The following is a 144,179-nucleotide window of genomic DNA, read 5'->3' as shown; positions in this document are numbered from 1 at the left end:
CTTTGAAAGATGTTGTCTGCTGATATTAACAGCACAAGTCGTCATTATTAAATGGCAGAACAAGTCTTTCATTATTTCCTTCTGAGACAACAGATGCTTGCCCAAAAGGATCCTGTCTTACACTGGCCAGATTTCAGAAGCATTCTTTGAGGAGCATCATCTGTCTAATGTGCTTCTATTGGAAGGACATTTTCATTTTAGTCAATACGCTGGCTCGAGAGCTCAGCACACTGCAACTTCAGAAAACACATGTAAGTTATGAGCACATCTTCACCAATTTGACAGCACATGCGCATCTTTATTTGGTTGTGTTTTCTCACTTTACAGTGCAGCACAATGCACTGCAAAGTGAGAAAACACAACCAAATAAAGAAATGCTGCATGTAACGCAGATGACAACGGAAGCTGTTTCCAGGGGATACTAAAACATGTTGCACGCCCGGAGGCAGTTGTTGTTTAGGGTACCAGTGAGACACTAAAATATGATCCAGGAAGTTCAGTTTGAGAAACAGATTAATGATTTTAAAGGCTTGAGTGAACACTTCCAAAATACTGCGCAATGATTTGGATTACTTGATTTTACAACTCTTAAAAGTCAACATGATGGCAGTTTTTTAATCTTCTCTTCGTAAACAGTAGAAATATGTCAAAGACATTGCAAAGTAATCGCCAGGAATGTGTGCTTGCATGAATGTGTGGTAAAAATGGGACTTTTTTGTCATGTGGCCCTGAGCTGGCAGCACCCCTCTTTGTTGCTGGTCTGGCCTTATACAAATAAATGAGAGGGCATAGTCTATTATTGCAACTGACCAATCATGTTTTTGTAATGATACAGCTTACGTTGTGAAAGGGTATATTCTAACCCAAACCATTTTTTTCCCTAAACCTAACCAAACAGCGACAGAAACTGAAAAGAAATAGAAAATAATAAGTGAACTTCAGAGTCTCTTATTTGATATCTCCTCGCTTTTTGCTTGAACTCGGTACAAGCTCTGCCGCACCATCTTACAAGCTGTCCCAACGCTTTTATTTGTGCTCTGAGGAGCCATGAACGAGGATATACAAGAGCTGCCTTCCGTCCCTCCATGCATTCTCAGTGGTCATAGCGCTGCGTTCCATTCAAAGTCGGAGGTTGGAATTTCCTTGTTGAAATTTCCTACTTCCAACCTCCAAGCGTTCCAGGTGCACGACGCCAAAAGTTAACAAAAACTTGGCTTACCATTACAAAATGATGTCTCTTTGGCAAGTGTACGCTCGAGTGAACCCTCAGCAGTGCAGCCTCCTTGCATATATTAACAAAATAGGGGAAGAGAAACAACACATGAGGTAACAGACACCAATATACATTTTATTTTACAGCACTTTTATACTTGGAAATGTATCAGAATATTCCATTAACCTGCCTTATACAAATATTGCTGTCTAACAATGCATTCTACCCCCTCCCCATGGCTTTCCATTTACCTTTTCTTGTATGAGGTCGGGAACTTTTGAGTTCCTACTAATAAAACGCACATTAAAGACGTAAGTGAAGGAAACGTGGAAGCTGTTTAAGAGTCTTAAGATGTACCTAACATTGCCACAACTGCAGTTGACGTTTCTGCAAATCGCAGTAGCGTCAGCGGTTAACAAGTGTACCAAACGTGGCATTAACACATTCCCCTTTTACGCGAGAGCGCCACCTATCCCAGCAGGAGTTGGAGGGAAAGGTGGTGGTGTTATTACAAGCCAACAAGGTCAAACGGGCGACCCCAGTTTGAGTCACACCACTGGATAGTTTTAAGGTCACCTGGATACATTTCCATCCGCTTTTGTGGTGTCAAAACCAGGTGTGTTTTTTTTTAACAGAGAGCTGTAGACATTTCCAGTGGTTTTTGTGGCGACTCAAACTGGAAGTCAGACCATTTCTTTCCGGCACCCAAAACAAGCATTTTAAGCCAAACCACGATGTTTTCCTAACCCTAACCAAGTGTTTTTTTGTGCCACAACCTAGCACAAGCATAAGTAGAGCATTGTCACAAAAAGAGAAATTCAACCTAAACTAATGGAAAGTTGCAAAATAAAGAAACGTCCAGTTTGAACTCGTCTGTGGTTTTGCAGAAACCTACTTGGCTAACATTTATTCTGGCGTTTGGGCTGATTATAAAGGTGTTGCAGATCGTGAGCCCAGCCTGTGATCTCCAGCCTCCAAAGCGCATCTCGTGTTTCAGTTGACACTTCATGGCCAGTTAAAGTTTTCATCTATCAGTGATTCTTATCAAAGCTTAAAATTGGCCACTTATGTCCCAACCAGGCGTTAAGCCAGTCACCACCAGGGACTAGCATGATTCACAAACAGGAGGGTTAGCTATAGAAATTCTTCTATGGAGATAATCTGCCTCCTGAGGCCACCAGCGCCCCTTATGTGGTGTTTTACTGGAGCGACGACGGTTCTTGAGAAGGGAAGTCTACCCAGCCAGATATGAGAGCAGCGTGACCAGGACACGGAGAGGTGACGAGAGGCCGGTCGGAGGATGGAGATGGAGGGAGGTAAGGGGGGTGATTGAAGTGGAAAGAGATCCTAGAAGCATTTTATAGCTTTTTCTTATGCCCTTCTGCAGGGAGAAAGCAAAGGGGTGTCGTTTTTTTTCGAACACATAAAGTTTGAGATTTTGATGATTTATAGAGAAAGGAAGAGAGAGGGAGAGAAAGAGAGAGGGAAGAGAGGGAGGGGTGGTGGCAGGGGGGTTTAAACATGATGCAAACCATTTGGAGTGGGGAGCGGAGGTTGCCAGCACAGCCTGCTCTGTTTAAACTGGAGAGGAAGTGACCGTATATACAGCATGCCAGCAAACTCCCTCTCCCTCACTGTCTTTCTCTATCTCTTTCTTTTTCTTCAGCTCTCGCTCTCTCACACACACAAATCTGAGTTTCAGAAGCTCCACAGAGTGTGCACATAATGTACGTACACACTCACATCCACAGAGGTCAAATGATGGCCATTGGTTAGAGAGTGTGTTTGTTATTCTAATATTATGTTTCTTTACATCACCGTCACCAGGCCCATCACCGTTATTATCATTATTACTATTATTACAATCTGGAAGGCTGGGGGGTACACGGGAGAGCGAGAATAAAGGAGCGCCGAGGGGAGAAAAGAGCCAAGAAAGAGAGACTGAAAAATGAAAGACGGACCAAAAGGGAGGAGAAGAGGTCAGCGTTTTCCCTCAACAGCCGTCCATGACTTAATCTTATTCCGCTCTATTGAGACCTTCCCAGGAATGAGGATTTGTTGTAAGAAGTGAGAGACACAAGGAGAGAAAAAGATGAACAGTGAGAGGGAGATGATGGAGCAGAGGGTGATGAGGAGGTGAAGGAGATGAGGAGCAAATGAAAGGATTGGAGTTTGATATATGAGGAGCTTGTTGGAGGTTACCCAAACTCACCTTAGAGGATAACTTTGGTTTACAACTGCAGTTTTGATCGTATTTCCTATTGGTATTCATAACACTGTACTCGCAAAGTCAGAAAAATGTGGATGGTGATTTTCTATATTTATGTTAGTGTCAACAAATCCAATGAAAAAGACCAAAATCAACAGTGCATCAGTTCGTCTCTCATTATGTCCAGACTCCCCCAGTCTGTCCATGGCACTCAGCCCCAAGCCCATTCTTTCCAACTGAGGACGTTAAACTTTTAACAGCTAGTTCACAGAAACACAGAGCCATTTAAAAAAAAAGAGGCTTTCCTCAGATTGTAGCTCTTTTCAGCTGCAGTGCCGTGTGTTTTTTTTAATCAGTTTTTGTACCACATTGGAGGTTTGTTGACATTAAATAAAATATAGAATATTACCAGACCTCCTTCAATAGACCCTATTCACATGTCGGCCATTTCGCTCTGACATCATCCTCAGGGTGGGAGGTTGCAAGTCCTAAAAAAGAAAAGACAATCGTCAGCATCCAAACACTTCCTAGCTACTGTTTGACAGTGTTACACAATATGATAGGAAAGCCGTGATTTAATAAAAAAATATCAACGCACGTCTTGATGCATTCATTTAAACTTTTGAGTGTCAACGCACAGGATGTAATCAAACCGTAATGTTAACCAGGAAGTGGTTGAATGCCAACGTTAGCTAATGGGTTATCAAATATGTTCTTTTACCTTGAAATGCACTCAGTTGTCCCTCCAGATTTTCACTAACCATCATTTTTTCACTTGCTAATCAATCAGTAAGTAGTGAAATGATAACTGAATGTGACATTTCCAACATTTATATGACTTGTTATCTGGAACAGAGCAGCATAAAACTTTTCCCAGTATTTGAGCTTCCCACCCTGACCCTAGAAAGATTGCGACATCGCTACGAAGAAGTCTGACGGGGCAGGAACACAAGGTGTCAGACGACCATACAAGCTAAAATGTTACCCAAAGTTCAGACTTCCCTGTTCAACTTGCTGTACTTAGAGTACACGCACAAAAAAGGAGGGATGGTTACCGTGTTTCTACCGTAGAAACAGTTGGCCAATCAGAGCTTTATTGCAATTTTGCAATCGTTACTGATACGCGTTAGGTTGTAATAAATTGGAATAATCCTTTCAGTAAAAGTGTCTGCTTCCCTCATGTGAATGTCATTGCATTGTTTCAACCATCTGTACTGTAATGGTTTCCAATGAAGCATGAATCAAGCTAAAATAGAATTAATAGTCCCTACAGTCTTGTTTTGGGGTTTTTTACAAAGCAGACACACACAGGCCACCTATTTCTGTGGTGTCTGCCTCAGCCGTGGCGAGCCGGTCTAGACCTCACTCAACCAGAGCACTGTGGTCTGGTGATGTCATCCTAAAAAAGCACTGTACAACTAATTGGTTTATGATCACCTCCAAATTGGCTCCCAGCGGACTTTATCAAACTGAGAGGCTAACATGAGTGGAAAGGTTGTCTGGAAGTTCAGAGGTTTGACAAGCTGCCCTGCTCTTCCATTTATAGTTCAGACAGAAAGGAAAACCAAGCACTAATATCCCCAAATGCTCTTTTTTTACTAGTACTGTATTTCCAAATGAATTCTTATAAAGAGGCTCATAAAATTAAGCCCAATAAATGGCAACGGACACGATTTTCACTCCAAAGTATGCTAAGTAAAGTAATAGCAAAGCGAAAGGAAGATTCAACCATGAGCCTATGCATTTGACATCCCTTTACCAGAGTGAGAAATAACAATAAGAAATAATAATAATAAGAAAAGGGATTCGTTCATGATTCAAGACTTTATTGCCATTTCATCGTGGTTGATAGGAATTTGCTTTAGTGCGCTAAATTAAAGCAAAACAAAAACCTCAAGACATAACCGCACTGGAGACATAAAACAAGACATAAAACATAACATTACTATTATATGCAATAATGCATTAGAGTTCACTATGTCCTTATGTGGAGGTTAATTACCACATGAATGTCCTCCCATTAAAGTTCTCTACACAAGGATGCACAACACAAGCTGTAAATGCTTCAGACTATGCAAACACACGCCCACACGTGTGTGCGCCTGTGCGCTTGAGTGTGTCCGTGTGCGCGTGGGCTGTGCCGTTGTGTTGCTGGTGGCTCGGCTTCAGGATTGTGTCGAGGCTGTCTGTAATAAATGTGCCCAGGCGAGTGGGCCCAAAAAGATATATCACAAACAGGAGGGGAGGCAGAGTGCATGGGGAGAGGAAGAGGATGGAGCAAGTGGGGGCGAGAGCAGAGCGGAGTGGGAAAAGAAATGAAGAAGAGGAGAAAGGAGATGGGGGAGAGAGGGGAGGATCGATTGGTAAGGAAAAAGAGAAAAAGGGGGGGCTGCTTTCTCCTGGGTCCTGCTATGTTTCCCATTATGTAAGCCCTGGTCACCGGCAGCATGCCAGCAGGCAAAATAAAAGAGTCTCTCTGGCTTGGCACGGCTCGTATTTTCCTATCCTCGGCACGGGGTCAGGGAGGGGTCAGGCAGCTGGATGGGGCGCTGGGGGGATTGTGGGGTCTGGGCTGGCCTCCAAAACCCAAAAGGCCCAGGGTTCAAGTACCAGCTGAAAGCAATCAGGGGGAAATCTGGGAGTGCCACAGCTGCTCGCAGCAGCGTTGTTCTGTGGCTCAACTCCTCTCTCCCTCTTTCTCTGACTCTCTCTTGTCCCACTTTTCCCTTCTCTGTTGCCTGTGTCCCCCCCTACCCTTACTCTTTTTTTTTTTTTTTGACACGCACACACACACACACACACAAAAAAAACTGCATACTTTAAACATGAAGCCAGAACTTCATCTGTGCTGGTATGTGCGTGTGTGCATGTGTGTGGGCGCACGCACCAGGGTTGTGTTTGTGTGTAAGCTGATGTGTTTGCAAGTGTGAGGAGGGGTCACTGAAAAGACAAGCGGCATAAAAACAATAGTAGTGGTCCAGTCTGCTTCGACCACAGCGAGTCTTACACTGCGACATTGTGTGTGTGTGTTTGACCGCAGAGCCGAACATTTCTGTGAATGTGCTCGCTGGTGCTGCTGTATTTTACATCAGTGTGTGTGTTTGTGTGTGTGTGTGTGTGTATTTCGAAATTTCATCAATTCACTCAACCCGAAAATGTAATGGTGCCGTAAAAGATGCTTTGCTTGAGTGTCTTTGTGTCAAAACATTTCACTTTAGATCTACTTCATCTCATGCTGACTCTACCCTGCAATATAGAAAGTGCCAGCGTAAAATGAAGGATAAAGGGTATATTGAAAGCAGGTGGGGTGACTTTGCCTGCTCTGGTTTTACTCTAATCTCCCTCTCAGAGGGCACAATAAATGCCAACAAATACAACACCATTCTCAGTGATTACTTCCATCCTTTTGGAAAGTTTCTCACTAGTTGGATTCCTTTTTTTCTCTCAGATGACAGAGTCTGTATCCGCAGGGCGAAAGAGGTCAGTGAACAGTTTGATGAGCCTGAAAACAATGTTAACTGTACACCGCAGCCAGCTCAGCAACAACATTTCAAAAGTCTGACTGCATTTAGGTACCTGTCCAGTCACCTGTTGTTGCACTTTCAATGTCTGCAGACAAATTAGTGGAGAGGCCAAAAATCTAAAAAGAAAGCTAAAATGAAAAGTGAATTGGCTAAAAAGGGGTGTGGTGATAGGCGTGGCCTATAACAAAAAGGTCAATAACTTCGAAACGGGTTAACGTAACGTAACCCAAATTTTATAAAGCACCATTTTACCATGTTCACTTTCATAACACATGAGTCAGCTGTCATAGTTCCTCTGTCATTGATGACTGTTTGCCCCTCCCCTACATGTTAGCCACGCCCCCTGTCATAACTCATGAACTGTTTCTCGTAAACTCTCGTGCTCCTTTTGTTGTGTCGACCCTGTAGCAACCATATCTTTCCATCTATGAGGCTGAAATTTGCCATGAAGTGTTTGTGAGGTTGTGTGCATGTGAATGCATGATCTTGTGGATGCCTCCTCTCCTAAAAAGAAGAAGGCTGGATTTACCAGACATTATGGTATAGTACCTGACTCTGCCTCTTCTATTGTTGGCAAAGCATTCCCATGGTGTAGTACTTGCTATCTTTTTTTTTTTATACTGGCTGAATTTTTTTTTGCAGTGGATTCGGATCACCTGTGTGCAGCCTGTGGAGACTGGCTCTTTATTAATGAGTGAGAGCAACTTGGGGCATTCCCCTCTCAGCCAGTCAGGGTGTGATGACGCCCTCTTTGTGAAAGCTGAAGAGAGGTGGGGAATGGCACCCAGGTCAGACTCACTCCCATTCTGAGTCTGTCCTGGACACACTGCAGACCTTATCCAAACAGACTGTCAGCCCGTTTAGGCCCCATTGAGATTTCTTTGCTGCCCTGATTCTTTCTAGTTGAGAGGCCATCAAAAGTCACCAGTCATCAGGGCTATGCTTATTATGCAAGAGTGTTGTTTGCCTTCCAATAGCCAGACACCTGCAGGTTTCTTCTTCTTGTTTGTTCGTCTTAACTGAACCCCTTGATATCCAAGCCCTTCTATCAAGGGCGTAGGTTTGGTCTCAGCTTTGGTAGTGACATTACCAGGGGTGGACTGGGACAAAAATTCAGCTCTGGCATTTTCTGTCCAGACCAGCCCACTATATTATCAGCGGACACCACGAAGAAGTCCACAAATCTCGTGGCGTCCTTTCTCACACATACTACAAAGGAGAGTCATATTCCTTGATAGCAGTTAACAAATAAAGCACGTAGCTATGAACTCAAGGACTAAAACTGACAGCTATAGCAATCAACCAATCAATCTTTGTTCATTATAGTGTCAAATCACAACAGAAGTTATGTTATGACCAGGGGTGGGACGAGACTAACGGGAAGAACCCAAAACCAGAGACGGGGTGGAGTTTTTCTCACATCATTACTTACATTTGCACAACAGTTGGTGCATTTCTCAAAACAATTAGTACAAACTGCAAAACCTTGTTGATAACCTGCAAAAGCATGTCACATGCTCAAAATAGAGGTCATTCCTCAAAACCAAGTATTCCTATCAATGAAAGTGTGTGTGTCATAAAAAAAAGTCCTGACACCATCATTTATGAACAAGGTAGTCAAATGGCTTTGTCGTGTTTTCATTAGGACACTTTACTAGTGTTTCCCAATGCAAAAAAGCCAGATCTTTGTGACCTGAAAATGCTCAAGACTATACACTAACACTATACACAGCCATTTGAAAACTACAGTAAAAGTAACACATTTACACACAAATTATACCTATTAGATAGTTATCACCTCAGTAAACAATAAATGAATTGAAAGATTACAATAAATTCAATGGTAAATATTGCAAATTAAACTTATTATTTCCTACAGGTTTACTTGTGTTTTGTATCTCTGTTTACAGCTCATCAGGCCACGTGAATGTTTACTGTTGCTATGGCAACAAGAGACCGCTGACGTTAGCATCTGTTAGCTAGCTTAGCTAAATCATCTGAACAATAATAACCCATAATATCACAATTCGGCGTATTTGAACAAAATCAACCACAACTACCAACAGTCACAGCCCTTTAACTCCGGGCTGATGTGCTGCCACATGTTAGATTGTCAAAGTTAGAAAATAACGGCTTCAGTCCCTGAGGAGCTACGTTAGCATTAGCATTAGCTGCGTTCATCAGTATGCAGTAAGTGAGGTCGCATCACATTCAATGTAAAAGCGTCTTTTACTTTGTTTTGGACGTGTCTCAAACATTTAGCCGAGCCAGCCCCAGGCTGACGGTACTGACCCTGTCTGCCTCCACTCGCTCATCATCGTCAGGTCCTCCTCCCTCGTGTCCCGGCGCAGCAGCACCTGTGGCTGCTGGCGGGTCGGTGTCACTGGTCCCGGCACCAAAAAGCTCCGTCAACTTCGCACATTTAGCAGCCTCCACCTCCAGAGACTTCAACTTTTTAATCGCTGTTTCTCAGCTGTTTCTTCCTCTTATCCATTTCAAGTAGCGGACACAGTTTGGAAGATGCTCACTACTACCACTCACTAACGTTACTACTGGCTCAGCAGCAGACAAATATTGGTAGTGACTATTTTGCAATCCTCAAACATTGGTTGTGACATGTCACGACCATCTATATAGAAACCTACGCCCATGCCTTCTATATGTCCTCAGTTTTTGCCCCCATTTAATGTAACTGGGGACTTAAGCGGTGGTAAAGGAAAAATATTTCAGTTTCATTCTCCCCCAAATAGGTATTTTTTCATTGTTATCAAAGTATTAGAGACCATTGGCAATCTCCCTAAATTAATATATTTGTGTTCATATTTTATGTTATGTTTAGCCATTTTCCTGCCAGTACCTCCACAATATAGCTGGAACATGTTTCTCTGTCCAAGTCTAAGCAAACGTGCACAGGTGACATTTTAGAAAATTTGATGAAAACTTGGCCCATTTTAATTTGGAAGCCAAACTATGGAAACACACAAACACACACTGTTCTTTAGAGAGGTGCTAGTAGTTGCTTAATGTCTACAGCAATAGGAGAATGTAGCTAATAGAATCAAGACCACTCGAGAGTTGAGGGTGGCACCGGCAGCGTTGACCATGTTGCCAGTTCTGTCATGAGACGTGTTTTCCTACATCAATAAAACACAGGATTTCTAGCGGCATAGTATGCTGTTGCACGCCACTTTAAGTGTTACAGATACGTGCAAATGTTTCCCAAATGTGCAATGAAGCTGTTTTGGCAGATTGTAGAAGCTCGACACCCCATTAAGACACCTTATGTTTGCCCTAGCACTTACCTGTAAGGGCTAACACATTAAAATCGTCTTAGGAGAAACACTTGCTGTGAAGTCCCTCATCAGCAGAGATATTAGCGGCTACAGGACCATTAAACCTAATCCAGAGCCTATTCATCTCATTAGGGGCCAGAGATAGAGCAGAGCATTCAGCAGGGCCATTAAGCTTTGCATAATGTTTATGATGGGTCATGGATCTCCGTTATGTCTTGCTTAATGTGCAGAGCAGATTGTCTCCTGGCCTGCTGTGTATCCATCGAGCTGGCATCGAGCAAGAACCCTCCTCGCACACAAGCCAGGCCTGCAACCTCTGTTATCATCTGTATTCCCTGGTGCTCGTCTCTGGACTCCCTCAACTAGTGCCCCCCATCCAGACACCTGGGAGGCGGAGGGAGGGAGGGAGGAATGGAGGGGGAGGCAGACGGATAGAGCAGCAGTGTGATTGAGACTGGCAAAAACAGAGGAAGTGATAGAGACAGAGAGCCAGCCAGCTGAGCAAGACCCCAGACACAAAGGGCTGGGATGACACACACACATAAACACGCATGCACGAACACACTCACTGACATATGCTCACTTATTGTCCGAGAGAAGGGGGGACTGACAGATAAGACTTGTGCCTGGGGCATGTGCTGGAGGAGACACCCACACTCGTTCGGCGATTCGTTCCCTTCGCTCGGAGTGACGGAAGGAGCAGGGCTGGCTGTCGTCAGCCTGGCCCAGAGCAGGAAGTGTGCTGGGGATAAGGCGGCCATGTGGCAGGATGTTATGGATTTCTAATTAGAGCAATTCATCTGTCAGCAAGGGCGCGCTTTCACTGGAGCTTTCTCTGGCCCTGCTCTCGCCGGACCTCCATACTTCACACTCCCAACTTCACCCGCACTTTGCGCACACATTCTTCACCCAGGCCGAACATGAGCACGCACACACGTCCCCGGAGACTTCACAGTCATTGCTTGTCCAACATACTTCACCTCCATCTGACTACACCAGAGCAAATCATTCAATCGCCACCGCTCACATCGACCAAACAGCCCAAAACGGGCCGAGGGGATCCCACGAGAGAGCTCGTTCTTCAACAGTGTAAAACCGTGACTGAGATAAGGGTTCGCCAGTGTAGAAGGTGGAGAGGGTGGGAATGAAACCAGTTGTCTGCACACATAAACACCCTATGATGCAGTATTCTCAGCTCGCCTCAAGGCAAGTGTTGCTGAGAGTGCACCGTTCCCTGGACAAAGCGATAATGCTAAGCTGGATGCTCCAGTGGTTTTACAGCACGGAGCAGAGAGCGCTCCCCGGGGAACAAGCCCTGCTATTGTGTTACACCAGATATCCTGCTGCTGCTCTTTTGGACAGGAGCTGATAATCATACAAATAAACAAACAAAGGGGAGGTGTGTTATACGTCTGACATGTGTGTCTGCGTGGGCGTGTGTGAAACGGAGAGCGATGCTGTAATGAGCTGATAATGATGGGATAATCACAGCAGTCAATCTGCACATCTGAGTTTTTATGTGATTACATGATCTGTTGCCATGACGTTTTGTGCAGACTCAGGATCCAAAGAGGATGAATCCTAATAATATTTGAGATTCCCTTTTAGACTTTTTAGTTGAAAACATTCAAAAAATGACTTAAATTATTAACAGAATATGAATAAACAGTTTTGACAATTAAGAATACTTTGTACTGTGTTGCAGAGATGTCCACTGAAGTTAGCATACTAGCCAACTAGCGCCCTGGTCCAAAGTTCCTGTGCTACACACAAACACTCCCATGGCGCTCCGAGCTCCCAGTCTTGACTGCTAGCTGCACGGCTAACTGAACTAACTAGCTAATAGTAGCTACAGTTAGCGGTTATTCTGGTGATATGCTGTCCCTATTTGTTTTGAGTATGAATTAGGCAGCACAATAATTCTAACAGTGCACCTTTTTTAATCCAATGATGTATCTACTTACAGTTGCAATATGTAAGAATTGGCTAGCTGTTGCGGTCGTACTCAAAACAACTAACCACTGCTAATTGTAGCTGCCCTTAGCCTAGTTAGCTTGGTTAGCTGTGCATCTAGTGGCCCAGACTGGGAGCTCAGAGCAATAGAGGAGCATTCGTTTTTACATAATAAGCACAGGAGCTAACTTAGCAATTTGACTTTTTTGGGTGTATGGGAAATATCGTCAAATATTGGATGGGTTGCCATGCATTTTGGAGCAGACATTCATGTCCCCCTCAAGATGAATCGCAATGATTTTCTTGATCCTTTAACCTACGATATAGCGCAATAATCTCATCAAAATATCAATTTATGCAATATTTTAGTTTATGAACGAAATTCCAGCCAGCCTCAAAAAGTTAGCATCCTAACATGCAAAAGTCAGATGATACCTGTATTGTGTGCCTGTGTCAGGACACACAGGCTTCATTGTCCTGCATGCAGCATGACAAAAGCAGTCACATCCACACTTAAAAAATACTTTAAAAAAAGATGACAAACTTGTCAATGAGGGAAAAGTATCATGTTGTAGCAAAACAAAATCAGTAAATGTAAAGACGTTAAAAGAAATCAGCAAGTCAAGCAATACAGAAAATGTGCTTTGAAGAATTCCTCCTTTACCCGCTACATCCTGCTTTTTCTCTCTTCTACATCAAGACAAAGTCAAGGGTGAAAGTGCAACAGAAACAGAATCATGAGAAAAAGCAGCAATGGAAGAAGGAGCACGTAGAGAAAGAAGGAAAACAGATTGTAAGAGAAAGAGAGGGTCAGAGAGAAAATGGAAAAGATGGACAGTGAGAAGGGATGACGAGAGGACCCGAAGTGAAGGAGTGATAAAGCAGAAAGAGGGTGTGAGAGAGTGAGGCGGGTGGAGGAGAAGGGGGGGGGGGGGGGGGTCGGGTGGGCTGTGCAAGGCCGGGAACACAGAGCAGCGGCCGGGGGGATGTTTAGATAGGTGCAGGCTGCCACTAGGAAGTCCACGCTCCAGTATAAACAGGCCGCCACACAACCCAGCACTCCCAACTGTGGGAGAAATCTGCCCTGAGACGCACGGAGTGGCGCTGGCCAACAGAGCGAAGGAGGGAGGGAAAGAGGGAGTGGGTGGTGGGAGGCAGGGGAGGATGGGTACACGGCCACTTTCAGATCCCCGCAGAATATATACACAGCTGAGTCTGGCCTCTGGACCCATTTCCTCTCGCTTCCCTTGCCGAGGTCCACGCAAGACTCCCGAGGCCATTTTTGCTGCTGTTATCTCCATGTAATCTCTATCTCATATACCCCCCCAATATACACACACGCACACACAGACTGGCATGCAAGGGTGAAAACACACATTAAGAAGTGCACGCACACATGTTATGTTTGTATTACTAGACTTGTGAGGTCCTTTATTACACCACATTTTATTACACTAAGCTAAACACTAAACCACTAACCTCCTCACCACATATTAAACATTAAGCGTTACTGCCTAATTTTTAAACTTTTTAAAGCAACTTGTGTCATTCAATTTGTGTCAACAATATGTCAAATCACTATATGCAATTTTGCAGGGGTTGTTCCCCGTGATAACCCACAGAAAATTATCACCTGACGATGCATTTCCCGTCAGCTCTTTCAGCTCATCGGCCAGGCTTCCAGTCAAATGTATCACAAATTTTCATCAAAACTCAAAGAAAATCTGCAGAAGAAATTGCGAATAAATGCTCGTGTCCATCCACCACAGTTTCGCAATTATTAGGAGTTGGTTTATTGAGATGAGCACTTGGTGGCGCCATTTTTTCCAAATAAAGAGGCTTCAGTCAGAGTGAATACAGCTGATCATTCATGTGAGTTAGCCTAATTGTTGCATCTGAACTTATTTGGAAAAGATGTTCCCATCTTCTATTGGGCGCATTAATTTTCTCTTTTAAAAAGCAAACGAAAAAACTTTTCAATCAACCTTTTCTAATACAAGAATTTTCCACGACGGTCCAAAGGATGTGACCTCACGCATGTTCTCGAGTGCCTCTCTCTGCTCCGCTAACAGAGCAACAGTGGCTAACGCTAGGTTAGAAAAGGAGTCCGCTGACATAAACAAACGACCGGCTTCCAGCACATCACAGAAGTTTCACGGAGCCCCTTTAATGGTAGATCCAATTACTTTTGAACAAAATGCTTAGACGGTTGGTTCATTTAGTCTCGAGTTGCAAGGTCTATCAAACATCTAACAACTGTAGCCAACGTCTACAGATGAGTTGTAAAGTAGTGCTAACATTACGCACACACTGTTTCCAATATAACCTATAATTAAGATCATTTTAATTCTACTCTTTCCAACTAGGTCTGAAGGTCAGAGGTCAGAAGACAGTCCTTGCTATGAAGGAGTTTCCTCATTTTTCTATCCTGATGAGGACATTCGCTCCTCCATATTACTAGTGAATGACCACTTACTCATTCAAACACGGTGGTAGTCTTACACACACACACACATCTTGTGGTTTCTGTGCAATGCAGAAAGGTTTCTGGGGAAATTCCTTCGAACATGAAACCCAGTGAAAATACTGACGATAAGTGAAGAGAAACATTTGACATTCCACAAAAACCAGCACAGCGGCAAACCCCTCGGACGCTCTGACTTCAAACTGACATCATGTCCTGTTGGGTATCACATTCCCACACATCACCTGGAGGAGAGCAGGCACGCACATACACGCTCATGTACACATACTGCAAGAGAGTCCATCTGCACCTGGACCAGACACCTCTGAGCTTAGTGAGGAGAAAGGCCAGTCTCACCATGTTTAGTCTGTTCTTCTGGCCTTTCAGAGTGTGACAAGACCCATGAGGGGCTGAGGAATAACTGAGGGGACTTACAGTGTCATGATAGATTCACAACTCTTCTCCTGCAGACCTATATATTCACTGGAATATTTACTCGGTCTCTGTCACTGTGATATACTGTAGGTAGAATAAGGGTTTGAAAAAGAACAAATTTGGAGTTACATGTTTTTGGTTATATACCTACAGTACCTGCTGTTATAGAGCAGAATCTAGTGGTGGAGGAATATTTGCTTTGTGAAAAAGTAAAGACAATGTTAAAAAATGAGTATAATTGTTAAAAATACAAGTATTAAGGGTAAAAATACTCTTGAATTCATAAAAAAAACGAAAACATTCTAGTTGTAGTTGGTAACACAGAGGTAATTATTTTGCGTAAGACCAACTACACATACCAAATAAGGTGTGTCGATCTGAAGGTGCAGCTACAACAAATCATGGAGTCTTGGGACTGAATATTTCACTCTAAAAACATCATACAGCTTGAGTTCATGTGGAATATAATGACTTTTCCAACCTTAAAGATGTTTAAAAGGTGAAATGAAAGGAAACTGGGCATAAAAGGGTTGGATACTCAGATAAATACAAAGATAAAGGCAATCATTTTTGCCAGTTCATACTTGTTAAAGAACATTCAATCATTCTAAGACATGAAGAATGACTTGTTCACCTTTCTGTGTACACTGATAGCCAGTTTATTAGATGACTAATCCTCAAAATACATTATATTATAATAAATGATACATATTATAGTTATATGTTGACAAATAATCAACTATTAATTTGCAAACGCCTAACGTTAGCGCCCAAAGCGTCCATTGCAGCAGCTGCCTCAGCTAGCTCAACATTTGCACCTGGCGCCGATTCAAGTATGACCATTTGAAGAATGTTTTTCTTGGTGCTGTTGCAGTCAACAAAGTTAAATCAAAACCTCTGAAACAGTACTGAAGGACTGTTATGGTACTGACTGTATTATTTTTAGCTAAGTGTACCTACTAAAATGGCAACTGAGTGTATATTTGCATTTTTCCATTCTGTATTTTGTTAATATCTGTCATTCTGTGGTATTTCTCTAGTTTTAAGGTTATCCTGGCAGCGAGAGCTATGCTGATAAGGGAGACAACAGTTTAAATCTTTCGCTGGCAAACGTACTATGCTGACGTGTCCTTAATCGAGACATTAAATCTGTCTCGGCTTCATGTGTGCTGCTCTATAGGTAACTTAACACTTTTACATTGCTGTTGTAGGTGTCACATGAAAAGACTTTTAAATAAAGTGCGTGTCTTTAGCTACATGAATCACTACATCCACACAGAATCACACCACAGCCTCTGTAGGTGTGTGTCATGGCTCAGGGCCACTGGTGAATTTTGTTGCGAATTTCACAGGAAGACCAGAGGAGTGTGAGGGCAGCTGAGGAGGAGTGCACGAGTGGCCTTACAAGAGTGGACCAACACCCAGACTAACGCATCGAGCCAAAGATACACACTCACAGACACACAAACTGGCTGCCAGTAAACACTAACAAGTCCAGCAGCTCTTCCTGGAACAGCACCATGAAGCAGCTGTGAGTCCCAGCAGAGCCCGACTCTCCCACTCACTGGGCCTCTCTCAGGCAAACACACACCCATGCCCTCACACACTGATATACATACCACACACTCTCATACTGAATCTTACACGCACTTTTGATGATGTTGATTAGGTTTTGGTTCTAGTTAAATTAGAAGTCCAGCTTTTTTTTCTTTTGGTCTAAGAGATTGTGTAATCACAGAAAAAGGCTGATGTGCAGATGGACCAACTACAAACCAGCATTTCAGACCTGATCAAAAGGATTTTTTAAGATGAGGAATGCTCAAAATTAAGATAAAAGTAAGATGTTAGCGGTACAAACTCCAAACATGACAGTCAACTTTATTGTAAAGTCTGTGAACCAGACATTTACTCCAAACCCAGGAAACTGCTTAGCCAGCAAAGTCATGTGATAGTTTAAACCACCTCTAACCCAACAATCACTGAACCATAACCATCCAAGGAGTCTATCATCATAACTCCTGGGCCTGCAGTTACAGTATCCCTGATCTTAACCAAGTTAACCATAACTTGACAATACTTTTGTTTCCATGACCACAATATGTTCTCAGCATCAGCCGTCTCAACCCAGATCATCTTAACCTCTTGTAACAACTTAACCTTTATTGTACTTTTTAGTCCGCTGCATTTTTTTGGTAACTTTACTAGTTACTTTACAGATTGCATGCTGCATCAGAGCCAAAGTAGCACATTTTAAAAATGTATTTTTATTATCAATAAAATTAAAGGTGCAATATGTAAGAATAGGCCCCCATCAAATTTTGACTCAAAAAAATAGGGGGCAGCATATCAACAGCGTAAGTGTGAACAGCTCCTAACTGTGGTTTCTTAAGCGTCTGCTTAACGCCCTAAATGTAAAATGTGGCTGCTGTTCGCTAGTTAGCTCAGTTGGCTGTGCAGCTAGCGCAACAGACTGAGGGCTTGGGGCACCGCAGAGTATTGGTGTTGTTGCTAGCACAAGAGGCAGGAAATGCTCAGGGTGAGTGACAAAGGAATGGGAACCAGAGCAGAGCGACCATGCAGCAGAAGGGCTCAGGAGCCTCTCAGTGATCTTGGGCAACTAGGACAGAACGCAGCCACAGAGACAGATGGCGGCCAGTTTGGCAACAAGGAATGCACTACAGAGGCGATTTACAGTGGCTCCGACCAGGAGCTGTGTCAGACTACCACCTCTTGAGGTACAAAGTAGTATTATGAGACAGGACACTAGGGCTAGTTGGTTAGCATGCTAACTGCTTTAGTTATCTCTGCAATGCACATAGATGTCTTTGACATAATGTCAAAATTGTTATTTGTTCACATTCTGTTGATGATTTTATAAAATGTTTGAATGTTACAATTCTTACATATTGCACCTTTTTTAAATCAGAAAATTACTGAATTTTGGATCCAATAATCAGCAGGCCTGATAATTAGTCGACCTGTAGTATTTAGTATATACATGCATGTAGATATACTGTGTGTGTACTATACTTAAACTTATACTTTTTATATTTAAAGACATTTAATATCATATACTAAAAGTATCAGAAACTAAAAGACTTTTACCCGAATACTATATGTATGGGTGACTTTTACGTTTACCAAAGTAATATTTTAACATGGTCTCTTTACTTTTTTTCTCAACTATGACTTTTGGGTACTTTAACAACACTGACTAAGTCCTTAGGTAACATGAGCGTCACATCTGATTCATGCTGCCCTCACAAAGTACAAGTCATGGTGCTGTTGCATAATGCAGCTTCTGGTAAGCTGACTTTTTTTCACTTCCTTAAATTTCTTACAATTTTTAAGGTTATAACTCAAGGTCAAAAGGAGGGATCATGGTCATGTGCTTCGTTGGGCCTACATCTTACTGTTTAAGCACTACAGGAGGTGAGTATGGTCATACAGTATAAAGAAGTTGAATTTAAGAAGTGTGCAAATTGTGAGAACACCTAAAACTCTGTTTCTGGCACATACTTGACAATACAGGTAACACATGAGTGACCAGATTTTGTGGTATTTCCAGATGCTGCCAGTTTTAATGTTGACTCTAAGTAATTTGTGTCTTCCAGAGAAAACATCTCAGAGCTTTGCTCTTTTACTTCCTGTTACAGTAGTTTTCATTTTTGAGTTTCCACATCAGCCATACCAGAATATCCCCTCAATCTTATTTAATACAGGATGAATACATAAAACAAAGCTCTATCAAAGGTTTTCCCTGCAGACCTTGTTTAACTAATGTTAATCCATGGTTTATAGTTGAATCATCTAACAAATTCAGCAATTACTCAGCGGCCTTAAATTCCAGTATTCCTGTGGTTGCATCCTCCTGCTTTTAATAAAAAATCCAGAATTGCATCATTGCAGGCAATTTAGGGGATTTATCTGGATAAAAACAAATAGCAATTTCTAGACTGACTTACTGATAAGCATTATAATGTTTCTAGCCTTAAAGCTACTTATATTGTGCTCAATGATTTAAAAATACCATGTAGTGGTTACGTTGAAAGAACGGTTATGGCCTGTCACTCTCCCACCACAAAACTCTGTAACTTGCTGACTGTTGGATGTAAATTTCCAAATGTTTTATTACGATGCACAAACAGACTTGAAGAGGATGTAAGATGCACTGTTGCACTTTCAGTGACACAGTTTCCCAGGCTTTGCTCCGTCGTGCGTCTTGCGTCACAACTTCTGGTCTCATGTGGTTTTTCTGTGGTTGCAACTGCTCTAGTTCACAGAGCGAGCACTGAGCCTCTCAAACAGCACTCATGATCACAGATTCATCCTCACATACTTACTCGCTGTAACGCATTAGAAAAGCAGCACTGGTACAGACAACCAATCAGAGCAAAAACAACCGAGAGAGACGATTCCAGGCCCAGGTTTCCAATCTGGGAAATCTCCTACAGATTTCCCTGAATGAATCCCTGAGCCACTCGTGAGCCTTGGGCTCAGATTCGGGCCCAGTGTGGATGACCTTAGCAGATGCTTCAGTAGGAATGCTGGAGTCACTGTGGTACTGTCTTGTGCTCCAACCCCTCCTCTGTACTGATCTGAGCTGCAGCCATTTCATTACATTCCCCCTATGCCCTGTGGGACGCAGACCTAAGGAGCAGAGTGAGTGATGAAACCTGCTCCTTCCCCAGAGACCCTGCCCTCTAGCCGTACTGTGTGTGGATCCAGAGCTGCAGGTTAAGACAGTAAGCATGCAGTGATGAAACGATCCTTGTGGTTCAGGACGGAAGAGAAACAGCAATGCGTACTAAAAATGTGCAGAATCTTCAGTTTCCCTGCTGCGCTTTAACTCCAGACAGAGATGTGGAAAGTGTTTTTCAAAGTGTGATTCAATCTAGAAATTAAACAGTACCTGAAAAGCGGAGGTAAAGCTTTGTTTTGCAGAACACTCGGCTAATGTTTTGTAATTTTGATACTGAATCAGTTGTTTAAACGGGCACTAGGTAGTTTTGGAGACGGAATTCAAACTCAGAATGTTTATCTTTACAATAAACTCAATAAACTCAATTTTTCTGAATACACAAGCTGTTCACAGAGGAAATATCAATAACGTGTGAGCAAACAGTTTCTTATTTACAATCCGGCAGACACAAAGCGAGTTATTCTGCACCTGGTGAATGCTAGTCTCCAGTAGCTCTTTGTCTGTCAGCTGTTTGGTGTAGGGCAGGTAGTGTAGCATCAGATCATCAGGGGTTTTTCAGCTGAAAACAGCTGGAAACAACACTGATGAGCGCACATTAAAGTTGTTAAAGCTGAAGCCAAAACAGTGAGTGGAAAGATGCTAAAGTGTGGGGTGCAGAGGTGGGTGCTAATTCTCTGCAGGTTTATCACCTCGAATGAAAGCTTTCACATCACACATTGTCATTTGAAGCATTATTAACATGCAGATGAAGTTATTCACCATCAAATGTGTGACATATTGAGAAAAAAGCTCCCCTTTTTAGGCAGACTAAATAATAATGCTAATGTTCATGCACGCACACATGCACTGAGTCAATCGCCACCTGCTCTGACAGCAAAACACCCATCCAGGATTCACTGTAAACTGTTCACTTGATGAGTTCTCAGCCATGCCTATGTGTGCATGGACACACACTTGAGATGAACCAAGAGTAAACACAATAAAGGTGCACCTCTGTCTTTTGTAAACAGCTCCTCTACCCTGGGCGCCCATTCAGACGGGGCAGTCAGCCAGGACGAGCTATAACTCGGCTGAATGAGCCCATCCACCAGCCCGTGTGTCTGTCCCGAGCAGTAAAGAGAGCAGTGAGACTACCCAGTGACCGCTGGTTTATAATCAGTCAAACACAGGCGTGTCAGCCCTGTGGCCTGCGACACTGTGCTATGCACACTACACAGAGCCAGTGGCCCAGCGAAAGCCCGCTCGGCTCTGACATTCTGCCTTTTGCTAAATCGAGTCAATTCGTTCTCATGACCCATGGCAAATCAACGTGACTCATTTACGAGGCCGTCTCAGCCCCATGTGTCAGCGCAGCCCCTCTGGTACATCAGGCAGAGATACAGGTCCTGCTAGACATGACAGTGTGGAATTTAAACATTTCAAACCATGGAAAGTGTAATATTCATTTTTCTCGTAACTTGGGCCATATGGGATTTGGAACATTTATCACGAGGACAGCAGAGCAGGACTAATGCAGCTGTGGCACGGTGCTTATCATAGTTTGGATTATTGTTGGATCCTGAGATAAAACTCTGGATTATATCTTAGACCTTTTGATGCTTGTAATGTAAAACTTGGATTAGATGTTGAGAATCAAATCAAAAACCATCTTCGTATAGTGTAGATCTTCTGACTCGGACACCTGCAGCCACAGATATATAAGTATGATCAGGTTACATCCTCTGCAGGCTGTAAATGGTGTTTAAACATTCAGGCATCCATCAGTATGAGAAGGGCAAGGGGGAGAAGGCAGAAAGTGAATGTGCAAAGGAGTAAAAGACAAACACAGTTAATGGGATGCAGCAGAGAGGGATAAAAAGCAAATAAAAGAGAAAAAAGGTAATTTATGATGGAAAATCCCTCCAGGTTGATGCACTGGAGGGCAGATTCAGATGCGTCTCTCATGTCGGAGGTAGCTGCTGCCCGTGTTTGTGTGTCTGAATGCGTGTCAGACGGGTTATCTGCTTGAATGGAGAGAATTAATCGAAAGGGAAAACTTTGCAAAAAAAAAAGTAGCATGTATCCTGGCTCTGATGTGCTGATAAAAACTATACACGTGTACAACTCCACATCTTGGAATAGAGTTAAGAGCCTCTCAAGAGGAAACGGCGCGCACTGTACGCACACACATTATACATGTTGCAATGTCTGTGAGTTTTGTGTCTGACTGATTGAGAGAATTGCGTTGTCGTGTGTGTATGTTGTGCATTTGTGTGTGTGTGTTTGAATATGTGTGATTAAGGAAGGGGGGAGGTTTTGCAGGTGGCTTTCTCCGGTGTTCTGCCAAGAAAACAGAATACCCTGGGGTGGGGTGGAATAAATGAGAGTGGGAGAGGTGAGGGAGTGGAGGAGGAGTGCAGCGGGGGGAGGAAAGGAGAGCGGAGGGGGATTTGATTTAGATGGTGGTTATCATAATCGATTAAAAATTGTTTTCTCTTCAGTCTCAGCGCCCTGTGTCTCTCGCCGGGGCTCGGGTGGGGCTTCCAGAGAAGGGCCCGGCCAGATGACTTCATTGCCATATGGTATCTAACCTCTCAGTCACACTCATTTACAACAATACAGCGCATACCCATTCTCCAAACACTCCCTTTGTTATGCAGCACTCAGTAATTCTGATAAAGCCATGCCCATACACACCGATCAGTCAGCCTTGGTGGGACCTACAGTAAGTGGTCTCTAACCACAGTCTGCCTCCCTCATGTAGGATAATTACTGGTACCTCCTGTGACTGATTCACACAAGTTTTTCATCGATGAGATTCGAAATGTTTTCGCAATCTGTTGTGTCTGAAACCACAATGTTAAAGGCCTGCGTATTTCTCAAGAAAAATTTGCTGATATTTGACATTTTTGTGTAGAGCCATGGCTGGATGAACACGCTCCAGGAACTTAGGGCAAAATGTCTGCTGTAGCGATGCTCCAAGTTCCTGTTTGTGCACATGGCTTGACAGGGCTTCATTATACGCCAGTAAAGATAGCAATAATGCTAAATGCTATACATTTTTGCATTCTTGCATTTTTTTTAAAATTGTTTTCCAGGTAATCACACTCTAAGGTACCATAAGAATACCTCCAAAATGATTTTATTTTGCCATATTTGGGCCTGATACTGTTGCATATGTGATTAAAAACACCTCAATATTGATTTTGACTTTATAGGAACTTTAATATGAAGTTGTAGCCAGGAGACAGTTAACTAACCACGGCATAAAAACAGCTACTCTGGCTGTCTGGTGTTTTTTTTTTTTTTTTTTTTTCTTATAAAAAAACTGCCTACAAACACCCCTTAATTAGTACCTCGCAAATTAACTCATATTATATTTGTTTCATACATACAAAACCTGAAGCGTAAAAATGTCAAGTTGTGGTTTTATAGGGGGTATTGGCAGGTGGAGTTTGTTACCTTTGGCTAGCCTGTGCTTCCAGTGTTTATAGTAAGCTAAGGTAACCTTCCCCTGGCTGTACTGCACGTTAGCTTCATATTTAACACACAGATATTATCTGGTATGGTATTTATGTTGTCATCTAACTCTAAGCAAGAAAAAGAAAGATACTGAACTACTGGTGCAAATTCTGTGCACTTAATCAAACAAAGCACTCAAAGCCAATTGAAACACAGTGAACTTGGGGCTTTAGTGGATTCTGGTGTTGGCCCGCTTTACCTGATTGGTTGTCCAGCCTTGTGTAAAGTGCAGGCTGGGATTGCAAGAGAAAAGCCAAAGGTTAGTTATTGTTGTCTTTGTTTATTCCTTCAGGGCCTCTACCATCCAGCTGGCCACTGGCATCTGTTCAACAACCGGCCCAACAGGGTCATCTTCACCATACAAGATTGTTTACACCAAAACAAATAAAACCACATAATTGTACAGCACAAAGTATACCTGAATATGACCAGACACGTGGCCACGTATCTAATTCGGATTCCAGCGATGGCCTCAAACTGCAGTCATAACCTCAAACCAGAAGATCCCAGTGTGACTGAGTGTGTAGTTAAAGCGTCACATGCTTCTGTAATTACTGTGTTTTAAAGCAAACGTTGCTTCTATAGAAGTCAATAGAATTAGGGGTTACAGTAGGCTGTGTGCATTGACAAGGCTATGGAGGGAGGGGAGAGAAAAGACGCTTTGAAATGCCAGTGAACTCTCGCTGGTGACGGCACAAAATATGGAATGCATTACGGAAGTGACAGAGTTGAGGACGAAGACACAAACAAACACATAAATCCGCCATAGACAGACACATAGACGATTGCGGAGACAGACAGGCACCCTCTGCCATTGCTATCTCTCTACATCTGCTCTCTCTCTCTTGCTCTGCCTCTATCTTGCAACCTTAACCCTCACTTCCTTGGCATTGCTCTCTCTCCTCTTTGCACCCCAGAATCATCCATCTTCAGTTTCCGTCTCCAGTGCCCAGGGTGGACCGGGTCCCACTCCCCCAGTCCATCTTCCTCCTCCTGTTTTCCAGCCCAGAGAGAAAGTATTTGCCCTGTCTCTCCCTCTCTCTGGCTGTGTTTTGGCCGCTCTATAAAGGTTAGTGAGAGCATGGTGTGGGTGTTGGTGTCTCAGGGTGAGTTATGGGTACTGCAGCCAGGGGACCCCAGAAAGAACCGAATGAGTGTACTGTTGGGAGAAGGATGAAAGAGAAAAGAGAAGGAGGGGAGGGATGGAGGGAGGGCAATTTAAGGGTTCAGAATGCCAAGTGCTGATGTGTTTGTTTTCCATCACTGCTGTTCCGGGCAATGACAGAGAGAGAAAACAAACGGCAACACTGATATATTACATACAGACTTTCAACTCTATTCTCAAAGCAATAAGTCTGCGATGAAAGTGTCTTACTTATCGCCAGAGCTCGGTTATCTCCCTCATATCAAATCTTCCTGTTGAATCTTGGAAACTTCAAAATGCTCTTCATTAGTTTTTCTCACAGGAAGAAATAAACCCTAAACAGTGCATTATTTTTTTTAAGCCTGTAGCTTTGGGTGTGTCTTCGTCACATAAACTCACCGCTGAGATGAACATGAGCAGAGCGGTGCTGTCGGTTACATTAGCCATCACTGCGACCAAGAGTCACGGCATGGCGTCCGTTCAAAACTGCGACTTTAGCTGTATCACTTCAACACTGTCTGTCAACTTTTACACTGTGCAGTAGCGCTTTATGCTAAGTGTGAATACCTGTCTTTATAAGGTAGTGTGAGGCTCCCGTTTGCGTGCAGAGACAACTCCAGGCACGCTGGATTGTCTCGCCTCGGCCGCTGTAAGGTAACGTATGGGACAGATCGGAGGGCGGAGGAGGAGGAGGAGGTGGAGGTGGAGGAAAAAGTGTAGCAGTACAGAATAGAGCATGTGGATGGAGAGACATGAGTCGTGCAGCTGGATGGAGGGAATAGGAAGCATAAAAAGGTGAAGGTGTAGTATATCCAATGACCTTTCGCTCATGCCAAACATTGTTCAAGCCCACATGACTTTATTTTAAATTGTAGCGGAGATCCCAAAGTTTCCAAGGATACCAAATATTGCATGCTGACTTTTGGGAAAATGTGCAAAAAAGTGATGCACAAGGTTCAACGTTTGAATAAACAACCTGTAACTTCAGTTCTGTAGCTTCAGTGACGAGTTGGAACAAGCTGATACCGTCAGACAAAAGTGGAATAGAATTACTTTTCAAACCTTAAATCTGCTTAATGAGAAATGAAGAGGGAGGGAAAAAGGATAGAAGAAAGGAAAGAGAAGGATATGTAGTCAAGGAGACAAGGAGAGAGAGGAAGGGGAAGACCCCCAGCAGCCCACACAGACCCAACCTGTGTGCTGTCTGACCTACAGCGTTTCTTATGAATGGAAGGAAATTGTCTCTTGAAAAAAGGCCTATTTAAAAAGCATGAGTAATAATAATAGAATCAAGCCAGCTCCTGAGAGGAGGACAACAGTGTACGGGGACATGAGAAGAAGGGAAAGAGAAAAAAAAAGGACTAGAGATAGAAAGGTGAAAATGACAACAGAAGAGGTTTATTTTATTAGCCTTTAATAAATATCTGACAGATTTCCTGAGGAAATATCGCAGATCACATGTAAAATAGTTTAAGACTGATGTCAACTGCAGCAACATATGAAATCTATTAGCGAGGAGCCACAGCAGACACAGGGTGAGAGGGAGCGAGAGAGCAACAGAGGAACAGAGAGCGAGCGAGCGAGCAAGGGAGAGAGAGGGAGTGCTGCTGAAAGTCATGCAGGAGAAAAAATCTCACAGCCTTTCCAAATTCTTCGAGAGGTAAAAAAGTCAGCCAAGACGCAAAATCAGAAAAAGGAGGAAAAAAAAAAAAAGAACAGAAGCACATGCCCGCGCTCAAGCATGCACGCACACACACACGTATGAACATACACACACACTTGAGCACTGATCTCCACATCCTGCTGGGTTCAGGGCCAGCAGTGAAACGAGTGCCCAGACACCGCTGCCAGCCCCAGGGAGGGATGGAGAATGGAGACGCACACACACTCACACACAGAAAAACAGAGAGAAGAAGAAAAAGAAAAAAAAAGAGAAAGAAAAGGGTTGGCAGGAGGAACAGCCTGCCAAGAGTGCTACCATCTGTAAAATAGCATGACTTCAGGGCAACTTCTTGAAACGTACCTCTTCATTCTGGGTAAACCTTCCTCACCCACTATTGTTTACCTGAAAATTAGAGCTCGCTGTCGTCAAACCCAAAGTTTTCCCCCCTCTTTGGAACGGATGCATGCCTGTGTTTGTAATTATGAATGAATCTAATATATTGTTAATTAAAGCGAGGCATCTATGACAAGCAGAATGTACTGTACAAGACAGAGGAGTTGTGTTTTTCCATGCACGTCTGTGAGATTCTACATGCAAAACATATGTAATTATATCTGTGAGAAAGCTCATCAATTTAAGACAGAGATACTGAAAGCCACACAGGCAATCTTATGATGGTTAACACACACACACACACACACACAACCTCCCACCCACACACACACACACTGAGTGGTGGTTCCGTATTTTGGAAAGAGGAACTTGTACTGGCTCACTGGTGCCAGTATGTCTGTGGCAGTGTGGCAGCCATGGTGTTCCGCCACCCTCACCCTCGCTCTCCACCAAGACCCAAACCACAAGCCAATACCCACAAGCCAGAGAGGCCTGGATGAATATACCCATCACACACACACACACACACACACACACACACACACACACATGCGCACACACACACCTCACACACACAGCCAACCAACCACACATACCAAGTAAAGAGGTAGAGTTCTGGAAAATGAGAATGAGTGAGGTTTCTGTCTTTCTCTGTCTTCTCTTCCCCCTTTTTAATCATCCAGGCCTGAAAGGGCACACAGAGTTCAGCGGGGACACGGAGGCTTGTAGGCGGGGAGGTGCCGCTACAGAGATGAGCAACAGCCTTACTATATACTACACTGACTAGCCTGGGAAACAGAGGCGATGAGTGGTCTGAAGCATGCCTGTCACAGGACACAAGGGTGTGTGTGTGTGTGTGTGCTCTTTGTTCGAAAGTGTTCAGACAGAGTAAAAGTAACAATACTCTGTTTGAATGTTGGTTACAGCCGATTCATTCATGCGTGAGTGTTAACACCCCATCGTTTCAGATTCTGGAACCACAGGAAGGCGCCAAATCAGAAATTTAAAAATCCTACACATGGTGGCTTTAAGTAAAAGTAGCAGTGCTACAAAGTAAAAATACTCCATTTATTTTCTGCTAAAAGTGCAGATGTCGCTATGAGCAGCCAGTAAAATACAAAAACTACAACTTAAATTTAATAGTCTACTTTACTTGGTAATTCGTAGGTAATCAGTTTCCTGACTTTTTTAATAAGTAAAATCAATTTTTAGCCAATGTAAATGTACGTGTTGCATTTTTAATAATCAGTACTTCTCATTTTGAGTACAACACGTAACTACACTATGTTAGTAAGTTTTAAATGAAAGTCTCAACCTCCTTATGGACTTCTTGCTCTTTATACTACTTTGCGTGACTTCCTCCTTTACTGCTGTAGTAATTACTACAGCCACTAGAGGGCACAGCCTGAAGAAAAATGCCAATAAGGGTCGTAATAAGCTGCTGTAATGAGAATGGGCTAAAAAAATGTCTTTCAGACTGTTGAATTGTCAGTAAGTTCATCTGTAAAACACATTTTAACGCTGAAGTTGGTCCAGATGGTGCTAAATCTAACAAAAGTGCCTTATGTGATGTTGGATCATGTCGGTAGAAATGGATTGTATTTCATTTGCTTATATGTCACATGTGCAAAGTAATGAGTAATTATAGCTGTCAGAAAATTGCAGCTACCTTTTCTCCATCTGGCATGCTACTAAACGTACTAAATGGGAGAGATGTTTTCGCTCTTCTTCCGACTGACTTTGGTAAAAAGCTAAATTCGCCAAAGAGCTCTGCTGGAAGCGCTATCCTACTGTTGATCTGATTGGTCGGAGTTCGCCTGTGTTGGACACTGATAGAGAGATGTTTCGTCCAATCATCTGACAAGCATTTTTTGAAAGCGTTTGCCCTCTTCCAAACAGCTTCTAGCAGCGCCCTTCCAGATGGTTCTGTGTAACAAACCATCTGGCACGTCAGTTTATAAATGTAGCGGAGTAATAACTTGCATATTTCTCTCTGAAATAGTAGTCTGAAATAGTAATCTAGTGCAGTAGAAAAAAAACATCTCATTGATACACCTGAGCTTCGAGTTGCAAAAATATACTTAATTATTAATGCAAAAGTAGTGGTTACATGACCTTTTTCAGAGTGGTTTCAAAGACTTTCACTGTCCATAAATGAATGTATAAAGAGCATTTTAGTGTTGAAACTGGACCAGATGACGCTAAATATTTCATTATAATTCTGAATTAAGTGCAGCAAAAAGTACCAGATTTGACTGTGAAGTAGAATTGAAATACTTAATTACTGCACTTAAGTACAATTTTAAGGTATTTGTAGTGTCCTTGAGTAAACGTGGTTAGTTACTTTCCTCCGCTGCATCTTGTAGGAAAGTGTTTACATGAAGCGGAGCAGAATGAACCCCACCTGCAGAAAAAAAGCATCATTTCACTTTTGAGTGGAACAGAGTGTACGCTGCCCAAGGTGTCCGTTAAAATCTTACACCCAGAACTCCACATATCACCATGTTGTGTGTATGTGAGTGTGAGTGTGTACACGAAGTGTTGAAGGTTAGGGTTCCTGTATGTGTTCCCCCAGTTGTGTAATGGCCCAGCGGAGTAGAAAGTGATGAGAAGCCGGTGTTAGAGCCCAAAGCAGGCCCTTATATGGAGCGCTGGAGCTGTTTTCTCTCTTCTCCGCTGTCTTGCTTCTCTCCAAAAGTGCTACAAGGTCGGAAGAGAAGAGGACATCCTTCCAAGTCAACATATTTACATATTTGCAGCGATGTGGGGATATTCAGCCGAGTGTTGGCAGGCGAGACAGTGGTCAGCTAGGACAGCTGAAAGTGGACATCTGGGCCTGGGCCTTGGCTGCGGCTCACTCCCTTACCCTTATCGCTGTATCTCTTACAGATGAAACATTATACATTTGACAGCTTTGTACAACTCATTGGACATCTTGAGATTTTATCTTTTATGAAAACTTAGAATGAACTTACATATGTAGAATCAGACATAATGTATGGTCATCATCCATAACATACTGTGAAGCTAAAGAGGGCATGTGTAATCCCAATTGCCGTAATGTAGCAAGTTTTACAGCAAGAGATTGTCTCTCATGATCAACACACCGGGTCATGTCATGCCTTGTCATATCTTATACATCTTTTGGCAACGGCCCCCGCAAGTGCCCTAGGGAACCCCTTGTCTTCTTCTTCCGCACACACACACACACACACACACCTTCTTTCCTCTCTTTTTTGCCCCTTTCCTCCTCTCTCACCCCCATAGCTCTTGCAAGGAACACAGCGCCATGTTTCTCTTGGCAGAACTCTGCAGGCTGTCCCTGCGTGCCTGAAAAACCAGCGTTCTCCCCCTCGTCCCTGCAGCCAACGCGCACATTTCTCACATTTTCTGCCTGCTCTCTGTGAACAGTTCACTTCAGCCTCCTCACATCATCCAGGCTCCCAGGCAAAGCGGGACAGGGTGGGACAAATACGTCCTCTCACTTACATTACATCCACATCCTCCCTGTCTCCTCTGTCTCCAAAGTCCCTCTATAATTCACTCTCACTCCATCCAAATCCATCTCTCTGGTGGTTACTTGCCCTTTTCGCTCTGTCTGAGCGAGCCAGCGGAGCGCAGGTGTGTGAGTGTCTGTGTTACTGTAGTTTGATGAGGAAAAGCTGCTAATATGAAAGTGTCTGAGCTAATCGGGAGGAAACCAGTTGTCTGGCAGGCACCATCTCACAGACAAGTGTCAGTTTGGGGGCACACAGATGGCTCGGCCTGTTTAGAAACCGACTCTCAGATTAGTCCCGCTGCACAGGTGGAAACTACGCTGCAAGTCAAATGCAGGAAGTGGCGTACCCATTGCAGTAATGAGGGTAACCTTACAAGAGCTGAATGAAAGACAGAGAAGAGGCAGGGTGAATGTGTGGTCGACTGCACACTTGAACACATTTCAGATGAACTGGGCTTGATTCAAACAGCTGGAACTGAATCCGTTCGCTTTCAACTACAGAGGATGGACGTTTAACCCCTATCCCACACACCGGGCTGCTTGGCAGCAGATCATCATTTGTATTTATTATTTAATTTATTTCTTCTAAACTTTAATTTAAACTTTATTTCCTCTGTGAGTCTGGGGTCTGGGCATTGCTACATAAATGAACGTTCTCAGAAAACAGGGAGGGGGAAAAGGAGAGGGAGGAGGAGAGGGAAAAAAAAGTGCAGCCTGTCTCTTGGGTGCCCTTTTTGCCATCCCATTTCCTATGCATCTGGTCTGTGTTTGTGCGGAGAGGGAGAGGGGGAGCAAAAGGGGGACGGCCGTCTGGGGCCGATTAATAACCAGTGATTTATAGGAACTTTTATAGAATAATACAATAAAAATGTGTGCGTACGTGTGTGTGCGAGCGCATGTGTGTGTGCATGCATTTGGTTGTGTGCTCGCCTCAGTGAAAGTGCACACAATGCTTTTCTAATTCTGGGGAATCAAAAACAAATTATCGGGAAAAAACACAGACCGTGCTCGGGATAAATTGGGCACAGATGGAGGCAGGAAATAAAAAGGAGCAAGGAGAAGAAGACACTGCGAGAGAAGAGGAGGACAGGAGGAGCATGAGGGGAGAACGGGGTACCGGAGAGAGTGACATGGCGAGGGCAGGACAGGGCGAGGACGTGATGGAGAGAGGTAAAGAAGGGGGAAGAAAGAGGGATGGAGAGAGGACGAGAGGGTGAGCAAGAGGACAGGGATGATGTGGAGGAAGAGAGGAGAGTGGGAGGAGAGAGATCAGGGGAGTTCCCATGCCCTGTGCAAAGGAAATGGGCTTAAGAGAGGGGGTTAGCATGTGTGTGTACTGTGTATATGTGTGTGTGCGAGCGGGCAATGAGATGAGCAGACCCCTCTCTGGCACAGAACTGTATTTCCTTGCCAAAGTGCAATCTGCCCCCCTCAAAATCCCTGTTCATCCCCATCCATTCTCATCATGCTGTGACACACACGTACACACACACACACACACACACACACACACACACACGCACGCACACAAACGAGACCTCAATAACTGACTGTTGGTGCAGAGGTGGCTCCTCTTGTCACACTTCATGGCTTTTAAATTTAGCTTATTAGACCTGATGTCACACCGCCAACTACTCTCTCACACAAGTGCAGGTGTGAAGTTTGTTCAATTGTTCACATATATTCTATTTATGTACCACATAGAAAACAAAATAAAGAACTATTTCAAATGTAACTAAGATCATTCCTTTAATGAAGAGTTGTTTAATGAACCCTTTTAAGTTTTTCCATTGCCTCATGCGATAGTTTGACTCCAGTATATTGGGTATCTTGCCACATTTGAACATTATACAGTAGCAAACTCGATATTTAGTAGATGATATTAAATATTGACTGAATAAAATATGGACTATGGAGATTTTCCTTGTCTAAAAACTAATGCTAATGCAGATGTGCCCTTAAACCTGTGTTCTTTCTAAAAGCCAGCAGGGGGCGACTCCACTGGTTCAAAAAAGAAATCTGATTAAATGTAAGTTGAGAAAATGACCCTACTTGATTTATTACCTCAGAAAAGTGAGTTTATCATGTCAATAAGTGTTTTCATCTGCAAAATGTTGTACTCCTTAGCAAAAGTGTGTTTAACTTCTGCGGTTAAAGGTCCAGTGTTTAGGATTTGGGGGGATTTTTTTCAGTGAGTCATTTAAATTTGCAGAAGGAGCGAGTCCTCGACCACGGAGTCCGCCGTCATGTTTCTACAGTAACATAGAATGGACAAACCAAAACCTTGCTCTAGAGAGGGTCTTTTGTGTTTTTAGTGGCCATCGATGGGGCGGTGAGGTGAAGATAATAGGCAACCTTGTAATTCTACACACTGGGCCTTTTAAGTTGAAAATACTGCCAGATATATTGGTATTGGCATCAAAATCCAGTTCTGGTTGAGCTCTACTGTAAACCCGTTGCATCAACTGTAGAATGCGTGCAGAGAAGCACTGCAGCCCGCACATGATGCACTAAAGAGAAAATATTGCATGACCTAATCAGAACTACTGTGCATATATATCGACATCTGTCATATTCAGGTGTCTTTAACTGCTCTGGTGTATTGCGTGGGAGCTGTTTTGTCACAGGATCATCCAAAGTTAGCTAACTATCAGCTGTGACTCCTCTCTAGAGTGGACAGTGGGAGCCGGCAACAAGCACTTCCCAATATGAATGACTTCCTGTGCTGTGGGCCTGGACTGTGGCATCTGTCAGCCCTCCACCCCTCCCTGCTCTGTCACTCCCTCAACCTCTCCCCTACTGTCTCTTGGCAGTCCACAAGCAGTCTCTCCACTCATGCCTTGCCTCCCCCCTCCCTTCATGCCTTTGCCCTCTTGCCCACTCCCCCCCCCCCCCCCCCCGACTGCATGGGGCCTGAATCACACAATGTTTCACTCGATTTGCTGGTAAATCCTCCCCCTCCCCAGGCGCCCTCCCACCTTCCTCTTCTTCCCTTCCATTCCTTCGACCATCCCTTGGCACTGCCACCCACACACCAGTTCCTGTTGATCCCTCTGACCCTCTTGTCGCACCCTTGGGCCTAATTCTGGTTGCCCCCGGGTAAGGGCTAAAGCCAGGAAAGAGAGAGGGGTTGGTGGTTGTTGGCAGGGCAGAGGAAAACTGAGAGGACCTTCGCTGGAAACTCCATCAGTGGCTGAATCACTCTCAGCTGCGCTTTACTGAGAACTAGAAAGCTGGCCGTGCACTTCCAGTATTTGTCTTTCTGTCCAATTTTGATGTCTCTATATCTTCATCCCATTGACCAAATATGGCACGGCGGGAAATCATTAATTCAGTCCTCACACTGAGGATAGTGTGCTGCTTTGTGTTGTATTGTTGATCCATTTAAAGCGTGAAAACACTTGGGATTTTCTCACACTGCTGATATGAAAAGACTATTATGTGTAACATATAATGTTGTTTGGTGGTAAAATGCATTATCCATCCCTAGAGAGTGCATATATCAATGAATCCTAATGAATTTACAATTCCTCCAAACTTGTCCGAGAACACCTGTGTGTGATCACCAGAAAGACCCAGTAGCGCTTCTAATCCATTGTCTTGTCTTGTTTTTAATGGTTTTAAAAATCACAAATGCAGGTACACTGAACATCTCTTGTGAAAATGTTGCATCATGGACTAACTCTGAGGTCAGATGTATAACATCAATGAAGGCTTGAAATTTAAGGATGTTTTTGTTTCTTTTTACACACGTATTGCACTTCAAGGTTCAAGGTTCAATTTATTCATTAAAGCAACATTAACACATTTTTTTTTACTTTAAAATAGCAGCGTCAAAATCATGTTGATGGTACAGTGTCTAGTAATAGGGTGAATGGTGTCTCTGTCTCAGTCACTCTGTCCCCTTATCACTTGTTTCTGCAGTCAGAGGGTCGGATCACAGCGTTACACACGTTTACTTCAAGAGACAAGCTTCAACACATAACATTGTTATGACGTAATGAGTTTTGTTTGTAGTTAGCACCTACATTACACTGACAAAAGGGTTACAGACCTGGGGTTTGTATTTACAACAGTGGTGTTACACTTTGAAACTGTGGGGGGCGCCAAATCACACAAAATGCCAATTCCTACATAATGTTGCTTTAATAAAAACATAGGAAATTACAGTTCAACTATACAGAAGAACTAAATACCCAAAAAAAACAACATGAAAACATTTCAACAGTCAAAACTTTTTAAAAAACACCTGCGTTGGAAATGTTATGCATTTGATTTGTTTCATAAAGGAAAGAAAAGCATACAGTTAAAAAAAAAAAGACACGTGAAAGTCGCCTGTGTTCAATCTGATAAAATGAACTTTGACACTTGACAAATGACTATCAAAGCCCATCATCGTCGCGCAACTCAAGTAGTTTCCAAGAGACAACTTCAACAAACATTCAACCAACCGTTGTATTGTATAGAAGGTTACCTTGGTATTAGTTTCGTAATGAGATTTTCTCTTTCGATCTACGTGACGTGTGAAAAACAGTTGAGCTGTCTGGTTCCCACTGTCTATAATCTCACAATGATACGGGCCAATGGACATCTCATGTTTCTACACACCACGAAGACACATGACGTTGGGGATAAAAGTGAAGTTACTTTCATAATCGCATCGGCTGACAGTAAACTTGTCTGTGTATGTGAAAATTGACACGCGTGCCTTCCCATGCAGAGGTTGCTGCTTCGATAAAGGGGCAAAGGACGGTACGTGCGCAAATCAGGTTGCGTACGTGCCGACCTGCCATGAAAGTGTGTACACATGACTTTTGGCCCCAGTGTGACTAGAAAAGTGTGCGTATGTGTAACCGCACTGAAGTGAACATGAATGCCACAAAGGGGGAAAATGAGAGAGAATTGGAGAACGAAAAGACAGGCAGGCGTCAGAGGTGCAGCAAGAGTGCCGTCTGTACAAATGTGGGTATGAAAAGACACACACTTATAGGCACATGTTTAGAAATACACACACAGCACGCTGACACAAAAGCCACACACCCACAGGTTTCACTTCTGCCTGGTGTGGCAGCACTCTTGAAACACCATTGCACCGAGATTAAAGTTCATGTACAGGTCAGGGCACACACACACACAAGTAGGAAAATGTATCATGATTTTTACTGCTAGAAAGTAGCATTAAGCAGAGGTAGGACATACATACTGCATTTATTATGAGAAGTATGAATGTCAAGTATGAGCTACAGTTAATGTCAATAGAAGAGGGTGAGAAGGCCTGCAGGGCACCAAAGGAGACGGAGAAACAAAAAAAAAAGAAAAAGAAAAGCCACACACGCCTACAAAAAGACCAACAGAAGCGTGTGTCACTTTGCCAGCGTGTGCATGCCGCTTATTATTCAGCAGGAGAGCGCATATCTGTCAGAATCAGAGTTTGGGAAGCTGGTGAGAGTGCTAAGACTTGCCCACGTAGCTGCAGGGGAAATAAGCACATGAGAAAATGTGTTTGTGGTGACGATACAGAGTTAAACTGAGATGGGGAACTTGACCCTGGGAAATGAGTGCGAGCTGCTGTGTTTGCTTCATTTGCATGGTCACACTATCAGACTATTTCTTAATCAACCCCTGGTGCTTATCTGTAACCTTGTGACCTCTGGCGACGTCCCTGTTGCTGAAGTCGTACCGTTTTGCTGCAGATAGGAAGATTTTTACAAAAGTCTGATGCATGTTAGTGTGTGTATGTGTGTTTCTGTTTGTGTTCAGCGCATGTGACAAACTCAGTGTGTGTGTCGGGGCGTCGGCAGGGGTGAGAGCAGCGTTGGTTGGGGGGGGGGAGGAGGTTACGGGTGTTGGAAGGGTGGGCGAGTCTTTCTCATGGCCCCTGAGCCCTCTCTGGACCCTGTTCTCGTCTTGTGATTGGTTAACTCCCAGACACTGTCACTGAGACCAGACAGAGCGCACACACGCGTATCTCAGAGAGAGAGAGAAGAAGAAGAGGAGAGGAAGAGAGATAGAGAAGAGAGGGGAAAAAAAGAGACAGCGGGGAAGTCAGACAGGCTGACACAAATACAAGAAGACAGAAAGAGAGAAAGTGAGCCGTAAAGACAAAGCAGGTTTAAATGAATGTGACGCTGAATGTCAAAGAGTCAATGTGTCAATCAGTGTCACGGTTAATGCAGCTCGGCAGCGAGTACTGGAAACATCACCAGAGACTGTTTCTTGCTCTGTCAAAGGAAGAGTCTGCCCTCTGCTGACGATGATATCTAACTACGTGTACAAAACTTGCACTCATTTATGCGGCCTGATGTTGAGACGGGAGGGCCTGTTCTCACAAGTGAAGTAGCTGTAAGCAGAAGTAGCAAACACAGGAAGGACTTTGCATCTCTGATATCAAACTCTTTCAGAAAACTGCTCGCTTGAGGGGACAGCTGGCCTGAACTATTTATAGGATCAAGTGGAGTTTTTATCATGACAAACTAACATTTAAAAGTCATTTTGAACATTCAGTCAAAAGCTCTGGGAAGAAAAGACATACAATTCTCACTAAGACATACAACGGTTTTGAGAAAATGTAACCTTATTGATGAACATGAACATTATTGTACAATATTGTGTATAAGAAGTGAGATCCTGCACCTTTTTAATGCCACAAAACCACCAAGAGACAAACATTTAGTTGAAAGACCAAATTAAGTCAGCAAGAGCTTCACTGTGACAAGTTGTCACTCCTATACAAATCTTTTTTATGGATCAACAGAGTGGGAAAAATGAAACTCAAATAACAGCATTGATATTTAAAGACTCACATGTGTGAATGCATGTATGTGTTTCTGACATGGTTTTTGCATTAAAAAAGTATAACTTCCACATTAAAATCCTTAAAAACGGCACCCTGGATATGCAAATATTTTTCATTTGACAACTTTAACTGCCGGACACAAGATGTATCCTACATCACTGTTACTAGAGTTGAGCAAGTACTCTGCTAAAATGAGTATCCGTTACAGATAATGTACTTTTTACAATTATCATTGGAGTAAAATGTGTCAATATCTGTACATGTGATGTGGAAAATCTTTATTGGGAAGCTGACTGAAGTTTATAAATATCTTTTATTATTATTACTATCATGTAAATACGTCGCTTACTCTTCTGTCCATTGGTCTGAAGCTCAATCCTGAGGCTGTTCTGTAAATAGTTTTCTAATAAGTAATATATATAGCAAATTTTGACCAACTCATATCAATTTCAGGCTTAAATTAACACATTTCCACCAACCAAACCCACTTCTGGTCCAAACCCCACTCGTTTTGAGTACAAATACAGGTACAGACAATTTAGTTGGTTGAAGTAAAGATAGAGACAATGGTGTACTCATCCCTAGTCGATTCTTAGAGTATGTGTACTGAGAGCTTCATATTGGATCAAGATTGGCTTTGAAACTATTTGTGATGTCACAAATCTTTCTCGTAGGCCCGCCTATTAAAATTAGATTTTTAAAGAGCACAGAGAAAATTTACACTTCCAGCAATGCATGTATAAAAATTGGCATCTGCACATACATCTTTCTACACAGTCAAGCTCCAACATTTAACTGCAGGAACAAGAAAAAAAAACCCTTCTTTGACTTTAAATAAATGTCAAATTAAGGTTTGTCAAGATAGATAAGTTGCGGTGAAAAATAGTGTAGTAAAAGCAACATATATTTGATTTTCTTTGACTAACATTTCTTAAGAAATGCCTACATAATCACCATAAATGGGCCGATTTGGCATTCTGATTATGATCATTTCAAATTGGCAGATCCTTCTCAATTTAAAAAAAAAATCCTCCAAGAATATCTTAAAGTAGTTTAACAGCAAACTTAAATTGAATATATTTGTTATTGTGCAACAATAAAAGGTTACCACTCCTGTCTTAGATGTGCTCAATGCATAACGCAATACAGAAATTTCCTTCAACTAAACTGTCGCATCTAAAATAGTGTGAAAACCACAAGTAATACGTGTGTGTTGAAAATACCCTCTTATTAACAGCACAAGCTCTCAGTAGACTGAACAGCAAGCAGGGCAGCCCTCTGTGGTAATACTGCGCCTTTATGCGTCAGACACTGCCGAGCCAAAGCCGCGTCAGGACACAGGAGTGTGTTAAAAGGTAGCCTCGGGCACAGAGAAACGGCCATCATTCAAAAGCTAATGGCTGCCTTTAATATGCAGAGTCATATAGACAGACATTAACAAAGCACTGACCCAGAGCAGGCAGGATTAAAACAATAGTTTATACAGTAGTCTCTGTTGAGCTGCCCGTAAATCACCTTCAGTATCAACACAGCATAAGAGTGTTTCTATAGATTATACACACTCACTTGTGGGTGTGTATACAGACACCCTCAAGCAGGTCTGGCACTTCACTGTTAGCACAAGTGGCGAGGTTGTTTATGCCACAGTCAGCTGGTAATCCCTCTGTTAGGCTAAGCGCTGCCCTTAGAAGAATGAGATGCACACCGACACGTGTAGGCACGCACAAAAAAATCATGTGTTTGAAATGCAGTGAGTGGGTGCGTTAGTCACTTCTAAAGGCCGTTATGGTTAACACAGTACAAAGGACAAGACTGTTATTCTATAGTGTTCTTATTGTCAATAAAGTCCATGAAAAGATTCAAAGTGCACTGGCCATCTGATCATACTGAAAACTGGTCACAGAGATGTAATTGCATGCATTTTTGACTACAGTGATGTCTTTCTAGGGATGGTGTTAATATCAAACTAACTCTTTTAGTCATTGGACTATTGTACAGACTTTTATGGTCCACAGATGATGTATCGTAACTATTCATCTGTCTTCGCCACTAGTGTTGCCATGAGGTTGACGTTTGTGGTTTAACTGAAACGTCTCAGCAGGGAGGTACTTTAATATTGATGAATCATTAGGTAATGATTAGTTCATAAATATCTGTGTATCAACATACAGACCACTTAGTCATAAGTTTGTCTTGGCTAACTTCAAGTTAAGTAACACATAACACTGAGTAGATACCAAGTAGACTCATTCAATACTAATTACATAATCATGAGTTATTCTCTGCGCAAAAAGAATAACTTATGAATAAGTTTGGTGCTTTTGTAATTATTGGCAGAGAGGAATAGTTCATATCAGGCTATATATTCAATATTTGTTTGAAGGATAAATTAGAAGATTTCATTTTTTGGTTTTGGTCTTTTCAGGCAATTGAGTGACAAAAGGGAAATTGCAGGATATTGCTCATCTTTTAAGTGCTCCACTTGAAAGTATGTGACTCAGACAGACAACAATAACCTTCATATCTCAACCGCCACAGGCCCGAGCTGAACACCTGAACTGTAACATAAAACCTAATGTTTTGACTGTAAACCTCAGTTTGCAATAATGTCCTCATTACAAAGGCGTAAACAAGAACGTAAGTATGAAAGAAAAACTAAATGTACCTGCAAAGACCCGTCAGCCCTCAGACACACAAACATGCACAGCAGAGAAGCTCGTGCAGCACAAAATAAACTGCATATTAACAATGTTTCAAGGGTTTTCCAGCGTCCAACCCCGGTCATTTTAAGAAGCGTGCTGGCCTTGCCTTTGTAAGAGCACCGCTTCTGTGTGCGTTTGCTGCTGCTGACGAGAGGCGGTAACCCTGGCAACAGCTGCCGAGGTGCTGCTATCTCTTATCCCTGCCCACTGATACCCATCGGTTGCTCTACCTCTCTCTCTCTCTCTCTCCTGTAGTGAGTCATGATGGTGTTCATCAACTTCCTGTGCAACAACTCACACTGATCCCCCATCGTGCACCAAGGATATGTTTTATGTTGCTTTTATGTTGCTTGTTGTTTTTCTTGTGCTACAGATTAAAATAACTGCAACTTTTATTCCTTTGCCACCGCTGTTGATTTATCTATCATCATCATCATCTCCGTTTATAATATCATAATATGTATGTTGCATGTAAGTTGTGCCAGATTTTATTTGTGATTTCTCAAAAAGTCTTAGATTATTTGGTTCAGTTAGACCGACTTCGAAGAACTTTTTTTAACTGGAAAAAAAAACTTGGTAACGGCTTTCCGAAAGCAGACCACAGACATTACTTCTTTAAATGTGGTTTTCACCATAGACTGTCTGTCTTGCTATAGGTGACAAGTGGTACGTGTCTAGCAGCATACATCTGTGTGTTCTGGCTCCCACGGTGGCCAACTTATCATCATCACTGCGATGAAAATAGACCGTGTCAGAGCTTGATTTTTACGTCTCAAAATGTGATGCCAGTGGAAAACCCTCAGTAGTTTAAACATTAAAGGTGAACATGACCCTTGCACATAAAGTAAATTCATATGTGTGAGCTTTAACAGATAGTCCACACTGCACAATGCTACTCTTTTCTCTGCTTACCTTTCCAGGGCTTTTCCTCTCGAGTCCAGCTGTCCAAGTGATGTGTGTGCAGGTGGAAAATTGTTATAGTGTTACGAGCCAGCGCTGTGATCCAGGGGCTTCCAGCATCCGATATGCAGAGAAGATAAGGTCTGTTTGAAAGGCTAGCCACTCTAGTTAGCCAAGACCCATTCATGGCCAACAACAGCTGGCTTGGCATACACACACCTTCATCTGTCTGATCTGGCCCCAGACTCTGACAGCAGATCATAATCACATCCATTCAAGATTCAATCACTGTGTCTGGAAGAGTGAGGAAAAACGTGAATGAGAAGTATGCATCTCGGTAGAAGCATATGCGTTTCATTGATGTTGAATGACTTCTTAGAGCAAAGCGTACGTTTTATTGGAGGGATACAAACATAATGAAAAGTCCACATCATGGATATAAGTGTGTGACTGTGTGTGTGTGAGTGTGTGGCCTGTTTAACACGAAGTGTGAGCACAGTTCAGAATAAGAGCAAACCACGGTGAGGCTGAAGCAGATCACCCAATCTTAGAAAAAAGATAAGCGAACACACTGAACCAGATAGCGATGGCAAAAAGCAGAAATGCTTCCCTTTGCCCAGAGATAACAGAGCACATTTGCTTTATGACACAAAATTCACACCATGCACTTCTCAATATTGTCTATTTACAGGGGTGGGAAATTTGTATGTGCACAAGTGATTATAAGGGTGCTTTGCTGTGTTGTTAAAAGTACCCAAAAGTTAAACTTGAGTAAAAGTAAAGATATTGCGTTAAATATTACTTTGGTAAACTTAAAAAGTCACCCATACGAGCAGTAGTTGAATGTTCTTAAAGTATCTGATATTAAACGTAAAATAAACATAAAATAAACTTATTTTCTAGTTACAACTCATGTTCGTAATTCCTCTCCTTAGGCCGGACATATACTTGCTGTTGGACCATATGCTTGTGTAGACCACCGGCAGGTATATTTGTTCATCCAGTTAGCTTGTTGTCCCATTGTTGTCCCTGACTGGCTTATGCCTTGTTTCCACAAACGTATGTGTACGGGGGCGAGTCACCCGGAAGTCCATTCATTCCTATGGGAATCTCCGTGATATCCGATGTGCCTGCAGAAGTCCTCCCCTCCATAATATTTTGGTCCGGAATTTGCGTACATTAAAAAATGTAACTTTTGCCATGGATTTCAGACAGTGTGCTAGCTTAGCTAACAGGCTGCTAACTATCTAATGCTGCTAAACAGGTTGTTTCTATCCATGCATAAAGAAATTCCTTGCGTTGGACACAAGGGGCTTTATATGTATATTTATGGATCTACGGACACCATTCACATACATATGTGGAAACTAGGCGTTAGTGACTCCTGATCCTGTCACATCTCCATACTAGCTGCATATTGCATGTTGCGTATGCATGGCGTTAAATGGACGCAGGATACGTCAGCCCTCATGGGTACTCGGAAAGGTCACAAACAAGTATATCTTCGGCCTTAGTCCGGCCTTGGCTGTGATGGTACAAAATTTGCCTCCAAAATGAAGTGGTATAGATGTATGAAGTAGCAAAGTAAAGTACAAGTACCTGAAAGTTGTTCTTAAGTACAGTACTTGAGTAAATGTACTGTACTTGGTTACATTCCATCATTGTTGTTTTGGATGTTCTTACCTCTGATATGAACTCCTGTCCCGTCCTCCTGGTGTTTTTCAGTGAGGGAAAGAAAGCGCTGCTTCATTCATGAAAATAAGGGATACATTTTTTTCATCAGCTGCATTAGCGTGTTAGCAAAGCTCTTGACACACAGTAACTCAATTAAAGCTATTTCCTTACGTTAGTAATTATATAATCTGTTTTTCCAGACAAATTATTCACAGCTGGTTTCGTCGTCACTATTAACAAATGTTGATACTGACATAGATCTATCATTGAATAGAATGTAGCTGAGTTTCAGTACTTGTTTTTCCACCATTGCTTATTGATACACCCTTCAATAGATAGACACTTGACACTTATTGTGATTAAATTAGCTCTTTAGTTTTATTCCAACCGAAAAGGCTCCATTTGCACTTTACATAAAACCAAAATATAAACATGTTCTATGGAGAAAAACTATATTTTCATGCCTGAGATGAGCACATAAAATGCAAATAGACTAACTTTCACATGGACACGAGCGTGAGTGTCTTGCACCCAGAGTAGGAGAAAAGTAGGAGGCCGTACTGTAGGCGGAGTGTAATTTATATTTTGGTCCACAGATGATGTGTTAAACAGCTACCTGACATTAAAATTATAATACCCAGTTTTTATCTCATCACTCCACTGCAGGGAACTGAATGTAGTTGCATATCATAATTTTCTGCTACAGGACACAATCTTTATCTTTTAGCCTTTTAGATAGGGAACTGAGAAAATGTGCATTATGCATCCCCACATCAACACTTGAAAAAAAACTTCACATACACTGTTTGCCGCATGACCCGCAACATTTTAATTCTTATTTTTATCTCGTCGGAAACATACATTTGTTTGAAGCAATGCAAATCATCCATTCAACAAAGCTCTCTCACTCTCCTCGTTTACAAAATGCATATGCAAACACAGAGACAGAGGCATATTTGAGACACGTTTACACAGATTCAAATGTCCTGACTACATCCTGTGAAGATAAAAAACAAAAAAAAAAATGGCACATCAGAGAGATAGAAGGTACGAGAAGATGCTGCCGCTGATTTTAGATTATCTCATTTGGCTTGTGACTGCAGGACCATTTATCTTGCGAGAGACGATCGTGACATTTATGGCAGGAAGAAGCCCTTCCAAGGGTTTGAGGGCATGGCAGAAGCACAGAGATGGAGACTGTGACTGAGGCCAGGACAACGCTGGAGCTGACTGGGTTTGGGACCTCTGGGAATTGGTGAAGCCCTGTGGAGCCAGTGGTGGCTTAGGTTTCTGCCCTGACACACACACAAAAGCTACAAAAACGCAAGCCGACGTGTGTGCGTCTGTGTTTGTGTAGCTTTCAGGGTGTCACTGTTGTACTTGCATTACACGCATGTACTGTATGCACACACAGCCACACACATTGAGGCTTATTTCAATGTATCTATCTGTGAATGTGTGGATGGGTACAGTGAAAGTCTCGATTTAGCTTCTTCACTTCATGGAAAAATGAGACCTGTCAACAATGAGTTACACTTGTGGTGCAGTGTTCCACGGACTGTAATGATGCATGAAACATCCAACAACCACTGATTTACTTTTGCTTTTAATTATTGCTTGGCCCAAACAGCGCATGTGTGTGTGTGTGTGTGTGTGTGTGTGTGTGTGTGTGTGTGTGCATGTGTGGCTGTGTGACTGTGTGTCTGTGTGTGTGAAAGTGTGGGAGCGGGACCCACAGAGTGCACTGACAGGGCAGAGGTACTTCCACCCTCACTTGTGCATCGCAACACAACAGCAAACCACAAAGTCACTTCTGCTACCTCTACTGGAACAAAAGGTCAAATATGATCCTGAACCTACTTTCAGTTGAGTTCAGTTCCCTTTGACTGCAGCTCTCGTCTTTAAGATGTGTAGTTTCGCCTCTATTTGATTGATTCATTTATAAATTTACTACTTGCAGATTCTTTGCAACGCTCTAAAAAGGCACGCATAGACACAAAACTTTACCAAAGAACCTGAATAAATAAACAAGACAAATGCATCTTGTGATTCTTGTTAAGTTAGTCCCTTCAGTTTATTCTTTTTGGTTTCATATTTTGCTGTTGGTATTTTCATTGTGTGCTTTCTAAACATTCGGTAGCTGCTAGCAACCTTGATACCACACTGATATTTCATGTTGCAACCTGTTGCAGCAAGTGGCCAAGATTAGCGAAATAAACCCGTACGAAAGTTACAAAATCAAACCACACTTGCATAAAATCGATTTAAAACATTTAGAATAATTATGTCAGGGTGACATGGCAAAAGCAGCTTGCATAATAGCTCCATTCTTCTCCGTTCAGGTGAAGTGAAACTATTCACAGAGACAGAACACCACGGCGGTCAGAAGCTAAAGGTCTTGACCTGCGGGTCAGCTGAGTTGCAGCATGTGTGGGACTGAAAAAAGCAGCAGTAGAGAGAAGCTCCTGACGTTGGCCGCCTGTGTGGCTTCCCCTTCGGTCGCTGCTTCCCTGTCTGCAGGGGAAGCAGGACAGTGCCAGGGTGCAATGTTTTATGAGCTGGTCTCAACCAAACTCACCACATTCCCACAAGCATTGCACTGGAGAACGTGACTCTGGCCACGCAGCTGCTGCAGCCAGACCACAGGGAGCGTGCACTGTGCATCAAAACACATACACATACACACATGTACGCTTGCGTATATACATGAACATTTCAGAGTCAGGCAGAAAGGTTGACTCACCAGACTTTCCATAAGACGGTGCTCGACTTGTGTTTAATTAATGTGGACTGATGAATCATCAGGCTCTTGAAGCAGTGGATTCGGCAGACGTACTACATGCGATAAAATATTCTGATCTCAAGAGTCACTAACAAGCTAATTCTGGAGATTTCAACTGTATCTCATGACCGTCTTTGGTAAATGGAAACTTGCTCACTTGTTATCACATGACACTAACACGTAATGACACCTGAACAAGTTTTTGTTTCAACCACAGGTGTGTGTTTCCATTGTCAAGAGTGAACCAATGTACAACATCATTTTGACATTGACATTTTATAAATCATAGACATGCACGTTAAGATTGTATATGTTTTTCCTATATTTAATGCGTATTTTTTTGAGTTTGCCTTATGTCCCTCTTTATATTGAGATTAGTTTTTGGTAAAGTTGTTACATTTTTTATTATATCCCTTTTTTTACACAGCACGTAACATATGAGTCAACCCCTCCATGTAACTTTGTTTGCTTCACAGACTGAAATGGACTTGCCTGACTCATTATTGACGTCAAAAAAGTATTTGGTCACCATGTTTATCAGTCTTGTTTAAAGGTCGTGAATAGGTTCTATGTGCGTTTGTATTAAAGGTAGAGTGCCCTGTGCTCACATGAGAGGCTTTGGTAACTATCAGTTTAGAAGATGTCTGAATCACAAGTTCAATTCCCGGACCGGCAGGATAAATCTTGATGCAGAAAGTGAAAGCAGAACGCTCCCCTCCCACATTATCACCACTGAGGTGCCTTGAGGCAAAGGCCCCTAACCCCCAACTGCTCCAGTGGAAGCTGCTCAGTGATCGGCAGATCAGATTGTGGCTGTAATCAGCAGCTTCCAGGTGTCCAGTGTAGCTGTCGCTGTAAATGTGAGTTCCTGAAAAAGAGAGCACTGCTCTCAGTGAGTCACCCGAATGAATAAAGGTTAAAAAAAAAAAAAAATAAATAAAAAAAAGTGTAAGTTTTCAATTCATATGGGGCATCTAAGTTGACAGTGCTAAAACTAACCAAGACTTTACCCTGAACCCAAACAGGCCAAACACTATTTTTTCATGCTCTGATCAATTTTGAGATTTTGGGAGATCTTTATTTTTTTGTCAAAAAAATTATGGATTTTTACAAACATCTGTTTTTTGTCAAAAAAAAAAAAAATCTCATACTTTGAGCAAGAAATCACCACTTTGGTACAGTAACACATTAACACACTTAACTTCCCAGTTTTGTTCTGATCTGTATTGTAAGGGTTGTTACAAAGGAGTTTGTTAATATATCAGTCATAGCCTGATTTATATAATATTTTATTCCTAAAAACGTGGTGAAAATTGAATATTTATGTCTTACCTTTGACTGTAATATGTCAACAAAAAAAGTGATGTTTTTCTGGAAATCTATGCAAATTAGTGCATGATTAAAAACTTAATACATCAGTTGCATATTCAAACATAAAGTTTCAGAGAACTTGTGATACACAAGTTAATTGTCTTAATGTAAGTAATCAACTGAGTAAGACTGCTGGTATTAATTAAGATGTTTATCCTATTCACCTGTAGTGCCTTGCCTTAACATGAGTGACTCTGTTTTAATTCTAAACTTCACCTAATCCTGAGACAAATCAGCTTTCTAGATAACAAGCTGAAGTTACTCTGTGGAGTTTATGACCTATGCACTATGGAGCAATGTGCACCATACAGACAAGAGAAGTTCCCCATTTTGCTTGTTTCATGCACAGTCACACAAGGATGAACACGTGTGAGTTGGCACAATTCACATCTGGTTTCAGGGTATCGAACTGATCAACAGTTGTAAACACAGGAGTGTGAAGGTTGCCCTGGAAACTCATCTCAATAGGGGAACTGTGTTCAATTACAAACTGCGGCCCTTTGCTGCCATCCCCTGTCTTTACCCCATTTCCCGTCTATCTCTATAAGCTGTCCTATCAAAAATAAAAGGCTAAAAGCCCAATAAACAATCTTTTAAAAAATGCAATTCAGCAATGTCAGTAAAAAGACCCAAAACATAGCTGTAAACAACGCTCAGTGCTAAATATTTAAAGGATCTGGCTGGAGGGAAATGCACTCAACAGGTTGGTTAGACCTCAAGTATACACACAATGTCTTTTTGGTGAGAAAAAACAACATTTTTTCTTTCGTTACCAGAAATATTCACAGGGAACATTTAGGTAAACATCTAAATAAAGTATGATGCCTGTTTACCTTGTCATTCACTCGTACCTTTGACCTTCTTCCGCAGCCTAAACCTTGAGCTTTCAGGCCTCGACTCGATGGTTGAGAAGAAGACGTTGTATTGAGAAAATGTTGGCCCCTTCATGTGTACCCTAACTCCGGCCAAATAGTGTTCCCTACTAACATAAACTAGTCTACAAATCTATGAAGGGTGGACATGTGGGATTCCAGTGGCCTTTCATAACTGTCACACAGTCAAGTACAATGTACTGTCATAAAAAAAACAAAGGTCTTCATGTTCCACTCCAGCATGGTACTCACACAGAGTGATAAATACTTGTGAGTGCTGTAAATATCATGAACACAAATCACCATAATCTACCCCTCCTTTTGACTCAGATTGCAAAGTATGAGGCATATTTTGAAAAGGAAGGCATTCAGCGGGTTTCGAGTGTGTGTTGGCATATCCTGTGTGAGGTTGACCAGAGATAGATTACACACCCAGAGTGTGTGGTGACCCATGCTGCAGCCAACCAGCAGTGGTTTAGATTGTGACACTAAATCTTGTCATATCACGGCCATATCTGCTCTTCCCATGGCAGTTAGGAGCCGCAATCTCAACCCACACAGTCACTGCAGGAATGTACGACGAAACAAACTCGGTTTTAGCAGATTTAAAACAATTCACACATTTAAAGAATTAGTGCATGGTAACTCCGAATGAGAGCTAGGTCCTCGGCTGACACAATGACATGCTACGGCAACACACACCTGCAATGTGTGGTATTAAATATAGATCAACATGAAAGCTTTCCACTGCAGGTGCTGAGAGCACAGAGGCTTTTCAAGATGCATCCATACATCACATTGCAGTTGCTCATCGTGTTACATACAGTATTACTGAATAATAGATGTGAGTCAGCAGAGTCTACGTCGGTTGGAATAGACGAAAGCAAGAAGTGAATAGCCTCCATTTATTAAATCTTTATCTTCAAGAAGAGCAAGAGGAGAGACTGAAGCTTTCAAAGTCACAGAGACAAAGCAAGACTTGTGGCTCGGGTCCCCTGAGGACACAAAGCTGAATTACTGAATAGGTTTAGAGTCCTGTCCCCTCTGGGCTTTAATGCAAGATTTCTTTTTCCTTTTTTTTTATCTGGATGCATTAAAACACACAATGTACAGGAGCTGTCAGTGAAATTTTGTCAGACCAACACTGACATCTATTGGTGGCTTGATGTCTCAACATGTAGAAAGAAAGGGGTTAATTCATTACCTCTTTATAAACAACAGGCTCGGTAGCACAATTTCAATCTAAAACACTAAAAAGCTAAATGTGATAATTACAAGAAAAATACCTAATTAAATGAATTAAGTGTCCAGAAAATGTTTTTAAACTTTCCCCAATTAGCTGGAGATGCAAGTAGATTAGTTAGTGTACTAAACATGCTTTGATTTCTGAAATGAGCCGCATTTTTTTCATTGAAAAAAATGTCCTGTAAAATATGTCAAATGGGGCGCCGCAGTGGCTCAGTTGGTGGAGTGTGTGCGCCATGTGCGGAGGCTGTGTCCTCGCCGTAATGGCCCAGCCTTCCAGTCTGACCCGTGGCCCTTTGCTACATGTCATCCCCTCTTTTCTCATCCCACTTCCTGTTGTCTCACTAAGCTGTCCTATGCAAAAATGCTAAAATTATAGTTTTAAAAAAAATATGTACAACAAAAGAGTTTAAATAGCTCTAGGGTAACATTAATGTCATGGAAAATATGTTTAAGTTTTTAAAACAGGGAGTTCAAAAGTACCCAAGTTTCATTCACAGTGAACTTTTTAATACTGGCTACAGATGCCCAAACAGACCACACTTAAAATGAATGAAACGGCAACCATTTTGGAACAATTGACACCTGGTAATGACACTTAATAGCACCTAATTCTACTCTGCTAGAGTGATTGCTGGTTTGTGCGCTGCTATTAAAGGTCTGAATCATCTCACAAAAAGGTTAGATTTTTGGGAAAGTGAATACTCTCTGTTGCTGAAATCATGTAGCATTTGTCCTCTTTGTTTTACATATATATATATATATATATATATATATATATATATATATATATATATATATATATATATATATATATGTATATATATATATATATATGTATATATATATATATACATATATATATATATATATATGGAAACATACGTCAGTGGAGAAAACAACACTTTCAATGTGAACATTTTGCTTTAATAACTGTCATGTTAGCCCCTCGGTCACAAAGTATATTTGACAACATCAGCTATTTTTACGAGGTGATGTTTGCAGAAACATTTATAAAAATGCTAATATTCCTCAGCCCGGTGCACGGGGCACTTATGTAAAAACACGGAGGTGGCATAAAGCAGCAGATCTCCAGCAAACGTCTTACAACACCAGCACCTTTCTGTGTTTCTCTGTCAAGGTTAGCCAGGGGAGATAATACAAAGATGTGTGAGCGTGTGCGTGTGGGGGAAGGGGGTGGGGTGGGGTTGAGTCATCTGGATGAGTCATGTGCGCTGTGTGTGTGTGTGTGTGTGTGTGTGTGTGGACAGCTCAGGGAAGGATGGATGGGGAGAGGAAGACTAAGGAGTGTGGAGGCCAGAGTGGAATAGCTAAGGTGTCATGCCGCTCCATGTGACTTAAATCGAACTCTGGTTAAAGAGAACAGATGTGTTAAGTTGCCACCTGACACCGCTCCATCAGGATAGATGAGCGTACTGTATGTGTAAGACCTGCTGCTGCTGCTACTGTACGCTCCGTCTGATACATATTTAATGTATTCCTGAGAGACAGAATGACGAACACGGTCTAATACCATTCGTGTCAGCACTGGCTTGCAGTGTGTGTTTATAACCAGCAGGGGCCTCCTACATATGCAGATTCAAGGCAACATCTCAAAGGGATATGTACAGAAGAGGAACAGAGAATCTGGGGACTGTGGGAAAGTTTCACAAGAGAGAGAGAGAAAAAAAAAAGGCAGCTACATAAGAGGAATGAGGTTTGTTTTTTACAAGATTTGTTTCAAGACAAGCTGCGAAATTTTGGGTGTCTGGAAATGTTTCATGGCAGTTTTTTCATTGAGACCCATCATATGGTTTCTGGGTTGAGCTCTCCCTCTCCTTCTCCCGCTTTAGAGAATAACATCAGAGATTGTTGACACCACAGCTCTCACTTCCCATCACATCCTTATAGACCACAGTATATGTTACTGTGCGCCACTCATTCCCACAACAGGCTCCAGACAGCCACTTACATGAATGAACAATGAGAGCTTCTAATGAATGGCAGGTATGAAGGCAAGGACAGCAGCTGTGCTACCGTGTGAGTAGCTCTGTGGTCGGTCGAATCGTGATCGGCTGAGTCAGACTGACGACTTTGTCCAAATTTATCTGATTTCTCCTCAGTGAGTCAGTGGAGGACTTCAGGTCTACACCGCGATCAAACATCCCTCTCTGCCCTTAAAAAAACTATCCGTGACGAACGTACAGTATCCATGCGCACAAGGCAGGACGGACGGCATCAACTTTTACGTGCTGCATCTGGCTGAGTGAACATTGCATTCAGATGAGCTACAAAGACATTTTTTTTTCCTCCTCTCTTCTTCTACGGAGCTCACACCTGTACCGGTGAATGAACAGTCACGTCTGCTGGAATCAAAACTGCCTTCGGGTGATCCTGTTTGATTAATTCTCACCCACTAACACTGGCTTTTCAACGGGGAAGGGGGTGAGGAGAAGGAGGGGGGGGGGGGTGATGAAAGATTCATGAGCAGTGGTGATGTTAGAGTGAAGTAAGGGGTTTTATGTCAATGTAAGTGAAAGGGATGCTGTAACCAAATGAGCCCTTCAATAAATATGCATGAGAAGCAGATACATGTGCATCACGATACATAATTCAGAGGGATGAGTATGTGAAAAGGCACATAGTGGGGTGAATTCCTTCATTGATTTGCTTTATTGTTGTGCTGGGCAAAGGGGTAACGCTCTGTTTTGACACTGTACTGTAGCACCGCTGTTGACATGGCTCCAGGCCCTCAGTTCTAACAAGCTGCAGATTGGAAACCAGGCTGAATCATTGTCAATGTTGCGCCTCAGTGCATGTAAAACTATGCAGCTGTGCTCGAAGGAGGGACAGAGAGGAGGGAAGAAGAAGAAGAAGAAGAAGAAGAAGAAGACAGAGAGAGAGGGTGACTGAGTGGGAAGGAAAGAGGAAGAAAAAGGGAGAGAGAGGGAAACGAGCAGGAAGAGGAAGAGTGGTAAAGCAGAATACTGATGAGTGGTGTGTATGAGAGAGAGAGAGAGAGAGAGAGAGGAAGGGGGAGAGGAGGGGAGGGGAGATGGGGCAGGAGAGCAGCACTCTGCAGGTGAATGCTGAGCCCGGCTGGGTCTCTCTCCCTTTCTTTCCACCTGCAAAATGATGCTCATGTAACCAGCACACAGGGAAAAAGACGAAATACAGACCGGATGGGAAGAGATGAGGAAATAGATCGAGAATTAAACGCTGGTACGAGTGGAAGCGGGGATCACTTGCACTTGCAGAATAAAAATGACACAAGGGAAACAGAGAGTGTGTACAGAGACATTCACTGGGCATGAAAGGGGCATCCCTACAGTCCCTCCCTACTGCTTTTTCTCCAGCTATCTGTCTGTTTCTCTTTTTCTCTCTCTTGACACATGCAACTGCTGCATCGGAGAGTGGATCTTTTCTTCTGGGAGAAGAAGTTAAAGCAGGGGGGTTGAGGTGGGTGGGGAGGCTGGAGATGGAGATGGTACTCCCGTACAATGTAAGAAAAAGAGGGAATCTGAAGCGCAGAGTTGTGAAATACAGCCTGAGGGCAAAAATGGGGCGTGCAGAGGAGGGTGCACTGAGACTTTCACTCCCAGTGACGTATTACTTTTTCATACTTAATTCATGACACCTCAGTGAGAACATTGATGGCTGGTTCTGATATTTGTGTGAGTAAGAATACCGGCCAACGCTACCTTTGATTCTGTATGACTTATTAATGTCTGGCTCATTAGTTTGTATAACTCATCGCATCTTCAGGTCTCTCTTCTAGAGATGGCTTTCTGGACCTCATAGAGAGTTGTGCATCAGGCTTTAATGAGTGTGTGGAGGGGACAGCTTATAGAAACCAAAAACTAAATGATTAATATCTAGTAAATCATTAGTGCATCCTCCATCACATTCACTAAATGAGTGTGTTTTTGGCAAACTACTTATCAGCAATCCCTTGAATACTGATTCAAAACCTTTCAGAGTAAAAGTCTGATGGTAGATATATGATTTTGTGGACAATTTCATCAGTATCATTGCGGATTCTGACCTGATTTAAGAGAATTGGTTAACAGGCATGACATGACCACATGCATAATGCAGTTTCTTTGTCAATGTCATTACAAAAATCAGTGTTTCCACTATAAAGCCCATACATTCAGTCATGGTGTGTTGGGGTGGAAATTGAGACCGGAACAAGTTGAGAACTGGTTCAAAGGTATTCAATCGTTTGGAATTTATATTGAGCTTACGCACTTAAACACAATGACGTCAAACTTTGCATCCACACTGGTGGAAACGTGCAACAAGAAGGAGTCCCAGTGGACAGGAAAATTGGTTCAAAGCGTGACTTCAAAGAAAGATGAGATCAGTGCTAGTTACCTCCACCAGGATGGCTTTGTTTTTGCCCATGTCCATTGGTTGTTTTTTTCTTTTCCATGAAACTTTTCCATGAAACCAAAACACTTTTGTTGCAAATCCCGATAAAGGGACGGATAAGGAATTTTTTTGTTCTCACTTTCCACATTATCATTAATTTCTCAGGGAATAATTCATGGATCTTGATGAAAAATTCAATATTTAGCTGCGGTGAATACAATTTGATGCAGATCATAACAAAAACCCGGATCTAGTTGATTTAAATGTGTTTTGTTTTATATTGGATTAGGCTTGACTAAATTAAAGGGAATTGTTGGGCCTTAACAGAGGTATGCACTCTACTGAGTGTCATTCTAGTTGATTATCTGATCACATGCATGTCTTTTTTCTGCTTCTAAACTTTCTCTATGCTCACAGACAATAAAATACTAAAAACCAGTGTAGGGTAACTTTTTTGACACTCAAAAACATGAGGGGGTGCCCTGGTAGCTCAGTTAGTATAGAGTGTGCCCTATGTACAGAGGCTGGCCTATGGCCTTTTGCTGCGTGTCATCCCCCTTCTCTTTCTCACCCCAATCCTGTCACTCTTCAGCTGTATCAAAATAAAAGCCATGAAAAGGCCACAAAGAAAAAAATGATCAGGGAATCAATAAGGGAACAGATAAAGAATCGGTATTGATAAAATCACATCAATTCCAAAACCTGAAAGTGGGTCACGAACTCAGTTTTCAGTGCCACAACAATCCCTGCCCTCAAGTTCCATTACAAATTAAAAATATTCATTACAAGTGTGGTATACAGATTGTTGAAATATCGGTCAGTCAGATCTGTTCTTGCCTTTGGAAACCAGTGAAGAGCAGCACAACAAAATCCACTTGCAAAAGTAACTGGAAAGCCACAGAATATAGTGTAATATAACAGCAACTGCAAATACGTCTTTGGAGTTCATAATTTTCAATTTGACACCATGTCACGATACATTTCGGAGCCAGAGTTTGTTGAATTGGGTTTTTGTTACACTCTAAGGTGTTCCTGTTATTTTGTCTAGCCCATGGACATCCTGAACACAAAACAATCTATTGAACTCAAGTGAACAGACAGCTGCCCTGGACACACTGTTGACATGATAATCTGCGATTTGTAAGAGCTCCATACGATGAACCCATCGACTCCCCGTCAGTCACATACTGAAGTGTCCTCACGGCACGTGTGACTTGATATAACACCTCTGTACTCTGTTCGTCAGCCCATACTGTTTAACTCTTGCTCTTTTCTTCCTGTAGATGTTTACCTCCTCCTTGTCGCTCTCCTGCTTACACTAAACAAATGAATCATCACTGTGGCTCCCTCCCTCTTCTGTTAACTGCAGTTTTTCTCACTTGTACACTCACACACAGCGGCCAATCAAACAACACCACCTATGAGAAGGAGAGAAAAAGCAAAAGGAAGGTATTGCAAAGATAGCAACATGATGCAAACCTATTATCAGGGATCTTTTATATAATCATTTACTGCTTACACCTTTTTCTCATTTACAAATCATTTTTAGTCTGATGGATGCTCTACTTGTCGCTATCATTAACTCCTGTACGCCACCCACACGCATCTACAGTAAAACACATTTCAGGAAGTTCAGTTTAGGTTCGCTGTTATGTAAAGACATTATATATTGATTTCATATTTATAAAATAAAATAATAACTGCTGTAATTAAAAATTTCAAAAGTATTTTTCAAACAAATTCCCGACTCAAGGATAAAGTGAAAAACTGTATGTCTACTTGTTGGATTGATTTGTAATGTATGTACACTGATTTAAATGAGCTTTCAAAGATTTGAAGATTTAAAGAAAAACATGCCTTTCTGTATGTGATTTCTCTCTAATACACACAAAAAAAGTCTGGGTTCGTGCAGGTGAAAAGAGTGCCAAAGGTGGAGGAAGTTTTAGTTTGAGGCGGTGACGGTGACTCATTGAGTCAGAGAAGGGAGATGGCGGTGACAGTCAGAGTGAAATACAGCGATAGACTAGAGAAGTAGAAAGGCATCAATGAGCCCTGAAGGGTTCCCTCTAAGTTTTGGCTTGTGTGTTTCTATTTGCTGATTCATTATCCGAAATTGCCTGCGTCTGGCAGTCCTGATACTGTGCGACTGCATAAACTATTGAACTCGATGCTTCTGGTGGGTTCTGGGTTCTGACTTAATCATGAGTTTCCCCCCGAACAAAGAATTTCTTCAATATCCAAAAGGGAGACAGCAAATCGAGGCCATGTAGAGACTCCAGATCTTTTCTCATAGCGGTCATTAGTACTCATTAAACACGGGTGTAACTGATAACTTTAATAAGGCCATTAAGGCATGCTTAATGGATGGCACAGAGCCAGTGTTAATATTGGTTACACCTGTGCTTTTCCTGCTATAACAAGCCAAAATGTCAGCTGTGAGAGAAAGTCTGTTGAGGACAAATTCAAAATCACCAAGACCTGTTTCACCTAAAAATAACATGTCGAGTATTACTGTCCAAACTGGGCAATTTGTGCTGCAGCAACCACAAAAACACATAACATGCAAACATACAATGTGACATAGAAACATACAGCAGGTTGACATAAACATGTACATAGGGTATCACACCCATGTATAGATGGGAATTGTCCAAGTCGTTTAAGCTCCTTTGAAGCAAGTTTTAAAGGTGTATTCTGTTAGAAATGGACCGAATTCAAAGGTAGCTCCCAAACTATAGAGGGCAGCATAACAGCCTACTGCTGTTCACTATACTGGACTTGCTACTCTTTGCTGTAGCTATCTTTGGCTGTAGCGAGTAGCTCAGCTAGCCATGGGGCTAATGGCCATGGATGACGGGGGAGCACCGCAGGCAACAGGGCTCAGTCCACTGGCCTCCCAGTGAACTTGGCTGGACACCGGACCGGGGCTGGACACCGGACCGGGACTGAACACAGACTCTGAGGCCGACAAATACCAATTTGAAGACAGGGGATACAGTACAGAGGTGATTAACAGAAGATTTTACAAGGCAGGCGGGGACATTAGAAGCCTCAAGAGGCAGAGGACTGAGATCTCTGTGCATATACTCTGTGAATTGAGGATTTAGCTTGACCAAACCTGAGGTGATTGTGGAAAAGACAGACCAAGAAGGGGTTTGTGAGTTTAAATGATGAGTAAACAAAGCAATCAAGGTCGTCTGTGTTTGGCAAAAGAGAGACACTGACGGTGTACGATATTATTTTCTTGTTTAGTAAGGAAAATAGTTGTAGATTAAGTGGAAAACTCACAGCTTTAACATCTCCCACCTGAAACTAGTGGGGCTATCAGACTATTGTTTCATGTGTTATGAAGTGTTTTATTTCTATTACAAGACAGGATGGGCCGGGGCTAGCTGGTTAGCATGCTAACTTCAGTAGACACCTCTGCAACACAGTGCGTAGACATCTCTGATATAACGTCAACACTCTGTTAGTAAGGTCAGTTAACTGAATGTTGCAAAGTAAAATTTTCACCATATCTTACAAATTGCTGCTTTAAGCGCAAGGCCTATTAGGAACATTGGATATTGTCAACATTGCCTAGCAACATAACCATTATCGATGTAATTTACCGTACATCAGCATCAACAGAACATGACTCATCTTGGTTCTCCACATCGGTGTTAATGCATGACGTCAGCACCACAAATATAATACACTGCACCTTCATGTTAAAAAAGCAAAGTTGTCAATTATGGTAACACTTTATATTAGGAAACACATATTAACCATGAATAAAGTGTTACCTCAATTATCACTGCATCACCATCACCTCAACACAACCTCCACTAAACTTCCATTTATGCACCTGTTCTGGAGCTTTCGACCCCATCACACAGCCTTCATGAGTGAATGAAGTTTGCTCCGCTGTCATGAAACTGTAGATGTTAAACGTTTCAGTTATTCTGAGCAGTCGTACAACTTCTCATTCATGTTGGCTTCAAAGTTCAGCTTGAAAGATCAATCTCAACCTTGGAAACAGAAGTAGGCAAAAGAAACGAAATATCTCCATTTAGGATCCTCTTATTCACTTTTTTCCAGAGCTCCTTTTCCCCCCCAGCTTTTAGAGCTCCTTTGTATCAACTAATTCTCTCAGCAAAATGTCTCCAAAGAGCAGGAGAAAAAGTTTGGCTCAAGGCGAAATCCATGAACATTTGATTTGGCCTTGCTTCTCACATACATCAGAATTTTACCGCACTAATTTTACACGTGAAGACATAGAACAGTACTCAGCCTGGATTAGCAGTTTTATGATGTCCTCTGTGGCTCTGGGGGGAGCATTTTAGAGTCTGCGAGGGACGGAGACTTCAAATTTATAACAGGAAACTTGTGTTACCATTGTGTTTGTGACGTGTGAAAGAGGGTCTAATGAAAAAGCTATTGCATCTTGGGAATTGTATGATCCAGGGTTTTTTTGGGGGGCATGACTCATAGGCTACGTTCAGACTGGAGGCACAAGTGGCCCAAATCATTTTTTTCTGCTCATGTGTGACTCAGATCGAAGATGTTTTATCATAACAGTGTGAGCAGCACAAATCACAAGGAATCTGATTTTTTTTAAAAATTTTTTTACAATTTTGATTTGGGTCACTTTCATATGCTATAGTTATATATACAGTTATATTGGAATTTACATTTAAGTCACTCACTTGTCTGAACTGACTCTTGCCGTGAAAGTCTTTTTAAAGATGCACTGAGAGGAATTGTGGTTCAAAGTATGCCTTGAAATCCTGAAATTTTGAATGAAATCTGTTTCTGTGAAGCCATTCACGTCACAATCCTACCACTCCTGGCTCCGACTACGCCTCCACACTGGCCTCCAAACAGAAATAAAAAACATTTGCTCCAAAAAAGGGAGACATAATTAAAGCTGCACAGAGAACAGGATTCTTATTTGTTGCTATGTTTGGCGGTTACCGCTGCGCTTTCATGTGGTGACGTAGAGAGGAGGGAGGGGATTGCTAACTGCAAAATGGACAGGACGCTAGCTAAAACACGTTTTGGTATCGGTCCAGTACATCGCCTCAGACTCAGGATCTTATTATTTAACAAACAGGACTATCTCTGAAGGAATTCTTTTACATAAAGTTGTCAGACACTTTGAATAACAACCAACCCATCAGTGGCAAAAACAAGACGGACACATTTATCGGACATACAGTGACTTTGTCTGTCACAGTTGCCCCAAAGGATTACATTGCAGCCACTGCAGTCACGTCACGGCGGTCTACTGCACCGATTCCAAAACTTCTATTAAGTATGAATGAATATGAATCATTTCCACACACCCATAGTTTGAGCTCAAAGTCTGCTGCGTTGATTTGAACCATTATCTTTTAGATCTCTAATTCACCAACCTCCCAGCTTTTATAAAAATGCATTACTAAATAGCTGGACTGCCCCTTTTTAATGACAAGATTAACAGATATAGAGCAGTCCCACAGCTCCACGGTGCCTCCCAGAGATAATCCAGGAATGACAGAAGATCTGTTTGATCCTTTTAATTATTCTCTGGCGAGTAGAGGAGGGCATGTATTTCATAACAGGTTCAAAGAAAGGAAAATAATTACTGATCATCGCCTTGGCACAAACACACAGGCTTATTTATACATAGGAGCCCAGTAGACAAATAATTATTTTAAATAGCCAGCAACAGGAGAGTCCAGGTGACTAATTCTTCCCTTAACTTTCTTCTGCTTCTTCCTGTGAGATGTCCAGCCTCACTCCGGCACACAGGCTTGCTCACCTCTGAAGACCATTTTAATCATCCAGTCTGAAGACAAGGGGAGCATTACTGTACCCAATCAAAACTAAAAGGCCAAACACTGTCCCCGTCACCCCCTACACAATCCCTCCCCCACCTCCTTGTCATGCTTCCTTCTCCTCTTCTCTTTTTTTTCTTCTTCTTCTCTTCTCTTCTCTTCTCTTCTCTCCTCTTCCTTCCTCCCCTCACGGAACCCTGAGCGTCCTCCTGTTGACTAAATTTCCTCGATGACGTAAGAGTCCACGTACATCGTCCATGTAGGTGATGCTTCTGAATGAATGAGTGTCCCCTCCCATCTCCATTACTAGTACTACGGGATGTCTATAAGAGCAGATCGCCGGGACAGCCCGCTGAATTTCATGAGACACCGAGGCGCGGGAGCAAGAAGCGAGGCTGAGAAATAAACCCCCAATCAAGAGCTACTTTGGCTGAAAGATTACGCACAAGATGCTGACTGTGAGGGTAGATTGGATTTAGATAGGATCATATATAAAAATGTACGTCTTGAAGAGAGAGGGGGGAACTCTTGCTTTCTTTATAGTTTGATAAAGTCGTGAAGAAATCTTCACCTGGACGGATGGAGACCAAAGAGGTAAGTTCTCCTTTTTTTCATTGTGCCATTTTTTATTTATTTTCTTCACCTTCTACATATTTCTTTTCTGGACGAATAGCTGTGCAGCAGAACCAAAAATTAAAAAAAAAACCAAAACAACCCACAACATCAATTAGTGTAAGATCACTCTCTCCGATTTTTCTTTTCTTTTCTCCTTTTTTTCCCCATGCGTGCCGTTTCGTGAATGTACGGTAGATTACAGAGGCTGGAAGTTACTGCAGTGTGAGTCACTTTGGCGCACATGGGCAGTGACAACTGTGAAAAAAGGAGAGAGAGAATGTCTTGTAGGGGGGTGTAGGCTGCGCTGACTGCATGTTAACCAGGCTGCATCCACGAATCACGACATGCGGCTGGTCCCCTTTATTTTTTCATGGGACGTGTCCTTTTGACTGATGTGCACAGCCAGGACAGCGTGTACTCCTGTCGCCTTCTGTGTCGAGCTGAAGCGAAAAATATTAAAACACACAGTCCAGAATGAACCGGAAGCTTAAAAAAGGCATCATTTTAACGACTAAAATGCCCCCTGCTTGAAATAAACTGACCTATTATGTGTTCCTCACTTCTTTGGCAGGCAGTGATCCTCTCTCTACAGTCCAGCAGGTTTTTTTTTTTTCTTTTCTCTTTCTTTTTTTTTTTAATGTTGAAATGACATCGTGACGCGTTCTCGAGATGAAGTCAATTTTGCGTCATTCCTGCGCACATGCAGACGACTCCCAATCACACATCAGAGGGGCTTTAAAGGCACAGTGCGAGTCGCCTATATGTACAAGCTGCATTGCGATGTGTCTCTTTATAAACGTACGTTGGAGGGATGAGGCGAGGATGGGGAGGGGGGGAGGGAAGGAAGGCCTGAGGGTCTGATGAAAACTCCCTGGTGTAACTCCTGGAGGGGGTTATGACCAGAATCACAATGAGATGGGTTCGATAAGCTCTCCTACTGTTTTTAGCCGCACATGTCCGGGCTGCACAGAGCACCATCCATCCATCCATCCATGCAGAGGTCCCTCTCAGAGAGCTGGCGCTGTCCGTGGTGCTGAACGCGGTCTGTGGGCTGACCTGCATGGAGTTAGTGACAGAGTATGAAAGCTACAGGACGAAGGCTCAGCTCATTTGTGTGAGAATAAAATATAGATATTACATTTTTATCAGCATGGTCTTGCAGATGCTTTACCTCTGAGTCAGTTTCATACTTTTAACAGCAGGATTATGTTTTAAACTTCCTGACCTCTACCCAACATGTGCGCATCTGTAGGGATATTTACGGCTCACGCAGCAGCAGAAAGTCGGTCAGTGGACAGTAACACAGTCCAGATACCAACTGATCTACTTTTAATGAAAAAAGATGGGGTCTTCCCACAAGTTTGATACGATAACTGCTTTTAACGCCACTGGAGATGGAGGGGGGAAAAAAAAGACTGAAAAAACAGTCAGCGTTAACCTCTGCTGACACTTCAGTGGCAACTTTCCTACTTGCCCACTCACAGCGCTCCCATCCTCCTCCCTCCTCATCTTTCCAGATTCTCTCAGAAAAAGAAAAAAGCAGCTCACATGAAAACACTCACATCACCACTGTAGACGTCTTCAACAGACATCAGAGGAGCGCTTGTGATCACTCAAATTTCCTGACTGCTGACGTCAGCCCCAGAGCTACTCAGTTGAGCTTGCATAAGCCGCCAATCCACCCTGTGCTCCCCTCCGTCCATCTATATCCTGTGGCTGACTCATAGATAATCGGCATGGAAATCAATACTACAAACACAACAAGTGGGCTATGTAACCGGCAGTCTGGCCACGCATAGCCCGAGGCCTCTGGCAAGAGAGGCTGTGATGTGTCCTCGCTGTGAGGACCCTGTCATAGTATCTGGCTGTGGAGTGCACTAAAGAGCTCTTTTTTTCTTTGCTTCATTTGTTTATAGAATACAATTATAGATGACATTTAATAGTGGAACAAAGGGCAGCATGATGGTGTGTCTCTCTCACTCTGCACAGCCCACCTTACCCTCTGCTTGTATGCTTTTCTTAGTCTCTGCAGTCTCATTTTTACTGCTCTGGTCCATCAGTCAGTGCATCAATACCTTGGCTCTAGACTGCTTACTGCTAAAAACTCCTCCAAAGTACAGTAACAGTCTACAGTCATGGCTACTGACGTCTGGCAAACCTCAGCTCTGTGTGATCACATTCACCTCGGTGACGGTGAGAGTTAAGCTGAGTGGGAAGATGCCGCTGCTGCTGTACTGTATGAAGTTTCCTTTTTCTGGAGCCCAGCACTACTGAAGGCTGCATCACCAACATCATCAAACCACCGAGGACGTCAGCGGTTACCACAGCCAATCATATTTCTCCCGCTGTCTCCATGGTGACCGTGGCATTAGATTGTTACTGTAGCAACAGCACCACTGGTAACAGTCTACAGCCATGGTCGCTAGGGGGCAAAAAGCACATCTGAGCCAGACCGGTGCAAAAGAGATGTTGAGAAAGTGACCAGAGAAATGTTAAAATGACAGCAGCAGTGTTGTTTTAGAAGATGTTTCACGGCAGCTGATGTGGAGAATTCAACTGAGAAAACAAAATATTCATCTGTATCCTGTTTCCAAGAAGAAATGCATGATGTACTATGCAAACCAAAGATCATAGCTGCATGCAGTGAACTCTATGAACCCGACCATAATTAGGCACGTAGAAATCCTGACATGTCAGAGATTTTATCCAGACGACAAATTACTGAACATCGTTAATAAGACTTCTGACAGGGAATATTCTAGTATACCCATACCCTGGAGGAGAGAAGACTCCTTGACACGTACATGAAAGTCTCGGGTTTTGAAGGTTTATCAGAAATATTGGTGTCAGGCAGAGGCTATCTGTCCAGCCCTGATGAAATCTGATCCACTCCTGCCAGGAGAAGAGCTCAGGGAACATCCTGAAATTGCTGTGAATCCTCAACAGCTGTTATGGCAGTAAGTTATGTTTTTCACCTTTTATTTTCTTACAAAAGTCGTTGTTTTCACTAATTTCCTTTAAGTGTTGTGCGTGTTTGAATTATACCCATGTATTGTATTATTCTCCATCAATAAATTAATTAAAAACGAGCACATGAGACTTTGTGTTTTTGTCCGTAGTGATACTTCTTAATGAAGTGAAAGGGTCAGCCACACAGCAGTGACACTGGACTTGGCAGGGATTCAGTATCAACATGGAGGTTCTGATTTAGGAATTTAATTTAACTGATCATATTAAAAACCTCATACTCTTGGTGGCGGTCCTTTTTACAGATGAATGGCCATTGTCTCTGCACTGTAAGGCTCTAAAAGCTGAACTCCTTCCCAGCAGCACATAAACTCTTACTGTCCAGAGACCAAGACTCCACTGCTGGTTATAGCCAACCTCATTTTAATGTCAACAATTAATTTGGTAAAGTTCGAACATTTGACTTTTCAGCAGTCTTAGAAGAAAAAGGTAACATAGTGACCTATGAAGCAAAGCCTATGTCTTTGCTTCAGTGCCAGTGGGATAGTTAAGTGAATGACATGATATGGGACTCAATAAAAATACATGAATCTTGTTTGATGAATTGTTCTCAAGTGGCCAGATACATAGAAAAATTTCATAATGGTAAGTGCTCCACTTATTACGCAGAGTGTATAAATATTTTTAAGACAGAGGAGTTCACTAAAAATAATTCTGTTAAGATGAAGAAGCTCATATTCCACATCTATAGTCAATGGCATTCGAGCCACAATACATGATACCGTCCCTGAAGGTAACATGAATATGGTTCAGCTAGTTCATCTTTTCTGTTTAATCAAACAATTAGCACACGAACAGTAACATATTATGTGCACATCTAACACTTTAAGTAAGATGTATTCTCTCACAAAGTTCCTACCTCACAGTATAAATAAACCTGTTGCCCTGAGATGTAACATGCATCATATTTACACAAAGTGGTAATATGATGGTTCATGAAAATAAGAGAGAAAATCCTGGGGTGGGTTGTGAGGTTTATCTTGATCTGAGAATGGAAAACAAGAATCGCATTAACTATAACATTCAGAACCACTGGGACAGATCAGTGTTGTTTTATTGTGTCTGGTAAACCAGTGACAGAACTGACATATAGAAACCTTTAGTAAGACTTTTAAAATGAAATGATAAACTATTAATGCATCAATGAGTATCCATTATTATCTTGATTTACCAATTATATTCTAATAATTAATCATTGATTATTACATCAATAGCAATGACATTAGATGTTTTATTGATATATTAAGAAGAGTGTTGATTATGGACACATTTTTAAACATTACCTGCTGTAGAGCGGATGATAAAGTAATGGCTTTTGCCATGACAACAACTGTTTGACTAAAAATTCAGTCAATGTTTAATGAAATATATAATCTGACACTTATGTATTTGGGAATGAACAAGTCAATTAGAGCTGCAACAATTAATCAATAATCCATTAATTGTCAACTATTCACTTCATTGGCACTCTTTTGTTAATCGATTGATCTATGTAAGAAATAAAGTCAAAATTCTCTGATTCCAGCTTCTTAAATGTGAATATTTTCTGGTTTCTTTACTCCTCAATGACACTAAACTGAAAATATTTAGGTTGCAGACAAAACAAAACATCTGCGGACAGCATGTTTGGCTTTGGGGAAACGCTGATCGACATTTCTCACCTTTGTTTTTTGTTTTTGTTTTGTTTTTTTACATTTTATGGATCAAACAACTAATCAATTAATCGAGAAAATGGGCAACAGATTAACCTGTCAAACCTGTTGGTAAACCTTTCGAATAAAGTATACAAACCTTCGATAGTTACCATGGTTACGAAGTAAGAAATCAGAATAATAAATAACTAAAATGATGAACGATATAAGAATAAACAATTTATCGTGTGTGAATCTGCGTGCAGACCTCTGTCCAAATGGATCGTCTCCTGATTAACTCTAAATCAGGTGGTATTGTCACAAAACCAATTACTAATCTCTATAAGACTAGCAGTAGTTTTTACTGAGGAAGTTAATGACACAAGGCTACTGCTGAAGTCACCAAAAACATCTAAATAAATTCATCATGCTCACAGAACATTTACATTAATATTCACATCCATGTGTCATATTATTATCTAACACAGCCACACAAGATGGCGAGCTAGACTGAGACGCAGTATTCTGTGGAGAGCTACGAGTCCATCACTTTCAAATGACTCACATTTCCTCCCTGTTTTTTTTTTTGTACTAACTTCATTTCTAACAGCTGCACAGTTATTCCAGCTTTTTTTTAACAATGAGTCAGAGGCTGCTGCTCTCAGCTGGAAATTGGACTAAATCAATGTTATTAAATCTCATCACCAAGGAAGGGTCAGCATGAATATTCACAGCTATCCAGAAATGAGTCATTAGGGACCGGTACATTAGCATGACATGGTCTTGATTCTAGATATTGTCCTTTACAGTCATAGACACAGGAAGTCAGTCATAACTGGAGGTGCTGAGGTGTCATTCTATATAATGAAATCATTGTAAATGGTGTGCGACATGCGTGTTTTTCTGTATTCATTTGAATGGGCAGGATAACTTATATCCAATAGTTATTAATGGCAATTTCCAATAATTTGAAAGCGTTGTGCACTACAATAGAGAGCAAACGGAAAGCGGCCAGACTCCCTTATAAAATCACTCAATTCTGTGAGTTGTTGAGTTACGAAAAACTTTAGAAACTTTGTGAAACACTCTATATGACAAATTCTTAATTAATTGGGCCTTCTTGTTAATTCGGCATATGTTATACATTTGGTTTTTGTTTGTGTGAAAACATTGTGTCAGCAATGTACATGTTCATTTGCATATAGACAAAGGAAATGTATATTCTATATACAGTATAATCACACTAATTTATCATTTGATGGTTTTTATAATGCCTCATTTTTGGGGATGCTGCAGCCCCCTCAGCAGCCCTAGTTCCTGTGTCTTGTATTAAGGAGCTGATGTTCAATGTGACACAGAGTATGGCTGTTCCCGCTTGTTTGAAAATACCCCAAACAACTCACTGATCATGGGTTACATCTGTAAAGGTCCAGTAAAATACTACAGATTGCATCGTTAATGTATCATGAATCAATTGGATACTGAGGACTTTTATTTTATATATATTAGTCAAGTGTTAACCAAACTAAGAATTGCAAGAAACTAGAAAAAAAAGTTGTTCAGTTAGACAATTCAGAGTTTTGAAAGATGTTTTATTCTATCTTATATCTATCTTTCATGCATTTGAATAGAATTTTTATTGAATCATTGAAAGACACAAAAACCTTGAAGTAAAGCAACAAATGAAACAAATCCATAACCCCTCAGCTTTACAGGTGTTGGACTGAGAAATGAACCGCTGGACTGAGAACAAAAGAACTAAATGAATGAATAAGAACCAGCAGATCACGGCACAAGAGTAAAAAACGCTGACAATCCACGGCAGGACGGAGTGGGTTGAGAAAGAAGGTGACTTTGTGACAGCCCTGTGCCGGGGTGGCTCTTGGCCGGATGATCAGGGACAGGCTGACCTCCCACGCAGAATTAGTCATCTCTTTACACCACTTATTTTTTTCTTTTCACTAAAGACTCTTATTCAACCTTCTAGCAACCTTCCTTCACATTGCTGCTTGGCCGCCCAGGCTTCTTCTCTCCCACACACACACACGCACACACACACACGCACATGCACACACACACACAGTCAGCAGCCTCTAGACATAATCATTTATTGTTCAGATTTCCACAGGGATACAGATCAAGGGGTTGTTAAATTATAGGATTCTGACTAACCAAACTAAATGGAAGAAGCACTTGAAATTGGACTGCTGTTCACATAAATTCAACAGGCCGTTTCCACAAAGTTATCCAATCTAATTCTTTGCTTAGAAGTGCAATATGTATAGCCCCAGTTTCAGCTGGCAGATATACTGTATGCCAAAATAAACTAAAAAAATGAAATACCCTTATTTCTATTTTCCTTATTAAACAGAAACATACAAACATACAACTTATGACTCAGACCACAAGCTTAATTTCCTCATTAACACACTTGACATAAATTAAATAAAACTCACCACCACAGTCTTGGCTTTTCTTTCCACAATCACCTCTGGGCTGGTCGAAATAAATCCTCAATTCACAGATTAAGATGTGAAAATATTCCAGCTCCACATGCTGTCACCTCTCCTGCTGCACATCTCACCTGCCCTCTCCAGCCGTGTCTTCTAGTTCCCAAAGTCACAGTCTTGGTCAGAGCAGCTGTAAATCACCTCCATACTGTATCCTGTGTCTTCAAACTGACCTCTGTCAGTCTCTTGGAGGTTGTGTTTAGTCCCAGGTCAGTATCCAGCCGTGTTCACTCTAATGTCAGGCGGTCAACCCCCCCATGGTCTACTCAACCATAAGCTAATTAGCTATAGGTTGCTAGCTACAGCTAAGGATAGCTAGCAAAGAGCAGCAGTTGTTGGTTACTCTGGTGCTATGCTACCTCCTATGTTTATGGAGCTACCTTTGGATTCTGGCCATACTATACACATTACAGCTTTAATAAATTGTTTGTTTTGCTTTTTATCTGTAAAAGTCTCATTTTTTTTTTCTCCTTTTATCGCAGACTTGACACTTGCTATCAAAATGTAGAAACAACACAATGCAATTGACTATTTTGGGGGTTACACATCTGTAAAATTTGTAGAATAGTGCTTTGAGTTCATCTGTGTGTGCATACCTCTTCAGAAAATGTTCACTGAAGCATCCAAATCATGCAGAAACAGCTTGTACCATGAAACATGCAGCTCTTCTCCCCAGGCCCTTTTTCTGAAATTGAAATTGCACGTGCACTGTCACTTCAGACTTTCATTATTATTGCCATGGCACTGCCTCAAGGCAAGTTCGGTGGTAAGAGAAAAAATTGCAAAAACAAACTTGTGAAACTAATCTCCTCCTCTTCTGTTTATTTTTGTTGTAGTGCCGTGAGTCATGAAAAGATATTTCAAAACTTCTGTCTCTTTACCACCCATGCCTGATATCCATTTTGGACAGAGAAGCCCAATAATAATAAGAAACATATGAGAAGCCAATAAAATGGCAGACTATGATAAAAGCTGTAATAATGCATTTACTTAGGGAAAGGGTAAATGTGTAGAGATGTGGTGATGGCGTGGGACTGCTGTGAGACAGGACAGTCAGAGACATAAATAACTCAATACATCAGGTTCATCTGCTCGCAGGTACCAGACAAAGCTGCAGGAAAAAAAAAACATGAACTCAGACAAACACTTCAGATTTACTGAAAATGCATTATTACAATCAACTCCTCCGGATGTGAGGTTGTTGAGGGTGCATTAGCTGATGGCTTTGAGTCATACCAATGCTCTGTGCTGTAGGCTACGCAAGCGAGTGCTGGGCACCAGTGGCAACCAGCTGACCATGCAGTCAGGGTTCATCACTGTGAGCAGTAAGTGACCTGAGCACCTATTGTGTTTTGGCCTCTGCAGAGTCATAACACGCATGATAAAAATGTCACAAATTCAGAGCCCTCTGCACAGGAAACTGGGTGCTGATGGCAGAGGCAGTGTGATGTCAAACACATTCAGAGCAGGGAGGGCACAGGGGGAGAAAGGGAAGAGACGCCAAGGAGGATGGACGAGCGTGGAGTCAAATTCCCACCACATCTGGAAAGAATTACACACACAGGTTGCAGAAATGCACTGGGTACATGCTCTGCCAAGCACTCTCCCTCACGTGTTGCCTGTGCCCAGCACTGCCTCTCCAAAGTGAAAGTGTGTGAGTTGAATTGCCTTACAGGACTGAAAATAAGCTATGCAAACAGTGCCACCTAGTGGGCACTCAGCTGTCAGCATGATGAATCAGAGAGAACAAGACAGACTGACTGGGGTTTACTTTACTTACACTGCCGTCTGTGTGAGACTGGCGGAGTTAAAACAGATCTGTGGATCAGAGTCTCATTATCTTTTCGGTCTAACTCCCCTTTTACATTACTTCCAGGAGCCACATCAAGCAACCTCAATATGCCTTGAAATAGTGCTCAGAAATGTACTTTTATTGAGTTTAGGAGGTTTGGTGCAACTCCAACATTTTGTATTAGTATATATATTTTACACAGGTACAGTTTTAGACCACTTTAAGCTTTATTTTGTGCTCTACCAGGAAGAGTTACATCTCTGTAAAACCCCTCTCTAGTCAAAAATGTTCTTCTTGTTCCTACAGTTGAATGTTTGAGCTTCAATGTATAGCATGTTTGACACTAGAAGGCTGTTTTCACATTCATTGCTGAAAGTGTACATTTTCTGTGCTCATTAAAAATCTGATTTTAAGAGGCGCGCCTGCGAGCATGATTTGTGACATCACAAGTAGTTTGGAAGCCAATCCTTGTCCAATATTCAGCATATGTGTGATGTGGAAACTACAGTGAGAATGGACTTCACAGTGAAGTATATATGCTGGATTTTTAATGAGGGGAAAAAAACATGTCAGACACATTAGATATGCATGTGTGGAGGAGATCTTTAACTGCTGATTATCAAGGAAGGGCCAAAAAAAAAGCAGTATATTGATTAAAAAAAAGAGAGGCTGGATTGAACATGATTTATAACCAATGGTTCAGACACACAATAAACTAAATATATTCAATTTAATCTTTATTACTTTAAAGTCATTATAAATGATCTACCAGAAACACACTGACAAGAGTTTATCATTAGTGTTGACTCTGAGAATAATCAGCAGTGATAATAAGCATACATCAAAGTATTCAGACACTTCTATTGTTCTCTAATATTGTTAGCAATCTAATAAGTGCCCTATTTGACTATAATTATGGTATTTAAATACCCAACAGTTCCATCTAAAATGCTTTAAATTCTCACACCAAAATATGTCTTGCAAGGGAGGATATTTTTTTAAAAGCATCCTCTTTTACTGATGTTAAAATCAGTAAGTAATTAATATTTAAAGCAAAACAAATCTTTGGGCTGTGAGATTAAAAACTGTGCACTTTAGATGGGAGGAAAAGAGGATTTATCAAACTTCTTCCCTCTTTTCCCCCCTGACGGATTGCGCCAAAAAATAAATCAAACATCAGCAGAGAGCCGGCTCTGCTGCCCAGTAATTTATTCTTGACCGTCGCGCATCACACACTGCAATGTAGCAAGTACTGAGCTCTCCAAAATAACAGCCACCAGTGGGACACGTGAGACACATCATGAGGAATACGGACATCTGGCGGGACGAGCTGCATCACATTGGCCTCTGTTGCCAGGGAGATGCGATGGTGAAAAGTAGATGCAGGATCCGACTAGAGAAGCCTTGTAGGCAAAAAAAAAACAAAAACTCACACAAGATCAGAACCACCTGAGAGGATGTGCTGCAGCCTGCAAAAGGTTCACAAGTTCTCGGGATCAGCTGGAGCCACGGTGCGTTGCTGTCAATCACTTTCTGCAGTGGCTGCCAAACGGCAATAGAGTGTTCATTTATTTATTTATTTACTTATTGACAGACTCCCCCATCAATAAAAAATGAGGATGGTGAGCAGTCGTGACTAGCACTGCATGCATCTGGAAACTCATACCCTCTGCCTTGAAAATAAACCAAAACTCAGACCCATCGCCTCAGCATGGCACTGCGTTTATCAAACGCACTCATTAGGACGCAGGGTTCCATTTCTGATTTATTGTTTCAGAAACTGAGTAGAAAAACAAGACAGTGAAAGAAGGTTATGTCATGATGCATCTGATTTTTACACCACATTTCATCAGCGCATTCTTGTGAAAAGTCACACAGTGTACATCAAATAAAGTGCTGCATACAATATGTCTGTGTCTGAAGCTCATGTAATGGATTGCATTTGACTAGAGCCACCCATATTATCATTGACAATTGGCTCTTTAATTCAGTACAACGTGCTCAAGGTCATTTTGCGTGCTTTCTCTCCAACAATCACAAAAGCAGTGTCTTCATTACAGAAGGCCCACACATTTCCCCTGTGCAGGAATAACTCCTCTCTCAGCTCCTTCATGGGAATCTGACATGTGCAGGCAATGCTCTCAGTTACATGTATTCGGAGCTCAGAACACATGCAGAGTATGTGAATAAGAGCAATGAATTTGGTTTTGATCTGCTGCGCTGTAAAACGAGGGATTATTTATGGCTGGTAATCCGTTTGAGGAGCGGCTGAGGGCTCCTCTGGCTTTAGCTCTGCTCGCTGATTGACTGTCTGGACAAAAACAGGCTCTCCTCCCTCTCTGGTCTGACCTCCCTTCAGTCGTTTGCACAGACAGAGTTGCTCACGATGCATCACTCCCCTTGACAGCCACATGGGGCGCACTGGTTCTGCCCACACTGCTTGGTAGGAAGGGCTGGCTCCGAGCCTTGTTTCTGCAAGCAGGCAGTGGGATAGCGTTAACACTTGGAACAGCGACAGAACCTACCTCAGAGAGATTAGTGGTAATATGGGGCACAATGGCTACTGTAGCAGTCAGCAGGATATCTAACTGCCTTTTTAAAGAAATAAGAAGATTTATGAAGGTCAAGGTCAAGGTCACAGCCACGCCTTTAATAAAGATGTCCACACACATGTCCTGCTGTCATTGTGCCACTGGGTGTCAGTGTGGTGACATCCTGATAAAAGTCCTCAAACACAAGCTGAACACCAGCAGCTATCCTCCTCCTCCCTCCCCTCTCTTCCTCCTGTCATTCATTCTTTTATCTCCCGCCCTGGCTCACCTGTCTCCGAGTGGGCCGCACAGGTTGGTTGTCAGGGTGGTTGGGCGCCCACGGCCCCAGGCTCTGATTGGAGTAGAAGTCCATGGGGTAGACTTCCTTCCAGCCAACCTCCTGTAGAGCCACAGCTGCCTGCGAGACAGATAATCACAAATTATATAAAGATGAAAAGGAACAAGAAGCTCGACAACCTGAAAGTGTAAAAACAGCCCACGTGTGCGAGGTGCGACATGATTCTGCTGTTTTTCCCGGCTGTTATCTATGACTGTATTTGCAGTATTTGGGCAAACCAGCTGCAGGAAACCACGGAGTGATGAGAAAGACACACCAGACAAGACAGGTGTCATAATATTAAGCTTGGATAACAGGCTGAGTTGTCATGTTATCCCCATGCAGCTGCACTGCATGACACAACAGATGTTAGAGGAAGAGCAACAGCACTGGCATGACAGTGCTGTGACATAAGCACACACTGCTCCATATGGAAAGGGTGTGTCTGTGAATATTGATTGTGAATGACAGAGAGAGAGCAGCTGAATGACTGAACAGATGAATAAACAAGCGTGCTCGATGAAAGAACAAATCTTTTGATTGTTGTTTATTCATTTATCCGACGGCTCATTCTTACTTAGAGACCAAAACCTGAGTTCATTTTTGCACAATTTGGAATAAGTCAGAAAAAGTGTGGAAATATGATGAAAAACAAGTCATGTTAATATCACAAAACTCCAAAAGGTTATTTGATCCATCAGAGGATTTAGTTCAAAGGAAACATGAAAAATGCAGTCTGAAAGTGATGAAATCTCTCCTCTAGTGGGACGTAATTCATCACTGTGACACAGCTTGTGTGTACTTTATTTTGTTAGCACGGTGTGCGCCAACACTGACAAGGTGTTCTCTTACATACTGGCTGCATCTACAAATAGAAACAGGAAAACAACACTCCCTTTAAATATGCTTTCTATACCTTCACGTGAACAAGAAACTATGAAGAATAAAAACCACAGCAGTAGAGATGGAGATACTAGATAGATATTGATTAATAGAGTTATTAACTGATTGATATAGATTAGATGGAGTTCAGTTTAAGCTGCAAAATATGTTGACTTGTGTCATAATAATATGTGTCATAAACAAATCTATCTTGGGCAATATTGTTACTTTAATGGTAACTCCATCATCATTTCTGTGACGTCATTCAGTGGCACCAAGTTTTGAAAAGCGGTCCACGGGTCAGCACAGCAGAAACATTGCCCTTTTTATTCCACACATTCTTCTTCCTTTTCAAAACCTGGCACCTACATTTCCCACAATGCAACTTAGCCTCTGAGTGATATCACTGGAGGCAACCTTTTAGCTTAGATCAGATTACATGCAGCTTCCTCTGCATATGAAGCTTGTTTCAATTTGAATCTGATTGCAACAGTGATGCTGTGCTCCTAACTATGTCTTGTTTATAGAAACGGTAATCTGATTAATAGATGTATGAAAACAATTCATATCGAGCTATTACAAATAAACTATGTGGGTCAACTAAATTCCTCTCTAAACAAACAAACTGTACACTGAGATAAATCTTTCACTGTCTTATTTCTTTTTTGCCTTCTTTCCCTTAACATCCATCTGCCTCTTCATTTCCTCCTCTCCTCTGCCCTTACTCCAACAGCCTCTCATTGCTTTAGCTTTTTAGCTGCCGCTCTCCTCCTCTCTCACCAACTGCCTCTCTCTGTGGAAGCTAGCTTCTCCTGCTAATCCCTGCTCTGACAGGAGAGCCAAGTGTGTCTTATTGACTATAAATATAACATGAGACGCACTGAAAATAAATGCTGCTGCTGCCCCCCCCACCCCGCACCCTCCACCCTTCTCTTCGCTCACTCCACCCTCCCATCTCGTTTCCCCTTCATCTTCATTGTAAATGCCACAGCGAAAAGCACAGTGCACTCAGACATATAACACTCATAGGTATCAGATGAGGGGGGCTGGATTAAGACTTATCAACAAACACACACAAGCACACGTATAGACACTGCAAATTATTTAAATGCACAGACAGTTGTTCCCAAATAGCTGGCGGGGAGAGCAAAGCAAGATCCAACAAGAAGGGCTTAAGAAAACAGATTGCTGCTTTCCTCATTACAGCGGTGCGAAATGCAGACTTTACATGCCCCATTATAGACCTCAGTCCTGAACAACTCAAAATAATCATCACTTTTTCATCCAAGGTGAATGCTATCATTATTCCTAATGGCCACTTTCTGAAATGTATGCACAGAACAAAAGCCGTGCACAAAGGCACGTAGTGTAGAAAAACAGCAAACACTTTAAATCACAATCCGATATTCAAGACAGCAATTCCCCTCACAGCCATTTCACAGGGATTCAAATCAGTAGCACATCTTTGAGGGGAATCAGTGAATGAATTAATAGTCGACATCAAATGCTAACCAGCCCGAGTCACATAATCACACAAAACTGCCAAAGCCATCAGAAAGTTGGTACGGCAGCTGCAGCGGCACACAAACAAACACTTGCTTTGAAATGGATCTTTATAGGTTGCTGTCCGATCTATCTCTCTCTCCCTTTGGAAAAACAAGACAGCTGCAAGAGGGGGGGACAGAGGGAGGGGAGGGGCTGTGCGGTCATGTGGCCAGTAGGGGGGGCTAGCCTTCTGCTGATGTTGTTTCTTGTGTGTGTGTGCTGGTGTGCTTTATAGCAAGGAGAGAAAGATGGAGGAGGCGCGCTACCCTGTCTCTAGCACAAACAGGCCTTGATGAGTCAAATTCACACACAGACCTTCATTCAATTGAAGGTCTGTGTGCGTGTGTGCAATGCATGAGCCTCCACTGATAAGAGAGTGACAACTGTGATCTTGCTGGGAGAGTGCATGTTTACCTCATATGGGGACAGCAGGGGTTTGGAGAAGGCTGTGCCCCAGTCGATGGAGAGGCGTGGACAAGCGATCTGGATCCACCTGTAGAGAAGGAGAAGGTACACGTTTGTGCTCAGTATACGTACATCATGAGTGAGTGCAAATGTGTGCGTGAAACAGAGGCAGTCAGAGAGGGCGAGAGACCAAGATCCTATTAGATAGGCAGGGCACATCTGCGGCTGCACCCTGCACGCGGATACGTGATGCAATGAGGTTGTGCAGGGAGCCTCCCTCCACCTGATCTCTAGCATCTGTTGGGGAGATCTGTCCTGATTTGCAACCGCTCTAAAGACAGCCATGCTACACTGTCTGAATGCACAGCCAGAAAAAACAGAGGGAGGTGGTGGTGGTGGAGGGAGGCGAGGTGGGGGGACTGGTTGCAGGAGGCATAAACAGAAAAACAGGGAAAGAAGTGAATAGAGGTGAAAAGAGAAGAAACACAGTGAAAGAAAAAGAGGGAGAGGTGAGGTGAGTGTGAATAAAAAACCTGAACCAGCCCGGTCTCCACGGAGGTAGCCTACATAGCTGGCAGACAGGGTGGTGGAGAGGGGTGAGGGTGGGTGGGTGGGTGGCTGGGGGGGGGCTGTGTATGAGAGAGGTGGGGAGGGAGGGATGGGGGGTGAGAAAAAAAAGACAGAAGGGCACAGATACACAGTGATAGGGAGAGAGAGCAATGAAGACGAAGAAACAGAGGGAGTGGGGGCTGAAGAGGCACAGGCGAGAAGAGAAGAGAGAGAACAGAGGCAGAAGAGAGGAGGAAGATTGGCAGGGAGGAAAGTGTTTACTCTGGAAAATGCACGAAAGAGGGATGAAGAGGGCGTGGATGTAAACAGCTGGAGGGGAAAAAATGAACAATGGGAAAATGGAGACGGAGAGAAGCAGCTGGGGCTACGGGGGTTAGCTTTCACAGATCAATGCTATCCACAGCTCCATCTCCACTGAGGGAGCGGACCCTCCCTTGTCCCTTATCCTAATGATGGAGCTCCATCAGAAATATTGACAGAAATGAATTGAGCTGCAGTGCATATAAAAGCCCCGGAGATAACATTAGATCTAGGTAAATGTCAATAAGAGTACACATGTTTGAGATTGAGTACGGGGCGAGAACAGACGCATGGACGGAGGAAGTTTTGTCGTAATCGCTTGAATACTTTCATGTCGACCTTACTGCGTCAAATCCCCCATCTGTCTACCCTTCATTTTCCAACTTTCACACCCATTTCTCAGCTGCAGAATTGATTGCACCGTTGACTCTCACTCCACTCTGCTTTCTGTCACAGAAATATTCCACCCCCTCTGGGCATACGCATGGCATTTTCTCATTTTCAAATAACACTTCTTTTTTTTTTTAAAAATGTCTCCCCCCTCAGAGTGAATTCTTATTCATCCTCCTAATTTCCTGACTCAGAGATATTTGCACCAAGCCCCAATCTCCACAGACCTAAGTTTGCTGAGTTGCGACGGCGATGTGGAGTCTGAAATATGACCTTTAAGTCCATCAGCTGCTATTCATAACTGGAGCCCTTTACGTAGCCAAACACTGCAAATGGATCAAAAACCGCCTCAGCCCACACAGAACGCAGCACTTAATAACAGAGGGGAAGTCTGACAGTTTGCATTTCTGCGTGTACATGCATATGAGCACTTATGCTATATGTATCTGTCTATGTGTATAATGAGCTGAAAAGAACACTGGGAGTGGTTAAAAGAGGGAGAGTGATTAATAGGCAGACCAAGACTCCTCTGCTAAATCCTTGGGGCCAACACTGAGAGAAGGGTCTGAGAGCAAAGTAAGACAGAGAGCATGAAAGGGAAGGCAGAGAGGATCCCTCCTAAGCAGCAGATAGCTGATTGGCACATGGAGCCAGAAGGGACTTTTCTAATATTAGCACAGAGAATGACTGAATGCTGGTGCTGTTCAGTGAAATGCATGGTGCCTTGCCAGGTATTGCCCCCCACAATGAGGCACAAATTGTATTTCCAGCTCCTATCTGGCCCTCAATCTTTCCATCACAGTAGATATCCCACATCACGGGGTGCAGAGAAACAGAGAGATCTGAAGGAAGGGAAAAAAAGAGGTGCAGAGGCAGATGAAAAATGTGGGCCTTGTTTCGCAACATATTCCAAATCAAAGATCAGCGGAAATAAGCAATGTATGAATAAGAGTTTGATAGAAACCTTTTCTTTTTAACAATATGCTTCCTTTAGTAGGATACAGGATACAGAACTGGTGGGAACTGTGCTGCAATACATAAAGGTAAGGCTGCATGACATTTAGTTATGCGTTGTGAGCTCCAGCCCTGGCCTCGCTGCATTACCTGCTGTGGGCCATTACATCCCCGACACTGTTAGGAAGACCTCCACCTGCATGGCTTCGCTTCAATTACACTCACAGTCTTGACCGGCCAAAAAAGCAAGAACAATTAACCTTTCAGCACTGCCGGCAAATGAAAATTGTTCACCTTCAACGGCATAACTTAATTGAATTAAAACAAACAATTTAATATCAAAAGGAGTAAAAAAAAATGTAATTCAAACAGAAAGATAAAAGACTGCAGAGCACTGGGTGGCATTTGCGGTCTAGTTGAGATAAGTGTGTGCACTGTACAGATATCTGTACAATAGTTTAAAACCTGCTTGGGGACAGCCTAATTACACACTTAAGAGCATATGCTAATGGTGTCTCTCTCTTTACATGAGTGAATATGTGTATGTCTAATGACAGAGAAAGCCTGGGGGTGGGCTCTGTACAGTGCGCTGTGTCGGCTAGCGCTGAGCACTAATGCGTCCTCCACCACCCCGCCGTCTATCTCTCGATCTCCCCTCTCTCTCTTTCCTTCTGTTCTTCCTTTAACACAGCTGCGTTCAATGCAGCTTCCAATTGACGCCTATTGTACCTTATGCAGGATGCTTGTGTTCTTACAAACTACTCTGAGCAGTGAAGGGAAAAAAACAAACAAAAAATGAATAAAGAAAACGGTAGATAACCACAGAAAATTGTCCACTCTGTCCACTTTGTCCAACCACACTTTGAATTAATATGTATGATTAATGATGTAAATAATTTGGTCAGCAAGTCATATCTTCCACAATGAACCTACAATTCTCGCATTCAGTTTTTCTGAATGGACAAAGGAACCATCCTGATGGTTTATTGCAATCAGCTACTAATCAAATGTTTGCTCGGATTGTTACTTTTCTTTTGTTTTGATTGTTTCTTTTCAGTTTCTGATTTAACTAATAATTTTGTCAATTTTAGACTTTAGACAAAGTTATTGTATGACTGCTTTGTATTTGGCATGCAGTTTTTCTTCTTTTGTTAAATGAAAAAAGGATTTTTTTAAAACATATTTTCATCCCTCAAAATAACACATTGGAAAAAAGTATTGTTTTAGAGAAAGAACAGAAACCCAGGTATTGAGTCAGCACCAGTATTGAACATTTTCCATCAATGCCCAGCTCGGTACAACGTAAACTGTCCCAAAATCAAAATGTTGTGTCCTTACTTTATGGCCTTGTTAGTTAAAAGTATTAAAAGCATTTTCACCTCCAAACTCTAGCCTCCTCATCTGAAGTACTGGTATTTTAGTACATTTGTTTAGAGTAAACTTGTTGTGTCGTCTTATTAAACTGCAGTTCAGTGTTTAATGCTGGCGATGTATTAAAGCTGGAGAGTCCTGCCATAAACGTTACCTTCATGAAGGTTATATTGTTCAGTTTTTATTAAAACTGTTGACATGGTGATTAAATCATATGATATTAAATTGTATTGGGTTATACTAAAAGAAGTTTCTCATATTTTGTTCACCCCATTTGTTCAAATAAAGGTAGAATAAATATGAAAAACATCTCTCACTAAATGTGATTTATTACAAGGCACTAACTATGTATAAATGTATATAGTTTATTCCTATCTGATAGACGTGCACACAGTGGGCCTCAACTTTGCATTCGAACACATTTGTTTTCGCCTTGTTGAAAAGCTTTTGGTCTGTAATGAGGGTTTGTTTTGGTTGGGTGAATCGTGCCTGACTTACATAATTTTCGGAGTTGCACTCATACGTCAGTCTGAAGAGGAGAGCCAAAAAACAAAGGAAAAAACGGCTTTTACCATGATCGCTCGCTTTCCAAACACAGCCCCCTCAACTACCTCTGCATCTCTCTATCTCTCTCTCCAACTCACTCTCAATCTCTCAGACCTTCTGTCCCTCTCTCACCCACTCCTCCCTCACACATCACACCTCTCATTACTCCACAGTGAGAGGCCAATCCGAGGGAGTGCGTGGAGCGCGCCCATGTGTGTGTCTGTGTGTGCGTGTTATTGGAGCTGTTGCACATCAGTGTCTCACTAACCCTTTGTCCATCTTCACCTCTGTCATTGGTTGGAAATCAGATAAATCGGAGAAACGACCTCGAAGCCGAAGAGCTTGATGTTCCATTGAAGGAACTTGAGGAGTTTATTTTTTGAAGACAGGAATGAGTGTTGCAGGGATTTATAACAGCTTTAAGTGGCAGATAATATTGCAGCACGTCAGGAATGTGTATCAATAACATCACACTTCACCAATAACTTCATAGCATGTAAGGGAATGAGTGAATTTTCATTATGTGGTTGGTTCACGGTTTCCTTGGGTTCAGGTGAGGCAACACATTTTTAGACTCATGATAAGATGATTAATATAAAACAGATGAGCAAAGTAGAGCACAATGTATGTTCTAATCTTTACTAAATGTGGACCTCATTACAAAACCACACTGAAAAGTAAGCAGTTTAATAGATTACTCAAGTATATAAAATCCCTCTTTCTATTCCCCATGTGTCAAAGCTGAGGAAAATGTATCAAGCATCCAAGTTCATTACGCCGGACACTTTGTTTTTGCTACAGAGGCAGAACTATGGAATCTCACCAAGACGTGAATGCCAATTTTGTTTATGAAGCGATACACTCCAGAGTACTGTTTGTCAGCTCCTTGTTATTATACTGTGCACTTGCAAATTATGCTGACTCCCCAGTTATGTGTGCAATGATGCTTACAGAATACATTTCAAATGTTGTTGATTGCAACTTTAAGGTGACTACTTGCTGCTGATCATAATACTGAAGGTCTGCAGGGCGCCATGATGTGGAAGATAAATTACCCATTCGTTATGACACAAATTTTGCTAATGAAGAAAATAATGAGCAGAAGACAAGTATTTTTAGTGATGCGTGGAAGACAATGAAAGTAAGACTTTAATGAAGTGGCAACCTTTTCAATGTGTTAGCCTCACTCTGCGATGTTTCATGCACTGTGGTATGGCTCAGAGTAGCGACTTGATCAGCCTTAAACAAGCTTCAGCCAGCACTTAAAGGGTAACTCACTAATTTTACACATTAAAAGTGTGTTTACAGGTCTTGGGGAGAACTACTGCAGGTGTGAAAAAAAGCTGTATTAAGTCTTTTGTGACTCCAGAGAAGGCTGCATGTAATCTGATAAATTGCCTCCAGGGATGTCACTAAGTGGCTAAGTTGCATTGTGGGTAATGTAGACGCCAGGTTTGAAAATCAGTCCACTGGTCTATCATTGCACTCCTATAACACTGTTGGACAGATTTAAAAGAAACGATCGGGATCCATATGACAGAACCACAGATATCAAAGTTGGTACCTACATTACCCAAAAATTGGAGGAATTACCCTTTAATTAAGGTGTTTGACTTATTTTCTACATTCGTATTCTGCAGCAAAAACTGAGCTTACAAAATTCTGACTGCTTTCTGCAAGGCTAGAGGAATATGGGACAGCGTTTTACTTCAAGCATTTCTGATTCAAAGAATAGCGCGTGACCTAATTTGCATGTGTGTTAGTGTATGTATACGTGTGTCTTAATGCTTACGCATCTATATCTTGCATCAGATCCAGCTTGCTGGGGAAAATCTCAGACAGGAGCACTCGAGTGAAGGACTTGCCCAGTGACTCAAGCCTCGACTCCAGGTGCTAGGAAGAGAAAGAAATAAAACAAAAGGACCAGTGGAGAAGGTTTGTAAAACACACATCAAACACAATTCTCTCTTGGGTTGTGAGACTCCACTATATCAAATGGTAAGATACAAATCACATAGCACATTATTTCCACCCACACCCTGTAAGCGTTCCAATGCAGGGTCGTCCAAAAGTTTTTGCTCTCCTGTTAACAATCTCAGAAAGACTATTTTATCCACTTCTTCAGTCTCTGAAGCCTCATATACCCATCTTTTTTTGCCACTTAGCCAAGTCTGTAGGGTGGTGACAGCAAGTTAAGTAAGGTAGCAGACAGATTCTTCTCCTAAGGCATTTCCTCTAGCTCCCTCTGGCATTTTCAGGCCATGAGGGACGTCTAATCCCTCCAGAATATCCACAGGGAAGCATCTGGATTAGATGCCCAAACCACCTCAACTGGCTAATTTCAGAACAAAAGATCAGCGTTTCTACTCCAACCTCATTACAGATATTCAATCTCCTGAAACTGTCATGTGCCCAGACACACAGTGAAGGAAACACAAGTCTACCAAGTCAAAACTACAGAAGGGGGCAGCATTCAGATCACTCCCCTATCAGACTCCCTCTTCATGAATGTCCAGCACAATGTGTGCATTATTGTCAAGCTCAGTCTACATCTTGCCCTCACTAACAAGCAAGACCTCATGATACTTGAACTCCTTTCACTTCTGGTACCCAACCCACAGGGGTACCATACCCACAGACTTGGAAGTGTTGTTTTTCACTTCACACTCAGCAGTAAACCACTACAATGAGTGCTGGAGGACACAGTTTTTCCCTTTTATGACAGAGGCGGTGCAGGTGCTAGTTCAGAGACAGCGCCTATTCTGGAACCAGCTCTTTGCATTTCGACAGCCAAAGAACAGGCTCTCAGCCACAAGAACTGCTTCCAGAGCGGCACCAACACTTAGTTGGTCTAGAACAAAGAGCCGCTTATGTCAGGGGCCATTTTTAAATACCAGAGCTAGTGTAGCATGTTTTGACTTATCCATAAGAGAATACACAAGATTATCACTATGGACACTCGAAGCAAGAGTGGTCCGAGGACCAGTCATGTTTGGATGCCCTTGTAGGCATGCAAAGTCAGGAGCAACACTTTTAAAGAGTCGATGTTGTCCACCATAGTTGTTCCTAGCAATGCTGGGAAATTGGAGGCGTACAGATCGACTGAATGACGTGACTTTACGGTGGCTCTCATGCCCATGGAAAAGCAAATGGTTCTTAAAAGGTTCGCAGGTTGAACCAACACTGAACCAGCACTAGCACCAGCCCAGAAACAGCCCTTGGTTCCCTTTAATCAAAAGGGGGTAGAAGTTAACAGAACTACATCATCAACAAAGAGGCAATCCTGAGGTCACCAAACTGGTGTCTCTCCACTCTTTGGGTGCACCTAGAGATTCAGTCCACTGAGAACACACTTCACTTATTGCTGAGAATACTGGCGCAACTCTAATTCTATTCTTTAAGTACCGCACTGTCATCCCGAGCAGCACAATCACAAAACACATGTGAACCTAAGGGGAACATTTCCATAACACTTCCTGGCAAGTTTAACTTTGGTCAACTCTGAAAAAGGAGAATCCAACCAGGAATTTGGTTCCTATTGGTGCTGTGTATGGGGTGAGCTCAACTTGAAGAAAGGGTCGAGCATACCAAGGCCCTCAGCTTTGCCTTACATTTTGCAGTTTACCCTGGAGGGTAGTAGTAGGCCCACAGAGAGCTGGCCCCACTTTCCCTCCTCAGTTGGAGCTGGATCAGGCCCCTTGGGTACAAGCCCAGACACCGGGCCTCATATAAAGTATAAATAAATTAAACTGTTTTAGCTAGTTCAAGGTATCCTGCTCCCTCGCTGACTCTGCCTTTGAAGTTTTGGGCCTTGGTACTTGGACTGAGGTGTTATTCAGGTGGGCAGAAGGCCGAACCAAGTGAAAAAAATCCCATAAATGTTCCTTCAGTGAGATAAAGGTATGAGTGTTGCTGATATCCAGTGTCATTGGGAGTATCATGAGACATTTCAACGACTGTGCTCTTATCAGAGATAGTTCTGTCCCCATACTTGAAAGGTTATCTGACATATACTTCTTAATCTCGACGGATCGCAATGCGATAGCTGGTGGGTCTTTTTATTAAAATCCGCTTTTTTAATCCATCCTCTTCTGCAACCATAAAATGAAACTTTTCCCTCTGGTTGACATTTTTGCATCAGTGTTAACCTAATCCTTCAAGTCTGGATATTTACAAACAGGAGAAGTGCACCAATATTAGCCGAAGAAGATTTACTGACTGGTGCAAGTGTGGTGTGGTTTTAAATCCTTTACATCTAGTGTTTAAGTGGAGTTCCTTGCATTCTACCATACTTAATACATATGCATACTAATTACTGACATGATCATGTGAAGAAGGCAAAGCTGGTAAACAAAGTCAAACACAAAACATGTACAACGAGGAAAAAGGAATGAAGAGAACAATATGGAACGGGCAGTGGAAAGAAACAGCAGGAGGAGCAGCTGTATGTATGGCGTGACCAGAGAGGACATCTCGGTCAGACATCGGACCAGCATCATTGTGCAAAGAATCTACCAGTAAATTTCCCAGGATTATCATATTCAATTTTTTATTTTGTTTGCCATTTTACTGATTAACAACATGAGCATCAAAAGTTTAATTTTAAAAAGCCAATGTCAATTATTCCCAAAGGTTTTAAGGAAAAGCAAGGGTTTTGTACTTTTTAATATTTATTTATGTTTTACTATTTCTCATCTGTGTTGCCAAATCAATAAAATTATTTAACATATTACATTTTTAGCAGTGACACTCCAAAACAGCCAACCTTGAGGCGAACAGCAGGATCAAGAATAGGACTTTCTATGACTGTTTGGCTGCATCATCCTAAATGTGAAATAACAAGCTCCCAGAGTCTTATCGGTACTTCATGTCACAAAACCACTTTCCAGAGAAACTCACACTGATAAATATTACAAGCCATTGCACAATTTGCCCTCAGGACATGTGGACTGTCGAAATGAGCATGCAGCCTCACCTCCATGACTTTGGGGCTTCCCTGCCGGCCCAGCGTGCCCAAGATCAGGCCCCATCTCTGGGCCGATCGAGCCTTGTCAATAGCCTGGAGCCTTAAAGCGCGCATGGCCTCGTGGTCATAGTATTCCCTGGTGAACACCTTACTGTAGGGGTCATATCTATGAAGAAGAATAGACAGAAAAAGGGAATGTGTACATAAACATAAACATAAACAGACAAACCATATCAAACACATTTCCATCTATTGTTCAAGTGTCTATCTTGAGGACGGAAATGCAAGAAAACATGAAAAAATCCAATCATGAAAAACCATCAAGTATGACAGGAGTTAGTGTATCTCAGGAAAAATGAAGGTATTTTTGAGCATCTAATCTCCTTTTCTCCGGTACAAGGGCTTCACTTGAGATTAGAATCTTGTTTATGAGAGAGACCTGTGATCTGTGCGGCAGTGCATGTGTCTATGACAACACAATTTCACTTTGCATACAAACAAGACCTCATCAAAACAGAACTTCATCCTTACAAAATGTTATCATGACACTGCAACAAGATGAGTGATTATGACTGCAAGGTACTCTTTGAATAGAATATCATTACAACATAACTTTTCTATACATTAAACATTATTCTGAGTATCTTAACGGGTGACCACTGACCGAGAAAATCATTAATTATGTTTTAAAAATAAATGTTTGTAAAATAGATTACTTTCTCTGTAGATTGCCAACTTTTGCAGACACTTTATTCCATTTACATGCAATCAGCTGCTCCCAAATCATGTGAATACATTAGAGCAGTAATGCTAATTGACCATAATGAACATTTTGGAGATGATGTTGGTATGTAAATTACAGAGAAATTAAAATATTTAACGACAAGTTGATGCCATTTTGTTTCACAATACCTGTAGGCAGGAATATCTGGGTTTGCGATCATGATCGACTCCAGGTGAAATCTTCCATCTCCCAGATAACTGTAGAAAAACATAAATCAAAGAAAGAACTGAAGAAAAAAAGATTTACGGATTGAAAACTAGCTCGAGACAATCAAAATTCCATGTGCAACAATAATAAATATTGGCCTAATCTCTCTCTTCTTTCTCCCTCTCTTTTTTCAACAGATCCCTCTCTGCAGCCTTTTAATAGAAGACCAACATGTTACCAGGCAGAAGGCCTGAGGCTGGGGTGGAGGGTCCTTGCTGTCTGGGAACGTGACACCAACGATTGGAGCATGCTGTTTACAGAGAATGCAAGCCCTTCCAATTAACCCAGGGTCCGGTGCTGGGGATTCACCGGAGCCAGAGTGGAGGAAGAGTTCACAAACCATAAGTACACAGAGGCATGTAGGTGCCTGAAAACACAAGCTCAGGCAGAACAGTCTTACGTAACCCCCCCCCCAAAGGTCAGGCTGAGAGAGATCCTGCTGATAGTGTGAGGGGGCTCAGGTCAGAACCCCTACTCATTACTGTACAGTCTCAGTAGGCCTACTGAGACAGGACATGCAATTAAACCCACTAATTGGCCAGCTTTGAGAGCAGCTTGGAACAGGATGTGGGTGGATGGCCATACAGGCTGAGGACATGTCTTGCCGAGCCGTTTTAAGTCTGTGTGTGTTTCTGGCTAAGCATACAGGTCTGTGTCACTCTGCATGTGTGTTACAAATAATAGTGAAGGACGAGAGAGAACGAACTCCGGCAGAGTTTCTCTCTTTGCTGAGCAACATCCAAGGCCCTCATACAATTATGTTCCCAACAATGAGCCTGCTGCACTTCAGCTGTGGATGTCCTCAGTTCTGTGTAGCTTTAAGAGGCTGGTATGCTCGATCACAGTCCTGCCATCCATATTATATTGTTCTTTGTAAAAGTGCTCTCCCTATAATACTAATGCTATGAGTCTTTGTCCTTTGCAACACCCGATCTTCACATTCCCATCTTCATATTGCTCTATTACGGACGGTAGCTTTAGCAGAGGCAGCAGATTGAAATGGTCGACTGATCTTTTCTTAGAGCTCTTTTCAATGCACTTTTCAGCTTTTAAAAATACTTTTCTTCATTAGAGAAATGAGACAAGACCAGGCCATCTCTAAAGCTTCAAGACAGGCGTCAAGGACTAATACACCACTATTCATTCTCCATTATGCTCAAAGTAGCTCGACGCTTAGGTAAAATGCAATTACAACTAACATTTTTTGGAGCACTGACTCATTTCTAATTAATGTAAGACAACCCGATGTTAAATATGAATTTATTGTCCTGCCAAAAATTATGAACAAAACCATGCAGTGTTGAAAAGAGCGAGCTCTGTGCAGCTTTTCCTGGAGAAAGTGGATAATCAATACTTTAATAGTAATTCATTGAGGTAAAAGGAAGCTTGTTAATACAGGGAAATTGTTACTCAGTAATTAAGCTTTGGATGCAGCTGTCATAGCACTATAAAACATTTCTTCCAATTAGGTTTATGATTAAAAATGCACATGGTTTGGCGGAGCTGGCCTTGTTACAGTATACCAGAGAGGAAGAGAGATACTGCGTACTTCAGAACACATCTGTTTGGTGTACATGTGCATTGAAAGTGTGCGTGTGCGTGAGAGAGAGAGAGAGAGAGACAGACGGAGAGGGAGAGAGAGGGATACTAACTCTCAGGCAGCCTAATCGATTCTCTCTCCCATCACACCCCTGCACGCACCCCAACTCACACAACAAAGACAACGCACATTGGATTAGTAGGTGAAGCACACCCTAAACCTTCCACTTCTTCACACACACACGCACACACACACACACACACACACACACACACACACACACACACACACACACACACACACACACACACACACACACACACACACACACACACACACACACACACACACACACACACACTGCCTTTGCTCCCACAAGGCCTGGCTTATGCATATAGCCAAGCTTGTCCTTGTGTAGCCATTTTAATCTCATGCACTGGGAGGTTTTAATCGCATTGACTAACACTAGAAGTGTGCGGATCAGATGTACCGGGTGAAGCACCTAGACATAATTATACCTGGGGAATTACCTCATCTCACTGTGCACCACAAAGCACAGGATCCTCACTGCCGCAGAGGCGCACGAGATGTATAGACACAAAGTGGCTGCGGAGGTGTTGTTTGTTGCCTGATCTGTTACTTTGCCAGAGCTCTCTCCTTCCTGCAGTACCGGGAGGATAAGCATCACTTTGACAGGTCTCACATGCACAGCGTTTATGTTGATGTAAAAACACTAGAGCGCTAGTCTTTTAGGGCACACGCAGCTTCCTACCGGATTCATCATCTTTTTTCTTATTTAGAGGAAATGAAGGAGAAAATAAGAACACGAGCTGAAACAAATTTAAAGTGAAATGGTGACATGTTGCACAGTTTTATCAATTCTCACCATGGACGCGCTACAGTTGGGGTCGTGCTTTGTGAAAACATTTCTTTAAAACATGGAAAATTGGGGAGCATGTGGGTGCATTGTGGTCGGTTTAGAAAAAGCCAAAAGTGGCCGTGGCTGCCTGCCTTTACACAATTCAATGCTTTGCACAGTGTGAAGGTATTTTTAGCCGTGCCGTTCTGGATCAGCATCTCGCTGTTTCTGGCTGGATATAATAGAAGCCTGATCAGAAGCACACAGACATACCTAGTTGTCACAGCTAGGTATGACTTGTGTGACTGGTGTGATGTCACACTGATTATTCCTCGTGTCACATGGATAGGTATGGCAATGGCAGGGGTAATTATGGCAGCTAGGGTGGGGTGGGGGGGTGCTGGATGAGTCAAGGCTGGATGTCTTTGAGTTCCTGGATATCTCTACTAACTAACAGGAGAAAAGAACAGGAGCTGGGCTGAGACCCTGAGGTAGGGAGACAGGAGGAAGGAGGTTTCTTACATGATGGCGTTGACGTGGCGGTCCAAGCGAGGTGAGGTACAGCCCAAAATTTCTCCTGGTGACAGAGGGCGACACTGTGGGACTAGCACATCGTAATCTGGTTTGAGGGCTGTGTTCACAGCCTGTAGCAAGGAGGGAGGGAGAAGGAAAGAGTTAGAGATTCACATGTTTTGACCAGCTTACTTTTAACCCTTTCCCTTGGATTTGGAGTAGCACCAGGTTTGGAATGACTCTTCAAGTATTAACTTATGAGGTAGAGTCCGGAAGTAACCGTTGGATGTCCTTCATGACTTGTACACATCATTAGAAGTTGATAAACAGACACAAAGAACTAAGACTGGCAAAAAGTGTGCAGATGGCAAGAGATTTTTCTTCTTATGTTGTTTGACAGCAGATCAAATTAAGTTTTAAGAGAGGGATGGAGAAGAAGGAAGGGGAAGAGTAGACAACCATGGGAAGGAATGGAAGAGGCTTCCCAAACAGGTCAATAATGATACAAATAAAAAAAGTGGAGAGCCTAACCCCGAACCTTAACCTTGTTTAACCTAGTGTTGCCTCACCCTAACCTTATCGTCTGTACCTTAATCTGTCCCTAGCCTCTTTTCCTAAACCTAAACTTTTTTAACTTCTTATTGTCTCAACCCAACCTCTTCTGTTGGTACTTTAACGTGCCCCAGCCTTTCTTACAAAGCCCTCTGGATTACCATGTGTCTCAGCATGTCTTCCCTTCCAAATATGCCCAATGTCAATTGTTGTTGTCCACTATTGTATTTAAGGTTTATGTTATGAAAAAGCAGGAAGTGACAGCATATATAGTCATAAGCGCTTGAAATGAATCCAGAGTAGCTGCTGATCCAAGCCTTTTTTTGTGTTTCGGTTGCCATTGACTGTCCGTATTTGTGAGAAAGTGAGAAATATTTATATGCTAAATATGTATTTAAGGAGGCTCCTCTGCTTTTTTTCTTTGTATTAAAGACTAGATGGCAACAGAGACGGAAGGCACAGAAAATTGTTGCAATTGAGATGGAAGATGAATGAAAATGAATATGTATGCAGAGGGTGAAAAGAAGTGAAAAGATGGAAGAATCGACAGAAGGCAATGACGCAAAAAATGAGAGAGGTCGGAAAAGATTACACTGAAATTGTGCCACTGAAGTAATCTTGAATGGGTCATGCATGACACTAATTCTCCCCGAGATTTAACTCCCAATATGATCCCTTATGGTTCAATGCATGAATTCATGATTTTACAAAGCAGAGAAAGAAACTGTCTACCTCAGGGCATGTCACACTAAAAAATAAAAGGAATTACCGCCTTGCGGTTGTATGCCTCGGTGCAGCAGTCAAGTTGCTGTGGCGTTGAAAAATGGGCAGGACATTTTTAGCAGAGTATTATGATTTCACAGTGCATTTAACCTCTGAGCTTTTGGATAGCAAATGTCAGAACTTCATTATTTTATCCTATTCGACATTTGTGTAAAATGTTATGGTCATTTTCCAATAAACTCTTAAGTTATCGCCAAAAATGTGTTTTGTGAGGTCACAGTGATCTTTGGCCACCAAATTCTAGTCAGTTCATGATCGAGTCATGGTGGACATTTGTACCAAATTTGAAGAAATTCCATCAATGTGCTCTTGAGATATGGTGTTCAAGAGAATGAGATACCATTAGGTCACAGTGACCTTGACCTTTGACCTTTGTCCACCAAAATCTAATCAGGTCATCAATGAGTCATGGTGGACATTTGTATCGAATGCGAATAAATTCCCAAAAGGCATTCTTGAGGATATCACAGTCACAAGAATGGGATGGGTGGACAGATGAGCAGCTGGACAACCCTGACGCCACAGCTGTCGCCGGCGCGGAAACATAATAACAATAAATAGATTTAGATAATAACAATATAACCACATTAGCAAGAGTGCTCTAATACTAAATCAAAAATCAACTCTTCCAAACACCTACAAAGTGAGAAGATTAGAGAGCAAACAATTACAGCAAAAAAAATAAAATCAGTTAGTGTGCCTGGAGGTGGGACGATAAATAGAGCGATTTAAGGCTAATTTAAGGCAGTCCACAGGGAATATGCGTGAACTCTCAGCATCTCCCGCCCATACTGTGTGACCTCAACAAGCCTACGCACCATAAGACATGAAGAGTGAGATGGAGGCACACATGCATACAGTACACAAGTCAAAACACAGAGACATATGCACACGTATACACATGGATGCACTCAAACACCCCGACATAAAATATGACCCACATGGGCAGAGAGAGAGTGTGGTTTAAAAATAACGGTGGTTACATTAGTGAAGAGTGGTGTTGGTCCAACAAATGAAAGCAGCAGAACGCATTATGGAAGAGCCAGTCTGAAAAAAAAGAGGACGTTCTTTAATACTATAGCTGCTGCCACTGCTTATGTAAAGAGCAGAGATGAGCACGACGCTGAACTGAGAGGCCTTCCGAGTTCATTGCACCTTTTAAATCCAAAATAACTGCAGTCGGGTTTCTCAAACCCACACTTGAACTGAGCTTAAGTGTTCGGTGAGAGCTTGTTCATGAAAGCCAGGACCAGAAAAGTGTACTGTACAATGCACAGAATGGCTCGGTATGTGTGGAAGTGTGTGTGTGTGTGTTCCTATACTGTACAAAACATAAATAGTTGGGTGAAACGGGGAATACACATCCAGGTAAAGACACAGAATCCTTCCACAGTACGTCATCTCTCTCTGACACAGACCTGGACTCACCCACGTCTACACAGAATCAGACAGACCCAGCGCTTAATCACCTGCAGTGCTGCCACAAACTGAATTGTGCTGACGAGTGCCAGAGATTGTCCAGGGGCGAAGTTGAACTTGACCGTGTCCAGGAAGTGTGCATTGTCCATCTGGATATCCACAAACACATATAGCATCTTAATACCCGCTGTGGAGTCTATGGGGACTGCAGAGAGAGATGAAAACAAAAAGAAAGACAGATGAATAATTCACTCTGTTATGTCAGGTAAGCCCATGGTATATGCACTATTGATGGTGCCTCGAACATTAACACGCAGCACATGTTCAGCGATACAGCTATATGGGAACACAGTACGTGCGCATATATAGCTCGCAGTGGGCGCCCGCGTGGTATAACTGAAACACATTCAGCGTGAATCTCCAGCAGGAACTGATGCAAAGACCTCAATTATTTAGGGAAGGAGAGGGACACATGCGATTACTATTAATGCCATTAATTTCACAGGCCATTTGCTACGCAGCCGGGCTTGGGAGAGGTAGCTAGAGACGTGCTGAGTTAGATGCCGAAAAAGTCGGAGAGAGTCCAAGAAAATAAGGGGGAAAGGGCACCGGCTAAGGAAGAGGGATTATGGTTTGCGTTGATCATCATAATTATTCTTCCTCTTGTGTTACATTTAATTTGCAGATCAGGAGCAAGGGGACTTTTTTTGTTATGATCAAGCTAATGGCCCATTATGGTGCAAATGTTTCATGAGCGAGTGCAGCTCACTTGATGGCCTAGATTAAAGCAACATTCAGAGAGGGAGATAAGGGAGCAAAATTAGACAACCGGGGCAGAAAACAGAGAAGGGTGGACTGGGAGAGACTGAAGATGTGTGAGATAATCTTCTTTACAAAGGACTGAAGGCAGATGGGATGGAAACCAGGAGTGAGGAATGAGAAATTCCATTGAAAGTAGGCTTGGAATTGCTGGAATTCAATACGGGGGTGGCGATATGTGATTTAATAACGTATCATATACATTCCAAAAGATAGGGCATGGGAGAGAGGAGTGGAAAAAGTAATAGGATACTGTGTGTGTGTGTGTGTGCGGATGTGTATTTGGGGGCTGGGGTGGGTGGGCTGTCAATTAACTGGCAACAGAAGTGATGAATGGGCTCACATCTGTGCAGAGAGGGATGGATAGGGATTTTAAAAGGTAGGCTTGACTGCAGGCCACATGTTGAGCGAGAAACCAAGGAGTTAAATATATCATGAGGCTAAAAAGGGTTGGAGGGGTTGAGTACAAGAAAATCCAGACTAAGGCTTACAGCTGTCTGTTGCTTGTTTAGAGGCACTCCCAAAACGTAAAGGGCAAAGAAAAGTGACATCGATCTGTGTTCGCATTAGCATGGTAGCCTGAGAGCACTTAGACTCTGCAATTAGAGACACAGTCAATGAGATGGACAGGACTCACTTGACCCATCAGTGGTTTGATTCATCTGTGCATTATAGCAGTAAGGTCAATCAGTAGAGCTGCTTATTAGCACCCATATAAACAAATATGCAGGCACAGTCATAACAAACAGGACTTGGAAAAGGTTGGACATAATGTCATACCTGCTTGTTTACAAATGGCTTGTTTACCAATCAATACGCACTAGCAGTTCCATGCTATGTTGTGCATGTAGACAGTTGTATGAATAATACAGCACTCATTTGGCACCTTAAACATATAGTCCTGAAAGGAGCTATGCACAATTTGTCGCAGTGAGACTTTAGGTATATCCGAACGTTTACGTCACTAATGCAAAATCTGATGCAAGTCTGAGAGGACAGTGGTAATGGAGGTGATCTGTGGGTGAAAATAAGACTGTAAGCCCCATTATTATGTTTGGAGTTTTTTCAATATAAAAGAAACTGGATCGAACACCAGATGCAACCAGATGATTGGAACAGGTGATGATGCATGTCAATGTGTCCTGGTATTCATTGTTTGTTGTTGTTGTTTATCATTGTTATACGATATGAGAAATCAATTAGGAATGGTTGGTGAACTGTGACGGTGCTCTACCTGAATTTCAAGTGTGAGTGAGTGGTTTCCATTTAAGTCTTACACTTTCAGAACAGAGAAATCTATCTACATATCAAAAGGTGGTGGGCAAATATAATATTCTGCTATGACCATTTTGTTCATGAAGTTTTCAACCTTTTTTTCTTACGTTTTGTTTATGTGTAGCCTACGAAAATATGAGACACTTATATGACATGTACAAGGGACGGTAACATAAGCTAAAGTTTCAGCGTACACCTTTTTGGTCAACATCTTTTTTGTTGTTGTTTATCTATTTCTATGGGCATACATTATGGAAAACTGCTGACCTGAACTGTATCTTCTAATGTTAAAAATGTCAATGTATAAAGAACTAAAAAACACAAATAGTTTTCATTAGATGGGCCATTAACTTCTTGTGGCAAATTACTGACCATTATATTGTCCACTGCAATAATTTCAATGTGTGCAGAGGGGAGCAGAAGGCTCAGAGGGAACAACAATAATAATCTGAGCAATACATTAGAAATGTGACTTGCAGGCTTATTGTGTTAATGCAGCTATAGAGCCTTTTCATGGGGTGTAATGTGTCCTGTGGAATAAAATAAGTAAAATATATCTAATAATACACAAGTAATCGAGAAAAATGTTATTTATGTGGCACATTGCATTCCAGGTGGAAACACAATGTGCTGCATAGAGCGTGGGCTACCGCGGAGGCTGCAGCGACAGAACTATGTGGATGGTGTAAAGCAAAACAATGTAAAATGTAAAACATGCGAGAAATATAAATAAAACACACACATAAATAATAAATGTTAAAAAACATTCTGACCATAAGCTTAAATATAAATAATTAAGATAAACAACTGACCAATGAAAAAATAAAGACACAAGGAAACTAGGGCTGCACAATCTGTCGGTCGTTTGAATCACAATTTTCATTTTCCCTGAAAAAACTATTAAAATCATGATGACGTGACAATTGTTGGGGTCTGTACCAAACAATCATGTGTTTTTACATCTGGAGAACAAGATTTGTGGGCCAGGGCATCTCTGCAGCACTACAGTATTTTATTATAATGCTGTTTTTTCACACATTTTACCTTTATCATAAAATTGCAGCTCCTTGCAATTTGGATATTGCAATTGGCCATTTGTGGTTTTGGATAAAGTTCGGATTAATTTTGTAGCCCTAACTGAAACCAATAAAAGAAAAACAATTAATTAATTAATTAATATCGGCGGACAAGACTGAAAGGCACATTTAAAAGCAATAGTTTTAGAAGAGGACAGCCTTGGAGCCCACCTTATATTACTGGGTAGGACACGCGTCTATGGATTGGAAGTGTTAACTGGCCTGTTATTCAAACCCAAGTGTCATGCTGGTCCACATAAATAACACAAGCTCAAACTGAAGTTGGGGCCTCGGGTAAGTTTTGCTTCACAAAGCTCTTCTAAAATGAGTCATTCAACCAAAATAGTGAGCACCTGTTTATGATGTGGACGGAACTCCAGTAACACTCACAGCTATGGCAGCTGGCCTGGCATTATCTGAGCAAGGGTGTCATCTCTTGCCAGCTTCATTTCTCTCCAGGTGCTTTTCCATTTTGGTAAGTAACCACAATGAAAGAAGAAGGGGAAAAAAAAAGTAGCATTGTGGTTCCTCTCTCTCTTGCCCACTCACTCTCTTATCATTTCCATTTTTATCTCTGTGTTTTTTTGTTCAGACTAGTCAGATATTCACCTACAAAAATGCTTCAGCCTCACTGAGGTTAAATTAAATCCCCACGGCTCATGGCAGCAAATATTATTATCACTTTTAAACATGCAAAAACATGGTTTTATGATGTTATCCATACTGTCCATCCATTATTATGACGAAAGTTGAGATGGCACCATTATTCAAAAGTAGATACCGCAGAGGAAATAAAAGGGGAATAAAGGAGGGAAGGACAGACAGTTTCTCTATGAATCAGTTAGAACACAGTGTCTTTAATCTCCCACAGGTGTCTGACGATGTCCCAGTGATTGTGTGATGAAGGTCAGAATCACATATGCACTGGCACACTCGATTAGTTGAGAATCTGAAGTTGGCTCCATTTCCCATAAATCATCTGATCTAACTTCACAACTCACAAAGAATTGATCTTTGGTGTCTTTATCTCTGCCTCTGTTGGTTTTTTCGGGGTGTAAATGGGAATGTGTACACATCTAAACACATGCATGCGCTCACATAACTCCTTCACAAATATCGTTCACACAAACACAAACAAAAAAAGTACAAACCGACACAGGGAGAGCTTTTCAGTGTATTAACATTCTGTTGGTCATTTCTGGTATTTGGGAGAGGTGCGGTTGTTCTGGCAGGGATATATCAAAACTATTGATTTAGCATTTCCTCCCATGTTCTGCAAGAGACAGACAGCGAGGGCGATGGTGAAGGTCCTCAAGAACTGCATGAGGTTTTCAAAGGACGGCTCTAATGCATGTTCCCCATTGATCTGCAGGCTAAATGTGATGTCCAGGCTCCAAAGGTCTGATATGCCTTCCGTACTACAGCTGGGCTGGTTATGTTTTCCGCTGATCGATAGCTCCGTCTGTTGGTGTGTGCTCTGACTTCTCTTTCTCGCAGCGCAGTGTGTTCAGGTGGGAGTCCTTGATGCTTGCTCACTTCCTCGTTGTGGTATAATCTGCATGCAAAGTGAAGGAGAGGCACAAACATTCACACAGACAGGTAAGAACACTCACTGAGACAGCTGTGGCCGTAGTGCACCATGAAATCGGCTCCCAGTGCTCGGGCGGTGAAGTCGTCCACGCAGCAGGCCCCGTACGTCACGTCCCCCATCACGATGGTATCCGCCTCCGTGAACCTTGGGTGTACACACACAGAGACGCTAATCAGCACAGTGACAGACCATGTGCATGTTGTCACGATCCTTACCATAGCGATCAATACACATAGCATGCCAAGCACGGTGTGATTATGAGAGGGGCTGAATAAGATCAATCGCTATCCGCTTGCTACAGATAGAGTACACTATATAGTATCTGACAGTGTTGTCAGTCAATGAGTGACTCACAGCGTATCAGGGTAACACACTCCTATTCTTTTGCTCCTCATGACTGGCAGCCAAAGACCCAAGTGCGGCACAAGCCGTCTGGTATTTAAAGCCCTGCCAGATGAGGGTTAATAGGTCACCAGTCAGTCTGGCCACGGACAGGAGGGTACACAAAGGGAAGAAGAAGCAGGAGATGAGGGCTCGGACTGGTACACATAAGCAGATTAGAGATTGTGGGGGCCGTTGTTAGTCTATCTATGGCCCGGATTCACTGCGCATCTGCCTGGAAGAGCAGAAACTGCCTCAGCAACAGTTAGTGTAGCACTGGAAGAAAAACTATTCAGACTAGATGCTTTATGCCACAAGTAGGTTACAGCGCGTAGCACAGACCACTTGGGCCTGACGTTCCACTTTGCGGCTGTAATAGAACAAAAATCATGGCCTCCTTGAGAGGAAAAGTGCCAAATTACACAGGCATCTGTGCACCCAGATCTGTTGGAATGAATTGCAGATTGCACTACAGAAAAACAGGCTCCTTCTTTTATTGTCCTTTATGGGGGAATGAAATGCTAAGTAAACCCATAAAGGCTTAGTAAAATGAATAAAAGCTGAGAGTAACAGGGAGGAAGCCCAAATGAAGAGAAGCTTGAGGCATTGTCGCGGAGGAAAGATGGGTAGACGAGGGGGTGGTTGTAAATGGTAGTTTTTGCCAGGTATTCGTGGCTGTATTCTGACAGATTTAGGCTAGACAGAAGGGGTAGAATAGAGATGAGACAGAGGGCTCGGGGAGAGGAGGGAAGTGATAAACAGACATGGCTGCACACAGAACAGCATCTGTAGCAACCAACAGACTCTTAGTAATGTGTCTCCTGCTGCCCAATCTTTCAACCCACATCCACTCTCTCTGTTTATTCCTCGCTCTGCTCCTTGCAGAGGCTTCAGACAAAGTTTCTATTTAGCCTTTCCTCCCTCATTTTCTCTGATGTAATCTCTGGTTTGTTCTCTCTGGGCCCCTCATCATTGTTTCAGAGTTTTCTGTGTTGCTGCCTCTCTCTCTCTCTCTCCCTATTTCCCTGTCCCTTTTTCTCTAATGGCTGCTCTCGAGTGAAGGGCAGCGCAGGCCAGCTGAGCCCAGGAAAACACGGAGAGAGCGACTCATCTGGTAAATAAATATTTGCCTTCGAAGATTTGAATCAATTATCCCCGCTCTTGTCAAGGTGTTGATTTTCTCGGCGTCTCTTTGCGCTGCGTTCACGTGCGTAAGCGGCCGACAGCAGGATGGTAATTATGGGTTACTAAAAATCATATAATCACATGGCCAGTTTGAGTTCTGTTAACTCATGCGCTAGTTTGCTCATTCACCGCAGCCCATTGTAATTTCATCACAGTCTGCTGACTTTGTTTGGAGTTGCATAAACGTGCATCAACCTTACTGCTAAAAATACACAGCCTGCCCACCAGTAAAAAAGAGAGAGACTATCCTCTGCAATCCACTGCAGACCATGCAGAACCATCTACGATGCAAAACACAGCACTGCAGAAGATTATTGAATCTAATCAGCAATCTATCTGCCAGAAATACCATTATCATGTTATCTCCATTGGCAGTGCAGTGCATATTCTAGTCATTTCCTGAGCGAGTACACTGAAATTTCATGGTAATAAATGCTAAGAATCTGATTAAGAGGCCCATCAGAGACGTGACGCTACTGGGACATGGGCAGAGTAATTACTGGGCAGCATATAGTCCCACATCCCACTGGGAGGGAGGAAAAACAGGGAAGATGGGAAGATAGAATGAAAGAACCTTTGAGTGAAAACTGTATCAATGCTAATCAAATTCTATTTCTTTCTCTATCTCACACAGGCCGAACTATATGACTGGTGGACATATATATATGAAGCACAAATGTCCTCCAAAGCCTCCTCAATTTCATTTATTCCTCTCCTCTCCGTCCTGCTTGTGCTCATCTCTAGTATCAGTCCCCTTTCCCTGTTTCCCCCGTTTCCTTCTGTATATCAGCACCGGTTTTCACTCATCTTTGGGTACTCTGTTCAGCCATTGCAACTGAAATGTCATTAAGATCTAATTAAGATGTCAGGGAAGCTTCTGAACTCCATAACAGCCCTTGTTAATTAGCTCTTTAGCATACGGCTCAATATGTGTGAGAAATTGCCAACTGATTGGAATCTTTGTTATAAAAACCACTGTGCTGGTGTGGGCTGCAAACACAAGTGTAGGAGCAGACTGCATATATACAGTACATATGCACACTGTGGATCGAGTGCCAGCGGACAGTTTCACTGCCTATAAACAGGTTCAGCAGCTGGTATGTTTTATACAAATAACATCTCACTCATCTCCATTAGTGTTGCAGCATAGGCATGAAAGCAGATTAATCTTTCTGCTCCCGTCCTCTGGAGATGATATACTTTTCCGACTTTGACAGGAATTTCTTCTGATGCCGGCATGAAAGAGGAACTTGTTGGCACCGGAGTCTTACAGCTCAGAGATGCTGCGGCAGACAAAGAGAATGAAAAACTTCTCCCGTCTCCGAACCGTCCTATTAGCACCCACAGAGCCATTCTGTCGCAGATTACACTCATCTTGCTGATGAAAATTACTAGACTGAATTGAACTAAAGCAACACTGAAACCTTAATAAACCTCAGTTATTCAAACACATGGTGGATGTGTTTGAATAACTGAGGTTTATTAAGGTTTCAGTGTTGTGGGAAGTTGGAGGTAATTTTCACTTTGACGCTCAGTTTTACTCCTCAGTTTGAGAAAGCATTACAGTTTAAAAAGGCGCTTACATGGACACCCTTGTATTCAATGACTACATAAAAAACTAACATATGCAATTCCGAACATTTCAAAGTTGCATCATTTAATGGGCTGGCGGAACAAAAAGGATAAATGATGCATTTTCTGGATGTAAATATCCACTTGTTTGTTTGAAGGAGCGTTCTTTATTCAGGGAAAATGGACTGTCTGGGTTTTAAGCAACAGCGCTTCACACATTGACACATTTAAAATGTTCATACCTGGAGGGTGTCTTATATAATATCAGTCCTCTATTCAGACAGCTGTGGTTTTTATACATTCCCAGTGTCACACTTAAAGAGATTTATCAAAGTTTGAAGCTTATCTCTGATGCAGGCAATAAAAACGTACTCAAAGCAATGATGCCAATGTGCCAGACATGTTTAAAGTTGTAAATGCACTTTATTAGATACTTCCATAGTTGCTATAATTTATAGACAGTTGCCATGATTTGTTTAACTATAGCTGAAAGGATAACATCACCCAAAAATGAAAATTCGTTGTTATCTACACACCTCCATGCCGGTGGAAAGTTGGGTGAGGTTTCATAGTCCACAAAATATTTCTGGAGCTTCCCAGCAAAACAGCATTATAGCATTCTGTAGATGTTGTTTTAAAGTCAACCGAAAAAAAAACAACAACATAAAATGGCTCCATACAGCTTGTCTGGCATAAGCTGTATGAGTCCAAGTCTCTGGAAGCCCCACTTCAGAGGGGATGCGAGCTACACTTTTAGCTTAGCAGCAACAGTGAAGATTTTGGCTTAAAAAAGGGTGTAAACATCTTTTCAAATCAATTTGGGATTTCAGGGCTTCTGGAGACTTGGATTATGCAGAGCTAGCTGTACGGAGCCATTTGTGTGAAAAAAGTGTTTGTTTTTTTCAAAACGAGTCCCCATCTACTTTAGTTGTTTAGGAGAGATGCAACAATGCTGTTTTGCTGTGAAGCCCCAGAAATGACTTTCCACAACAGATTTTCCATCGCCACGGGGATGGGTAGATAATGACAAAATTTCCCTCCTTTTTTTTTGGGTGAACTTATTCTCAAAAGTGTCAGCTATAATGAAAAACTGGCTACATGCTGAAAAATAAACCAAAGACTCACTGGCACCAGATAAAACACAAAACAAGTAATCAAAGAACACCCCCCCTGCGATTTCACTGGCTGTCAGCAAACTTTTTCTATGTCTGGATTGTCCTCTAAATAATTGTCATTGCTCTGCTAAATTGTTTGAACAGTTAATCAGTCTACCTGCTTGACTTCACTGTATCAACAACACTGTTTTCTCAAACTTCAGTCTTAATTTAGATTAAACGCCGAGGGAAAACACAAACGATAGGCATATTCAAAACACTCACACATCAATCACATCAATATTGAGGCACTGAGTCAAACATATTAATTTTGTCAGTATTTAACAGCACTACAATGAGCATTATGTTTAGGCTCTCTCAAATACTTATGTTTTCGTGTCCACCACTCCACCTTAACTGTACCGGAAACGGGGTTAAGTGCCTTGCTAAAGAGCAACACCGAATGGAGAATGAAGTGAAAATGTTACTGCTTGACTTTGCGACCTCCATTTTTTCCTACTGGTCTGCTAATGTGAAGGAGACAGAGGTAAAAACAAAACCTCTTATGACTCTTATGATGCTTCACTATCCTGATGCGCTGAGTGCAATCAAGCCCATTTAAGAAGAATAACAGGCTCTCATAAGCTGCATTAGTGCTGATTGTCATGCATTTATGCATTTGCTTGGCAAGTGTGTGGATGGTCAACAAGCCAGTGAGACATAAAAAAAAGGGAAAAAAATGGCAACAAGTGAACTTTTCACAGTTATCTGCCATTATCAGGTGGGCTCATCCAATTTGCCTATTTGCATGTTTCCTTATTTCCCCGCTGATGTGATTTAATTTGTTCTGCAGTATCTTTGCTAGCCAAGTGCAACATGGGTGAGAAATTAATTAGAGCTTTTCCAAGCATTCCAGGATTTTTAAGTTTTTGCATCCTTTGGGGTCAAAAGTAAATGTCACTTCTTTTGTGGCATCGGTATCTAATGGTAATTTCCATGGTACAAAATGAGCTTTTGCCATCTGATTGCGTCTAATGATGTAAAGTTATGATGGGGAATACCAGCAACGAACCATATGTTACTCTGGCAGCAGAATAGCTTGGTAGTTAGCACTGTCCTCTCACAAAAGACAGTTTTTGCTTTAATCTTCAGCCAAAGCCCTTTCTATATTGGAAGCTCGCATGTACTCCCGGTGGGTGCGTGGGTTGCGTCCAGGGACTCTGACTTTTCTCTCATTCTCCAAACACATACAAATGGTTTTGTTACTCTAAATTGCCAAGCAGGATTGTGAATATGTTGACCTTGATGGATAGGAAATCTATCCAGCCTCTCACTCAGTGAAGGCTCAGATGGACTATCTCAGCATCCTCTAGAGTGCATTTTAACAATACGCAGTTTTACCATGTGTTTCTTTACATGTCTGGCCAACTCATTGTGTTATCTGAGTTCTGTGGTATCCACACAAAGACATATTAATATACAGTAAATTAGAAAATATCCTGCAGAGTACAACTAAAGAGACTGGGGTCTTTCTCACATCATAGTTAATCTGCAGCTGTTAATAGGCAAGTGAACTTCACCATGCACATATTAACATTTACAGTAAAAAATACTATAGTAAGACACCTGCTGATGCAGGTGGCTAACAAGCACGTTACATAACTAGCTAAAACATACACAGATCAGCCACAACATTAAAACCACTGACAGGTGACCTAAATATCATGTTACAATGCAATGTTCTGCTGGGAAACCTTGGGTCCTGGCATTCATGTGGATGCTACTTGACATGTATCAACCACCCATACACTGCTAAAAACCAAGTACACCCCCTCATGGTAATGGCACTTCCTAGTGGCCCAGCAGGACAATGCTCCCTGCCATAGCACAAAATCTGCTCAGGAATGGCTAAAGGAACATGATAAAGAGCTCAAGGCATCAACCTGGCCTCAAAATTTCCCAGATCCCAATCTGATTGAGCCTGCATGGGACATAATGGAACAAGTCTGATCCTCATAGGCCCACCTTGCAACCCTCAGAATTTAAAGTATCTGCCGCCAACACCCTGGTGCCAGACACCACAGGACACCCCCAGAGGTCCTGTTTCAATGCCTCAATGAGTCAGAGCCAAGTCCAATCAACACTGGGGCCTCCGTGGATTGGACTTGTTCCAGCACAGCCCACGGATGGTTGATGTGACTGGGATTTTAGAATTTGGAGGCCAGTTCGACATGTTGAGCTCTCTGTCACATACCCCAGGTGGTTTTCTGTGCAGTTTTTGCAGTGTTGCAGGGCCCACGGTCCTGCTGGGGGCGCCATTACCATGACAGGGTGTACTTGGTCTGAAGCAATGTTTGGGTGGGGGGTATGTGTAAAGTGGCATCCACATGAATGCCAGGACCCAAGATTTGGGCTGTGCATTTGATTGTAACAAGACAATCAATGTTATTTACTTCACCTGTCAGCGGTCTTAATGTTGTGGCTGATTGTATATGTGATTGTATACACACTGTATGTGACAGTATGGTCTGAGTTTTCCATTTTCACCAATAATCAGCCAATACCAATAGGTGCCTAAATTATATGATCGTTCATTTAATAATCATGATGGCCTCTCTCCATGTACAAATTACAAAACCAGCACTGATGCATCTATTACTTTTACCGTCTATTTTATTAATAAGCCAATTGAAAGTTGTTGTAGCAATAGCTAATGAGTAGAATTGTTTATTTTCTATGTGTCACTATGCATCATAATGTGCACTTCTTTCACTGCATCAAACCCAAATTTTGTCTTTATGCTGTTTATATATAAATATCGCGGGACCTTTGACAGCTTCACCTGGTGTGCTAGGAGGCACTAAATGAGAATCTCAGTTCACTTCTGCTTTCCCTCTTGAACACAGCATGGTATGAAGACACGATCTCTTCAAATGAAGAGAATCTGATGTGCCAAACTTGTGTGGGCACAGTCAGATGATCCCTTTAACTGCTCCGGTGCCTATTTATGATATAATGGGGAGTGTCAAAAGTTTCCAAAAGATCCACAGAGCTAATCTGATACAGTTTACTCTTCTTCAAAGAATCTTCTCTGCCATTGCCATCTCAATAAAATGGCTTTTAACTGTGGAATAGAACATATAAGGGTCTTAACTGTATCCCTCTTAGCGATTCAAGGTCTTTAAACTGCACCTACTGGACCTTGTACAGACATTTATATCAGGTAGAGGTGTCCTTCGGAGAACAAGTTAAAGAATTGTTATATGTGATTGACCTTTCCATTGCTAAGAATGTATCCAACGTTCATTTTTAACTTTGCTCTAACTTGACTTTTATTATGGCACTGTAAATAGTTCAGGTAACAGAAGAACACCAGAAAAAAGACTTAACAGTGGGAGTTTTAACATATTTTGAGCATGTTGATTTATGTAGGAAAAAAAGAACAGCTGTGAGCCATTACGCACAGGCACAACTAGACGTAAACCGCCTTTGTGTGTGTTTGTGCGCACACATTTGAATGACGTGAATGAATCACTGTGAAGCAAGACAATATAAATGAGTGGAGGGATTAAACGAGGAGAGGGTAGCGGTTTATCGTTTTTTTGAGAATCAGCAACTCTACATTCAAAAAGAATGCTTTAAACGAATGTGCTCCAATGTGATGTACCTTGACTGACCCCAGTGAATAAAAACACAGGACGGATTACACTAGACCTTTGGCACTATTCTTATTCCATAAAGGACAGCCTGTATTGTTACTGTCTCTCCTAGCAGTCGAAGAAGAAGGTTGCAGTACACTCTATTTGACTGCGCTGCCAGGGAGATTTTTACATCTGAAGTCTAATAATAGCTGAGGTAGCAGACCGGTCTCATAGGAAACAAAGTGACAAGCAGGTCAGCAAGGTGGGTACAGGTGCAGCAGCACTGCTCTTGCACAGTTGCCACTGATACGCTTCGGGCAGACAGCTCAAATGAGCATATGTGGCACACTTGCACACACACACACATACAGACACAAGCTTACTTTTCCCTGTATGCAAATACATGTGTGAATTAATTCCTACGTCTGGCTATGGCTCATCTTTTATTCCATTACATTTTAGACCTCAGCCCACATCAGGCCATTGTGTGTCTGTGAGTGGGCTTTGGCATGGGGCAGAGCAGATTGGCCCGGGAAAAGAGGATTCACCCAAAAGTGACCAGCTAGCTGAGTAGATATGGACCATCGTCATTTCCTCCATAAATGGAGTTCAGCTAAGGTAAATGAGAACGAAAAAATAGAAAATCAGGGAGAAAGGAGCAAAATTAAAGTCCAGGACACGCAAGTTGGAAAATGGGACAGGAGGAACATGAGAAGTGTTAACTACACAAGACCATGAGAGAAATATACAGAAAGTCGGGTACAGAGAGAAAGAGAAGGTGAGAGAGGGGTGATGTGGATGAGGAGCGGAGGACAGACTCCATAAGACAGATGAGCTGTTCGCTGCGGGTTTGTAATATTAGCAAATCTGATATCTGTAATCTGCTTTCTGCACATATAACATAGAAAATATCCTGACAAAGCGCTCCCCTCCAAAAATAAATTTGGCATGGGGCACTGGGCAGCAGGATTAAATGATCCCCACTCCCTCCCTCGTCGTGTATCTCTTCCACCTCAGTGTCTCTCCCTGCCTATTTCATTATATTTCATTGTCATATTGACACAGGAGTACTCGGCTGTCTGTCTTCAACGAGGAAAAATCTGGAGACAAACCCCCTAATGTAAAATATGACCGTCTAACAGCAGTCATTGAACATCTGCCAGGAGTGAATAAACAGATAGACGTGAGGCGGCGAGCACGGGTTGATGCTTAGACAGATGTTTTTAGTAATGCCATTAGATAATCCTTTAACTCCCTGAAAAACAAGATCATTACTGCTATTTCTGTGAGTGTATCTCATCTATTTGTCATGGCATTTATTCAAAAGCCTGAGCCACGGGTCATTATGGAAAAGCCTACAGCATTATCAAGATAGAGCCGCAAACTGCACAGCATAGCAGAGCGTGCTTAAAAGAGCTGCAATCCAATTTACTAAACAAAACACAATGATGATATGGCAACAGTTATTACAAGTGATGGCAGCCCTGCTGATAGTGCTCTAGGAGGTGAAAACTCAGGGCGAGGCCTACAACTAGAAACAGATCTAATCTCTCAAAAAATAATACAGAAAACTAAATCTAGTTTGACACAGTGGTTATCAGATCTGTGGGGGTGTAAAGACAGGATTCAGGATAAGGAGCCAGAGAGGACAGATAATGGGAGTATTAAGTGCTATCTTGCCTCCACAAGAACAGAAAGCTTCCTTAAAGCTGCATTTACTGAAACAGTTATTCACCTCTTGCATAGGTTAATTACTCGTATCATCGGGGGTCAAGGGAAGCCAACATGTGAATACTGTTTTTAGGGACTTTTAACTATTTCTAACTATAAGTAAGAATTAAAGTAAAAGCAGCCATAATCAGTATTTCTATAACCTAAATTGATCAAATTACCATGTGTGATGGGAAAGGAGTTGTTCATTGATCATTTTTACCTGACTCTGCAGTCTCTTTTGCCTCAATTGACTGTTTAACATCTTTCAGCTCATTGTTTTGGTTTTGTAGCCCACAACTTTATTGTTGGTTCACGCTCACTGCTCTCAACGTCGTTTTTTGCTAACAGGTGCCAGGTGTTGTTTTTTAACTGAGAAGGTTACCAACACCCACAGTGCTCAGCACCAAACAGCAGACAGACAAAGTTAGAGACTACATGGTAAACAGTGGAGTCCAAGGGTCCAAGGGTGCTTGGTGCACAGCGGTGTTTGGATGGGTGATGCATGTCAAATGCCATCCACATGAATGCCAAGGCCCAAGGTTTCCCATCAGAACATTGCATTGTAGAGAGATGATCAATGGTATATACATCACCTGTCAGTGGTTTTTATGTTGTGGCTGATGGGTGTACGGAAGTGTGGTTTGAACAGACTGGCTGACACTGCTGACAAAACGACATTTAAATTAACAACCGTCATCACATTTTGATTCAAGTGTTGCTTAATGCCAGTGCAGAGAAGTAAGGGACATCACAAATACAGAAATCTCTCATGTGTAAATAATTGTTTGGTTATGTAGGATGATATCACTAAGAGTATCAAGGTGATTAAGAAAACATATGTCGAGGGCCTTCGAGATTAATCAAGCACAATTTACAGATTAGCCTGATGTATACATTTTAAACGACTGACTTCCAAGCCCCCCCCCCACAAAGAAACAATTTACTGTACATGCTGCATTTGCTCATTCCAGTTTGGAATACAATATCTATCAAACACATTACACCACTGCCTCTTTAGCTCCAATCCTCATGACATAAAAGTCAACTCTGAAAAATAACGATTCTAAAAACCTTTTCTTGTATTGATTGATGAGGTCACATCCATCTAATCCTTCTCTCGCTCGTCCCTGAGGCGTCTCTCCATCGTCTGTCACTCTGCTCCCACAAGTCATTTCACAGCGTCTCTCCTCTCACTTCATTTTCTCAAGCTTTTTGACTCCTTCTCTCTCTTCTTATGCTCCTTGTCATAATTTCTCTGAGCTGCCGTCTATCATTACATCTCTCATTTAATTTTTGGGGAACGCCTACTCATTAGGACTTTTCTCAATGCTTGATGAATCGAGGTGGGTCCCGGTGATTGAGTTGTCCTTCATTTATCCTCTAACGAAAAAGGACATTCTCATATTAGCTGCTGTTCATTCTCCTCTTCTCTTTATAGGAAGTACTTCAATTCTGAATAATCATTGTGAACAACATATGAAAAAAACATGACAAAAGCTATGTTCATGTTTTTATAATAGAACAATGTCTTTTTATATGCACACATTGTGCTGGGTTCCCAACACTCAATGATGTTTCATGAACACTAAATTGCAGCTCTCAATGTTCACATAAAGCAGAACATCAAATTATGCTCTCATACTTTTTTTTTATTGTTCTTATTCTTTCAAATTTGTGCATTGTGCTAGTCCAATTTATGTTCTTCATCTGCCAGAGCAATGCCAGTAGAGTTACTGAAAAGGACATTTTAAAAGCATATGTAATTTTCTTCCAATACGTTCGTTCCAGGCTGTGCATAATATTACATGGCTCTCTGTGCCCGCGATTACATGGACATGTGCCTGAGACTGTGGCATCCAAAATGAGAGCGATTATGGCCGGTCTGAGTGCTTGGAGACAGAACAGAGGGGAAAAGAGGGATTGCAACCTTCAGCACTAAGCATTGCCTATCTCTTCTACACACTGCTGAGAAGAGGGAAATGTGTTTATATTATTTCTTCATAAATTAGAAGTTCTCAGCCGAAGATAACACTGGCAGAATCAGCATCTACCGCCTTCCTCAAAGTGCTCTCATCACTATCTTTTCTGACATTTTATTTGGAAGTCAAAGGCCAGATGTAAAGAATAAAACTCACAACCTCCATCTGGCCCCAGTCTTGTCCAAGTTACAGCCAAAGTGACCTTTTTTTTCTTACTGTATCTCTAGAGAGAATCAATTGTATTTTCATGACAGCTCTGGCAATTTCCAAGGTGCTATCTGCCAAGATATTGTATTACACAGTGTCAGCACCTTTCAGGATTTCCAGTCTGCCTGGACATGATGTCCCCCTAGATGAGATGTGATTAGCAAAGATAGAACTGGCAGGTCTCTCTGTGGTCACCATCCAGGCCTTTGTCTGCTAGCTGCAGAGGGACATAGGTGTGGCTGATTCACTTTAGCACTACCTGGTACTATGATCAAATTCACCTGAAAAAGCATCAGTGTCAAGTCATTGCGAGGAGGTGACCATTACTTGCCCTGATAAAACTGCCTGGGGTATTCATAAGGACAGTTTTGTGTTTTGTTCTCCTGCTTTCAACTCTTAGGATGACAAGGAGAAGACTGAGTATATAAGATGTATATGCTGTTTGCTGCTGCTGGCTTTGCTCTACAAGTAATCTAACCTGTAAGCTTGCTTTGTGCAAATATAACAGAAAATATAAAGACAAAATGCTCTACTCCAAATACAAATTTGGCATGGAGTGTTGGGCAGGAAGTTTAATCTTTCTCCTCTCTCTCATTTAGTCTTGAACATGTCTTTTTTCTTCCTCATCCTCACCTGAAAAACAGTTGTACAGGTCATCTTTGGAAGCAGCGTAGTACAAACCATATTTACGGCTTATTGTAGGGTGGTGGCCTCTAGTGGTTGTAGTTATTATGACGGGCGCAAAGGAGGAAGTCAAGTGAAGTTTAACACCAAAAAAGTCCACAGATAAAGTAGGTGGGGTGGACGGATGGTTCATACAAACGCTGGACTTTCACCCAGGAGACCGCTGGTCGTGTCATGCGTAAACCGAAAGTCAACTTTGAGTTTTTGTAACTTCCGTAACGTACCTAACACACACCTATTTTAACTCAAACCACAATCGTTTTTAAAACCTAACCAAGTAGTTTTGTTACCTGAACTTGACCGAACCGAACAACGTTAACCACGTGAAGACAAAGGACTGGCATGTCGTTTTGGGGGTCATTGGCAATAGACCTGTAGGGAAAGATTAAAGGGCTTAAAGAGCTTAAATGAAAGCTTTGGGTTAGAATTCAGGTTAAATACTGACCCAAAGCGTCAATATTTGACGACCTGGGAACTATCTTTCTCCAGAATCACCTACCCTTCCTTTAAGTTGGTTAATTTAGGTATGAGGATGTGTCACGTTTTCCATCTGGGTGGACGGTAGGAGACGACAAAGAGGAACACAAAAACCTGACTGATACTGACAGGTTTCTATAGGGTTTGCAGGTGATCGCTGATGATGAGATATTTTTATGGTTCAAGATAAGTTTCAGGTGCGAAGTAAGAGTGTGCCTGGCAGGAGAGCTAATTAGACTGCATGTGGCTCGATTGGTGAGCTGGGGGCTCATACCCTATATGAATACCTTGAATATCAGGATGTCATATAAGCCAGAGAGAAGACAGACGCTAGAGTAGGCACAGGCACAAAACCATGGAGCACATATGCACAAAAACACATACAGGCTGGCACAGACACACTCACTCCCTCACTTACACCCAGATCTGTTGCTACAGCTCAGCTGTGCTGTGGGCGCCGTGAAGACTGTGACGATGTGAGGGCAAGGAGGCGTTTGGAGGCTCCTACTGGGCTCCTTCCTAATGGTAGAGTTGACATTTACCCTGGGAGGCTGTGGGCTGTGGCGGCTGCTCCCACAGAAATGATTCAACCTGCCATGTGGAATATAGAAGAATCTATTCTGATGGATGAAATCACTACGGTGAAGGACCTGAAGATGTCTGGGGGCTGTGTGTGCATACTGTACCTTAATTTACCAACACACTGCATCCGACATGACTGTTACTTGAGCTATCTAGGGGCTGCGTTGACAGTTATCTTGGATATTACATGATGGAGAGAGACAGAAAACAGGTACGGCATGTCAGTGGAATCACCAAGTGAGCATCTTCCATCACATGTTTTGTTGAATCATACATGCAAGCACACCACTCCTCCAGAAAGCTCTACATGAGCATTTCAAACCCAACTGCCTCCACACCATCTCTACCTACTGATCAGACCTGAACGAATCCCGTTCTTGTTCCGACAGTCAAGATAGTGCTGGTCCCACATTTTTCAGACATTTGTCACATTTTTACTCTCTACCCTCCCTTAAAAAATTGCGTCACTAAAAGTATGCTAGTCGTGATAAGCTGGAAAAACTTCTGTGAGGTTGTTTTTAGGTACAGCTAAATACTAACATACTCACAATGACAATGCTAACATTTTAAACTGGTATAACATTTACTGAGTTCGCTATCTTAGTTTCACATGTAAGCACTAAACACGAACTACAGCTGAGTTTGATGGAAATGTCATCAATGTCATTGATAAATTAAATAACCCTTACTTTATGATAACACAAGGCAACAAGTTCAGGAATTCATCCTAAGGGAACATAATTGTCTGTGTAAAATGTTAACCTCATGATGGCACTATAGGAAAAGTCTTAAGTCAAAAGTAATTAGTATTCATCAACTGGGAACCGTGAATATCTGTACCAAGTTTTGTTCCAATCCATTTGGTAGATGTAGAAATATTTCACACGATAAGTGAAAACTTTGACTGTCTGGTGGTGCTAGAGGAGAGGTCAGGCAATGACCAAAGTCATTAGGATTTATCCTTTGGGGACCATGAATGTCCGTATTGAATTTCAGGAATATCCATCGCACAGTTGCTGAGACATTTCACGAAAAGCCAAAAGTGTCAAACTGCTGTTAGACTAGAAGAAAAGTCAGAGGATCACCAAAATAGCCAGGATTCATCCTCTTGGAACTATTAATGTTTGCAATATGCTTCTTAAAATTCATCTAGCTGTTGTGGAGAAATTTCAATCTGAACTAAAGTAGTGGACAGACAGGCAAATCTACATTGCCTAGAGCCACGCTGTAAGTAAGTGAGGTTAAAAATGACTGCAAGGCTTCTGAGCAGATAACAAGCTACTCTACAAGGGGAACAGGCCAAAGCTTGTATCTTGTTTGATACACTTCAAGATTTTAATGGATAGCTGTATTTTGTTTAAGTTCCACGCTGGGAACATTGTTGACAAGCTCAAAGGCACGCACAAAGGATGCAGTGTTTCACAGATAGTTTATTTTCGTTTCAGCCTTAGAAAGTTGGTTTTTGCCACAAATTTATATAAGATTATGGTGATTTGTTGTGACACCATCAGCTCAGTGTCTTTGAATGTTAGACACCATTTATGACGGTGCTTTGAGCCCGTTACAAATTGTAAATCCCCTGACTCATCACAGTATACTCTGTCCGCCGGGGCTGGTTGGCCATCTCTGTCAATGTGTAGGCTTAGTCACTGGTGTATCTTTATTTATAAGGCCATTTTTGGGAAAGCTTCCTTCCTACTCTTGTTTCTATATTAATCAGAAATGTGGGCCTCATTATACTGTAGTCTTAAAAAGAGGGAGATTTACTGCTGACGGTTATTCTGCAGAAACGCTTGAAACTAAAGGAATTGGTAACTGGTGAATGGGTTTAGAGAAACTGCCAGTTGTAGGAAAATGAATATTCTGGAGACTGTCATTTTATGATATGTTCATTGTAGTGTACCTCTGGCAAACAGGTTGTGATTGAGAGGCCTAAATAAATACAAAGATAATGGCGGGTTACAGTCCTCATAATCTCATCCAATCATTTCTGACCTCACCCTCAGTGTGCAACACTTGAGCCTTGGAGTAATTTGGAGTAAACCACCAGGCCACCATGAATCACAAGTCATCATTAGTTAAAGACTGAAAGGGCAGATGAAGTCAATGGTTAGGGACCTCAATTGTGTGAACAAACACTGACGAAGGAAATACAATGACCTTTGCATTGACATGTGGCCACAGCAGTTCATCAATCTAACAGCAGTTACGATATACAAAACAAGGGCTTCCGTAAAGCAGCTTCCCTGCTCAGTCAGGAACAATAAAAATGGACTGAATGTAGCCACATTTAGCACATGTTGTTATCTGTTATTAGTAAGTATATGGCAATATATGAACATGTATTAAACTGTTTCACAATCGCCATTTGTAGGAAAGAGTGCCATCTTCTTGAACCTACAAATTACATATTCTAATCTACTAATTACATACTTTCTGAAGGTGTCATTTGGATGTAAAGCTTGTCTGTGCCCCTTGAACTGCAATTAAATGTCATATCATAATGAAATCAATTCAGTTAAATTAATTTCACTCAGTATAATGACTGCTTAACAGGGAGTTCTGGGTCAATATAAATAACAAACATTATTATTATTCTGCCATCGAAAGAAAATGAGTTGCTATTTTGCTATTCTGATAATTGATCATTTCAGTCATTTTTAAAGCAAAATTGGCAAACATTTGCTGGTTCCAGCTTCTTAAATGTAAGAATTTGCTGCTTTTCTGTGACATTTCTGATGGTGGATGAAGAGTCTCTGGGTTTTGGACGGTTAGTCTGAAAGAAGAAGCAATTTGAAGACATCACTTTAGGTCCTGGGGAATTGTGCTGAGCTTTTTCCACAATTATTTGACATTTTATAGAGATGCTATAGACTTAACGATTAGTTGCAGCCCTATTGTCTTGTTACATCTATGACAAATGACCACAGGACTCCTTTTTAGTCAGGCAAAAGAGTGTTTCATTTTTCACTATTGTTTTTTGCTTCAAATAACAGGAGCCCTTTGGCTTCGTGTGCTCAGCAAATTTGTCATTCACCCACCAAACATCAGAGTACAAGACCTCGGATTATGTTACAGGCCAACATCTCTACGTCGAGGCCCAGGGTTTTTCGTGCCAACAGAACAGAGAGGGAACATTAAATGCTAGTGCTGTCCTCAGGATTAGGACATGGCGACAGCCCCACACACCCTGCTTCTGCTACTCTCTTTATATTCCTCCACTGTCACAAAAGCAGCAGCAGTAAATACTGAAGGAAGTTCATAAAAGTATCTTTCAAAGCTAGAACGAGACAGCTGGCATACCATCAAAGGCAATAAAACATATGGTACAGTGACAGCACATGCATCATTGCCTGCCTGCACAAGTTACCAATTCTTTCTTTTACTCTGAAAGCTTTTTCTTTTTTGTTTACTAGTGAAAGCAGAGTACATAGGTCTTTGAATTTCTATGACAATGTCACCACTGGGAGCGTAAAGAATGAAATGAAACCGCACAGAGAGAATCAGATAAAGGAGGATGACACTATTATAAATGGACTGCTGTTTTACAAACGGGGACATGGTTATTTAGACTGCAGACTATCAAGTGGCCACCGATCTGAAAATGCTCAGGTTTTATTTTAGCATCTCTACTTTGGATGATTGTATGTTTTAGTATATATTAATGGTAACTGCCTTCAAAGCCGAAGGTGTAAGGGGAGGGGGAGGGGTATATCAAAGTAAATAAATGCTATTCCCTGCATTTCTTTAATATAGCCTATATGTGGAAATGTCCTAGGGCAAGATACTGGACCAAATTGCTCCCAGTGGCTCTTCCATCGGTTTGTGAGTGTGTATAATCGCTCCTGGTGAGCAGCAGGTCATTAAGACTAGAAAGCGTGCCATATAAAAATACAGTCCATTTACCATAATGTTGTAATGTAAAGAAAACTGCTGTTCCCAACATCAACAATGAACCTTTGAACTTGAAAACTACTGTATATAAGTGTCCATTTTACTACAAAGGGCTCTGTCTTTTGCTAAATTATCTTTGATTGGTGATCACTTCTAGAGTCTTTATAGGGAAATATGCTTTATTATTGTATAAAGGGTCTTCTTTGATGGGTTTTGTCAATAATTCCCAGGCCAGGGCTAAAATCCTGATGACTCTTTGCAACCATGGCTCTGCCCCAGTTTTACTTCTTAAATTTTGCTTTAATCTGCCAGTTTTTTTCATATTTTTAGTGACTCTGATGTATGTATTTTTGGTTTTAGTTCTTTTTTAAAGCACTTTGAAGTCAGAAATGTTTGGACTCTACTCTAAGGTCATTTAGGGGGCCGTAGTTTGTAATGCTGTTTCATTGTAAATGTTTAAAAAAAATTAGTACATGATCCCGTCTTTCCCCCAGTTGTTAGTTTCTAAATAGATGACCCTGCAAACACAGAGAGAGAGAGCTAATGCTTGAAACAGAAATGTAGTGCTTATTACATTAAGCATGGCACACTGTGACTGTACAAGTGTATATATGTAAAGGGTGTGTCTTTTGGGCTAAGTGTATTAACTGCAGTATGGCCACAATTCAGAGCAGCTTGTCCTCATTAAGACTTAGCAGTCCCTCTCACTGAAGCTCCTTACTCTGAGGCCAGCTTAGCCTTTTCATCCCCATTTTGATATGGACCTCAGCCCCATCTCATAAGTACCAGGGGCTGTGGCAGTGATGGTGATGGCAGAGCCGCCCAACTCCTGGGACCTCTGGTAACCCCTTGACATAAGCTATGCTATCATCCAAAGGTTACTGTCATTCACTCTCTCCCAACTCCACCCTCCAATCCTATGCTAGACCCACATTAGGATGGCCAATTTGCTACATTTTCATCAATGCAACAGCGAGCTCGGTTGTTGCCACAATAAAGTGCTCTGAAATGTTATCTGCTGCGAAGGCTGGTTTAAATATTTCTCTATCTCACTGATTATTGATAAGTTTTACATGAGATACTTGACTTATTTCATTTTTCCATTTTTGGGGTAGATAAAACAGTTGACATGATTCTCAGCAGAACATCCTAGTTTCTCCCCAACAAGCAGTTTCATCTGGGAGGCAGATTAAACATCCAGAAACAGACAGTTTTCACCTGCGGGATAAGCCTTTGAAGGGATCAGACAAATTCTGAGCTCTCGTGTTCAGATTGTTATCAAAACCAATGAGATTTCTATGGCACTTTCTATCCGGTTACAGTATGAAGTGGAAACAGACTTGAACCAAGACCATGAGTCCCTTAAGGTCCTCTGGACAAATGTTGCAATTTCATCCCTGTGTCGAAATAGAAGATCATACAGTGAGGAGCCACCAGATGGTGTTGACCTCAGATTCACCGTGGGCTCCAATAAGCCCTTAGATGGGATGTGGCTGTCGACTTACACTGTCATTCTTGTGGCCATCACAAAAGCAAAGTATGTCTTTGAAGAGTCTCAGTCAGCCAGGTCACAATATCTCAATGTATTAAGGCAACTGGACATCTTGGGAGGAATTAGAGACAGGCTTTTGGGCTTCACCACACACTGCAACTTTTATATTATGGGTGTGTATTATGTAAGAGAATTTCTCCATGCTGAAGTTTGAGAGTTGCTAATTCTCTGAAGAATTACAGACTCGGTGTGATGAATCAAATGTCTTTACTTCATGCAGCATGGAGAGAAGACCCAAGCAGCAGCTACACAGCTCATGACAAGGCTCATTCGATCAGTCACACATTCAGTATTTATCATATCTTTCTCAGTACAATGGTCCTTTAATGTAATGCAAGAGGGTGACAGTCAGCAGACTCTGATCTGACTTCCTCACAAATTAGACACTGAGAATAGCACAGGACATGTCCCAGTCTACACACCAATTCCTAAACTAAATTTGGGTGTAGACTTTTGACCAACCACCATCTTTGGTGGTCCAACGACGGATGAAACAAAGTCTAAGACACAGGATATTCCTGTTTATTAGATCTTATATATTTTAGGGCCATTGTTTTGGCCATCCTTCCCATCGGTGGCAAAATATTATACCTACCATCAAGTTAAAGTTTTGGAAATGATAATTTAGCTAAGTTACTGTGTTTGGAAGAAAACCAAGCATATGTGAACCAAACAATTTTTGCTAGAGGTGTCCGGAGGCGATCCCAAGTATCAAATAAGGGCCTAATCTGGATGTAATTTAATGAATCATGTCAGCTATAAAGGTCATCAAAATCTGATCATTTCTTTACTGTGGTTGTCCACTTCAGCCTGCTGGTGTTGTAGCTCTTGCTTTCCTAATGACAACCACACTCTGCACTGCAGGCACTTATATAAAGCACTAAAGCACTATAAAAAAGCACTATAAAAATGAAAAGTTATTTATTTGCACTGGTGATTGACTCTGTCCTGACACAGAGTTTGGCAAAATTCGACAAAGTCTGGTCGAAGCAAATCTGTTATATCTCCTCTGTCTTTCCCTTTAAGCAACTATCAGTGTACAAACCTTTAGAGTCGCAGCCTTTTATTTTAAGCGGGCCCTGACTGTCACTTTCACCGTTTAAAATAACAATGTAGCCCACGGTAGGATATACCTTATTAACGATAATTCCCTGAGTCACTTGATGGCACGCCAAAATGAAAATTGGCTGTTGTGGGTTTGTGTGCTCTCTGCAAGCCGCTGTCTGCACTCAGCCAAAGATTGTTCCTGAGGTAAATTAAGCTTCACTCTGCTCTCTCTCTCTCAACTCAAATCAGCATCACGTCAACGTCAAGAATCACATTCCTCCAGTTAAACTTTCCTTAATATCACATCAATAATTAAAGCAGGTCAATTTAACAGTTTTGAACCAGGGCCCGCACTATATGAATCATGCAGCTGATGAAAAATAAGGTGTGCTGAATTTAGAAGGCTACTCAAGTTATTTCAGTATGTTAGATACACATCAGATCAAGATTTAAGCGAACTGAGGCATTGGATTTGACTTGGTAGTGGAGCTATCCATTATAAAAAGGGCCAAAAAAAAAGATGGACTACAGTACCTGACAAATTTGTGTGCACATAGGGATTATTGCCAACATTTCAGGAGAGGTCAAAACTGAAGTGGTTCAGATAATCTGTCTAAAATCTAGTTGTGTTTACAAGTGTTTACAATCTGCATAATTGCCTGACCCTTGTTTTTGTCTTCTCTGACTTTGTTGTAGTTATATGGCCATGTTTCCAGATCTCTACAATTACTTTTGTTTGCAGAATGATATTATAACCAAAAGGAAACTCAAAAACTGCAAAAACAAAAAACAAGCTGTTGTGGAAATGTCCTGTGAGGTAGAAACGGCAGTTAAACAATCCTGGATGACGAACATGTTTGTCCATCATTTAGTTTGAAAAGCAGCAACTTTGTTCTTTTATAGGGAGACAGGAGTGCTCAAACTCAGTTGATGTCATTCAAATTATATACTCAACCTGTCACTCTGTGCACAACATGGTAGATATTCAGTACTTCTCAGAGGCACTGATGTTCATCCAGGATTCAAAGAACCCATCTGTTAAATCTGGAAAGACTAGAACTGCAAAGAAAATTCTTACACGGTAAGACAGCACAGACAGTGGCTAAATAGCTTCGGGGAAACTATATAGCAGGACCTAATGAAGGGAAACCGTGAGAACCATCTTCACTGCCGCAGTGTGGGGGAGAAATCGTGTGGATGGCGAAGAGAGGAAGAAAAATAGAGAGAGACGGGCGATAGAGGACGAGGTATGAAGACAGTGGGAAAAGCAATTAGTGTCCGCTAATTGCTCTCATTAGGAGAGATGGGGCCGATTTAGCAGGCTCCATGATGGACAGTGACAATTCAAACATATAAATGTGAAATGCGCAGTAGTGTGGTTTAAAAGCCTTGCCTCAAAGGGTGGTAGCTCTCAGTCTGATAGCAGCAGGACTGATAAGACCAGACCCTATCATCAAAACTTCACTCTATCATCTTTTCTGTGATAAAAAAAAAAAAAAAGCGTAGAAATGGCTGTAAAGAGAGTGATAGAAAGATAGAGCGATAGTGGTCTGATACAGCTGGAGAAATGGTGAACAAAATACTGGAGTAAAAAGAGAAGATAGATAAAATAGTTGAGGTATGGGAGAAAAACAACCCCCTGCCTAACGTGTCTTTGAGCGAGATCAAAGTTCTATCTTTAATATAGTAAATAAATGTGTCTTGGCATGCGAAAGAAGAGAATAATACAGTCAAACTGATGTGATCCAAGTTTCCTGTGTGAAATAAAATATCCTCCCAGATTGAAAAGCTTATGGCAGCTCCAGCCACTCTATTCTTCATCGGGTCCATCTCGTAATCATGTTAGTATTGACATAACACCTCTGTGAAGAATCCACTCTTTGTGTTTAATGATAGCAGCCATTTTTTTTTTTGAGAAAACACTTGCCAGACAGCAAGAGGCCATCTGAAGGTGAAGTTAGACCACAGAGACAACAACAAGGAAGAAAAATTGAAAAATAGAGCAGATTTTTCTTGTAGCCCTCACATAAGAGAATGTGTGTTTCTGTTTACCGAGCACTGAAGTACACCCTTTATTAAGCCCGGTGCAGGCCAAACCACAGAGTGTTAAAAAAAAAAAAAGACACACTATTAGGTTTAGAGCACATTAATGCTGCAGCACTTCTCACTGCAGGATAAAGAAGGAGGAAAAACTTTGAGGTGTCTGTGTGATCGAGTGCCGGTGTGCAATAGGGCAATATTCACACTGAAACAAGATGTAATTAACAAGAATAATATCTCTTCCCTCCTCCAACTGCGAGCAAGTGAGGCTGTGATATCTGCTCTGTCCTAAAACAGCGTAATCGTGTCTCATTTTCTGCTGAATCCCTGATTGAGTCCAAGGCGGGGAATTACGATAAAGCTCTCGCTCTCCTAATGAGAACCAAGTGGCCACGGCAGTTAAAGTTGGTACGCTGCTGGCTTTACTTCTCCACCTGCTGCTCACTCATACACTCTCAAATTAAAAAAAAAAAGCTTCATTCCTTACCTCTCGATGATGTCAGCGATGACACAGGCAAACATCTGCAGGCCCTCTGGAAGCTGCAGAGCCACTAGACAGAGTGAGGAAAAGGGCAAACAGAAAAGTTACGTACTTGTGTTAGAGTGGGACCAACATGTTATTTAATAAATCCTGAACAGCGCAGCCATACATAGCCTCTGCTACTGGTTCAGAGTGCTCCACTGTCAGCAAATAGTGACATTTCAGGGCAATTTCCCCTCTGCCACGGTAGTACTGTTGGTTTATTTTAGCGAGTGACGGGCTGTTGGAAATATAGTCCAAACCAATCACCACAGGTCTAGCTCTACAGCTCGTGGCTTGTGCGGAGCCATTAAACTCTCTCTTTTTCCTGTCCGTCTCCGTGCCTGCCGTCGGCTCTGTGAGTCACACTTTCACTCTCTCTGCTGCTACGGAAAACACACAAAAACACCCTCCTTCACCAGCTTCACTCAAGTTAATGTCTCAAAGCTAAAATTTAATATGGACAAACTGACGGGGCTGCTAGGAAATCGATATCAAGCAACCAATTAACAAGCATTTGTCGTGCTGACGGTGTTGTGTGTTGACAGCCAAGGACCCACTGATCTACTGATGTGTGACACCAACTGGGATGAACTAGTTGGGGGGAAAAAAAAAAAAAAAAAAAAAAAAAAACTCATTTAGGGCAGGATTTACTAAGTGGTTTGTGCCGCATTTCAGACTCACTCTGCATCGTGGAACAGGCATGTTTTTTTTATCAAACGTGGAGAGGGGCCTGGAAGCACAGTTTGCCTGTCATCTCGACAGAACCCTGCGTGCAATCAGTGAAGTGTGGCTCTTTCCTCTGTGCATATTCCTTTAAAGGAAAAGCATGCAAATGGTGACTGGAGAAATCATGTCAGGTTGCACCTTCTGCTGGATTTGCTGCTAATGCAAATGCGGGGATCAGTATTACATGAAAGATTCTCCACCTCTTAAAGGCAGGTGTGGGTATATTAAAGGAGGGTTGTAGCGGGCAAAAGGGAATTTAAATTATGTGTGTGTGTGTATCTATAGGATTCTCAATAAGTATGAGCTCACCACAAATATGCGTACAGGGGATTTGAAATAAATTAGCTCAAATGGAAAAAAAAAAGCTTCTGAAATGAGGCAGCAGAGAGTTGTGGTTATGTGGTTTAAAATAATCAGCCAGTGTAAGTCAATGCTCCCTCAAAACTTATCTTAATGCAGGAGCTTTTGCTAAACTGTTCATTTAATTAGCATTTCATTTAACTGTTCTAATTTGCTATTTTTCTATTTGACATCATACTAGCGTTTTGTTCAATTAACTGCATCAGAAAAGTGTGCTATAAATAGAACGTATTGATATGAAGCACCATTTTGTTAGCTTTAGATCTATAGTGACATTAGTCCTCATTGTGGTTGGACCAGTCGATCCTTCTGGATACCTCTCCCGTGCTACCCTTTGTGATGTCTTGTATGTTCCTGATAAACAATCTTCTTTTCACATCATTCCGTCTATAATTTTGATTTCCTCAGAGGATCGTTTCAAATTACTTTAACTGCTTTGAGTTTTACATGTCTATAAAAAAGACAATTGCATGAATTTCACACAGCCAAAGATTTCTTTCAACATCAATCAAAATGTTTTAGCTTGCTCATCCCCCGACAAACTGAACTGTAACTTTAAAGCTTTTGCTTTCAAGAGAATATCACAATGTTTTCTTGGAATTCAAAGTACACCGTCGTCCGGGGATTTTCTTGAGATAAGTCTTGTGGTTTTTTTGTAGGAAAGATCCTAAAGAATCCATGATTTAGTATACATTAATCTTGCCATCTCGTCATCAATTAAACATGACGACACCTTGGTATCAGAGCCTTCTAAGATATTGATGATGACAAGTATAACCCTGCAAGGAATAACGGCGCAGGAATCAGAGCATGAAGTGGATGAGAGAGAGGAGTGATAGAGAGAAGATTAGTAAGAAAAGCAAATATGGTGGATTATGGCAATTTTTTAAAATGCACAGAGAGAAAAATTCAAATCATTTCGGGCTGCAACTACTGATTATTTCATTCTCAAGAAAATCTGTTGATTATTTTTTTCAGTTCATTGGACTCATTTGTACCATAAAATGTCAGAGAATTGTGAAAAAATGTTCATCTCAATTTCCCCCAGAGCCCCATGTGACATATCGACATATCTTGTTTCTTATGACAAACACTTCTAAACCCAAAGAGACTCAGTTTTCAGTGATATGAAACAGAGTACAGCTAAAATTCCTCACATTCGTGTTTCTGATGTTCAGCAGTCTGCTGTGTGGTGTTTGAGGTTATTTTTGACTATACTGTTTTGTGTGTCAGCAAGATCCAATGTCATCACCTCTCTTTTTGCCATTTACCCCTTCTGAAGCAGTAATCTATTTATGTTTCATGTAGATTTGAGGCGATCACAAACATGCATTCACGAGGAGTCGACCAGTTTGCCGTGAAGTCCGAGCCACCGGATCTGACATATGAAGCGAGCACCTGGAGCACAAAAGGCTTTGTTTCAATCAACCGTGACATTTTCTCCCAGTCAAACTCTGTCACACCTTACTTCAATAAATCCATCAAGGTCTCAGTAGACACTTACAATTTGAAGACGTTGAATTCAGCCCACGCAGCGTTTTCACATGACTAGGCCTGAAACAATTTCGAGACTTCAGTGCCAGACAGCATTAAACGATAAAAGCTAGGACAGGCAAAAGGCCAGAGAGGTGGAGGGATGATGGTCATGAGATGGAGTGATAGATGGAGCAGAGCAAAGAGGAGGAGCGAGAGCGTTTCTTACTGATGAAAGGTTAAGGGATCACTGGGCGCTCATGCAGACAGTGAGAGACAGGTCATTACCTGGAAAAGGGCAAGTTTATTAACAGAGAAAGGTTTCGGAGCACACCTCTGCCACAGCTGACAGAAGCAAAGAGCTTTCTCCATCTGCTCCCTTCGGCGAAAGGTGAATCAGACGCCAGAGGTGGGACTGGATGTTTTGAATGCTTGTTTGAGTTGGCACGCAGGGATGATAAACTACTTCTTCCCTTGGAAGTGCACTCCAGCACCTAAACCATGTGGGCGATCTGACGGTTTTAGATCCTGATCAATCTTGAAGATGTCCACAATCTACTTTTCAGGTGAATCTTAGAGATTGTGGCATTTACTGTTCATTCACTTCGGTTTCCGAACTTCACATAACCTCACTGACTAGCAGATATGCACTGTGTGAACATGCCATTAGAGTGACATAGCCAACTGGATGGCTATACTGATTGGATGACTTACATCACGTGACTCTTCCTTGGGTGATTTACTGTAAATAATGCAACATGCAAAATTCATTAGCTCTTTCTAGTCTAGCTGCAACCTACAAGTCATTTTAAAATAGAAAAATTGCAATCTTGGGGTGTTAGGGCTAGGAAGACTTGAATGAAGCTATATACAGTAGATTTAGTTTTGGGTGTGTGAATACAGGCTAGATGTGACAAATCAATGTGGTATGCAGATGGTAATGCATGCCTGTCTTCTGTGTACTCCAATATTGGAAAAAGGGGACATGATTAAATAATCATAGGCATACTTTTAATGAACTCAACTGCCAGTTTTTAAGTACACCTAGCTAGAACTAATGCACTCTAACACAACAGTCCCATGATAATATATATACATTTTTTTAAATGTTTACGAGAGGTGTTGATTGGTCATTTTGAAGGCTGCATTTTGTATTGTTTTTTGTATTGTACTGTATTATGCATTGTTTATTTCCACCCTCATTAATATATTAAACATATAAATTAACCAATACAACTTTTAAAAATTCAACTCATTAGTATGACCTAAATTCACACAAACAGCCTCTGAATTTGGACACAATGAGGGCAAAATTCCACGAAGATATGTTATCGTATGTACATACAGTATTTTTATCGAATCAATTTATCAATAAGCCTACAGTCAGAAAACACATAAATCCACAATGTCCAGCATGTCCGCATGTCCAGTCTGTGGATACCACTGACTATGATCTGCTTGAACTTTACACTGGCAGCTAACACTCTCACTGCTGTCATGTCTTCTATAAAGGAACATGCTGTTCAGACGGAGGAGAAAAGGCCATCTTAGACTGCTGACTGGGGAGTCGTTTTGTATGTGAGGATGAAAGAGTAGTTCTGTAAAAGAGATGATTTAGAAAGGGAGCATTCATTAATTTGGAAAAAACAAGTCACCAGCCATGGCTGCAAATAGATGTTTTGTTCATGTAGAGTTGTTGTTCTGATTAGCGGGGTGGACCATGTGTGGCTTAGCAACTCATCAGTGTCATTGTTAAACAAACATCTGACTAAGACTTTTCGACTTACACTCAATGGAAAACAGTACAAAGAAAACATATTTAATGTTTTACTGCATCAACCTCGTTGGTTTTTGTACATATATGCTTGCTCTGGATTTGATGCCAGCAACACGTTTCAAACCAGGTTGGACAAAAGACTGGGAAAGTTGCGGAAGGCTTCACTGGATTGTGTCATGACTGGGTATGAAAGGTGAATCCTCGAAAGGCTCAGTCGCTCACAAGCAAGGATGGCACGAGGTTCAACACTTTGTGGAACACATGATTGTCTAAAAGATATTACTACATGGGCTAGGGAACACTTTTTAAAACCGTTGTTGGTGACACAGCGTCCCAACTTTTTGGGAATATTTTGTTAGATTCTAAGAACTTTATTGTTATTTCAACTTTTCTCTAATTTTCCCACACACCACCCCCTCAGAAAAGTTAATGTACCACGGGACAAAATTGCAGAAACTAAAAGAAGGAACTAAACGCTCCACATGTTGCTTTTTGTCTCGAAGCTCAGGGAAACATCTAAAAAGAAACTGTCAACTGTGCTAATCTTTTGATTGTCTGTAGTTAAGACTGAAAGTGAAGACCATGGAAAAACAGAACAACTCCCCAGGCCTTTCACAGACCCAGCAGGGAAACACTTTCATGAATTTAAGGTCCCCCAAGACGCTCAAGGCTCTAGTGCTTTTTGCTTTTTTGGCTTCATCTCTGTGTCTTGTCTAATTTCTGTTTTTCCGAATGGGATTCAGTTATTGTGTGCCAGGCTGAACAAAGTTGTAAAACAAAAGGCTGTGATAAAATGGTAAGAATGAATTGAGATTGAAGACAAAGTCTTGTTGTTCACGATCACAAGTCAGAAAAGATTGAGGGGGGTTCAGTCTCTATAATAGTAACAGACCTGAAACTGTGAATTGTTGTGTTTTGTAAGTTTAGAATGAGACTTTTATATCTACAAAGTGAGTGGGTCCTCTTACAGGGAGATCACCATGTTTCTACAGGAGATCAGAACTGATGAACTAGAGAGCGCCATTCACATTTTAAGCTTCCAACGTAAGTGGAGGGTGAGACGAGGGGTGTTCAGTTGGTTGTTAACCGCAACAACTCCACTAGTTTCCGCTAAATCCAACAAATTGGACCTTTTAACACCAATGGCCAAACATTATTGTCTGGAAACACATGTGGCAGTACATGCTTACAACGTAAAAAAAACCCCAAAAAACGTACACTTAATTTTTTTGTATGCTGATCTTTTAATGACTTAGCCAACATAATAAATGCTTTTTTTTATATTTCCTTCCTTGTTTTGATACTTTTTCTTGTTTGGAGTGTCTGGATTGCCTCTGGCTTTTGAAAAGTTCGAAACATTAGTCATATTTCAGAAAAACATGGATAAATCCCATGCGTGCATCTTAATTGTGTTCTCGTGTTAGGGTCTGGTTCTGGTCTGACTTCCATTTCCAGGCATTGCTCAAACAACTGTTGCTCCATAAACAAAATACTAGACTCAAGTCAGGAGTCATTATCATCTAATTAAATTTTTTGTTCACTTGTCTTTATCATGACTGAACGTGTGAAGGTAGTCACGACAGCAGACAGCCAACAGCACTTAGAGAAACTCTAAACAAGCTGAGAATCTCTAAGCTGCTCCTGTGAAGAGGGGGAGACGCAGACAGATTATATTAAAACAACACATAATTAAATGAAAATAAGAAAATTAGTCAAAACAACACAAAGATTTAGACTACCAATATACTGAGAAAAAAAAGAGGCTGGCCTGCTACAATCAAATTCTTCAGCATGTTCCTCAGTCCTCTGTTTTAAAAGCACGGTGCATGAGAGCAGTTCAAAGGCTGAGAGAAACAGATGGACGCAAAGAAGAAGAGAGAGAGACAGGGGTGACGAGGTGAGTTATGCTCTCTGAGTTCAGAGAGGGACGACGAGCTCCGATAGAAAAAAATAAAAAAGAAGTCACACAACAAAAAAGCAAAGCCAGCAAGCTGTGGTAAACCACAAGCTCCCCACGGGGACATCGTGATTCAATCCTCTTGGCATGCCATCTGCATATTTCCACCCAAGGCAAGAGCGACCGAACGACTACACATTCTGACATTTACATTCGTGAAGGACGTTTTTTTCCTTGGCTGGAGGCCGACATTGTAACACGAACCTATGACCTGTTTCACACGTAAAACCAAACATGAGGAAAAAATCTATATAAACATCAATGTATGTGGGCCGAAACATATGTACATCTGCGACTAAAGAACATCTTAAACCAACACTCACATGCCCATATGTTTATTATAACAGGTTGCTGTAATCACTCTTGAGAGATCGCTTCCCAAAAGCAATGCCGATGTAAGTGATGTGAGACAAAATCCAGTCCTCGTTCCATGTAAAAATGCATTCTTATGTTCAATCAAAGCTTAGATGAGGCTCCGTCAGTCCAAGTTACAGATTGCAAGTGGAGAGCTACCGGTTTTTGCTGTTTATTACCAAATTCTGTTTTTATTGTTTAATTTTATATTAAGAACAATGTAACTTTGAAAGACACTCACTTGATTTTTCTAACACAGACTGCTGACGTTTATTATTAGGCTTAGTTAGGGCTGCAGGTAACAAATGCTTTCATTTTTGATTGATCTGCTTATTTCCTTGATTAACGCAACATTATGTAACTTTTCAAACAGCTTCGAAATCATTCTGATGGTTCAGTGTCTTGTAATAGGGTGAATGGTGTCTCTGTCTCAGCCACTCCACCCCCCTATCACTTGTTTCTGACTTGGTAACTTCAGCTTACTTCAAGATACAAGTTTTCAATGACATAACATTTGTTTGTAGTTAGCACCTACATTACGTCTGACAAATTGTTACAGACCTGGGATTTGTATTTTACGACAGTGGTGTTGCACTCAGAAACTGTGGGGGGCAGCAAATCGCACAAAATGCCAATTTCTACATAATGTTGCTTTAAGTGGAAAAGTACTATAACGTTTTGCTCACAATCTGAAACGTTATCTGTAAGTTTTACACTAAACAAGACTGACAACTGATGTGTACAATCATCTGTAAGTAAAGGCTGTAAAGAAGTTAATTTGAATTCTAAATCAACATTCGAATACTGCACAGCTGAGGTTTTTTTTTTTTGTATGTCTATCGGGGGAAACTGGAGAAATAAAATTGTCTACTGAGCTGTATTTCCAGGTCTTCAACTTCCTACACTGGTTTGGACAGATCTGCATTCGACGACCTGGAAATGAGACTCAACAATCATCTATCTTTCTCCAGAATCGCTGCACCTTTACTCAGCATTCTCACAGCACCATAAATTACATTTATATAACGCATAATAACAAGAAATCTGTTCCAGCTCGGACACTATTAAAGTAAATTATTCAAGTTGTTACATAAAGCAAAGATCAAAATGATGTATCTGCATTTGCTATGCGCTCCATTTAATCAGATGAATCACTATATTCAAATTGAGGATTTTTGTTTGAGGATTTTGTTATTTTTTAGGGTAATGATGTCATAAAATATGATGACTTTTTTGAAAAAGCTCAATAGAAGCTTCCATTGAGAAAAAATACATTTAGTAGAGCTCTACAATAAGGTTTTGAGGCATGCAAAGACACATAAAAACTCAATCCTGGACATCAGTCAAACAGAAAATACAAACCACTAGAAGCTTCTAAAACTAGAAAATAAGAGTGTGCCAAGTTCACATGTGCTTACGTGATTTAAAAACAAGCTTTTTCCCTCACGGTGCATTCACTCTCATTGGTCACCAAAGTGAAGCAGAGTGCACCTCCGTGTCCAGTGTGTTTTGGAGCCGGTTAACACTGAATTTGTGAGGAGGATGTGTTAGCCGTCTTTGATCTTCGGCGGGGAGGGTGTCTGGGGGTTGCCTATGCGTTATTGACAGAGTTGGAAAGCTGCACTCACACTGCAGCTGATGGTGCTCAAGCTCCGATTTCAGCATCCGTGCTACACAGATGTGCAGTGTAATAAAAACATATAGAAGAATCACATTTTTATGTCTTTTTTTTAACCTGTATTGAAAGCAGGACTTGGCCTCTGAAACGACAAACAATTCAAACCCAGTCTTAAAATGAATCTATTCATCCGGCACTGGCCTTGACGTCATATCTTTTGTTGTGATATATTTTTGTTCTTTGGTGTTATTTCAGGATGGAGGTCATATAGACTGATACAGGATTTGGGACACTTAAGAAATGGCATCATCAAATAGAATAATCAGATCTGAGCAAAAAAGATATCTGACTTGTAGCAAGGCCTGCAGTAGGACTGTAGCCTCAGGATTAACAGAGAGTGGGCACCGTGGGAGGCTTCGCTGACATTGATGTTTGTTCTGCTCTATGGCAACAGGCAGGCCAGTTTTTGTTGCTCTAGAACTCCCTTTTATTGACGTCTGAAGATAATGTCATTGTTCCACTTGCCCTTTTACCATTATTGGGTGATGATAAAAAACTGAACAAAAAACAATATACCACCAAGAACCTTTAAAGGGGTGCAGTCAGTCCCCTGTCAATCTTGCACTTTTAAGACACAGCTATATCTCAAAATGACAAAATCAGCGGGGAAAAGAAGAAGAAGCAGAGACTTGAGAATCACTGTTGATGGCTCACACGGTACTTCACTTTCACTATCTCGTACATAATTTGCAGTCTTTTCATGAGCTGGCTCCCACTGACAGTCAGTACAGACCTAATATTAAAAAACACACACCCAGGACTAATCAGGTGGTGTGAATTACTGAGTTATGTGTTGTGAATCTTTTTAAGAAACATGCACATCATTTCACAGTGCTGCTGGATTATGACAAACCACACACCTAGGCATGGCTGCTTTGCATTGTTTTTGCATAGTAACAAGACCAGATTACCAGCATTGAAATCATGAGAGACTAGAGTCTAATATTAATGAATTCTGATCTTGACGCTATGTTGCTAATGTAGAGAACAGCCTTGAATAGGTGTTACCACAGTCCACAGTTTCTCCCTGCAATTTTAAAGTCCAACAAAGCACACCCGTCTTTCTTAAAATACAAAAATAATAGAGCTCACCTCTCTTAGAATTTGCTTGTCTCACTCGCCAAACCGTCTTGTGGATCTCAAAGTTGTAATTTGCAGGCAGGGCTTTGATCGCCTCCAGTATCTCAGGGTCCTTCAGGATTTCATCTGGAATCTGATTGGCTACCCGCCGTGGTCCTCGGACTGAAGGGAAAGTCAAATGATTGAGCTGTTAGCAATGTGGCGAACACGGGTCGAATCAAGGTCGCCACATCTAACGAAACCATCTCTATGTACATTTTACAGACCGTCACACAAAAGGGCACATGACACAACAGGCTTCAGACATGTTCTACAGTCTGCATGTGGGGAGGGGGCATTACAGTTCAGGAAAGTCACTTTCCGAACACAAACTTTTAATAGGTGGAGAGGGGAGGAACAGAAGAGCACTGAAGATTTGTCCTCGTAGCATCTTTCATTTTCAATTTTCTTTGTACAAGCGACTGGGAAGCTTGAAATGCCAGCTGTAATGGGAACAAAGCTGAGAGCGATTTGGCTCAGATTTTGCTGGCAGTGTTTGAAGTTTGATGTAGCCCCACTTGTTCTCAAGTACAGGCAGAATTATTTTGATCACAATCTACAATCTTATTTGGGGACTGATGAATAAAATTGCTCTTTCGGGTCGGTTTCTGTTTTGATGAGCAACGAGAGCAAAAACACTTTCAACAGGCTGGATAGATTCAAGAAAAACAAGCTGATTAAGAAGGGCATGTGTGGCTCTTCTTGGAGTCCAGTCTCCATCCACCAGCAGGGACAGCCCGAGGTCTTTTAACCTGAACCTCCTCACATGTCAAAGAGTATAGAGGTCACAGTGACCTCTTTGGGTTGTACAACAGAGGCTTTATCCATGCTTCAGCAGTTTACACATACATTTAATCAACTTCCTACCGAAGGGATTGAACCAGCACTTTGTATTAATTTGTTTTTGTAATGCATTATTTTTTATAGCCTAATAACATTCACATTTTTATGTGCTAATTGGTACTCGGCATTGCACTGCTTTACTCTGACTTGCCTGGCTCTGTGTTGAGTTCAATAAATAACTCAATAAATTACTTTCAAAGTGATACTGTATTCTAATTGTAGGATTATTTATCCTCCAGAAATGTAAATATAAAACTTTTTAAACAGTCACACACTGCAGTCATAATTCATGTAGCTATTGAGCTACTTTCTATATAAATCTTTGCCATCAGGCCGCGATGACACCGTTTCCTGCTTTGTTACCGCTGCAATCCACTGACTTGAGCTTTTTTTGAGTAAATCACATATCTGAATCATAAATTCTAAATACACAAAGTGAAACATATGAATCCTAAATTAATTTAAATAAAAAATCAGAAAATGAAGTTAATCAAAATCGCCGCTCTTGCTCCATCTGTTGTTATTTTAGAAATGAATAAACACAATCTCTGGGAGAACTCTTTCCTCGTCTCTTCTTACTTGCAGTAAACTTTATTAGAAAACAACTTTTCTCAACTAAATCTTGTTATACCCTTCTTAGATGTCACCCATAAGCATGATCATCACATCTCACCCCTCTTTCAACAGCCCTGCATCATTTCACTCCATATAAGCCATCTAAGACCAGTAACTCCTGCAATGAGCTCCTGTTATAGTGTTATAATACTGTTTCCAATATACAGAATATAGAATTTAATATATGCGGTTACGGCTGCAGACTGCCCGTCTCTCATGTGGTTAACTCTCCCTTTAGTGTTTTGACTTTTATGCTGATTAGGATGTGTGGTGCCCTGCACCTGATTGGAGCTACCTACTGCCACCATCTCCTGCTTCTGTCTGACATCAAGAAGATCCTGATTGGAGCGGCATCCAGTGCGGCCCTCCACCAGCCTGCCTCTTCTTGACCCGCGTGACTATTGTGTTACGTACTGTTGCGCCTACTCTGAAAGGCGTCCTGTTTTTGACCTCTAGTAGCACTATGGAGCTTTTGCTATACTGTATCAGTGACCCCCCATTTTGCTTATCTCTTGTTTGTTTACGGTTTCACACTATACAACTAATTAATGTACATTTTAGTGACACACTGACTATAAATATGACTTTTTTTTGTTTGCAAGAAAACCCCACAGGGCACCTTTTACGTCAATGCTGTGTCGATTAGTGTTAATGAATTGTAAGCTAGTACTAAGGCACTTGGCTGAACTACTTGAGACTGAGTCGGGCTTAGTTTTAATGACTAATACCGCTGCTGCACACACACTGTTAGGTATACAGTGTATTTGTTTAGAGACACCAGGTTTAGCGGTGCTGTTTTGGATGTTTTCGGTTAGATAGTGAGGTTTTATTTTCCTGCTTTTTAAAGAATATTTAGCAGCTCTTATTTTTAAGAGTCCTCTTTTGGTTATAATGATTTCTTTGATGTAAAACAGCGCCCATTTGTCCTTTTCCTTTGTAGTTTGCCTCACTCATGTTTGTTTGTAGTTCTGAGCTCCCTGCAAATGACTAACTTCGTTTTTACCAAAAATAACCGGTTTTATGTCGCTTCCCTTTCCCTTTACAAGCTGAGCTGTTACATATGCCCTCACCCAAAACAATGTCTTTGTATATTTTGTGGTTGTGTCAAGCGTGCAACAATTTATATAACTTTTTTTTTGTTGTTTTTTTCAGAATAATCAGCATTTACACAATAATTGCACTTGTAGGTTGCCACAACATTAAAAACACTGACAGGTGACGTGAATAACATTGATCATCTCATCACAATGGAGCAGGTCTGATCCATGGAGGCCCCACCCCCCAACGTACGAGACCCAGAGGATCCACTATAAAACGCCCTGGTGCCAGACACCACAGGACCCCCTCAGAGGTCTTAAGTCCATGTCTTGACAGGTCAGAGCTGTTTTGGCTGAACAAGGGGAACCTTCACAATGTTAGGCAGGTGGTCATAATGTTATGCCTGATCGGTGTACATTCCCACATGGATACAAAAAACAAACAAACAAATCAGAAAAGGAAACAAACAAACAAAAAATAAATAAATAACAGACACAAAAAGAAGTGCTGGTGCCAGTATTTACAGGTCAACCAAGTCGGACAATACAGTCCTCTCCAACATCCTCGGTGACATGTATGTAACTGTTAAATATAAGAAAGGAAGTGCAACAATTGATGTTTTCAACTATCAAAATAATGGCTTATTATTATGATACCTGATTATTCAATTTGAGTCATTTTTAAAGAAATAAAAAGTATAAATACTCTGACAACAGCTACTTAAATGTGAATATCTTCTGGTTTATTGACTCCTGTCAGACAATAAACGGATTATCTGCAGATTGTGAACAATACAAGACATTTGAGGATATCATCCTGGGCTTTGGGAAACGTTGATCAATATTTTTTATCCTTTTCTGATATTTTATAGACCAAACAAGTAAAAAAGATGAATCAAGAAAATAACTGAGAATGAAAATAATCGATAGTTGCAGCCCTGGTTTGTATTCCTTTTTTCAAAATACACTTTAAAGAAAGGATTGCATGAAAAGTTTGCTAACATGGTGCAATCGTGATCGCATTTGCAGCGTCATGCTGTGGGAAACAGTGTATGATTTCCAAGAAGAGCGATGTGGGCCAAACTTTCCTTTCGTCAAGCGAACACAGTTACAATCGACAGCAGATCACAATCATCCTGTAAAAGCGTCTATCTCTGGTCTCTCCCTTAAAACCACTTCCTCTCCCATGCATGCAGCTGTCTGTCTCCCCACAAACGTCGGGAAAAACAAAATACTATAATCCAACACAGCAGAATCAGACATTGCAATTCAGTTCAATTCAATGGAGCAATGTTGCATCATCTGAGATGTGCTGTTCATATTTCCACAATCATGTCACCAGAGAAAATGTCGCAGCTTTAAGGTGGTGATTTCTAAAGAAGACCATGTAGAGATAGTGACCTTTCTGTTGTAATGCATAAAAAAAACCCCGAGATGACAAGAGTGATGACACTCTCGGTAACAATGAGCCGCCTTTCATAACCGACACAACTAATCTGTCAGCCTGGTGGAGCCACACTCCTCATCCACTCCAGGCTCGTCACGAAGTCCGGTGAGTCATCACACTCACGCGGATTTCATGCTAACAATTGGCTGAAAAAGCAAATGTTTCGTCATGTAAGTGGATTATAGTGAACAGGTTGGATAGCTATTAAACAGCATGGCCAAACTGCTGTGCTGTTGTCCTGAAAACAAGCCTCACGTCAGCACAGCCACGGCTCGTCAACGCGGAAGTCACATTATCTCCATGAACTCATTAATTATATCTCTCTCCGTCTATTATTTTATATATCCCGTATTCAACGTTAATATTTACCTGTGGGCTTTTTGGCAGGGACAATTTGGACTTCACTCGTGGGCGCTGCCATGTTTTTCCTCTCCCAAACACGACACACGTGAGGAGCGGAGAGGCGAAACCAATCGAGTGAAGATGGTTGAGTGGAGAGAAGTCGATCACCGATGCAATCGATGTTACTGAGCGGGACAGGGACATGTGGACCGCTCCGACACACTGCAACAGTTTATTATGATACATCTCCACAGGTTAAAGTGTCCATTGTCCGCAGTGGCAATAATTGAATTATATTATAATCAGTAACAAGTTATATAGCACTGTTTATACACCGTTTAAAGTGCTTTACATACCAGATGAATAAAATAAAGTATAAAAAACAAAAGTATATGACACAAAATGAAGGTAAAATATAAAACTGATAACAAACATAACATAACACTGACATTTTAAGTAAAATGAAAGTAAGTATAACGAAACAAAATGATGGTAGGCTAAAACATAAAGTAAAACATAGGATAATATATTGAGCAGCCCTATTTGATGGACATTTTTCAAATAAAATAAGAATAATATAATAATAAGAATAGGATTACAGTACAATAAATATAGCACAAATAGATAAGAAACAAAATAGAATAAGTAGCCTCTAAAATGAAGATAAAACATAAAATAATCAATAATATAACACATTAACTTTAAAAATAAATATATACATAAATAATATATATTATAGACCAAGGCTATATAATATTTAATATAATTAAAAGTTTATTGTTTTTTAAAAATGCCTCAATTGTAAATCTTCTTCAATAAATAATGTCATGCAGAGTAAAATTATTATCACTTGCTATGCACTGCAATGTGTGTGTGTGTGTGTGTGTGTGTGTGTGTGTGTGTGTGTGTGTGTGTGTGTGTGTGTGTATTAGTTATCTAATGCATTATCTGATATTGATTTGAGTTGAGGCTATTTGATCAGCAGAGTTGGTTTGTTTTTTGTTTTTTTCCCACACCAGAATGAGTAACATCCCAGGTCTCCCCTGATGTCTCGTCCACTGGGAAACACACAGCTGCTCCATGTGAGTCTTGTCCCGTTGTGTCATATCAGATTCATTATGAAGACCTCTGGTGTCAGGGAGCAGCGTGTCTCCGGCTGGCGCAGACGGGGACAGAGGCAGTGAGAGGGGACGGAGTAAGATGCTGCCCGGTGGAGGGGCTGAGGCGGTACAACACACTTTCTCCCTCCTTGAGCGCATCAGCGAGCTCTGAGCCATAGGTGGAAAAGCAGAGAGAGATCTTCACAGACAAGATCACAGAAATGTGAACAATTACGAGTGGAGAGGAGAGCTGAAAAAGAAAGAGGGGATATTAAGGAAACCGGAGGCATCAAAGTCTACATTATTAAGGAGGATTTGAGGAGTCTGCGTTTATAATCCGACATCAGAGGCGGAATGTGAATCCAAATAACTTATGTTAATTAGAGATTTTAACGAATATGATGCGATTTGAATGGCTCTGAAGCACCGAGGGGAAGAATTTCAGATTGGCCACTTGAATTTAAATATCTGTGTTTTTTGGGGGGAGGACTGCTTGTGAGCTCGTGCTCACCGTCGACTTGCCCCCAGAACTGATTTGCAGCCTCCGCGGTCATTTGCGCCTTAAAAAGCAGTTGGTTATCAGAGGTTGTATCGGACAACTTCACCTTTTTCCCCCCCTCCTGCTCACCACCACCACCACCACCACACACCACACTGGAGTTATCAGCATTTCGGACTGAGGAGGGGATGGTTTTTGCGCGTCCGGTTCGCAATGATTGCCGCCTAATTTCCCAGCTGCGACGGTGCGCCAGACTTTGTGGAAAGGGAGATTATTGTTTGTTGTCGGTGTTTATTATCAAATCCACGGCGGTCTGCAGCGCAACTCTACCCGGTGGATCGCGAGACAATCCCGAGGTGTGACGACTGACATTAACGCGGCGAGCCACGAAGAAGCTCCGGATCAACTTCACAACTAAAGCGCACAAGTTTAAAGTCTGGAATATAAGAATAGATGATTCTCAGAGGACAGAAGACGAAATACACATAGGCCTGCAAAGATGTTCAAAAGGGGTGAGTGAGTCTCAACTTCGGCACCAGAATTAATCAGTCGATTTTGCTGTTTTGTCTATTTTATCAACACCATCCAGGCTGTGAGGCGGATCCTGCCTCGTCCTGCTGATGTGCGTAAAACCAGCACTTTTTAGGCTTATGAAACAGATGTTTAAACATGACACGCTCGTAATGCACCACGTTGCCCCGCAGATGTGTTATTACAGGCGATGCGCCATTCTTTAATTTGCACAACACGCACATGAAGGGCTCCCGGTGGATGAAATATTCATCTGTGTAAGGAAACATGGGGACGACTGTGTGATATTAATACGCCTGATGCCGCACTGCAGTTTATGAGTTGTACCCGGGTCACAAGGCTATCTCTCCGAGCGCTGGAGCATTATTATTTTGCTGTGTGTGTCACTACATCTAGATGTGATGGATCAAACCGCGGTTCACAAGGTTATTCTCCTCTGGCTACACGCTATATCGACACTCCAGACCTTTAAGCACCTCATAAAAAAGGGGGCGAGCTCCTCAAACTTTTAATATCAAGATAAACACACAATATAGACCACACACTCTTATCTGATGATTTGTGTCCCATGGAGCATTTCTTTCCCCTTTTCTCTCTAGGTTTGACTTTAATTGGCCGTACAGCTGCATGACTGTCTGCACTGGGTGTCTGACAACAGTAGGGAGAGTTAAACCTCTAATGAGAATAGATTACAGTAATACATGCGCCCATTGTGCTATCATCAAGGGAGTGAAATAGTACTGAAATTAAACTGTGCCTCATTTTGCTGGGGCCCCTGGAGCGCCCCTAGGGGACCCCTCGGAGGTCCCCAGACCCCACTTTGTGAGCCACTGCATCAAGAGCTAGCCTTGCACAGCACTTTGTCATGACTGAGAAGGAGCCTGCTTTCCTGTTGTGTTATTTAAAGCAGTTTGTATTAAGCCGGAGCAGCTCAAGAGATACTCAGGAACCTCTCACAGACACTTGCTTGGATGGGGTCACTGTACAACACTCACTGCTCGTGTTGTGTTTGTATTTATTTAGTCTGTCTTGTGAAAAACCATCTGTTTGTTAGTGTGTGTTTTCTGCTGCGTGCCTCAGGGGCTGAGAAAAACAGCATGTTTTTTCTCGTTGCCATCAGATTGATTATTGCTGTTCCAACAGTCGAGATGAAACACACCATGGTTGATGAGTGCTTATAGCTGGAACAGCTTCGAGGGAAGGCCTATTGTCTCAAGCTGCATGTTGACAGCTCGTCGTAGCTGATCTTCTTATCATTTATGAGAAAGTGATACGTCTGGATTGTTTTTGGGGGGGTGAGAACTAGCGTGAGTCACGATGGTGATGATGTTCCAGAGGAGGCTCTTTACTGTTTAAATGTATGAGCAAACATGCCTGACTCTGTGTTGCGTCAGACTAATGGCCATGCTGGTAAATTATCATCAACAGATCCTCAAGGAGATGATTTTTCATAGCACACATTCATTTTTCCATTCGGGGTTAAATGAGAGAGCTAAACCGGAGGTGATTGACGCGTGGGGATGCTCCATCCCTGCTCCGTCCAAGGTTTTTGCATGTGAATCAGCTGTCTTACCACTGCACAGCGCCGGACAGAAAATCACTTAATTCAAGACAAACGACTTCAAAGTAGAGATTTCAACAGTCTGCCAAAAGTGCTCAGTATGCCAGCGTGTCTCGGTCTAGAATAGTGAGGCGGCGATGCCTCAGCGTTGGCAGGAACAGCGCAGAAGTTCTCTGGTGAATTTGAATGTTTTTTTTGCGCCTGAAATAACACATCCTAGGCTGCCTGGCTGATGCGTCAGGAACTGCATTCACCGTGACAGACCCACCATTCACAAACACAGAGAAGGAAAGCGTCTCGGTTGACACCCCGGCAGCACCTCTCGGGCTGACTTCACGTTGTCTAATTACCATGTTAATGGGATGGACACGTAGATTTCGCGATGGCCTTTTGGTTCACGCTTTGTCTGACAGTCCGGCTGCTGATCTCTTCATCTGAGCTTGCACAGGTTGATCACTGCCGCGACAAGGTACGCTCATGTCCATACCATCCACAAATATGTCTAGACATGTTCAGCATTAGCTGGCCTGTGTATTCAACTGCAGGTGGGCCAACATAGTCCTCGTATCGTTGTTTGAACAGTCAGAGTGGTGTTTGTGATGCTGCCTGCGAGTGTGAATGTCTTTTCTGCAGCTTATACAACAACTACATGTGCGAGTGAGTGTGTACATTTGTGTAGCCACGCAAGCACACACACACACACACACGCACACACACACATGTCACTCCATCTATGTCTCGGCTTCTCTGTCCATCTCTCTGTCTCGCTTTCACAATCTCTCTTTTTCTCAAAAGCAGTCAGCCATAGAGTGGGCACAAGGGAAGATGTGTCAGAACAGCTCTGAGATGGAGAGGACGATATGTCCACTGAAATATACCGTGCTGTGACGTGCTGTAATTGCTGCTGCTGCATGTTATTCAGGATTATTGGAGGAGACTCATCTCAGGCAGTTCTGCGCTCTGTGCCACCTTTTGTGGTAGGCACACAGTGACGCTCCATGCAGATGAGCATAGACAGGTATGCAACTCACATACTTGCTGAGACAGGAACAGTGACAGTGTGCAACTCCCCCAAACACGACACACACACACACACACACACTTTTATTATGAGGGTGCTCTGCTGATTACATTAATCTCATTTAACTCTAATGGTTTTGCCTATTTTAGCCCATTGATTATGATTGTGTTGCTGACCTGAATGTCATGGGTTTCCTCACTCCCATGTGCAGCCACTGTTTCCATTTCAGAGCAGCATGGAAATCAATTTCCAAAGACTTGAAACGTGCTGTAGAATCTCACACAACAACACGAATTCATCTTTATTTTTTAATCCCTTACATCATTGTTGCACAGTGACTCTATTGCGGGCGGACACTATTTTTGGAATCCTTTCATTGTCGTTGGGTTTTTTTTAAGTACATGTCAAAGTACACAGGACATTGGAGAGCAATTCAGGAGCTTTCAAAACAACTCTTTAAACTGTCTCACCACACAGAGATAGAGTGACCATGGATCTCTTGCTCCAACTAAGCCTCTGTGAGTAGATCTTCATACTCTACTGGCATAAACTGAAACTGAAGGCTGCGTGGGAGCTAGGAAATCACTCACAACCTGTGTCATGCTCTGGAATGCTGGTACGCTTTGGCTGTAATGTAACACACTCGTAATTTGTACTTAACCGGCTAAAACATGCAAAACCACTGATAAGCAGCTTCAAGCATCAGCACTACCTCAACCCTTCTACCTTAACTTTAAGCTAATCCATCATCAACCGTAAATCCAAGTTCTGAACCTGAAGTAGGACTCTGAAGGGCTCACACACATGCGCGCGGCAATGCTTGCTTTTTGTAAGTGTCAGACGTGCGAGATAAGACTAATTGGGAAATGCATGTGCGTTGACAGAACGTGACAAGCATTTTTTCATGTTATCTTGCTCTGATAGAACGCAAGAGGTTGTGCGAACACTGCAGATCATTCATGCTTTATGTTTGTGCACACTGGCATACATATCAGCTGTTGCCTGAATACTAATTAACAGAAATGTTAGACGTTTCTGTCATAAACGTATCATCCAAAACACGACAATCTGTTCCTTAATCTTCCATCTCCAGTAAATGACAATACGCAGAGATAATTACTTGTAGCGATTAAGAAATCCTGTAGCATTTGGTAATCATATTTTGTAAATCAACCCCACTTACCAGCAGTGACTTTAAGGCCGTGTGTTGCTCATGTTGTTTTCAGTACCAGCAGACAGGCTTGGAGGATTGCCATTAATGAGTTCAGCACAATGAATGCAGCATAAGGGAAACACCTGTGGCCTCTGCTCTTCAGCTTCGCAGCTCAGCTCACTTGTTCGAGCCACATCTCGTGGACGTGTATCGATGGCGTCAGAGCGGCTCTTCAGCCAACACTGCTCTCCACAATATCTAATAAGCTCAGACGTCAGGGGGCTTCTCTCCTCTCTCAGGGAGATGTTTTTAACCAATGGATGATATGACTCATAGACTTCAAGTGCTATGTTGATGACTATAAAGCAAAATATTGAAGCCATAAAAAAACAAGCGGCCTTTTTTTGCTACCAAACGACAAACAGGGGCTTTTCCTGAGCAGGAGATGCACGCAGAGCCCTGAAGCAAACACCGTGCGAGCGTTTTTGATATGACCACGTGGATTTGCACAAGAGCAATAAACGCCCCATCTGCCGCTTTAATATGTTGCAAACTTTCAGCCATCGTTGGGGCCCAGAGAGGGAGTTCTATTTAAAGAGAATAGATTCCCCCGCTCATATTATCATCTTCCTAATCCTCTCACAGTGTCAGCCTTCTGCTATCACTCCTTGTCAACTCGGCATTGTTGTACTTTTCAGCCCAGCTTGTGTTTCCGTGCGGGTGAGAGGCAGCGCGGACTGACGACTGACGGTTTGGAGGAGAGGGTGTTTGAAGGGGATAATGTGGAGAGGAGCAAAAATATAAACCTCAAACTGATCCCCTAAATCTTTCTAAGCCGCCTGAAAAATAGAAAAGCGAAATCTGAGGAGAGGACAACACTTCTACTCCTGTCTGACACTTGTAAATGTAAATGTAGATGTAAATTTTAGGACTTTCTGCACTGTTTAAAAATGGGTAGAATGAGCTGATCAAGATGTCAGGCAGGCACAGGAAAATGAAGCGTAACCTCTAATGTGATAGAATAAGGCAACCAAAACCTTGACCCATTGGTAGTCTGTGGATCCAGCCCCGAGAACACAGTGTCAGGAGTAATTGACAGAAGAACATTACCAATTATCGGATAGCTGAGTCACATTTATTATACTGCCACACAATGCACCCCTGGCTCTGTCGATGCATCCCAAACATCTTATTCAGCCAAAGGAGATTGTCCGAATCCAAAAGCCATTTATTTAGCAGCCAATACTCAGGAGTGTTTCCATGAAAGCCTCTGGCACGGTTTCACCATGTGACACCTAACAGAAGATGACAAATAATTAACATGTGTGGTGTGTGTGTGGAGAAGACAGCACTGACTGGTGTGCATGTCACTTTTTTTTTTGCCATGAACTGTTGTTTATTTTTTTCCGGGAGCCATTTTCACACTTCCCTGTCAACCATTTCACACTGAATTAGGGCATGAGGGCTGTGAGTTCAGAAGTGGATGCGGTGCTCTTATGCAGCTGAGGACTCTCTTATTAATGCAGTCTAAAGAGACATCTGAATCATTAAATCCACAGGACATTCCTCGACTTGCAAGAGGAAACAGAGGAGAAAATGACAGGACATACGCAGAGAAATCTGTCCATCTCCATTTGCCCTTTAAAAGAAAAAAAAGAAAAATCACCTGATTCTTGTGCAAACGCCATCTCCTCAGCCTTTGTTGTGGAAATGAGATGCAAGGATGGTCATTAGCGGATGATAATGAGGTGAAAGAGACAAACAACCTAAGCCCTGTTGGTTTTTCTAATATTAATAATTAATTTCTGATTAAGTGGCTAATTGGAGTTTAAAGGTCAATGTCAATGAGAATGCCATGGATCTTAAAAGACAGGAGGAGGGCGGGGGAGGGGCATGGGTGGGGGGGGGAGACAGGAGACTGTTGACAGTAATCCCAGGTGCTCTCCTGTTACTCTGACAGCTCTCCCCCTTCCTGAGCCATCCTCCCCAGGCGACATTGCCTTTGTGTGCTGAGGACAGCAATTCGGCTGCACCAGCACCTGGGCATCTGCCCTTTTGGCATTGAGAGTTAGCAAGTCCTCAAGATGGAGTGGCACATCGCTGCAAGATAGAGCCGAGGTGAAGAAAAGGGGAGAAGCGAGCGTCTGTCGTGTGTTCGTGCTCCTTAGTATCAAGGATAGAAAGGACAGATTAAGACTGGGAAATGAACATGAACATGGGGGGCATTTGGTTTTATGCCCCCAAAGTGAAAGAGTCCTAATTATAATTTTTAATGTCAGATTTCATGATGAAGCACAGAGGGTGATTTTTGTTGCTCTGAACCTGTGTGTTACCGGCAAACCTTGTGGATAACCTGTGTGTGATTCTGTGACTTTGTTGTTGGAAGTAAGGGAGTGAGTGTTTGGGAGAAGTACCAGCACACTGCCTCAGCCACAGAAAAGTGCATGCCGTTGGGAGTGCTTTAGTCAGCCAGGAAGTATATGGATAAACTCAGATTGCAGCATAATAGTGAGGCTACTGGAAGGCTGTGTATTGTGTCCGCTGCCACAGAGGAGGATGAAAAAGTCTGTGATCACGTAACGTTACTGTGGCGTCTTCATGCATTATCCACATCAGAGTTGCTCAAGATAGTTACCAGGTACAACACATGCTGAAGTTATAACCAGAGGTCTTTCAATTATTGTTTGGAGCTGCGGATCTGGAAATGTACGCGTATGTAGAGCGGTACTGTGTGTGTAGCCGTACATTAAATATAATTAATGGAAAAAGCAGTGCAACGCCATGCTTTGTGCTGAAAAGTTGAGAATAGCTCAACTTCTAAAACCGCTAGAAAACACTAAGCCTTTATAGTGAAAAACAATCAAACAGTTCAGCAACCAGAGTTGGATGGTGGTCACAAAGTTGGAAGTGCAAATTGGAGGTGTCGGTCTGGGCAGAGACCTTCCTGCAGGCGGGCACCTCATCTTCCTGTCTTTCTTTAGTATTTCCACATGTCCAGAGTGCAGGGCTTTCAGCAGCGGTTACAGGCTTAGGGTTTTGAAATGACAGGGAAAATGTGGACTCTTCCTTGTGGCAATTAAAGATATATCAGGAAATTAATACAGGACTGTACGTCAGTGAGCTAGACAGTTTTTCAAGTCAGTCATTTCTTGATTTTTTGAAGTGCTTTGAGTTGTTATTGTGAGATATTGTGTACCGCAATACAGCCTAAAAATCTTGGGATATTATTTTCAGGCCATATCACCCGGCCCTATAGGACAGATATGTAATTTGGTTAGTGTGTGAGCTCACAAGCACCGGCATGTATTGGGTCTGCACACAGTGGCTTTTTTCCTCTCCTGTGTGACATTATGTCTGAACTGATCTGACTCCTGACATTGATTCATCTTGTTTATTATGCCTTGGATTAATCTCACACTCCATCCATGTCACAGTTGGAACTCATTTATTCCGAGATGTTCGACGTGAAAACAATGGCTTAATCCGTCTCCGGAGTGCGCAGGTTTGAAGATGTGCCCAATTGAAACTTTCTGCTCTGGCTGCTGAGTGAAATTAAAACACTCGGTGGGGGAATGTGGTGAGCAAAAAGGACCAACAATCATCTTTCCATTTTCCAAGGCTGCTGTCTTTGGCTGTCGCTCCACTCACCTCCTGCCCCCACAGCTCCACGAGAGCCGGCCTCCTCATCTCTGGCTTTAATGAGACAGGCTACTGTCACAGTCACATCTGAGCTTAGTGCTTGTAATATCTGCCGTGTCTGTGTTCTGGCAAATGTTATCTGTGCTCATACGTCTGTCACGGATCAGACTGACTTTTAGAAACAGGCAGGGCTCAGGTAATTGCCGCAGCCTTTCAGGATTAATTTTACCCCGTGATGTTAATGCACGCTGTGGCCTGTGATACCGCAACTGCAGAACCACTTAAAACTCTGCAAAACTCTAACCTACTGCAGGGTGATTAGGCTAATTGTAGAGCGCCATTGCAATCTTTTTTGGCTTGGTTGCAGATCAGGAGAAATCTCTGCTTGGACTTAATATTCATGTTATTTAGATTGCTGTATATCCAGTCGCTCCTTGAAAGCAGCTGGTTTAATTGTATTAAATATTTCAAGAGTGAAACGGAGAGATACCGTCTGCCTGGCACCAGATGTTGTCTCCTATAATGGCTCGAGGAGGACAAGAGGATTTACACTAGAACCCAAAAGATAGTTGAAGAAAGGAGCGGATGAGTATTATTTAAAAGGCAGGACTGAGAGACAGACGGAGTTGTAGTAATTACAGAATATAGGCCAAGGTCCTTTCCACAATCACACATCTTTTTATATGCAAATCCCTCACAATTGTCTTAGAATGGTCTTAAATTCAGTCATTTACAGCAGCAGAACCGTGTTTTGACCTTATTACGGCTCGTACAATGGGGATAAGACTGGATCGGAATTAGCAGTTTCAATTTACCCTCAACTTTTTACACATTGGCTTGAATAAGAGGCAAAAAATGCCCTGCTGTGTTCGCAGCCTACCTTTATTCATTGAAATCTATCTCTGGTGCAGAAAGGGCCTCACATGCTATTTCATTCTCTTTGAATGATGGTGAAGTCCTTGACATTTGTCTGTTTTCCTTCTCAAACAAGCATTGGCCCCTCACTAACAGAAACCATTCGAGCCATTAAGACCTTGCGTCATAAACACTGGGCGTCAAACTCACAATAGGGGTGCAAGGTGCTGTTTTGTGAGCTGGAGATAAGCCTGTTAATTATTCCAGTACTTTGTAAAGAGTACAGAACCCTTGCTGGACTCAAATGACGCGCTGAGGTGAATTGTGACACATGCGGTAAGAATGTTAAAGTAACGAACTGCATCACATCCCCGACATCCTTAACTGATTTTTCTCTTTTTTTAGCAAGAGGTGTGGCTAGGGAGAGCCTACGGAGGAGTAGTGAAACGTGCGGCTGGTAAATTTACATTCCAATCACCTCCATCCTGCAGGATTTCAGTTATGAAGCGCTTTCCTTTCAGGTTAAAATCCAGGTGCTTTCTGTTTAAGATGAAAGTGCTTGGAGAGCAAACCCCTCTCAGAACATTTTGTCATCTTGTCGTTGGCCGCGATTTTGGAACAACAAAGGGACAGATGTCACAACAGTGTGGTCTAAAGGCAGAGTTATAGGGCCAGGCTGTATGAAAAAACAGTCAGATATGGATTTTCTTCCCTTGGCAGTGCAGGAGTTGTTTTTTTTTGTCGGGATTTTAATGATGAGCAAAAGGGGAAAGCTCAGAGCTGTTTTTATTCTGAAGAGAGGTTTCCACCCATCTGCTGTGGTTGGCGAGGGACCTTGAAGAGAAAGCTACATCCCGCCTCGCCTGCAGTCAGAAAAAAGAGAAGAGAAGCCAAGAAAAAAAAAAAAGTGTCAGGCTAATAGATAGTCACTACCATGTATGCTGCGTCTCGTAGCTGCTGCTCCCAGTCAAGGCCTCAATCACACACCGCTCAATTCCCATGAGAGTCCGGGGGAACACAGAGATGGCACAGGCTGACAGCGAACACTGCCGCGGCTCTGCCCCAACACCCCAGTATAAGATCGCTGTCTAAGCCATGTGTGCACCCCTGACAGCTCCAACTCTTACAAAAACTGCAAGTCTCTTTATTCCCCAGATGGTCGGGAACAGCCTACAGTTTGCCCTCAGCAATCACGCTAATATGTCCCCAGTCCCAATGCAGAGAACCGCCTGACGTTAAAGTGTTGTTTGGAAATGGAATGTAATCTAGAGGGTAAATATAGCAGATGTCATCCGCTGCCAGCTCTCCAGCGAAACAATAAACAGAACATGCTGGCGTAATATTGACTTGTTATATCGCTGAGCTGGGGTTACATAAGATTTATGAACTGCCATGGCAGTAACAATTCTACGTAGGGAGGGATTGATAGCGTTTGGTGGTAAAACTCCTCTGGCTGGGACATTAACTCAGCAGATTTGTCCCTGTCTTCACAAGCACAGCCTTGTCAATTATTTAAAAGAGCAAAACAACAGCCCAGAAAAGACAGCACTTGGTGTGTGGAGCTCATTTACACATCTCTATTCCCAGAAGTGTGCTCATGCGTTTAGGCCATAATAAGAGCTGGTCTTTCATCCCAATGTGTCTGTGTGCTAATTCACACCATTGCCAACGTGAGTCCCCCCTCATCCCTCAAAGACGAGGGCATCAAGGGAAAACAAAGGGACACCAAGGATGAGAAGGTAACAAAAACAGTATTATTAAAGACTTGTTTAGTTGCTCACTTCATAGGAGCAAGAAGGAGGCAGAGGACTTCATTATTGTAGTGGAGAGATACAGGACCGAAGAGAGGGAGAGAGTGCGAGGACAGGCATTAGGCTCTGTCAGGGCTCTAATGGAAGAAGCAGGTTTTTTGTGTCACGGCTGCTCTCTCCACTGATGGATGGGGAGGTTAACAGTCGCTGTGAGTTAGGTAGCCGAGTGCACAACATCCTCTGGAGCCTCTACACAGACGGAGCCCGTCTGTAGCTGCTGATCAGTCAGTCGGCCAATCCGACACGTTAACTTTTAACCCGGGTTCCCTGCACTTGGATAACCAACTAAAACACGGCCACGTTGTCCCAATAGTATTTTTTGACATGTTTTATGTGGTTGCGTTGGGATGGCTGCATTGTTTACTCCGCTTACACCCCTTTACATATTTGTTTCGTGCTCTCTGGGGAGTGCACCGTGTTCTCTTTGAGAGACCGCAAAGTATGCCAGCGAGGTATAAGGCAGGTGTCTGAATGCGCGTCAGATGTATTAAACTGGATCTCTTTTTCGAAACACAGATTGCGTTGCAGAGGGAGAGCCTGTGCCGCACTGGTCAAAGGGAAGTTAATAGATTCAATGACATTGTCAACAAAGAAAAAGTACAATGAGTTTAAAATGGAGAGGGGGTAAAAGGAGAGAGTGAAACAGGAGGGGGAGGATGAGAAGGAGATAAAGTAGGCAGTAATGATGTCTGGGGGAATGTATGCGTGACTGAGATGGTGTCAATGACATGAAAAGCCCATTGACCCCAAAGACTGATGTGCATTTCCATGGTGTAGATGAGGCTGTTGTACTTTTTCAAGGAACAAGGAGACATTTATCATGAGCATGTACCTGTATGAGCTCTGTTGAACAAGGGAATACACACACATTCATTCTCACACACACTAAAACATGAAAATATGCTTGTAATTGTGGAGATAAAGATGTTAAGCTCAGAGGACATAGTGAGACAGAGGACAGTTAGTCCCAAAATGACTTTTTTTGTAGTTTTATTCACTATTATAAGTTTTATTATCCATTATATGTTACATTCTTCAATTTAGAAGTGACTGATTGTTTGAGAGTAAAATGATATAAAGTTCACCACCTCAGGAGACCCCATCTAATCTGTATCAGTCTTACAAGCACTGCAGAGGCAGCCACAGTTTACTATACAGTTTTAAGACAGAGCAGCTTAAAATGCCTAACAAATAAAACACACGAGAAAGGAATGGAAACCAAGTCATTTAATAATCTCTGAAAAGATAATTATGTTAAAGGAGACCTATTATGCTTTTTCATTTTTTTCCCTTTCCTTCAGTGTTTTAGGTTCTGCATGTGAAAGATCTTGAAAGTTAAAAAGGTGAAAGAACGCACCAACAGAAGCTCCTTTCTCCCACAGAAAACACTGCTCTGGTCAGGCATGTGTG

At 42.0% G+C, this 144,179-nt stretch overlaps 1 protein-coding gene across 1 annotated transcript; it reads right to left on the bottom strand.

Moving 5' to 3' along the window:
* Positions 1 to 69,832: 69,832 nt before the first annotated feature.
* On the bottom strand, positions 69,833 to 130,730 carry dph1 (diphthamide biosynthesis 1). The gene is made up of 12 exons (XM_073493438.1): positions 130,627 to 130,730; positions 126,289 to 126,438; positions 116,836 to 116,899; positions 94,323 to 94,444; positions 89,590 to 89,744; positions 86,795 to 86,916; positions 83,795 to 83,863; positions 82,892 to 83,048; positions 79,709 to 79,809; positions 73,795 to 73,873; positions 70,906 to 71,034; positions 69,833 to 70,557 (listed from the first exon to the last, which is right to left on the bottom strand). Exons 1-12 carry the CDS (start codon positions 130,676 to 130,678, stop codon positions 70,477 to 70,479), a joined length of 1,281 nt encoding a protein of 426 aa, XP_073349539.1. The 5' UTR covers positions 130,679 to 130,730; the 3' UTR covers positions 69,833 to 70,476.
* Between the last annotated feature and the right edge of the window lie 13,449 nt (positions 130,731 to 144,179).

This window comes from Pagrus major, chromosome 2 (genome assembly GCF_040436345.1).
Source record: "Pagrus major chromosome 2, Pma_NU_1.0".
Classification (NCBI taxonomy): Eukaryota; Metazoa; Chordata; class Actinopteri; order Spariformes; family Sparidae; genus Pagrus; species Pagrus major.
This window is presented reverse-complemented; position numbering and strand designations above follow the sequence as displayed.

Bases quoted from the DNA above. Each gene is read 5' to 3' on its own strand.
- dph1 (XM_073493438.1), bottom strand. From the start codon at position 130,678: ATGGCAGCGCCCACGAGTGAAGTCCAAATTGTCCCTGCCAAAAAGCCC. The intron at 116,900-126,288 runs GTGAGCTCTATT...CACTCTGTCTAG, and splicing joins ACAAGCAAATTCTAAGAGAG to TGGCTCTGCAGCTTCCAGAG. The intron at 86,917-89,589 runs GTGATTAAGCGC...TCCTTGCTACAG, and splicing joins AGTTTGTGGCAGCACTGCAG to GCTGTGAACACAGCCCTCAA.